The sequence below is a fragment of the Narcine bancroftii genome, chromosome 11 (assembly GCF_036971445.1).
Source record: "Narcine bancroftii isolate sNarBan1 chromosome 11, sNarBan1.hap1, whole genome shotgun sequence".
In the NCBI taxonomy this organism is placed as follows: domain Eukaryota; kingdom Metazoa; phylum Chordata; class Chondrichthyes; order Torpediniformes; family Narcinidae; genus Narcine; species Narcine bancroftii.
This window is the reverse complement of record NC_091479.1, coordinates 39,824,928-39,969,106: the sequence shown is the minus strand read 5'-3', so window position 1 is coordinate 39,969,106 and position 144,179 is coordinate 39,824,928. Positions and strand designations below refer to the sequence as shown.

General features: G+C 42.7%; 2 long non-coding RNA genes across 3 annotated transcripts in view; one reads left to right on the top strand and one right to left on the bottom strand.

The window, feature by feature from the left end:
• The first annotated feature begins 67,152 nt into the window (after positions 1–67,152).
• LOC138745734 (uncharacterized) lies at positions 67,153–117,700 on the top strand. 2 transcript variants are annotated; one of them, XR_011346458.1, is made up of 5 exons: positions 67,153–67,501; positions 94,955–95,095; positions 103,221–103,285; positions 103,832–104,345; positions 116,091–117,700. It is a non-coding gene; the product is annotated as an uncharacterized lncRNA (long non-coding RNA). The 2 variants fall into 2 exon arrangements; XR_011346459.1 differs by lacking the exons at positions 67,153–67,501; positions 94,955–95,095 and adding an exon at positions 98,420–98,905.
• Positions 117,701–136,857: 19,157 nt separating this feature from the next.
• Positions 136,858–144,179, bottom strand: part of LOC138745282 (uncharacterized) — a 17,218-nt gene continuing 9,896 nt past the window's right edge. The window contains exon 4 of the long non-coding RNA XR_011346134.1: positions 136,858–137,336. This is a non-coding gene — a long non-coding RNA (uncharacterized lncRNA). The remainder of the gene's footprint in view (positions 137,337–144,179) is intronic.

Below are 144,179 nucleotides of genomic sequence, written 5' to 3'. Positions count from 1 at the left end.
AAAATGTTTGTCTTAAATAGACACTATGAAGGAGAGGGGGAAGGGTGGATCCCTTATTATATCTGCTGTGCAAATACCGCGAGGTGCATTGTTGCACCACGTAACAGCAAATGTAACACCTCATCATCAGATGTTGAAGAATACTGGGGATTATTAATGATCTAAAATGCCCAAACTGGAGAAATAAATCGAGATGAATGCCTCGTATTCCCAAATCGGAATGCACTTTGGAAGGCATCATTGGGTTTTAGTGACTTGCTTGTGAACTGGAATTTCTCTCACATGGGTTCTTGCTACTGAGACCATTCTCTTGCCTTCATTTCAATAAAGTGGCGACTTTCCCTTCCTGGCTCCCATGCAAGCTCGCTGTGGCTTCTTTTGTACTGACTGTTATTACGTTGTTACAAAGTACTGTCCATCCATCTTTCTCAAAATCTGGACTAATCCGTACCAATTCACAAAATATTGATGCTCTCCATTTATTGACTTTCTTGATTTGAGTTTCTTCCTGTCCAACATGGTTCGACAGTGGATGGCACAATCGCAACTCTGTTGCGCTGCCAGTGATAGGGATGGGGTTCAAATCCTGCTCTCTCTGTGAGGAGTTTCTATGTTCTCCCTGTGTGTGCGTAGGTTTTTCCCGGGGTGGGGGAGGGGGCTCCAGATTTTTCCCACTGTTCAAAAAGTATGGGGGGTGTTGAAGGTGAATTGGGAGGCACAGGTTTGTGGGCCTAAAGGGTCTGTTACTGTGCTGTAACTAATCTTAAAGTATCGCATTGACTCTGATATGTCACTAATGTAAATCTTGGTAGTAATGGTGTGTATGATTCAGCTTTGTCTTGATCTCTGCGGCTATTGGTCTCGTCTCTCATGTGGAACCCTATAACTTGGGTCTTTTGGAATTACCTCGTTGTGAGGAGTATATCTGAATGAATAGCTTCACTAATTACTCACCATGTTCATGTTTAAAGTCCATCTATCCTTGTCTGCCTAGTCTGCACTGGAAAATTGCAAATGTTACTCCACTCTTTAAGAAGGAAGAGAGGCAAAAAGAGAGGTAAATTTTAGACTACATCTTCACATAAAAAAAATAATTATCACGTAAATTATGTTAACTTTTCCAAACATATACAAGCTTTCTTTATGCCAACGATTCGTATTTAAATCCACATTATTTTTCCACGTTATAACAATACATTCCCCAACCAATGCTAATGCGAACCGAATAAACACAATTTGAGATTTATCCATTCTTAAACCCATTGTTAAAGTTGTAATATACCCCATTTAAAAAAAGCAGTGGATCTACCATTAAAGTGGTCTCTTATAAATCCACCTTAAACTCTTCAATTTTCATCCAAAAAGAATTACTTTATCACACAACCAGACAGAATTGAAAAAAAAAAGTACCAATTTGAGTCCCACAATTGAAACATAAATCTGAATGACTAAATCCATATCTTTTTAACTTTTTTGGTGTTTAATTCAACTGATGTAGAAAATTTTAGTTCACCAAATTTAGTCACACTATCTTCACACAGAGTAGTCCATCCTTCTTGGGATAATTCTAAGGATAAATCTTTCTCCCATTTAAACTTTGATTTATCTCAATCCAGTTTGGCCATTTTCTCTTGCAACAAAGAATACATTTCTGAAATAAATCAATTTCTGCCCCATTTACAATTAAATTTTTAAATTTAGTTAACTTAGGCATGTTCGATTCCTGCCCAAAATTCTTCACTACTGGAGCATGTACTTGAAAATATGCAAGCAAAGAATTTAACAGTACCTCAATTTTTTCCTGGAGCCTAACATAAGAAAACAATATCCCATCTTCAAAACAATCTGCTAACACTTGAATACCTTTCATCTGGCAAATCTTTAAATATTGAGATTACTCATCCAAAAGGAGATGTATTTATCCTGATATGATGGAATTTGTAATAGAACCTTATCTCCAGTTCCTATTGACAGATTTCTTTTATACCAAGTATCAAATAAATGTCATAATACTGGCACATTATAATAATGCAAAAGACGAGGAGTCCATCTAAATATACATTGATGTATAATAGAATGTGAAATCTGTGATAATAACATTTTAGCCCAGTGTGGAGGTTGATTAACATTGAACATCCTATTAATAAATTTTAACTGATAATTAACTATTAATTTAATGAATAATTCTGAAAATGAGGCCATTGTAGTCCCTAATGCATATTGCCATGTCAATGTTTGCAACAATACTCTAACCAATGAACCTTTCTATAAAAATATTCTGATTGCTGCATAACTCTTTAAAAAATATGTTTGGACACGAACATGGAATTGATTGAAAAAGATATTGAATTCAAGGAAAAATATTCATTTTTAATACAATTCACATGTGCCATTCATGTCAAAGGAAGATCTTTCCATTTAATTAAATCAGCTTTAATTTTATCAATAGAGAAACATAGTTCAACTTTCACAAATGTTGATAATCCACATCAACCATTACCTCTAAATATTTAATTTTCTTAGTCCATCTAAGCTGTGTAATCTGTTTACAAGCAGGATAATCTTCCTCTGTAATTGGTAATATGTTCCTCTTATCCCAATTTACCTTATAACCAGACATTTCTCCATATTGTACCAAACAGTTTTGCAGATGTCATAACGATTACTGAGGATTTGTTAAATATATTGGTACAAAGGAACCTTATTTTATCATTTTGTCTTATAGCTTGGGCTAGCGGTTCTATCACCAATGGTGACAAAGAACAACCTTGCCGAGTGGAGTGTGTGAAATTAAACATATCTGAAATTTGTCCATTCGTCACCATCCTTGCCAAAGGATTTTTATACAAGGCTTTAACTCAACTAGGTAAAAAAGGTCCAAACTCAAATCTTCAAGTACTTTAAATAAAAAGTACCTTTCAACTCGATCAAAGGCTTTTTCTGCATCTAATGCCACTATCATTGATTGATTCAAACAATGTCTTGACACATTAATCAACGTCAACAGTCTAACAATATTTTCAGAAGAAAATCTATTCTTAATGAAACCTGCTTGATCAACATGTATTAAACGTGGTAAATACTTCACAAGTCTATTAGCTACTATCTTATAATCTACATTTAATAAAGATATTGGTCGATATGAGGCAACTTTCAATGGGGCTCTTTCTTTTTTGCAATCACTAAGTCTAGGTCCAGAAAAGAATTCTGGAAATGCTTTTGCTCTTCTGTAGCTTGTTTAAGAACATCCATCAAAACAGGAGACAAGACTTCATAAAATTCTTTATAAAACCCTCCTGTAAACCCATCTTCTCCAGGTGATATTCAATATTGCTTCTTCAATTTCTAAATCACTGAAAGGAACTTCCAAATCTGTCCTATCTTTATCGTCCAAAACCGATAACTCCAAACTACCTAAAAAAGACTCAACACGTTCCTCATCCTGACTTACTTCAAAAGAATATAAATTCTGGTAAAATGAGTGAAATTCATCATTAATTTCCTGAAGTTTAAAAGTGATTCCTGTATTATTTGATTATCAGACCTCTTAAATAAGCTTTTAAAACATCCCACAAAACAAATTTACTTTGTACTGAACATGTATTAATTGGCAAATAAGACTGAATATGGTCTTTGATATCACTTAGAAACTTCGGTTGCTTCAATAACATCCCATTAAACCTTCACCAATAAGGGGTGTCTACATTATGCAAACCAGAACATGTGCAGGTGCACAATCCTTTATCCAGAACCCTTGGGGGGGGGGGGGGTTACTGTGTTCTGAATTTCAGATTTTTCTGGATTTCAGAAACCCAGATTTAAGCCCACCCGAATCATGCTGCTGTATCCACCCCCACTCCCTTCCAGTCACGCTGCGATTTTCCCCCCACCCCTCTCCCGCCTACCTCGCGCTGCCATCTCTCTCCCCACTTGCTGGTGTTTGGAACTCTCTGGATTTTAGATGTCCGGATAAAGGATTGTGTACTTCTACTTAACAATGAGGAATGATCAGACAAAATCCTACTCTTTTACTCTGCATGTATAAATCTACCCTGTAATTGTGCTGACATTAAGCAAAAGCCAATTCCCAAAAAAGAATCATGTCTGGGTGAATAAAGAGAAAAGTTTTTCTGTCAGATTTAATTTCCTCCATATTTCTACCAAATTCAAATCTTTCATTGAGCCTAACATCAATGTTACCATTTTGGTTCTTTGTACAGTTTTTGGAAATTTACAATTAAAATCCCCACCAACAAAAATATTTTCATTAGCTTGACCCAGATTCAAAAAAGTTTCAGAAATAGCGTCTTCATCATTTTCATTGTGTGGATAAACATTTATCAAAGTCCATGCTTCAGCAAAAATTTTACAATTCACCAACAGCTCTCTACCCAATGTGGCAGAGAATGATTCCAACTGAAACGGTATCTTCTTATGAACCAAAGTATCAACACCTCTAGCTTTCGAATTAAATGAAGATGCAAAAACATGTCCTACCCAATCTCTCATCAATTTCATATGTTCTTTCTCAGACAAATGAGTTTCTTGCAAAAAGGCAACATCAACCTTCATTTTCTTTATATATGCCAATATTCCCTTCCTTTTCATCGGATTATTAAGTCCTTTAACATTGAAGGTCATAAAATTTAAATGAGCCATAACTTAATTTCCTCTTGAGATTGGCACTTCACAGAGCAATTACATATTTTAAAAAACCTAATCCCCCCCCCCCTTTCAAACAATAAGAAACCCCTGTAAAAAATGTAAAAACCTACAAGAACCAGACCCCCCTCTGTGGACCAGGTGTAGTTCATACCACAAGTGGTAGATGACTTTAGAAGTACCAGAGTCAATCACCACCCCCCAACCGAACATTAAAACCCATCAGTCATCCCAGTGATAACACCCACATTGAGCTTGAGCTTCATCTTCAACATCACTCACCAATTCTGATTCCAATTCTTTTCCCTATTCCCTTCCCAATTTTAACCTCGGGCATTTTCCCCATCAATTCCTTCAAATCTAGGAAGGAATTTGCAAAAGTAAATGTACCATAAGGACTCTCAAAACATTGAGACTGATCTCGCCCATAAATTACCTGAAATATCATCGGATACCTAAAAGTAAACTTATACCCTTTCTTTCACAGCACTGCTTTGACCAGATTAAACTCTTTCCATCACTTAATAATCTCCTGACTTAAATCAGCATAAAATAAAACCCTATTGCCTTGATACATCGTCGGGCTTCGATCAAGGCGAGCTTTCTGAACTGCAAGCCGCAATATAATTTCTCTATCCTGATATCACAAACATCTTAAAAGAACCGCTCTTGACATTTGACCCAGAAAAGGTTTTCTCCTTCACGCCCTATGAGCCCTATCTAAAAAGACTCGACTCCCAACATCTCTGGAATCCATTTCCAAAAATAATTTTACAGGATCTGAACCATCAATATCTTCCGGCAGACCAACTATCTTAATATTATTATGACAACTTTGATTTTCCAATGAATCAATGTTTTTTAACAAATCTCCTGGACATCCCAGCCTGTAAACAAATCCTCAATATGATCCATTCCCTCCGCATAATGGTCCACACGGTCCTTACAGAAAATAAAAACGTCTTCTATCTTCTTAAGTTGACCTTGTCCAGTGTCCACTGCTGTTAAACTATAATTAATATCAACTTGAATAAATGTAATTTCTTCACACATACCAGCCAATATTTCCTTCATACCAGCAAATTGATCATTTAAAGTTTCAAAATTTTAGGTAATAGAAGACATCATCTTTTCATTTGGTTGGATCAGTCTGTAGACATGAACTTGACTTCCATCCCTGTTGCAGGGGCCTTGAAGACTGGGGAAGGTGTCTGTGGTTAAACAACAGCTTTCATTGGAGAAGGAGATGTTCTTAAAGCCTAAGGCCTTCCTTCAGTGAGTCCAACTGCAGCAAGTAGTCATTCTTCCTCTTCTTCTTCTCGAATTTCTGAGTTGTCCTCCTTCACCTCAAACCTGGCAGCCCTACTGCGGAACTGATCCAGAATTTCCTGCATGTGATAACATCCATCCATGCTGAGAAGCTCAGTAGCACGTAGGGGAGCATCTTCAGATGGGGCGCTGCATATTGTCAGTCGCCTTCCTGCTAACTCGCGCTCGCATTCGGGCACCCACCCCCTGCTCTCCTTAGTCAATCCCGGCTCGGGTCGGATTCCATGCTCGCGCTCCTCCTGGCCCGCCGCCAGGCCAAAGATCTTGGCGACATCTTGCATCTCTGGATGCGCAGAGGATGCGGACATTTCTTCCAGCTTCTCTTGAGTTCCACGTTGAGGATTCGGATCTATCTCTAACTGCTCCTGAGGTTCCTTCTGGAAGGTCAGCCTTGCTTCTTCTGCACTTTTCACAGGTTGAAAACCTAGGTTTTTTCTAAGTTGCTGGTAATGAAATGGTATTGTATGAACTGACCAGTACTGGCATGGGCTGGCCCACCCTCCTGATGACATCCTCTCCGAGACTCCTCCCTGGACTCCTCCCCTGTGACCCAGGCCATAAAGGTGAAGCCACCCCTTCCATCCCTTCACTTCCCTAGCTTGGACCCGGACCTGCAGTCTTGTGTGTAATAAAGCTTATCATTCCCCTTGGTCTTCGTCTCTGTGATTATTGGGGCAACTGGTCATGCCCAACACTGCTTTTTTCCTTTCTTCATTTCCAGAATCCTACAGTAGTAAATTACTATTCAAAACATTGATAAAGTCAAAAAAATTCACTACAGTTCGAGTATTGAATAGTTCAGTCAGGGAGAGGTGTCTTCTCACGTCATTTTCCGATGCCATCTTTCCATGACAATCCCCCCTCCCCTCAGCTGACTCCTTGAACACCATCCAATCCACGGACTCTCGGCAGCCCTGCAGCTGTCTTCCCTCCTGTGACCACCTTCTGGTTGTCCTGATCTAGGAAGTGTTGTGAGCAATTTTAGGCCCCATTTCTAAGAGAGGATGTGATGGCCAAGAGGTTGTTTGCAAGAATGACCCTGGGGATGAGAGGAATAATATTTGCGGAGCATTTGATGGTTCTGGGCCTGTACTTGCCCAAGTTTAGAGAGATGAGGCTGGACCTCATTGAAATCCGATGAATAGTGAAAGGGCTGGAGAGAGAGAGGATTTTGCCAGTAGTGGGAAAGTTTAGGATCAGTGGGCACAACCTCAGAATAAAAGGATGCCTGCTTAAAACGGAGATGGAGAAACCTTTTCATCCAGAGCAGTGATTTTCAAACTCCTCCTCCATACCCCCACCCCCACCCCCCCGGATCATATTGCACTTAATCCCTGTGCCAGAAGTGCTCTGTTAGTAAGGGATTACTTAAGGTGGAATCTGATTGGAAAGAAAAAGTTTAAAAACCACTGTTTTAATTGTACCTCATTGACTTGTTCTGTGCGTGGCTTCATAACTCCAGAGGAAATGGGCCAATGACAATTTTCCTCAAGCAAAATATTTCCTTCACAATTGTGTCCACTGCAGTCTTTCTCACCCTATTTTCCCATTCATATGCCACTTTAAGCAATCTCTTACTCATTTATCGACACTCCAAGGAATAAAGTCCCAACCTGTTCAACCTTTCCCTGTAACTCAATTCCTGAAGATCTGGCAGCTTCCTAGTAAATCTTCTCTGCACTCTTTCAATCTTACTAATACCCTTCCTGTAGCTAGGCGACCAGAACTGCACACAATACTCCAAATGTGGTCTGACCAACATCTTATCCAACCTCACCATAACTTCCCAACTCCTATTTTCAATATGTTAATTAATAAAGGCCAAGATGACAAAAGCTGTCTTTAGAACCCTGTCGTCCTGTGACACCACTTTCATGGAATTATGGAACTGTGTTTTATTTCTTGCTGCCGATTTGTATAACTTGGCTGTTCAATTTCATAATGTTGGCTTCTGGACTATTTTATTGAGCCCCTTGATCTAGAGAGTTCTGGCAGATCAAAGCAATTTTGTTTTCTTTTGTCAGGTCAAATTTTGTCACATTGATCCAAAAACAAGTATTGTCACCATTCCTTCATTTCAGATTCTCTGCAGCTGTCGTATTGTACCTCACAGTGACGACATCGTGTTTGTCTTGTTTATCCTTTACCCCTCCATCCAGACAGAGGTGCTGATCAATGAGTCGATTCCACTCATCCAGCACCACTGCCATTTATGCTGCTCGGGCTTTTCATCTCACATATTCAATTTGTTATTTCTCCTTTTCTTTTTCTCAGCAAAGAGAATCAGGTTTATTTGATCATCTTTCTGAATCCCAGTGAAAGGTTATCGACCTGAAGGTTTCAACTCCAAATATTTTTCCAGTAGATGACCCACTGAGTATGTCCAGCATTGAGTTTTTATTTTACTGCTTTGGTGTATTACTGAGTGCTTTGAATGGGAGAAGAAATATGGGTTGGGTGAAGTAAAGATATCTAAAATATGGAGTGGATTTAGAAAAATAAATGTAAAAGTGGAGGGTTCGTGGAAATAGTTAATTAATCTTTTCGAATTTTGGTGTCTCCTGCCGGAAAGCGTGGGATACTCATGGGGCTTAATTAAAACCTGCCGGCAGCAAACTCTTAATGATGTCCCATCTTGTCCTGTGGAGCCCAGCACATATAACCATATGACCGTTTACAGCACGGAAACAGGTCATATTGGCCCTTCGAGTCTGTGCCAGTTCACATGAACAACTCTACTAGTTTTCCCCTCCAATACTCTGGCCATATCCCTCCAACCCTCTCATATCCATGTACACATCCAACCTTCTCATAAATGACAGAAAGGACCCTGCCGCAATTATCTCTTCTGGAAGATCATTCCATTCTGCCACCACTCTCTGAGTGAAGAAGCATCCTCTCACATTCCTCCTAACGTTTTGCACCCTTACCTTGAACTCATGCCCTCTTGTTCCAACCTCCCCTGCCCTCAGCGGAAAGTGTCTACTTACGTCTAGTCTATCTATTCCTTTCATAATTTTGAATACCTGTATCATAACCCCCTTCATCCGTCTACGTTTGAATGAATAAAGTCGCTGTCTCCTTAATCTTTCTCTGTACTCGAGATGTTGTAAGCCACGTAACATTTTTGTAAATCTTTTCTGCACCCTCTCCACCTTATTTATTTCCTTCCTATATTTGGAGACCAGAACTGAAAACAATTCTCCAAACCTGGCCTCACCAATGCCTTAAACAGTTGCAGCATCACTTTCCAGCTATACTCTAGTCTATGATATGATTTCTGAAGGCCAGCAGACCATATCTCAGGATAAGACCCACTGACTTAACGTCCCTCATATGCAAGATTTTGCCTCCCATCTGCGCACTTCTGTACTTTCTCCAAGGTTGATCTTGTCATGTGATACCATCAGATCCCATCCATAAGGAAGACATTCCTAAAACGGTGATTATTACCCCTTCTGGGCTTTTTGAATGTCTTAGGATGCCACTTGAGTTGAAGAATGGTGTTCAAATCTGCCAGCGTGTTACAGGCACTTTGGGCAGAGATTTAGAGTTCCCTTAGATCTACTTGGATAACATCTGGTAAAAACAATGACATCACGAATATGCTGTCCAGACCGACTATATATCATATTCAGGGTGACATTGATATTCCTGAATTAGCCAGTGTCCAGGCATACAGTACGGCCATTACTAACCTGGACATACAGCAGGGGGCAGCACAACTGGATGGCCAACCTTACTTTGTGACATGTCTTTGGGCTACATTAGACCAATGTTTCCTGCATCTTGGAGGAAACACCTTATTGACCAGATACACAGCTTATCTCATCCATCCATCAGAATATCTGTCAAGCTCATGTCAAATAAATATGTTTAGCATGGACTGAGAAAAGGTGTCGTGCAATGGGTTTGCACATGAACCTCCTGCCAGACTGCAAAAATTCATTGCCACAATAAGGCACCTCTTCAACATTTCCCAACGGTATGCAGACAGTTGGAACACGTGCATGTAGACCTGCTTGGACCATTGCCAGAATCTCAAAACATGAGATACATTCTAACAGTTGTAGAACATTTCACGCACTGGCCAGGGGCCGTCCCGTTGCTATCCAGTGACACTGAGACAAGGGCCAGAGCATTCATCGTTAACTGGATGGCTAGATTTGGTTTTCCCACATTAATTCCGTCCACGGAAAACAATTCACCCACGTTCCCACCGGCAACTGAAGTCCACTTTTAAGGCCCGACTCACTTGTCCCAATTAGGTTGATGAGTTGCCATGCATTATTCTGGGAGTGCGCACAGTTTCAAAGTAAGATATGTCTGCATTATCCGCAGAGATGGTTTATGGTACGGTCCTTACAGTTTCATGAGACATTCATTTCACAACCAACTCTGATCTGAACATCCTTCCACAGCTTCGACATGGTATCGCGATCAGCAAAGCTTTTCCTACCCATTGGCTTGGATCCCCTTAACAGAATGTGCCCCACCACTCCTGGATGCTGATTTTATATTTGTGCGCAGACAGGACCCAGGAGTGCTGTTACAACGACCGTATGAGCGCGTTTTCCGCGTGGTGAAGAAGGATGGGGTTGAGTATACTTTGGACATTGGGCGACATTCGCAGCTGTTTAGTTGGGACAGACACAAGCCTGCCCATGTGGATCCCGCTTCACCCATTCAGTGCCCCCAGCCCAGACGATGAAGGTGTCCACCTAAGGTGCATGCAGCTGGTGTTTTACTTTCTGGCGATGGTTCTGGGGGTTGTAGCAGCTGTGCAGCGGGCCGAATGGGCAAGGTTCTTTGGTGTGTGGATGAAATCATAAGGCAGACAGCTGGGAACTCATCCATTTAAATGACCGCATGCACATGGTGCTGCGTGCCGAGGAACGGCACGTTGATCTGTGAATTCTCCTGCCGGAAGGTGCAGGACACTCACAGGGCTTCATTTAAACCTGTGGTCCCGTGGATCTGCAGCAAACTCATAAATGATGTCCCACCTTTACCCATGGAGCACGGGACATGCTGTAAATAGAACCAGTCTGTAAAGACTGAATAAAGCAGTCTTGTGTTCACTACCCTGGTATGTGTGTGTGTGTGTGTGTGTGTGTGTGTGTGTGTGTGTGTGTGTGTGTGTGTGTGTGTGTGTGTGTGTGTGTGTGTGTGTGTGTGTGTGTTGCTTTAGTAGCTCTATCGAAGTAGCCGCTACATATATAAATATTTGGGAGGATGATCGCACTTACAGGATACTTTTCATCCATCTCACAGCCTTTCGGAAGAAGCTATTCCCCAGCCTGTAAGTCCTGATTTTGATGATAGACATGGTTAAAGATGTTGTTCACTCAATCAAAATGGTCTTTGCACTATTCCTTGAGCCCGATTTGAACAACACTCCCAGTAAATGTCATCTACAGAAAAAGGGAGACCCCAGTGATCCTCACTACTTTGCATCATTCCTGTCTGATGCTTTACAGCTACTAGACCATCCAATGATACAGTGAGACAGTAGACTCAACTGCGCTCCTGTAAAATCTCAGGATGAAAGCCGTTGGCCTTTACCTCCTCAACCTCCTTGGGAAGTTTAGGCCCTTCCTGACCAATAAGGAGGTGTGATTGTTTTGTGTATTAATACCTGTGCTGTATGGATGGGAATTTTATGTGGTTGTATTGTCTATTCTTGCTCTTTAACAATCTTTAGTGGACAGAAGTAGTCATTGTACTTTAGGATGTACAATCATGTACAGATTGTCCTTAAATAGCCATTTGGCCCAGATGTCTATTCAGTCCAAGAATACTTTCGATCACAGGCAGATTTTGAACAATAACACCATTCATTCTTTTTTTTTAATTTTTTTTATTTTTCACACTATAAACCATATTGATCAAGATATATACATTTTCCTTTTCAAATATATACAGTGTTGTTTTCTCCCCCCCTTCCCTCCTCCCCTCCCTCCCTCCCTCCCTCACCTCCCCTCCCACTTATTTAAAGTTCAGAATCTAAGATACATTAAACCATTAAACAATGTTGTCACTCAATAAAAATAAACAAGAAATTCCACTAAGTCAGTTCTTTTCATTATCTTCTCCTTCTGTCATTTTAGGTGGTAGATGTCCACGGTAGGTTTTCTCTATTATGTTTCATGTATGGCTCCCATATTTGTTCAAATATTGTAATGTTATTTCTTAAATTGTATGTTATTTTTTTCTAATGGAATACATTTATTCATTTCTATATACCATTGTTGTATTCTCAAATTATCTTCTAATTTCCAGGTTGACATAATACATTTTTTTGCTATAGCTAGGGCTATCATAATAAATCTTTTTTGTGCTCCATCCAAATCAAGTCCAAATTCTTTGTTTTTTATATTACTTCGGAGGAACATCTCTGGATTTTTTGGTATATTGCTTTTTGTGATTTTATTTAGTATCTGGTTTAGATCTTTCCAACATTTTTTCACTTTCTCACATGTCCAGATTGCATGAATTGTTGTTCCCATTTCCTTTTTACAGCAAAAACATCTGTCGGATACTGTTGGGTCCCATTTATTTAACTTTTGAGGTGTAATGTATAACCTGTGTATCCAGTTATATTGTATCATACGTAACCTCGTATTTATTGTATTTCTCATAGTTCCAGAGCATAACTTCTCCCATGTTTCCTTCTTTATCTTTATGTTTAAATCTTGTTCCCATTTTTGTTTAGTTTTACCATTTGTTTCCTCATTCTCCTTTTCTTGTAGTTTAATATACATGTTTGTTATAAATTTTTTGATTATCATTGTATCTGTAATCACATATTCAAAATTACTTCCCTCTGGTAACCTCAGACTGCTTCCCAATTTGTCCTTCAAGTAGGATTTCAGTTGGTAGTATGCCAACACTGTATCTTGAGTTATATTATATTTATCCTTAATTTGTTCAAAGGATAGTAATTTATTTCCTGAAAAACAATTTTCTATTCTTTTGATCCCTTTTTTCTCCCATTCTTTAAAGGAAAGGTTATCTATTGTAAAAGGGATTAACTGATTTTGCATCAGTATTAGTTTTGATAATTGGTAATTTGTTTTATTCCTTTCTACATGAATCTTCTTCCAAATATTGAGCAGATGATGTAATACTGGAGAACTACTACGTTGTACCAATTTTTCATCCCATTTATATATGTTCAGGTATCTTCTCCCCTATTTTATCTAGTTCTAATCTAGTCCAATCTGGCTTTTCCCTTGTTTTATAAAAATCTGATAGGTATCTTAATTGTGCAGCTCTATAATAATTTTTAAAATTTGGTAGTTGTAAGCATCCTTGTTTATACCATTCTGTTAATTTATCTAGTGCTATCCTCAGTTTCCCCCCTTTCCATAAAAATTTCCTTATTATTTTCTTTAAATCCTTGAAAAATTTCTCTGTTAATCGTATTTGTAATGTCTGAAATAAATATTGTATCCTTGTAAAAATGTTCATTTTAATACAATTTATCCTTCCTATCAGTGTTAGTGGTAAATCTTTCCAATGCTCTAAGTCGTCTTGTAATTTTTTCATTAGTGGATAATAATTGAGTTTGTATAGATGGCTGAGGTGTTTATTTATTTGTATACCTAGGTATCGTATTGCTTGTGTTTGCCATCTGAATGGTGATTCTTTCTTAAATTTTGAGAAATCCGCATTATTCATTGGCATTGTTTCACTTTTATTTGCGTTAATCTTGTACCCCGACACTTCTCCATATTCCTTCAATTTCTTATGTAATTCTTTTATTGATATTTCTGGTTCTACTAAGTATATTATAACGTCATATGCAAATAGACTGATTTTATATTCCTTGTCTTTTATTTTTATCCCTTTTATTTTATTTTCTGTTCTTATCAGTTCTGCCAGTGTTTCTATGGCTAATGCGATCAATAAAGGAGATAGTGGGCATCCCTGCCTTGTTGATCTGCTTAAGTTAAATTGTTTTGATATATATCCATTTACTGTCACTTTCGCCAATGGCGCCTTATATAATGCTTTAATCCAATTAATATATTTCTCTGGTAAGCTGAATTTTTGTAGTACTTTGAATAAATAATTCCATTCTACTCTGTCAAAGGCCTTCTCTGTGACTAAAGCAACCGCTACTGTTGGAGTTTTATTTCCTTCTACTGCATGAATTAAGTTAATAAATTTACAGATATTGTCTGTTGTTTGTCTTTTTTTAATAAATCCAGTTTGGTCTAGATTTACTATTTTTGGTACATAGTTGGCTAATCTGTTTGCTAATATTTTAGCTATTATCTTGTAATCTGTGTTAAGTAAAGATATTGGTCTATATTACGCTGGTATAAGTGGATCTTTCCCTGTCTTTGGTATTACTGTAATTATTGCTGTTTTACATCACTCTGGTAAGCTTTGTGTTTTATCAATCTGGTTGATTACTTCCAGAAGGGGAGGAATTAATAAATCTTTAAATGTTTGATAGAATTCTATTGGGAAGCCATCCTCGCCTGGTGTTTTATTGTTCGGTAGTTTTTTTTTATTATCTCCTATATTTCTTCTATTTCAAATGGTTTTGTTAATTTAATTTGTTCCCCTATTTGTAATTTCGGTAGTTCAATTTTAGTTAAAAATTCATCTATTTTATCTTCTTTCCCTTCGTTTTCAGTTTGATTTGTTATTCGTAGAATTCTCTAAAATTTTCATTAATCTCCGTTGGATTATATGTGATTTGCTTCTCTTTTTTCCTTAATGCCAATACCATTCTCTTAGTTTGTTCTGTCTTAAGCTGCCACGCTAGAATTTTGTGTGTTTTTCTCCTAGTTCATAATATTTCTATTTTGTCTTCATTATGTTCTTTTCCACCTTATATGTTTGTAGTGTTTCATATTTTATTTTTTTATCTGCCAATTCTCTTCTTTTAGTTGTGTCATCCTTCATTGCTAATTCTTTTTCTATATTTGCCATTTCCCTTTCCAACTATTCTGTTTCCTTGTTGTAGTCCTTCTTCATCTTGGTTACATAACTTATTATTTGCCCTCTGATGAACGCTTTCATTGCGTCCCATAGTATAAACTTATCTTTCACTGATTCCGTATTTATTTCAAAGTACATTTTAATTTGTCATTCAATGAATTCTCTAAAATCCTGCCTTTTAAGTAGCATGGAGTTTAATCTCCATCTATACATTCTTGGAGGGAGGTCCTCTAACTCTATTGTCAATATCAGGGGTGAGTGGTCCGATAATATTCTCACTTTATATTCTGTTTTCCTAACTCTCTCTTGCATGTGAGCTGATAACAGGAATAGGTCTATTCTTGAGTATGTTTTATGTCTGCCCGAATAATATGAATATTCCTTTTCCTATGGGTGTTGTTTCCTCCATATATCCAAAAGTTGTATTTCTTCCATCGATTTAATTATAAATTTGGTTACTTTGTTATTTCTGTTAATTTTTTTCCCAGTTTTGTCCATATTTGAATCCAAATTAAAGTTGAAATCCCCTCCTATTAATATGTTCCCTTGCGAGTCTGCTATCTTCAAAAAGATATCTTACATAAATTTTTGATCTTCTTCATTAGGTGAATATACATTGAGTAAATTCCAAAACTCCGAATATATCCGACATTTTATCATTACATATCTCCCTGCTGGATCTATTATTTCCTCTTCTATTTTGATTGGTACATTTTTACTGATTAATATAGCTACTCCTCTAGCTTTTGAGTTATATGATGCTGCTGTTACATGTCCTACCCAATCTCTCTTTAATTTCTTGTGTTCCACTTCGGTTAAGTGTGTCTCTTGTATGAATGCTATATCAATTTTTTCTTTTTTCAATAAATTTAACAGTTTCTTCCTTTTGATTTGGTTATGTATTCCATTAATATTTAAAGTATATAATTCAACATAGCCATCTTATATTTTGTTTATTTTTCCTTTCCGTTTCCTCATCATCACCTTTCCTTCTTATCCATTTCTGTTGTCTTTTTTAAACACATTATAAGACAACATTTCTAAAACATAAAAATTTCCATTACTCTCCTATCTAAAATTCCTTTAACCCACTATCCCCTCCCCTTCCTGAGTTGCCCTTTGTCCCTTGTCGGGCAACCACATCTCCCCTCTCCATTTGGATTTGCGAAATCACTCGCAAACATCAACTGATTTCGCAATAACCGTAATTCCTCCCCACCCAGCCCCCCCAGAAAAGATTTTAATCTTCATATATAACAAAGGTCACTCTATTAATTCCCTCCTTACTTCCTCTCTTCCCTTATTAATTCTTATCTATATTCTATATATTTTCTTTTAAATATACATACACACATGTACACACATATATACATACACACAAACATATTTATATATATATATATATATATATATATAAATACATATATATCCGCAGAGCCCACCTCACTGACAAAAGACAAAGGAAGAAAAACCCAACACCCAACCCCAACCCCAACCAACCAACCCATTTTCCACTCCAACCGGTGCAACCGTGTCTGCCTGTCCCGCATCAGAATTGTCAGCCACAAATGAGCCTGCAGCTGATGTAGAAATTTACCCCCTCCATAAATCTTCGTCCATGAAGCCAAGCCAAAGAAAGAATATATATATATATATATATATTTATACCCATATACACACATACATATAGTTTGTGGTCATTTTTTCTCTCGTTACATGTCTTCATCTGTATGTTTTGTCGTTGTTCTGCAAATTTTTGTGCTTCCTCCGGATCCAAGAATAGTCTGTTTTGCTGCCCTGGAATAACTATTTTAAGTACCACTGGGTACTTTAGCATAAATTTATATCCTTTTTTCCATAGGATCGCTTTTGCTGTATTAAACTCCTTCCTCTTCTTCAGGAGTTCAAAACTTATATCTGGATAGAAAAAAAAATTGACCTTTGTATTCCAGTGGCTTTTTGTCTTCTCTTATTTTCTTCATTGCTTTCTCCAATATATTTTCTCTTGTTGTATATCTTAGGAATTTTACTAAAATGGATCTTGGTTTTTGTTGTGGTTGTGGTTTAGGGGCTAATGTTCTATGTGCCCTTTCTATTTCCATTTCTTCCTGTAATTCTGGTCTTCCTAGGACCCTGGGGATCCAATCTTTTATAAATTCTCTCATATTCTTGCCTTCTTAATCTTCCTTAAGGCCCACTATCTTTATATTATTTCTTCTATTATAATTTTCCATTATATCTATCTTCTGAGCTAACAGCTCTTGTGTCTCTTTAACTTTTATATTAGTATCTTCTAATTTCTTTTTTAAGTCATCTACTTCCATTTCTATGGCTGTTTCTCGTTCTTCTACTTTGTCCACTCTTTTTCCGATATCTGACATGACCATCTCTAATCTATTCATTTTTTCTTCCGCACTTTTTATTCTTTATATTTCACTAAATTCTTGTGATTGCCATTCTTTTACTGATTCCATATATTCTATAAAAATATATCTATGTACTTGCCCTTCCCTTCTTCTTCCATTTCTCTGTGTTCTTCCTCTTCTTCGTCTTCTGGGTTGGTCATCTGTTGTTTCTTTGATTTCCTTCTTCTCTCTTTCTTGTTCTCGTTGTTTTCTATGTTCTCCTCTTGCTGCTGTGTTGTGGCTGTCAATTTCAGCTGTGGAGATCGACTCCTCAGCTGGTCCCCTCTCCCATCAGTGTTTTTTATGTCTTGCGAGGAGTCGCGCATGCGCGGTTGTGCACTTTTGCTTGGCTCTGTGAGCCATTTTTGTAGTCCCGAGCTCGGGACTTCGACTGACCTGAGGGAGTGGGCTTCTCTCTCCACAGCGGGCCTCCTCGGACAGGTAAGGCCTTCACCTTCTTCTTCCGATGTCTTTCTTCTTCTCTTCTTCCTGTTGCTTTCGACTTTTCTTTCTTCGCTGCCATTTTCTTCCCACCTTTACTTTCACTTTATTTTAATTTTCGTGTTTGTGCCTTTGTGTTTTCTCTGTTTTTTTTTAAACTTTTCTGGAGAGGGCTGGAGTTCCCTGACGGGCCATTGCACCATCACGTGACTCCTCAACACCATTCATTCTTAAACAAACATCGTTTTTAATTTTCTTTAAACATAAAAAAAACAGGATCAAACTTTAACTTATCACTATTTACCTAACAGCCTTCCATTTCCCCGTTCTAATTCTAAGTGCAGGTGTATTTAATGTGCATAAAGTTCTTTGACACTCCTGCAAGTTCACCGGTATCTCTCAATTCTTATACTGTGCACAGAATTCAACATTTATGAATTTTGACCAAGTTCTGGTGCTTAAAAGTAAGTGTTTACCCTCCAGGAAGGCTCTTGTTGGTTTCAGAGAGGGATTTCTTGCTCATTGGACACACATAAACTGATTCCCTCTGATCAGCAACTTTGGTGTCTTGCCAAAGAAATTTGACCCATCAGGGTTTTCCAAATGATAACCTCTTCTGCAGGTCACCATTGAGTTCCTTTTGTTTCCCTTATTTCAGGTGAAACACCATTTCTCACCAGCTATTTCCTCTTGTATGGACAACAATGTTTTTCAACAGGCTGAACTGAGAACTCACAATCCGTCTTCAAAATGGGGTTTCAACAAGATGCCAGCTTGCCATCTCTCTCGCTCTCTTTTAGAAAAAAAGTCTATTTGGTGTCTCCTCTCTGGTTGCAAAAGCACATGACCTTCTGAGAACAGGAAACTTCTGAGTCCAATCACATGTCGCTTTAAAAACAATATTCCATTTTGCACCTGCTTTTGAAATTATTTAGCAAAACAGTCTCCTTGTTTTGTCTTTGCAAAGGCTCTCGGCGCCTGAATGACTCACTCTCAACAAAGCTCCTGCATTTTAAGTAAGAGCTGTTTTGCAAAGTGTTTGTATTTGTTTGTAAACTACACGACTCCTACAATCTATCCTTCAAAAACATATCTAAATACAATATAAAATATAGATAATCTGTCACAGGACAGATGCAGCAGAGGAGTTGTGATAAAATCAATGGTGTCCTTGCAAAAAATGTGGGAAGAGGTATAATCCAGGTAGCTCTGGTGAGTGGAGTTTATAATAGTTTGAAACTTGAACCTCTCTATTTCAGGAGACAATTTACTTTCATGTAATTAAAAAATGTCGAATCACACAAAATTGCTTTTTTCCTGCTGTAAGACAGACAGATTCACCATTGACAGAAATTGCCTGAAATGCCTCTTGTGGTCAGAGAAGGAAGCAAAAGAGAGTCACTCTCCCCCCCACCCCCCACCATCCCAAATCCTGGGCCAAGTCACTGAGGGTCTGTGGATTCTCTTTCAATGCTCACAGACCAATCCAAGCCATTGGTAATGCGAGCTTCAGTTTTAAATCCCTGACATGATTAGGAACCCTTCAGCACCCACTCATATCCCAGGTCTGACACCTGACACCCTTTTAGCCAGTTTTGAACCAGTCTCTAGGAATCCATGGCCTGCTGTGAGTTCCTTGACTGCTTTATCCAGAAGCCCACAGCCTGCGTAGGTTCCTCTCCTCAAGTCACCAACAGCCTGTCACCTGTGTGTGTCCTTCAGCTGCAGAATCCCTCACTGGTCTGCTTCCATTGTCACTGACCTGTGGACTGAATCCTCTGCTTCTAAGATGTTGATGGGGTTTGATCTTCCTGTTTCCTGGTGCCCTGCACTAGTCCTCCGCTTCCCAAGAGTTCGCGGTGGCGAGGAAATTTAACACATCTAAATTTTAATTTTACAACTTAGAGGAGAATCTCGCATATCTGGAGGGATGGAAATGGCATTATTACAAATTGAAGCCTAATATTTGAATATTCAGGTGCCAAATTTGCAAAAGCATAGAGTATATATTTCTCAAGCTATATGTAATTCTTTCCAAAAGAATACAACTTTGAATGTTTCCATGTCATCATGGCATCCCTAAAAATATATCTGATTTCCAAGTAAGTGCAATACATTTCCTCATCACCGCTAATGCTAATTTAACAAAGTTCAATTGATATATTAATAGTTTTAATTTGGGCCTTATTCCTTCAATATTTCCTAATAAAAATAAAGTTGGATTTTGCGGAAAAACAACTCCTGTAACTTGTTCCAAAAAATTTCTATATCTCCCCAATAAGATCTTGCATGAGGACAAAGATATGTTGAATGCAAGAAAGTTGCTACATCTTCACCACACCTAAAACATTGATCTGATAATTCTGATTTATTCTATTCAATTTCTCAGGTATAATAAGTAACTATGTAACCATATAACCACTTACAGCACAGAACAGGCCAGTTTGGCCCTATTAGTCCATGCCGCAACAAATCCCCACCCTCCTAGTCCCACTGACCAGCACCCGGTCCATACCCCTCCAGTCCTCTCCTCTCCATGTAACTATCCAGTCTTTCCTTAAATGTAACCAATGGCCCCGCCTCGATCACGTCTGCCGGAAACTCATTTCACATCCCTTCCACCCTTTGCATAAAATAAATTTCCCCTCATGTTCCCCTTATAATTTCCCCCCCTTCAATCTTAAACCATGCCCTCTAGTTTGAATCTCCCCCACTCTTAATTGAAAAAGCCTATCCACTTTTACTCTGTCTGTCCCTTTTAAAATCTTAAACACCTCTATCAAGTCCCCCCTCAATCTTCTACGCTCCAGAGAAAAAAGCCCCAGTCTGCACAACCATTTCCTGTAACTCAAACCTCGAAATCCTGTCAACATTCTCATGAACCTTCTCTGCACTCTCTCTATTTTGTTTATATCTTTCCTATAATTTGGTGACCAAAACTGTACACAGAACTCCAAATTTGGCCTCACCAATGCCTTGTACAATTTCATCATAACCTTCCTACTCTTGAATTCAATACTCTGACTTATGAAGGCCAACATTCCAAATGCCTTCTTGACCACACCATCTACCTGAGTATCAGCCTTGAGGGTACTATTTACCACAACTCCTAAATCCCTTTGTTGCTCTGCACATCTCAATAGTCTACCATTTAATGCATATGACCTATTTAGATTTGCCTTTCCAAAATGTAACACCACACACTTATCTGTATTAAATTCCATCAGCCATTTCTCAGCCCACACCTCCAGCCTTCCTAAATCACCTTTTAATCTATGGTAATCTTCCTCACTGTCCACAACACCACCAATCTTTGAATCATCCGCAAACTTACTTATCCAATTCTCCACCCCTACTTCCAGATCGTTAATATATATAACAAACAATAGTGGACCCAGGACTGATCCCTGAGGAATTCCACTAGTCACCGGCCTCCAATTGGACAAACAATTTTCTACCACTGCTCTCTGACACCTCCCATCCAACCATTGCTGAATCCATTTCACTACCTCCTTATTTATACCTAATGTGGGTATTTTTTCCTAACCTCCTGTGGGGAACTTTGTCAAAAGCTTTACTAAAGTCTAAATAGACAACATCCACAGCTTTCCCTTCATCAACCTTTTTTGTAACCCCCTCGAAAAATTCAATAAGGTTTGTCAAGCATTATCTACCCCTGACAAAACCATGCTGATTACTCCCTATCAATCCCTGTACCTCCAAATATTTGTAAATACCATCTCTCAGAACACTTTCCGTCAACTTGCCCACCACAGACGTCAGACTCACAGGCCTATAATTCCCAGGTTTACATTTGGACCCTTTCTTAAACAGCCGAACCACATGCGCAATCCTCCAATCCTTTGGCACTACCCCTGTGACCAATGACATCCTAAATATCTCTGGTAATGGCCCCACTATCTGTACACAAGCCTCCCTGAGTGTCCTTGGGAATATTTTGTCCGGTCCCGGAGATTTATCCACCTTTATCTGTTTCAACACAGCCATCACTACCTCTTCGGTTATCCTTATATGCTTCATGACTGTAGAAGAAACACTAGTTGTGAATTCCTTCCTCACTGCTGCAGTGTGGATCTCTGGTCAATAGTTCCAGACTGCTGAGTTGAAGTGAATTCATACAACTCCCCTGGATCACGTGATATCTATTGCCAAATCAGCTTCCTGTCGTGCTTTTCATATCCAACTGCCTGAGTCACCTGATTCCAGGTGTAGCTTTCAGATAAAATCCTTGCTGACATGACTGATGTAAAAAGAATTATACTGAACTAATTTATATCATACATTATTATAATATTCAGATCCATTTCCCACATTTGTCTAGACTTATGAACTCCTCATTTAAAAGTTCCTACTTGTAATAAAGAATACATTATCGAAGTAAACATTTTAACAATAACTCTTTATAAGGAATTTCTATTTCAGTACAACATAGTTGGTCCTAACTTTCCTTCAAATATGTCCTTAGTTGGAAATAGCAAAAAAAAATTGCGATGAGTTATACGATATTTATTTCTCAGTTGCTCAAATGACATTAATTGACCCCTTTCATAACAATTTTCAACATTTATAATCCCCTTACGAAACCAGCTATTCAGAAATCGATGATCCTTCGAAAAAGAGACGAGGATTTGTATATCCACTTAACCAATTTCATCATTTATTTGATTCCAAATATTAATCAAATGTTTCAACAATGGTTTATCTTTATCACCAACCATTAATTTTGATTCCCACTTGGATATAAATTCTTCTGCTTTTCCTCTCTCCTATTTTATTTGATTCAATTTTAACCCATGGAAATTTTTTCCCTTTCAAAAAAAGAAGCAAGAAATCTCATTTGAGCTGCTCGATACTAATTTTCAAAATGAGGAAGCTGGAGTCCTGTCAATGTAGAATTTGCATTGAGAGAAACGCATCTGTCTTTAGCTATCTTATTGAATTGGCTAAAATGGCATAACATGAGAGCAAACGTCCCGGAGGAGTGTGGGTTACTTGTAACATGCGATTCAATCAGAAATGGGTTCACATGACATAAACTCATGACGCAGACTGTTTTCTAAGAATGGAATACAAGAGGAAGGTTGTCTAGGTCTCCAGCAGGATATAGATCACAAGATATAGGAGTAGAGGTACGCCTTTTGAGTCTATTCCATTATTCTTCCACTCAGCCCCACTGCCCAGCTCTCTCCCCATTACCCTTGATTCCTTGACTAATCAAATACCTGTCAATCTCTGCCTTAAATAAACCCAATGATGTCACAATATCTACCTCAGTCTACCATACATGACCGTTAAACTTTCTCCCCACTGCGAACCTAGTGTCACAGTATCTGACAGAATTTATCGGACATTACTATTCAACATTTTCACTGCTTTGAACCCAGTGTCACAGTATCTGTCTCAGTCTACCGTACATCATCGTTAAACCCTCTACAACTCTGAACCTAGTGTCTCTGTATCTGCCTCAGTCTACAGTACATCACCATTAAACCTTATCCCCACTGTGCACCTGGTGTCACATTATCTCCCTCAACATACCGTACATCACCGTTAAATCTGATCCCCCTGTGAATCTGGTGTCTATATACTAGTTCATAGTATATCACTGTTAAACATTCTCACAAATGTGAATCCTACTATAAAATAATACTCCCCTTCTAAGTGTCACAGTATTCTAATCCCCACCTATTTTAAAAACTCAAAAAAAGAGAGAAAAATCAATCCCAAAACAAACTAATCAAAAGTAGTAGCCCCCTAAAAATCTGGGTGTGGTAAAGTCCACAGTGGCAAGTGACTAAAGGACTCAGTGTAACCCACCCCCAGTCAGACTTTCACAAAGTACTGAAACAAAAACATTCAACCCAGTGATTCCAGTCCCAATGATTGTTCCGGATCTTCAATATCGAGACGACTTTGCGTCAATTCAACTTTTTTCCCATTCTTTCCATATTTTCCAATCTTCCCATTTCCATTCCCATTGACCTTTCCCTTCGGTGACAATGGTGACGATCGCCCATTTCCTCATACATCTGGCAATGAATTAGCAAATATTAATACATCATGGTCATTCTCAAAAAACTGAGATTGAAAATTCCCATAAAAATCTTTCAATACTGCCGAATAACGAAAAGCAAATTTATATCCCTTTCGCCACAATACTTCTTAGGCTGAATTAAATTCTCGGTCTCTTCTGATAATTTCTTGACTCAGATCTGCATTTAAAAAAACCCTATTATTTTGAACCATCAGTGGAGCCTGATTTTGCCGTGTTTTCTGCACCGCCAATCGGAGGATCATCTCTCTGTCTTGATATTTAAAACAGCGAATCTAAACTGCTTGTGGTAATTGGCCTGGAAACGGTTTCTTCCTTAACGCTCTGTTCGCTCGATCTAATTCCAGTCCATCTGGAATGAATTACCTGCCCTACACTTCTGGGATCCATTTCTTCAAAATCTTCACCGGATCCGAACCTTGCATATCTTCCGGAAGACCTACTATCTTAACATTATTTCTATGACTTTGGTTTTCTAATGAGTCAAACTTCTTCAATAATTCCTTCTTCTGAATCCCCCAATCTACAAAAGGATCTTCCACTATTTCCATTTTTTCTCTATTACGCTCCACTTGACTCTTGCATTCAAGAAAGCCTCCTCAAGCTTTTAAAAATGATTTTGCACAGTATCCACTGATCGTGTCCATCTCGTAACATCGCTCTTAACTACATTAATATCTTGCTTCATAAAAGTTATTTCTTCACACACAGTGTTCATTTGAGTTTTCATTTCCAAAAATCCTTGAGTCATCTGATGAGTCATCTGCATTGATATATTTGCCATATCTTCCATAAGCTGAGCAATCCCTTCCAGAATTGGAAACACAGAATCCAGACCAGGATCCATCACCTCCCTTTGAGACCGACCGTCTTTTGCCTCAGTCCCCAGTTCTTCAAACTCAAATGAAGTTGAGCTCTCTTCTTCCTCCAAAGCAGTAGGTCCTCTTCCAGTGCGGCTGCGGGTCTGGACACCCGACAACAGCATGCCTACCTTGTCAGCTGGCCACCGCTCGGGGTTCCCCATAGCCCACACCTTCTCCAAAGGTTCGTGGACCCTCGATGCATGGCGCATGCCTGGTAGGGCCACCCACCGTGCAGGTGCGTCTTCCGACGCTACACTGTACACCCCTGGACCACCAGGCAATGCTGCAGGCATGCAGGCCTGTCCTCACTCAGCTGGCCCGCCCTCGCGCCCGAGTTAACGAGCACATGAGTTGAAACCGACTGAACTCATCGCTGAGCCTGCACCATCTTGCGATTGCACAAGATGGCTGCACTGTAATACTAAGCCGGGCAGGAGTCTTCTGAGGCTAGGGGACTCCAGTCAACTACTCCGTTGCTTCAACTTGAACTAGGCCTCGATTCTTCAATACTTTTGTAAGGTTATTTCTTCTGTAACTGAGTTTTCACTTTTTTTCACATTTGCAGCTATTTCGTTCCTCCACTATTCCAAAGTCTATAAACAGTATTTTAATCACTTTTACAACTTTTAAAATTAAGCATTTAATAGTCTAACTGGGGAAGGTTGGAACCACACGTCTACCCTCTGCGCCATCTTGTCACAGTATCTGACACAGTTTATAGTAAATCACTGTTAAACCTTCACATTCCTCTGAATCCCGTCTCTTAGTTTCTGCCTCAGTCTACCTTTAATCAACATTAAATATTCTCCCCCTGTTAACTTGGTGTTAAAGTATCAGCCTAAGTTTACCACACATCACCATTAAACCTTCTCCCAAGTGTGAGACCATTTTTACTGTATCTGCCATAGTTTATCGTAAATCTCTATTATACCTTCTCACTACTGTGAACTTGGTGTTACAGAGTCTGCCAAAGTCTACCGTACATCATCAGTAAACCTTCTCCCCAATGTGAGCCTGGTGTTATTGTATCTGCCACAATTTATTGTTCATCACCGTTAAACATTCTCCCCCATGTGAACCTGGTGTCACTGTGTTCGCCAAAGGTTATCGTACAGCTCTGTTAAACATTTTCCCCACTATGAACCCGGTGTCACAGTAACTGCCTCAGTTTCCCATACATCACCAATAAATCTTTTTTTTTCCTTCTCTGAGCCCAGTATCAACATATCTACATAGTCTCCTGTACATCACCATTAACCTCCTCCCCATTGTGAACCAAATTTCACAGTATCTGCCACAGTTTATTGTACATCATTTTAAAACCTTCTCACTACTGTAAACCAGGAGTCATATAATCTGCCTTATTCTACCGCACATCTCTGTTAACCCTTCTCAATACTGTGAACACGGTGTGACAGTTTCTGCCAAAGTCGACTGTACATCACCGTTAAACATTGTCCCCACGTTGACCCATTTTTCACTGTTTTTCCCACCATTTATCATACATCACAGTTCAACCTTCTCCACACTGTAAACTGGGAGTCACAGTATATTCCACAGTTTATTGTACATCACTGATATACCTTCTCCTCATTGTGAATGCAGTGTCACTGTATCTGCGTCAGTCTTCCGTACATCACCATAAACTTCACCCCAGTGTGAACTTGGTGTCACTTTATCTGCCAGTTAATATTACATCACCATAAAACCTTGGTCCAACTGTGCACCTGGTATCACGGTATCTACCACAGTTTATCAATGCATTACTGTTAAACCTTCTCACTACTATGAACTTGATGTCACAGTATCTGCCAAACTCTACCGTATATCACTGTTAAATAATCTCCCCATTGTGAACCTCATGTCACAGTATCTGACACAGTTTATTGTACATTTCTGTTAAACCTGCCGGATAAGCTCCAGATAGCGAAAGAGGAGTTCTCGCATCTGCAGGAACTGGGGCCTCGGCGCTCCACCTGGTCCAGAGCCTCCGGTGGCTTGCGCCCCTGCAGAGATTAGTGATGGCTTAATGACACGACAGTACCTGACCGTTACCCCATCCCTCTCATTCAGGATTTTACGGCCAATCTGCATGGCGCGAGGTTATTCTCCAAGGTCGATCTTGTGCGCGTGTATCATCAAATCCCATTGTAGCCTGAGGACATCCACAAAACGGCTATCATCACCCCCTTCGGCTTGTTCGAATTTCTATGCATGCCTTTCGAGCTCAAAAACATCACCCAGACCTTCCAGCACCTCATGAATATGGTGCGCAGGGATTTCAATTTCGTGTTCATTTATCTGGATGACATTCTTGTCGCCAGCAGAGACTGGGCACAAATCAAGTCTCACCTGCAAACCCTCTTCTCCCAACTGGCTGAATTTGTCCAAACAATCAACCTGGCCAAATGCCAGTTCCGGAAAGAGTCCATGCAGTTTCTGGCCCACATCATCATGGCCGAAGGAGCTACACCAGCTGCTATGAAGGTCACTGCAATCAGAGATTTTCCATGCCCGGACAACCTCAAGGGGCTACAAGAGTTTTCAGGTATGGTCAGCTTCTATAACTGATTCATTCCAGGAGCTGCACACATCATGCAGCCACTCTTCGCGAAGGACAAGATACTCGCCTGGACTCCAGAGGCCAACAGGGCATTCAAAGCCATGAAAGTTGCCTTCATGAAGGCTACCCTGCTCCTCTACCCACGCACTGACCTTCCAATGGTGCTCTCCATCGATGCCTCTGCCACTGCCATTGGTACTGTCTTGGAGCAGCAGGTTAATGGACAGTGGAAACCACTGGAATTCTTTAGCCAACTTCTTCATCTCCTCGACTGCAAGTATAGTGCTTTCAACCGTGAGTTGCTGGGCATGTACCTTTCTGTGCCTCATTTCCCCTCCCAGAAAGCCTTTCACCATTTATACCGACCACAAACCCCTCACTCAGGCTCTCGCTATTGCTAGAGATCCCTGGTCGGCCCACTTACACCGTCACCTGTCCTTTGTATCGGAGTTCACCACCCACATTCAACACAAGGCAGGGAAAGACAATATTGTCACTGAAGCGCTCTCCCAACCGGCCATTTGCTCGCTGATACCCAGACTAGACTACAACCAGCTTGTCCCGGATCAGAAGTCTGACGAGGAGATGCAGGCCTTCAGGACTACCATCATGGGCCTGCGATTCCAGATCCTCCCGAATCCTCTCAGTGATGAGCACCCTGCGACCAGTGGTTCCCCAGCAGTGGTGCAGGCAAGTCTTCACCATATCCACGACCTTTTCCATCCTTCCATCAGGTCCAAGGTTCATATGGTGGCAGAACACTTCGTCTGGCATGGGCTTCGAAAGTAGATTGTGGACTGGGCCAGAACCTGCACCCATTGCCAGCTTTCCAAGGCACACAGCCACACCAGAATGCCCGTGCACGATTTTGAACACATCCGAGACGTTTCAGCCACATACATGTGGACATTGCCATTCCCTTAACCATTTCCCGAAGTAACTGTTACCCTTTCACAGTGGTAGACTGCACCACTAGTTGGCCTGAGGTGATCCCGATGCCAGATGCCTCCACGGACTCCTGCTCCCAAGCACTTTTGACCGGTTGGGTTACCTGGTTCGGCATCCCGGCCCACCTCACCAGTGAATGTGGCACGCAGTTCACCTCTGCACTCTGGGCACAGCTCACCAACAGACTGGGAATTGAGCTGCATCACACAACGGCCTATCACCCACTTGCCAATGGACTGGTCGAACGATTGCATCGCCACCTTAAGTCGGCACTTATGGCCTGCCTCACCGGCCCCAACTCGGTGGATGACTGGCTTGGGTACTCCTGGGAATCCGCTCGACACCCAAAGAAGACCTGCAGTTGTCATCTGCTGATCTGGTCTACGGTAAACCACTAGCCCTGCCTGGTGAGTTTTTTCAATGAACCTCACAACCTGCAACAGTCACCACACAGTTTACTTCTCCGCCTATGGGCCCAGTTGGACTCCTTCATACCCCCACCACTGCCCAGACATAACACACAGGCCTCTTACATCCCCAGTGACTCCTTCAAAGACCATATGAAGGGCCGTACAGAGTCATCCAGCATTCGGGATCCACCTTCACACCAGACATCAGTGATAAGAGGGAACTGTTTACTGTGGACAGATTAAAGACAGCACACCTCGACCCCAACGAGCCAGTGGTCGCGGCTCAACCCAAGAAGCGAGGCCTCCCGGCAAAAAAGGCCATTGGCGCTGGTTCTGGGGGGGATGTGTGGCAGCAAGCCTTGAGGCAGACGATCCAGCCCCTCATGTTACGCACGTAGCGGGGCAGCCAGCCAAAATGGCACTGTCGGGGTTTCTCCCCGACCTCGGCACCAGACTCAGAAGCCCGCAACCTGTGGCCCACGTGACCCCCCCAGCGACGTCAGGGCCCCTGGTGTGCTTCTCAGCCAGGTCCGGGCTGGGAGCATAAGACCAGCCAGGCAGACCTGAATAAAGGTGTTTTTGCTCACTAAACTCAACCCGTCTGGTTGTGAGGTCATTCAGTAACAGAGTAGCCGCCGCTACAGTCGTATCTTAGTTTCTTTTCCTTTCTTTTCTTTTTTATATGTTATCAACATATATTTGTAAACACTGGAACATTGTGATTTGATATTAATTGTTATAATATTTGATTTAAAGGAGGCTGGTCCAAAAAGGCATAAAAAAGATTTTAATATGGGGACAGGAATAAAAGAAAAACAGAGCGTACTGGTGTGAGGGAGGGAAGGGTAATATTGTTGTGGGGTAGGTTCAGATGGGTCAGCTGAAGGGACTCAACTGATCCATCCATGATTTGTCCAGGATCTTGGTGCCATGTAGTGTGAACCAGGGTGTTGCCTGATGGGGACACGGTGCTCTGAGCTCTGCAGAGATAGATCGTGGTTTTCTCCAAAACACACTTCCTCAGGTAAAGCAGAGGAAGTGGAAAGGCCCTAGTATGTAGGGGTAGGGAGGGGGGTGATGGGGGAAGAGTTGGGACCCTCCAAAATCATTATGATCAGGTCTCGGAGACAGCATCTCTATCACTCGTATTTCTCTTCCCAGGAGAAGGAGCGATCTCAGAGACAAGACATGAGTCCAGAAGAACCTCGCATCCCAGCTGAACAGAGGACGGACAACATCATGATGGCCTGAATCTCACCCCTTCTTCTCCCTCTGGCCCTGCCAACCCCATTCCCTGCATCTTCCATGTCCCTTCACCCACGCCCCCTTTCTCCCCTACCCCTTATCCATCCCAAACCCCTCCTGCTTATCTTCCCCTTCCCTCACACCTATGCCCTAACCCCAGCCCTCCTCCCTTCACCTCCCCTTCCCCTCCCCCTTTCCCCTTCCTACCCTAACCTAGGGGAAGGAGTGGTAGGGGAAGAGGGTAGGAGAAAGGGGGTAATGGAAGGGGGTAAGGGTAGGAGTAAGGGGTAGGCTTGGAGGTGTGGGTATGGGATAGGGGTAAGGGGTATGGTTTGGGGAAAGAGATAGGTGTAGGGGTTAGGGGTAGGGTTTAGGCTTGGGTTGCGTGAGAGTAAGGGTTAGGGCCGGGATTGAGTTAACATCATGGTTAGGGTTAGGAGACATGGGCTGGGATTAGGATTAGGGTTTGTTAGGGGTTAGAGATAGGAGTAGAGGAATGGGAAGGGGGAGGGGAACCGGGAGGCGAGCGGGGGAAGGAAATGGGGAGGATAATGGGCAGGGGAATGGGGAGGGGAATGTAATGGAAGATTAAAACCGTGTTTTTTTTTACTTTTGCAACCTTTGCTTCTGTAAGGCTGAGAACCTGCTTGTGTTTTAGAATCAGCAGACTTAAGCTAAAATCCACCGAGGGGCCAGAGATGCAGTTATCTGACAAAAGGACATCTGTGTACCAAGAACATTTAATCTTCCTGCTTGTTTTGGTCACAGACTGTCAGAGGCCTAAACTTGATGCAAAATAACCATTGTATTCAAAGTGATAAGCTGAAAATTATGTTATTTATTAGAAGCCTAACATGCTAGCTTGCTTGCTTATCTTTCTTACTGCGCTGGGAATAGATGCTTGGGTAAGCAGTTTTCGCGTAATATAAGCCATGGTCCCGCTGCTGAAGTTTGAGACTCTCCGAGAGGTGGCAACATCTTTCAGCAAGAAGAACTTCTAGAGTCCAGCTAACGTCCTGGTCGTGGGAGGTGCAGAAGCTGCAACCAGCGCACCGACAACCTATTACAAGTGTGCAGTCATTGCCTTGCTTCGGCAGTTGGGACCAGTCCAGGCGTTGATAAGTATAATTGGGAAGGGCTTGCATAATTTAGTTTGAAATCAGCTTTTGAATTTGTATTAAACATTTGTTTAAACTGAACTGCTCTCGGTGTGGATGTCTATTTTCTTATGGTAGCTCGAACACTGTGACCAATCTAAAACGAACAAAGTGAGAGGTACAAGTTTAACCAGGACAGGGAACGGGGTGGAGGAAAGGGGAGGTGAATGGAGGAAGGTATCTCTACCCCCTCCCTTCCCCACCCCTTCCCCTACATTATCCCTGCTTCTCCTCTCCTCCTTCTAGCAGAAGTGGGGCCTCATTCCGGCCAGAACCTCCCTGTAGTTTCAGAGCCTCGGTTTCAGGAAGTGCCTTCGATGCTCACTGCTGGACAAACATCTTGTCTCTTGATACATTCTGTACCGTTATTATTAAATTTAAAAATGGTTGGGTTTTTTTAAGCTTGAACTCAAGAGGCTGGTCCAGATAGACAACACAGAAACAGGACCTTCGGCCCCTCTCTCTTGCTGGCTGAGCTGTTGTAATCAGTCCATATTCCTCTCCCCCTTTTCATTCTTTGCTCCCAGACAGCTCATGTTGCCTTGTCAATCTCAAGGCCTGTGGGAAGAAGCTGCCTGGCTGTCCTGCTTTTATTCCTCCATTCCTCCTTCCTGATGGTAGGGGGACAAAGAGGCTCTGTGCTGGATACCTATTTACAAATGCCATCCCTGCAAACAATCAGGGGTCCCTTACCTTGAGGTTCCACCAATGTTGCCTCTCCCTCAGCACTCTCTCGTCAGAACACTACTGCACCCTCCTTCCCCTCCTCTCCCAGGTCTCAGTAACCCGCTGACAATTCCAGTCAGCTGCCATGTCTATACCCTGCCCCACCTAAATCGATAGATCGACCAGCGCCTTCCCCCCTCAAGAGTTCGAGGAATCCACTCTCTCGCAATGTCTTGCTAATGAATGTCCGGCATTCTCCTTTCCCCCTTGGTTTCCTCCTGTTATCAGGCACCTGGATGGACCCGACCCTGTTGAAACTACCCGTGTTCTCACTGATCTCTCTGCACCTCTGCTCTCCATCCAAGGGTCTTGGTTGTCTTGTGGGGCTGGTGGAGAACAAAGCACCAACTCAAGGAGATGGGGATCAGTACAGAGACCCCCAGCTCCAGGAGACAGGGAGAACCACAGAGATGCCCAATTCTGTCAATCAGATCATCAGTTGCAAGGTGCAAGGAACTCTCGGTCCTGCTGCACGTGGGGCAGGTGTGGCCCGTCCCCACACCTCCACCCTGGCAATTCCCAAAACAGATTACCTATTCATGTGGGGGTTCAAAATGGATAGAGTCTGGAGAAGGACCGTGTATGTTCAATCAATGGGGACAAGGGTGTAACCAGCATGGCCATCATTGTGTGTGGCTGTCCATGGAACCAAAGTGCAAGGGCACCAAATGCCGCTATGTGCTGAGGTTCTACCTGGCTCAGATGTTGCGAAAGAGTGGTCTGGCCCTGGTGCTGCTCAATGACCCAGTCAACAGGACTTTTCCCCTTCACCTTCCTGGGAACGGTTTCATAGACAAACACTTTTGACCACAAGTCTGTCAGGCAGTGGTCAGCAGAGCATTGCTGACACAGAGACTCCAGGACTTGATGGGATACTGCGGGGTGGTCCACGGAGCAGAGCATCCAGAGACAGACATCCAGAACTGTGGAAGACCAGAAACTCAGTGAAAGATGCCCTTCAGTTTGCCTGAAACCCAGATGGGAGTAGCAAACACTAGAAGACATCTGTCTAAAGCAAAGAGAGGAAGATTTAGGGGAGATATCAGGGGTATTTTCTTTTACCCAAAGTTGTGGGTGCCAGGAATGCCTTGCCAGGAGTGAAGGCCAAGACATTAGGGGCATTTAAGGGGCTCTTAGTCACATTGAGGGGCTAAGACCAAGGAATATATTCTCCAAGGGCAGAGGGTGGCAGTAACCACAAGATATCAAGATGGTGGCAATGAAGCTAAACAGAGACCACCTAAGGCGACTGTGCACCCGGCTGCAGGAATTTGGACTTACTATAAACCTTACTTAGTGCCAGTTCAGGCTGGAAACGTTTGACTTCCTGGGGCATCAAATCAACAGGCACGGAACTAAGCCCCTGCTTGAAAAGGTAGAGGCTGTTCAGTGCTTACCCAAACACACCATAAATTCACCAGTACAATTAATTTTTATAACCAATTTATACCAGTAGTGGCCCACATCATGCGGAGAAAGGTAAAGACATTACCTGGGACAATGAGGATTTGGAGGTGTTCCAGAGGGCCAAGGACGCACTGGCCAACACCATCCTTCTGGTACACGCCAGGCCAGAGGCACCCAGTACAGATGCTTCCAGTACAGCAGTAGGGGGCACACTGAAGCAATTCATTGAAGGGCAATGGCAGCCCCTGGCCTTCTTGAGCAGACACCTCTGGCCACCCGAACTCAACTACAGCATCTTTGGCTGAGAGCAATCGGTGTTGTATCTGGCAGACTGAGGCAGGTAATCTGACCACAGCTTCACTGTGGGGAGAATGTTTCACGGAGATGTACGAAAAACTGTCACAAACATTGTGACACTGGGTTAACGGCAGGGAGAAGGTTTAACACTAATGTACGATAAACTGTGTAAGATATTGTGAAACCAGGTTCACAGTCGGGAGAAGGTTTAATGATAATGAGATAGATACTGAGACAATGGGTTCACAGCAGTGAAAAGGTTTAACTGTGATGTACGATAAACTATGGCAGAAGCAGTGACAAATGGTTCACATTGGGGAGAACGTTTAACTTAATGTACGGTAGACATGGCAGATATTGTGACAAGTTCACAGTAGTGAGAAGGTTTAACGGAGATGTACGGTGGACTGTGATGGATACTGTGAAACCGGGTGCACATTAGTGAGACGGTTTAATAGTGAGGTTCAATGAACTGTGGCAGGTAGTGTGACACCGGGTTCACAGTGTGGAGGAGGTGTAAAGGTGACACGTGATACATTGGTGCAGATACAGAGACACAGATTTAACAGTGGGGAGAAATTTTAATGGTGATTTTCGGGAGACTGAGGCAGATACTATTTCAACGGGTTCACAGTGGGGAGAAGGTTTAACGCTGATGTATGGTTGACTGAGATAGATACTGTGAAACTGGGTAAACAGTGGGGAGAGGATTTATTGGTGATATATGGTAAACTGAGGTAGATATTGTGACACCGGGTTCACAGTCGGAAGAAGGTTTATCAGTGATGTAAGATAAACTGGGGCAGATACTGTGACACCAGGTTCACAGTGGGAAAGAGGTTTAACGGTGATACACAATTCAATGTTGCAGATACAGTGATACCGGTTTCACAGTAGGTAGAAGGTTTAACATTAATGTACGGTAGAATTAGGTAGATTCTGTGACAGTGGGTTCACATTAGGGAGAAGGTTTAACAGTGATGTATGATATAATGTGGCGAATACTGTGACAATGGATTCACAGTTGAGAGATAGATCAACGGTGATGTACGATAGACTGAGACAGATAATTTGACACCAGGTTCACAGTGGGAAGGAGGGTAAACAGTGATACACGATTCATTGTTGCAGATACAGTGATACCCTGTTTCACAGTTGTGAGAATGTTTAGTACTCATGTCCAATAAACTGTGTCAGATACTATGACACAGTGTTCACAGTGGGGAGAAGGTTTAACTGTGATGTACAATAAACGCTGGCATAAACTTTTGACAAATGGTTCACATTGGGGATAAGGTTTAACGGTGATGTACGGTAAATTGAGATAGATACTGTGTCACCAGGTGCACAGTGGGGATAATTTTTAAAAGTGATGTATGGTAGACTGAGGCAGATACTATGATACAGTGTTCACAATGGAGAGAAGGTTTAACTGTAATGTATGATAAATGCTTGCAGAAACTTTAATAAATGGTTTACATTGGGGATAAAGTTTAACGGTGATGTACAGTAGACTGAGGCAAATACTGTGACACTGTGTTCACAGTGGGAAGAAGATTTAACGATGATATACGGTGAATTGAGGTAGATACCATGGCTCTAGGTACACAGCGTGGAGAAGGTTTAATGGTGATGTACGATAAACTGTGGTAGGTACAGTAAAATCAGCCTCACGGTGGGGAAAAGGTTTACTGGTGATGTACGAGAAACTGAGGCAGATGCTATGACACTGACGGGATTTACGGTGGGGAGAACGTTTAACAGTTCTGTATGATAAACTGTGGCAGAGAAAGTGACACTGTTTTCACTGTTGGGAGAATGTTTAATGGTGACGTATGATAGACGTACGCAGATACTCTGACACCAGCTTCACAGTGGGGAGAATGTTTATCGGTTATGTACGGTGGACTGAGATAGATACTGAGACAATGGGTTCACGGGAGTGAAAATGTTTAACATTAATGTACGATAAATTGTGTCAGATACTGTGACACTAGATTCACAGTGGGTAGAAGTTTTAACGGTGATAAACAGTAGACTTAGGTAGGTACTGTAACACCAGGTTCACAGCGGGAAGAAGGTTTAACCTAATGCACAATTAACTGTGTCAGATACTGTGACACCAGTTTCACATTGGGGAGAATGTTTAACAGTAATGTACGATAAACTGTGTCAGATACTGTGACACTAGGTTCAGAGTAGGGAGAATGTTTAACATGATGTACAATAAACTGTGTCAGATACTGTGACACCAGGTTCACATTGGGGAGAATGTTTAACAGTAATGTACGATAAACTGTGTCAGATACTGTGACACCAGGTTCACAGTGGGGAGAATGTTTAACATGATGTACAATAAACTGTTTCAGATACTATGACACCAGGTTCACATTGGGGAGAATGTTTAACAGTAATGTACGATAAACTGTGTCAGATACTGTGACACCAGGTTCACAGTAGGGAGAATGTTTAACATGATGTACAATAAACTGTGTCAGATACTGTGACACCAGGTTCACAGTGGGGTGAAGGTTTAACAGTAATGTACGATAAACTGTGTCAGACACTGTGACACCAGGTTCACAGTGGGGAGAATGTTTAACAGTAATGTACGATAAACTGTGTAAGATACTGTGACACCAGGTTCACAGTGGGGAGAATGTTTAACAGTAATGTACGATAAACTGTGTCAGATACTGTGACACCAGGTTCACAGAGGGGAGAATGTTTAACAGTAATGTACGATAAACTGTGTAAGATACTGTGACACGAGGTTCACAGTCGGGAGAATGTTTAACATGATGTACAATAAACTGTAGCAGATACTGTGACGCCAGGTTCACATTGGGGAGAATGTTCAACAGTAATGTTCGATAAACTGTGTCAGATGGAGGAGTCACGTGATGGAGTAGTGGCCAGTCGGGGAACTCCAGCCCTCTCCGGAAAAGTTTAAAAAAAACACAGAAAACACAAAGGCACAAACACAAAAATTAAAATAAAGTGAAAGTAAAGGTGGGAAGAAAATGGCAGCGAAGAAAGAAAAATCGAAAGCAAAGGGAAGAGAAGAAGAAAAGACATCAGAAGAAGAAGGTGAAGGCCTTACCTGTCCAAGGAAGCCCGCTGTGGAGAGAGAAGCCCGCTCCCTCAGGTCAGTCAAAGTCCCGAGCTCGGGACTATAAAAATGGCTCGTAGAGCCAAGCAAAAGTGCACAACCGTGCTGGCGCGACTCCTCGCACATGCGCGATGCGCAAGACAAAAAAAAACACTGACGGGAGGGGGAACCAGCTCAGGAGTCGATCTCCACAGCTGAGAATGACAGCCACAGCACAACATCAAGAAGACAACATAGAAAACAACGAGAACAAGAAAGAAGAGAGTAAAAATAAATCGAAGAAACAACAGATGACCAACCCAGAGGAAGAAGAAGAAGGAGAACACAGAGAAATGGAAGAAGAAGGGAATGGCAAGACAATGGATATATTTTTTTAAAGAATGTATGGAATCAGTAAACGAATGGCAATTACAAGAATTTAATGAAATAAAAAGAAGAATTAAAAGTACAGAAGAAAAAATGAATAGATTAGAGACGGTCATGTCAGATATAGGAAAAAGATACAAATTCATCAAACTGTGGGGTCAGAGTTTGCCTCCCACCTGTCTTGAAAGGTCCTGTTTTCTGTCTTTCGTTTGGCCATTTTTCGTAAGGGGTTTCTAACACGTGAGTTTGGCGACAGGTCGCAGATCCTAATGAAAGTAAAGAGAGGAGGTGGGGACGATTAGCGGGCTGACGGGTCAGCGCCAATGCATTTGCAAAGCATTCTGGGATTTGTAGTATTAGCTGTGCATGCGCTATACTGGCACGGCGGCCAGCGGGCCAGCTCTAATACATATTTGATATGATCTTGCGAGCCAAATATAATTATATCAATGGCCAAATTTGGCCCGCGGGCCTGAGTTTGACATGTGTGATCTAAGGCGTCTGTGCACTCGACTGCAGCAATTTGGACACTATAAACCTTACTTAGTGCCAGTTCAGGTTGGAAACGTTCGACTTCCTGGGGTATCAAATCAACAGGCACGGAACTAAACCCCTGCTTGAAAAGGTAGAGGCTGTTCAGTGCTTCCCCAAACCCCCCATAATGAAGGGGCTGCAGGAATTCACCGGTACAATTAGTTTTTATAACCAATCCATACTGGTAGTGGCCCACATCATGCGGAGAAAGGTAAAGACATTACCTGGGACAATAAGGATTTGGAGGTGTTCCAGAGGGCCAAGGACACACTGGCCAACACAATCCGTCTGGTACACGCCAGGCCAGACGCACTGGAGCAATTCATTGAAGGGGAATGGCAGCCCCTGGCCTTCTTGAGCAGTAACCTCTGGCCACCCAAACTCAACTACAGCACCTTTGGCTGAGAGCAATTGGTGCTGTACCTGGCAGACTGAGGCAGGTAACCTGACCCCAGCTTCACAGTGGGGAGAATGTTTCACGGAGATGTACGATAAATTTTCACAAACACTGTGACATTGGGAGAAGTGTTAGCAGTGAGAAGGTTTAAAAGTAATATACGATAAACTGTGTCAGATAATGTGACACCAGGTTCACAGTGAGGAGAAAGTTTAATGGTCATGTACAGTGGACTGAGGCAGATAGTGTGACACTGTGTTCACAGTGGGGAGGAGGTTTAAAGGTGATGTATGGTAAATTGAGGAAGATACCATAACACCAAGTGTACAGTTGGGATAAGGTTTAACAGTGTTGTACGGAAGACGGAGTCAGATACTGTGACACTAGGTTCACAGGGGGAGAAGCTTTAATGATCATGTACGGTCGACTGAGACAGACACTGTTACACTGGGGGCACAGAGTGAGAAAATCTAACAGTAATGTATGATAAACTGTGTCAGATACTCTGATACCAGGTTAACACTGAGGATAAGGTTTAACAGTGATATACAGTTGATTGAGGCAGATGGTGTGACCCCAGGTTGACAGTGGGGATAATTTTAATGGTGATGTGCAGTGGACTTTGGCAGATACTGTGAGACTGAGTTAACAGGAGTGAGAAGGTTGAACAGATATTTAAGATAAGCTGTGGCAGATATTGTGACACCAGGTTCACTGTAGGAAGAAGGTTTAACGGTGATGTAGGATAAACTATGGCACAAACAGTGCCAAATGGTTCACACTGGGGAGAATATTTAATGTGATGTACGGAAGACTTTGGCAGATATTGTGACACCGAGTTCACAGTAGTGAGAAGGTTTAACGGTGATGTAAGGTAGACTGAGGCAGATACTGTAACACTGGATTCAAAGCAGTGAGAAGGTTTAACGGTAATGTATGATAAACTCAATCAGATACTGTGACACCAGGTTCATAGGGGGAGAAGCTTTAATGATCATGTATGGTTGACTGAGACAGACACTGTTACACTGGGTGCACAGCAGTGAGAAAATCTAACAGTAATGTACGATAAACTGTGTCAGATATTTTGATACCAGGTTAACAGTGAGGATAAGGTTTACCAATGATGTACAGTATATTGAGGCAGATACTGTGATCCCAGGTTCACAGTGGGGAGAATATTTAAGGGTGCTGTACGGTAGACTTTGGCAGAAACTGTGAGACCGAGTTCACAGGAGTGAGAAGGTTGAACAGAGATTTACGATAAGCTCTGGCATATACTGTGACACTATGTTCACGTTGGAAGAAGATTTAATGGTGATGTAAAAAAAAAACTGTGGCAGATAAAGTGACACAAGTTTCACAGTTGGGAAAGGTTTAATGGTGATGTACGAAAGACAGAGGAAGATACTGTGACCCAGGTTCATAGTGGGGAGAAGGTAATATAGTGATGTATGGTAGACTGAGACAGATACTGTGACACCAGGTTTACAGTGGGGATAATGTTTAACAGTAATGTACGATAAATTGTGTCATGTACATTGACACCAGGTTCACATTGGGGAGAATGTTTATGGTAAGTTTGGTAGAAATTGGAAGATACTGTGACACCGAGCTCAGAGTATTAAGAAGGTATAACAGTGATGTACAATAAACTGTGGCAGAGACTAGAAGACCAGGTTCACAGTGAATAGAAGGTTTAACTCAGATGTGTGGTGGATTGAGACAGATACTGTGGCACTGGGTTCACAGTCGGGAGAAGGATTAACAGTGATGTACAATAAACTGTGGCAGATACTGTGACAACAGGTTCACAGTGCGGAGAACGTTTAATGGTGATGTACGGTAGACTGGGACAGAAACTGTGACACTGGGTTCAGAGCAGTGAGAAGGTTAAACAGTGATGGGCATAAAACTTTAGCATACACTGTGACACCAGGATCACAGTGGGGACTAAGTTTAAAAGTGATATATGGAAGACTGAGGCAGATACAGTTACATTGGGTTCACAGTGGGGAGAGGGTTTAATAGTGACGTCCAAAAAACTCTGGCATATACTGTGACATCAGTTTCACAGTGCGGAGAAGGTTTAATGGTGATACATGGGAGACTGAGACTTATACTGAAACACTGGGTTCACAATGGGGAGAAGGTTTAAAAGTGATGTATGTTAAACTGGGGCAGATACAGCGACATCGGGTTCACAGTAGGGAGAAGGTTTGCATTAATGTACGGTAGACTTAGGCAGATCCTGTGACAGTGGGTTCACATTAGGGAGAAGGATTAACGGTGATTTTCGGTAGATTGATACTGATACTATGACACAGGGTTCACAGTAGTGAGAAGGTTTAACAGTGATGTTCGGTAAATGTTGGCAGAAACCATGAAAATGAGTTCACAGAAGTGAGAAGGTTTAATAGTGATGTACGATAAACTGTGGCAGATACTGTGACACCAGATTCACAGTTGGGAGAAGGTTTAATGGTGATGTACGGCAGACCGAGCAAGATACAGTTACACCGGGATCTCAGTGGGGAGGTTTATCAGTGATGTATGATAAACTTTGGCAGAACCTCTGAAAACAGGTTTCCAGTGGAGATAAGATTTAACAGTGATTTAACTGTGGCAGATACTGAGACACCAGGTTCAAAGAGGTGAGAATGTTTAACTGTGTTGGGTGGTTGACAGAGACAGGTACTCAGACCCCAGGTGTACAGTAGTGAGAAGGTTTAACGGTGATGTACAGAAGACTGAGGCAGATACTGTTACACCGGGTTCACAGTGGGGAGAAGGTTTAACGGTGATATACATAAGAAAGAGGAAGATACAGTGAGACCGGGTTCACAGCAGTATTAAAAAGGTTTAACAGTGATGTACAATAAACTACAGCAGATGCTGTGGCATCAGGTCAACAGTGGGGAAAAGGTTTAACGGGGATGTATGGTATAATGTGGCAAATACTGTGACATTGGATTCACAGTTGAGAGATAGATTAACGGTAATGTAGAGTAGACTGAGGCAGATACTGTGACTCCGGGTTAACAGTGGGGAGAAATTTTAATGGTGATTTTCGGGAGACTGAAACAGATTTGTGAAACTGGACACACAGTGGTGAGAAGGTTTAACAGTGATGTACAGTAGAATGAGGCAGATACTGTGAAACTGAGTAAAGAATGGGGAGAGGATTTAGCGGTGATATACAGTAGACTGAGGTAGATATTGTGACACCGTGTTTGGGAGAAGGTTTATCAGTGATGTAAGATAAGATAAGATGTAAGAGGCAGATACTGTGACAACAGGTTCACAGTCTGGAGAAGGTTTAATGGTGATGTACAACGAACTCTGGCACAAACTGCCACACAGGTTCACAGTGGGGAGAAAGTTTATCGCTGATGTCCGGTGAACTTAGAGAGAAACTGTGACACTGGTTCAGAGCAATGAAAAGGTTTAACAGTGATGTACGATAAACAGTGGCAGAAACTCTGACAACAGGTTTCCAGTGGAGATAAGGTTTAAGAGTGATGTAAGATAAACTGTGGCAGATACTGAGACACCAGGTTCACAGAAGTGAGAATGTTTAACGGTGATGTACGGCAGACTGAGGAAGATACTGTTACACTGGGTTCACAGTGGGGAGAAGGTTTAAAAGTGATGTATGATTGACTGAGGTAGATACTGTGACACCAGGTTTATAGAGTGGAGAAGGTTTAATAGTTGTGTAAGGAAAACTGCAGCAGATACAGTGACACCGGGTTCATTGAGGGTAGAATTTTATTTTTGATGTGACGGTAGACCAGAGTGGGGAGAAGGTTTAACAGTGATGGACTGTGTCAGATACTGTTACACCAGGTTCACAGTGGGGAGAAGGTTTAACAGTGATGAACTGTGTCAGATACTGTGACACCAGGTTCACAGTGGGGAGAAGGTTTAACAGTGATGAACTGTGTCAGATACTGTGACACCAAGTTCACCGTGAGGAGAAGCTTTAACAGTGATGAACTGTGTCAGATACTGTTACACCAGGCTCACAGTGGGGAGAAGGTTTAACAGTGATGAACTGTGTCAGATACTGTGACACCAGGTTCACAGAGGGGAGAAGGTTTAACAGTGATGAACTGTGTCAGATACTGTTACACCAGGTTCACAGTGGGGAGAAGGTTTAACAGTGATGAACTGTGTCAGATACTGTGACACCAGGTTCACAGTGGGGAGAAGGTTTAACAGTGATGAACAGTGTCAGATACTGTGACACCAGGTTCACAGTGAGGAGAAGCTTTAACAGTGATGAACTGTGTCAGATACTGTGACACCAGGTTCACAGTGGGGAGAAGGTTTAACAGTGATGAACTGTGTCAGATACTGTGACACCAGGTTCACAGTGGGGAGAAGGTTTAACAGTGATGAACTGTGTCAGATACTGTTACACCAGGTTCACAGTGGGGAGAAGGTTTAACAGTGATGAACTGTGTCAGATACTGTGACACCAGGTTCACAGTGGGGAGAAGGTTTAACAGTGATGAACAGTGTCAGATACTGTGACACCAGGTTCACAGTGAGGAGAAGCTTTAACAGTGATGAACTGTGTCAGATACTGTGACACCAGGTTCACAGTGAGGAGAAGGTTTAACAGTGATGAACAGTGTCAGATACTGTGACACCAGGTTCACAGTGGGGAGAAGGTTTAACAGTGATGAACAGTGTCAGATACTGTGACACCAGGTTCACAGTGAGGAGAAGCTTTAACAGTGATGAACTGTGTCAGATACTGTGACACCAGGTTCACAGTGGGGAGAAGGTTTAACAGTGATGAACTGTGTCAGATACTGTGACACCAGGTTCACAGTGAGGAGAAGCTTTAACAGTGATGAACTGTGTCAGATACTGTGACACCAGGTTCACAGTGGGGAGAAGGTTTAACGGTGATGAACTGTGTCAGTTACTGTGACACCAAGTTCACAGTGGGGAGAAGGTTTAACAGTGATGAACTGTGTCAGATACTGTGACACCAGGTTCACAGTGGGGAGAAGGTTTAACAGTGATGAACTGTGTCAGATACTGTGACACCAGGTTCACAGTGAGGAGAAGGTTTAACGGTGATGAACAGTGTCAGATACTGTGACACCAGGTTCACAGTGGGGAGAAGGTTTAACGGTGATGAACAGTGTCAGATACTGTGACACCAGGTTCACAGTGGGGAGAAGGTTTAACAGTGATGAACTGTGTCAGATACTGTGACACCAAGTTCACAGTGGGGAGAAGGTTTAACGGTGATGAACAGTGTCAGATACTGTGACACCAGGTTCACAGAGGGGAGAAGGTTTAACAGTGATGAACTGTGTCAGATACTGTGTCACCAGGTTCACAGAGGGGAGAAGGTTTAACAGTGATGAACTGTGTCAGATACTGTGTCACCAGGTTCACAGAGGGGAGAAGGTTTAACGGTGATGAACAGTGTCAGATACTGTGTCACCAGGTTCACAGAGGGGAGAAGGTTTAACAGTGATGAACTGTGTCAGATACTGTTACACCAGGTTCACAGTGGGGAGAAGGTTTAACGGTGATGAACTGTGTCAGATACTGTGACACCAGGCTCACAGTAGGGAGAAGGTTTAACAGTGATGAACAGTGTCAGATACTGTGACACCAGGTTCACAGAGGGGAGAAGGTTTAACAGTGATGAACTGTGTCAGATACTGTGTCACCAGGTTCACAGTGGGGAGAAGGTTTAACAGTGATGAACTGTGTCAGATACTGTGACACCAGGCTCACAGTAGGGAGAAGGTTTAACAGTGATGAACAGTGTCAGATACTGTGACACCAGGTTCACAGAGGGGAGAAGGTTTAACAGTGATGAACTGTGTCAGATACTGTGACACCAGGTTCACAGTGGGGAGAAGGTTTAACAGTGATGAACTGTGTCAGATACTGTGACACCAGGTTCACAGTGGGGAGAAGGTTTAACAGTGATGAACTGTGTCAGATACTGTGACACCAAGTTCACAGTGGGGAGAAGGTTTAACGGTGATGAACTGTGTCAGATACTGTGACACCAGGTTCACAGTAGGGAGAAGGTTTAACAGTGATGAACAGTGTCAGATACTGTGACACCAGGTTCACAGTAGGGAGAAGGTTTAACGGTGATGAACTGTGTCAGATACTGTGACACCAGGTTCACAGTAGGGAGAAGGTTTAACAGTGATGAACAGTGTCAGATACTGTGACACCAAGTTCACAGTGGGGAGAAGGTTTAACAGTGATGAACTGTGTCAGATACTGTGACACCAAGTTCACAGTGGGGAGAAGGTTTAACAGTGATGAACTGTGTCAGATACTGTGACACCAGGTTCACAGAGGGGAGAAGGTTTAACAGTGATGAACTGTGTCAGATACTGTGACACCAGGTTCACAGTGGGGAGAAGGTTTAACAGTGATGAACTGTGTCAGATACTGTGACACCAGGTTCACAGTGAGGAGAAGGTTTAACAGTGATGAACTGTGTCAGATACTGTGACACCAGGTTCACAGTGGGGAGAAGGTTTAACAGTGATGAACTGTGTCAGATACTGTGACACCAGGTTCACAGAGGGGAGAAGGTTTAACAGTGATGAACTGTGTCAGATACTGTGACACCAGGTTCACAGTGGGGAGAAGGTTTAACAGTGATGAACTGTGTCAGATACTGTGTCACCAGGTTCACAGTGGGGAGAAGGTTTAACAGTGATGAACTGTGTCAGATACTGTGACACCAAGTTCACAGTGAGGAGAAGGTTTAACGGTGATGTACAGTTGACTGAGGCAGATAGTGTCACATATGGTAAACTGTGGGGAGAATGTTTAACAGTAATGTACGTTAGATTTTGTCAGATACTGTGACACCGAGTTCGCATTAGAGAGAAGGTTTAACAGTGATTTACAATAAGCTGTGATAGATACTGTGACACCATGTTCACCACGGTAGGAAGAAGGTTTAACGATGATGTGAAATGAACCGTGGTAGATAAAGTGACACCAGGTTGACAGGGGGAGAAGGTTTAACAATGATGTATGGGAAACTGAGACAGATATTAAGATTATGCCTTCACAACAGTGAGAAGTTTGAACAGTAATGTACGATAAACTATGATAGATACTGTGACACCAAGTTCACATTGGGGAGAATGTTACACAGTGATGTACGGTAGATTGAGGCAGATACTGTGACTCCGGGTTTACAATGGGAAGAATTTTTAAAAATGATGCCCATTACACTATTGCAGATACATTGACAGTGGGTTCACAGTAGGGAGGAGATTTAAGGGTGATGTATGGGAGACTGAGGTAGATACAGTGACACAAGGTTTACAGTGGGGAGAATGTTTAGCAGTGATGGACAGTAGACTGAGGCATATAGTATTACACCAGGTTCACAGGGGGGAGAAAGTTTAACGTTGATGGACTATAGACTGAATCAGAAACTATGAGACAGGATTCACATTCGTGAGAAGGTTTAACAGTGATGTTCAATTAACTGTATCAGATACTTTGACATCAGGTTCATATTGGGGAGAAAGTTTAACGGTGTTGTACGGTAGAGGGAGGCAGATACTGTGACACCAGGCTCATTGTATTGTTCATTTACCTTAATTACAACATCTAATTTATATGCTCCATTTTTTTGTGGCACCTTCCAAACATTCCATAAACTTCAATTCTAATCAGATTTTGTTCATTTAAATAGGTCACCACTAAAAGCCTAAATCGTTTGGTCTCTTAAGTACACAGCACAAAATTAAATTCTTTACCTGGATTTGGTTCAACGGCACTTCAGTCTGCTTCATTATTTTTTCAGACCCTCGTTTTGAGCTTTCTGCTTTGCCCAGCCGATTCGCCAAATGAGCATCCAACTCTGTCTTCTCAGCTTGACCCAACGTCTCCTCTGTAAACTTAAGGAAACCAAGAAGATCAAAGTTAAAATTTTCACATTGGCATTTTCAAAAACAAAAATGACGCTGTGACTTGCAGTTTCACATCATCATCCCACTTGCTAAACTTGCAAGCAACTGCACCGCATCCTACAGCTGGAAAATTGCAAGCGAACTGCTTGGTTAAAGCAAAAATTCCACCCAGTCACCCCATTAAAGTTAACAACAGCTAGCAACCTGAAAGTTAAATACCGAGATCTGTATCAGGAAGATTAACGGGCATTTAAAAAAATAATAATTTCCACTATTGAAAGAAAACTCCTCAGGGAACACCAGGCTCTTGTTGAATAATTCCTGTTGTATTCCTCAAAATGGTTTGAATCTTGATTTCAAGCAGAGTCATTTGGTGAGATTGTTGGTCCAGAACAAACCCTGCCCACACACTCCCCTAAATACCTGCAAAGTCCTGGTCCAGCTCTGCTCCACGCTAAAGCTATCAGAGCTTTTCTGAAGAGATAACGGACTTCAGATGCTGGTACGTTGAGTCAAAAACACCCTAATACTTCCTTGAACAACACACGTCTCTCTGAAAACCAACAAGAACCTTCCTGAACAGTAATTATTTACCTTTTGAGCACCAAACCTGGTTTCTGTGCACAGTAGAAGAATGGCGTGCAACCAGTGAACTTGGAGGAATGAGAAGTGAGATTGAACAATGAACCAAAGAACTTTTCTGAACTCACACACACATTACACACACGTGCACTTAGAATTAGAAGGGGGAGGGTGTAAGTTAGGTAAAGTAAGTTAGTAAAATAGTGATAAGTTAAAGTGTAATTCCATTTTCATGTTTAAAGATAATTAAAATCAGCTTTTGTTTAAGTCCCCATTTGTCTTGGGGAATATCTACTGCTGCTGGGTTTTGGGATCCTCTGGTCTCGTAACACAGCATCAAGCTTCAGAACAACCCGAATTCTTTAGGTCTTTAGGTTATGATAATAGTCCATTAATGGGTCCTGGCATCTTTTGAAAATTATTAATTGACTGTTCATTAATTTTTTGTAAATATCAACAAGACATAATATCATTTCACTGTTGTGTTTGTGTCGTTGGAGAATTGCCTTTCCATTCAATCAGATTTAGAGTTTTGGGTGCCGTATTCGAGAAAAGATGTGCTGGTGTTGGAGAAGGTCAGCGATAATTTACTGGAATGATATCAGGAATGAAAGGGTTAGTGTATGAGGAACAATTGTCGACTCTTCGACTGTACTAGTTGGAGTACAGAAGGATAAGGGGGACCTCAGAGGCATTTCAAATGCTGGAAGGCCTGGACAGAATACATATGGCAATGATGTTTCCCATGGTAGGGAATTCTAGGACAGGAGAGCATAATTTCAGGATAAAAGGGTTTCAATTTAAAACAAATGTGAAAAAATTGATTTTGTCAGTGGATTGTGAATCTGTGGAATTGAGGTCATTGGGTGTATTTAAGGCAGATTTTGACAGGTATTTGATACGTCAAGGAATCAAGGGTAATGGGGAGAAAGCTGGGGAGTAGGGATGAGTGGAAGAATGGTGGAGCAGACTCGACGGGTCTACTTCTGCTCCTATATCTTGTGATCTCTATCCTGTGGAAGACCTAGACAACCCTCCTCTTGTATTCCATTCTCAGAAAGCAGTCTGCATCATGAGTTTATGTCACGTGAACCCATTTCCGATTGAATCCCATGTTACAAATAATCCAATGGAAATTCTGCATTGAGAGGACTGCAGCTTCCTCATTTTAAAAATTGTTATGGAGCAGCTCAAATGAGATTTCTTGCTTCTTTTTTGAAAGGGTTAAAATAGAATCAAACAAAATAGGAGAGAGAAAAGCAGAAGAATTTATATACAAGTGGAAAACGAAATTAATGGTTGGTGATAAAGATGCACCATTGTTGAAACATTTGATTATCATATGGAATAAAATAAATGATGAGATTGGTGTAAGTGGATGTACATCACCCAGAATGGCTTTGATTCAAAATCCTCGTCTCTTTTTCAAAGGATCATCAATTTCTGGATAGCGGGTTTCGTAAGGGGATTATAAATGTTGAAGATTGTTATAAAAGGGGTCAATTAATGTCATTTGAGCAACTGAGAAATAAATATCGTATAACTCATCGCAATCTTTTTTGCTATTTCCAACTAAGAGCATATTTGAAGGATAAATTAGGACCAACCATGTTTGTACTGAAATAGAAATTCCTTATCAAGAGGAATTGTTAAAAAGTTTACTTCGATTATGTCCTCTTGATTACAAGTAGGAACTTTAAATGAGGAGTTCATAAGTCTAGACAAACGTGGGAAATGGATCTGAATATTGTAATTGATTGTCAAATATGGGGAGATCCATATAAGGATCTCAATGAAAGATATAAATTAGTTCAGTATAATTGTTTTTACATCAGTCATGTAGCAGATGTCAGCAAGGATTTTTTCTGAAAGCTGTACCTGGAGTCAGGTGACTCAGGCTGTTGGATTTGCAAAGCTCCTCAAGAAGCTGATTTCCAATAGAGATCACTTGATCCAGGGGAGTTGTATTAATTCACTTCAACTCAGCAGTCTGGAACTATTGACCAGAGATCCACTCTGCAGCAGTGAGGAAGGAATTCACAACTAGTTTTTCTTCTACAGTTAGAATAGAATAAAATCAGAATTATCAGATCAATCTTTTAGGTGTGGTGAAGATGTCGCAACTTTCTTGTATTCAACTTATCTTTGTCCTAATGCCAGATCTTTTTTGGGAGAATTACAAAATTTTTGGAACAAGTTACAAGAGATTTTTTTCCACAAAATCCAACCTTATTTGTATTAGGAAATACTGAAGGAACAAGCCCCAAATTAAAACTACTAATGTATAAATTGAAATTTGTCAAATTGTGTTAGCGGTGATGAGGAAATGTTTTGCACTTTCTTGGAAATCAGATGTTAACTTTTTAGGGATGCCAATATGACATGGAAATATTCAAAGTTGTATTCCTTTGGGAAAAAAAATACATATAGCTTGAGAAATATATACTCTATGCTTTTGCAAATTTGGCACCTGACTATTCAGATATTAGGCTTCAATTTGTAATAATGCCCATTCCATTCCTCTAGACATGTGAGATTCTCCTCTCAGTTGAATTTTTTTTATTTAGATTTGTTAGATTTCCTCGACACCGCGAACTCTGTGGAAGTGGAGGACTAGTGCAGGGCACCAGAAAACAGAAAGACCACACCCCACCAACATCTCAGAAGCAGAGAATTCAATCCATAGGTCAGTGACCAAGGAAGCAGACCAGTGAGGGGTTCTGCAGGTGAAAGACCCACATAGGTGGCAGGCTGTTGGTGACTTGAAGAGAGTAACCCACACAGGCTGTGGGCTTCTGGACAAAGCAGTCAAGGAACTCACACCAGCCCATGGATTGCTAGAGACTGGTTCAAAACTGGCTAAAAGGGTGTTAGGTATCAGATCTGGGATATGAGTGGGTGCTAAATGGTTCCTCATCATGTCATAGGTTCAAACCTGGACCTCGCATTGCCAATGACATGGATTGGTCTGTGAGCATTGAAAGAAAATCCACAGACACTCAGTGACTTGGCTCAGGGTTCGGGGTGGCGTGGGTGGGGGAGCACTCAGACTTTCTCTGTCTGCCAGAGGCATTTCAGGCAATTTCTGCCAATGGCGAATCTATCTGTCTTACAGCAGGAAAAAATCAATTTTGTGTGATAGGACACTTTTTAATTAAATAACAGTAAATTGTCTCCTGGAATAGAGAGATAGGTTCAAGTTTCAAATTATTACAAACTCCACTCACCAGAGCCAAGTGGATTATACCTCTTCCCACTTTTTTCTTTTGCAAGGACACCATTGATTTGATCACAACTCCTCTGCTGCATCTGTCCTGTGACAGATTATATATTTTACATTGTATATAGATAGGTTTTTGAAAGAGATGGATTATAGGAGTTGTGTAGGTTACAAACAAACATAAACACGTCACAAAACAGCTTTTATTTAAAATGCAGGAGCTTTGTTGAGAGTGAGTCATGCAGGCGCCAAGAGCCTTTGCAAAGACAAAACAAGGAGACTGTTTTGCTAAATAATTTCAAAGGCAGGTGTAAATGGATTATTGTTTTTAAAGCAAGAGATGATTGGATTCAAAAGTTTGGGTCCAGTGCAGTCATCTGGTTTGTACCTGTTTGCTGTTCGAAGAAGGTCATGTGGTTTTGCAAGCAGAGAGATCAAATAGGCTTTTTCTAAAAGAGAGAGAGAGAGAGAGAGATAGAGAGAGAGAGAGCGAGAGAGAGAAATGGCAAGCTGGCATCTTGTTGAAACCCCATTTTGAAGATTGGTTGTGAGTTCTCAGTTCAGCCTGTTGAAAAACTTTGTTGTCCATACAAGAGGAAATGGCTGGCTAGAAATGGTATTTCACCTGAAATAAAGGAAACAAAAGGAACTCAATGGTGACCTGCAGAAGAGGTTATCATTTGGAAAACCCTGATGGGTCAAATTTCTTTGGCAAGACCACAAAGTGGCTGATCAGAGGGAATCAGTTTTTGTGTGTCCAATGAGCAAGAAATCCCTCTCTGAAACCAACAAGCGCCTTCCTGGAGGGTAAACATTTACTTTTAAGTACCAGAGCTTGGTGAAAATTCATAAATGTTGAATTCTGTGCACAGTATAAGAATTGATAGACACCGGTGAACTTGGAGTTGTTATTTATTGTGGTTTTTATTTCAAAATAGGTTGGCAGGAGCAAACTGACCTCAGCACTTGTGTCTACAAGAAACTTGTGCCTTCAAGAAACTTGTGCTTACCAGCATCATCTTGTAGATACAATAGGCCCATACTTGTCCCAGCTGCCGAGGCCATTAATGGTAGCCGGCTTTTTTGTTTCCTGCCTTTTTGCTGTAATAGGTAAATGGTGGGCCACATTTATGGGCATTTTTAACCCAACGGCCATGGTAAAAACACCATGCTCACCGCCTGTCAGTGAGAGTACAGGATCTTTATGTTCCAGATCGGACGAAAGGCAAGACTAAAAGTTCAAGGGAGCCGTGGTTTTCTAGAAAAATTAGGAACGATTCAGGATAAAAGGGAGGCCCATGCTAAATATAAGAAACAAAAGATTGATGAGATATATGATCCTTACTTAGATTGCAGAAAGAACCTCAAGAGGGAAATTAGAAAGGCAAAAAGAGGTATGTGGTGTCCATAGCAAATAAGGTGAAAGTGAATCCTTGGGGTTTTTACATATATGTGAACAGTAAAAGGAGGGTTAAAGATAGGGTAGGTTCACTGGAAAATGGGAACGGTGGACAATGTGTATGTGAGGAGCTGCATGAGATGGGGGAGATATTGAACAATTTTTTGCTCTTCTGTATTCACAAGGGAAAGGGACACTGGACTATGTGAGATAAATGAGGTGAATAGCTTAGTTATGGAAATAATAGGGACTAGTAAAGAGAGGGTTTTGGAGCTTCCAGGGTCAATAGCGGAGGATAAGTCTCCTGGTCCTGATTGGATTTTTCCCAGGACGTTAAGGGAGGTCAGGGAGCAAATAGCGGGGTCTCAGACAGTAATTTTTCAAAGATCACTGGAGGAGGGTGTGGTGTCGCAGGATTGAAGGGTTGCAAAAGTAGTTCCGCTGTTTAAAAAAGCACAAGGGGCAGGCCAAGTAATTATTGGCCAGTAAGTTTGACTTTGGTGGTGGCGAAAGATATGGAGGGTATTCTTAGAGATAGTATGTACAAATATCTGGATAGACAGGGATTGATCAGTGGCACTCAGCATGGGTTTGTGAAGGGAAAATCATTTTAACGAATCTTGTTGAATTTTTTTGAAGAGGTGACAAGAAAAGTGGATGAAGGTAGGGCAGTTGACGAGATCCATTTGAATTTTAGTAAGGCTTTTGATAAGGTTCCGCATGTAATGTTAGTTAGCAAGGTTCAGTCACTAGGGATTAATAGATAGTGAGATGGGTTCAGAGGTGGCTGGGACATAGACAGCAGAGAGTCATGGTGGACAACTGTCTGTCAGCATGGAAGCCTGTGACGAGCGGTGTGTCTCAGGGATCGGTGCTGGGTCCCCTGTTGTTTATTATTTATATTCATGATTTGGATGAGGGTTGGTTAACTGGGTAAACAAATATTCAGACGATATGAAAATAGGAGGACTGGTGGATAGTGAGGAAGGTTTTCTTGGATTACAGGATTTGGTTTGTTTGTAAAAGTGGACTGAAAGATGGCAGATGGAATTTAATGTAGACAAGTGTGAGGTGCTGCATTCCGGAAAAAATAATATAAATAGAACCTATGCAGTTAAGGGGAGGGGGTCGAGGAATGAAGAGGAACAGAGGGATCTTGGAGTTATGGTACAGAGTTCACTGAAGGTGGATTCCCAGGTAGTCAGGGTTGTTAAGAAGGCATATGGCATGCTGGCCTTCATAAATCATAGCATAGACTAGCGTTTAAGGCATTGGTGAGGCCAGGTTTGGAGAATTGTGTTCAGCTCTGGTTTCCAAATTATAGGAATGATATAGATAAGGTGGAGAGGGTGCAGAGAAGCTTTACAAAAATGTTGCCTGACTTACAACATCTAGAGTACAAAGAAAGATTAAGGAGACTGCGACTTTATTCATTGGAACGTCGATGGTTGAAGGGAGTTATGATCGAAGTATTTAAAATTATAAAGGGAATAGATAGACTCGACATGAGTAGACTCTTTCCCCTGAGGGTGGTGGGGGGGGTGGGGTTTGAACAAGAGGGCATGAGTTAAGGGTAAGGGGGCAAAACTTTAGGAGAAATGTTATAAGATGCTTATGTGGTGGTGGCAGAATGGAATGATCTTCCAGAAGAGATAGTTGCGGCAGGGTCCTTTCTGTCATTGAAGAGATTGTTGGATGTGTACATGGATATGAGGGGGTTGGAGGATATGGGCAGAGTGTGGGAAGGGGCTGGGGAATGGTTAGGGAGTGGAGTGGTTCATGTGAAATGGCATGCACTCGAAAGGCTGATATGGCTTGTTTCCGTGCTGTAAATTGTCATATGGTTATATGTGCAGGGCTCCACGAGACAAGGTGGGACATAATGAAGTGTTTGCTGCCGGCAGGCTTAAACTAAGTCCCGTGAGTATCCCACACTTTCTAGCAGGAGTCTCCACAGATCAACGTGCCATTCCTTGGCCCGCTGCACCGTGCACAGTCCATTAAATGGGTGAGAACACAGCTGTCTGTCTTATGTTTTCGTGCACCCACTGAACAACTCTTATTCTGCCTTGTCTCACTGACGAGCATCCAGTCCAGAGACCTCCATTCCCCTCGTATCCCTGAACTTTTCAATGCTAACATTGAGCTCATATTTCCTCATGCAGCTGGCAGCTTGTTCCACTCTCCCACCACCTTGTGTGGAGAACTTCCCCCTCATGTTTCCACTAAACTTTTCCCCTTTCATCCTTAGCCCATGTATTAAGGACTTGTCCAAGTGGCAGAGTCTCAGGAAAACAACCTCTATCCTCCCCCTTACCACCCAGGCCAGGCCTTCTTCACCCTGCTATCACCAGGGAAACAGGTCCAGGAGCCTGAAGACGAACACCCAATGGTACAAACACAGCTTCTCCCCCTCTGCCATCAGATTTCTGAATGGACAAGGAACCACAGTCACTCTCTCACTTACTCTTCATTTTGCACAAATAGATTTCTTTTTTAAAAATGTAATTTAGAGCAATATTTGCACCTGTATTTTTGCCACAAAATGACAAATATTGTGACATGTTCATCACAATAAATTTTTAATTCTGAACACTGCCCGTACATCAGAAAACAATCATAGCTCAAAAAACAATTTCAAAAGATGAATTAACTATTTCCATGCACCCTTCCCTTTTATGTCTATTTTTCTAAATCCACTCCATAATCAAGACATCTCCACTTAACCCAACCCACATTTCTTCTACTATTTAAAGCACTCAGTAATACACCAAGGCAGTAAAATAAAAATTCAATGCTGGAAATACTCGGCAAGCCATCTACTGGAAAAATAATCGGCTTTAAAACCTTCAGGTTGTTAACCTTTCACTGGGATTCAAGAAGATGATCAGACAAACCTGATTCTCTTTTTGAGAAAAAGAAGAGGAGAGATAACAAACTGAATAAGTGGGATGAAAAGCCCAAGCAGCAGAAATGGCAGTGGTGCTGGATGAGTGAAATCGACTCGTTGATCAACACATCTGTCTGGATGGAGGGGTAAAGGATAAACAAGACAAACATGATGCCATCACTGTGAGGTACAATACGACAGCTGCAGAGAATCTGAAATGAAGGAATGGTGAAAATACTTGTTTTTGGATCAATGTGACAAAATTTGACCTGACAAAAGAAAACAAAATTCCTTTGCTCTGCCAGAACTCTCCAGATCAAGGGACACAATAAAATAATCCAAAAGCCAACGATATGAAATTGAACAGCAAGTTATAGAAATTGGTAGCAAGAGATAAAACACAGTTACATAATTCCATGAAAGTGGTGTCACAGGAAGACAGGGTTCTAAAGACAGCTTTTGTCATCTTAGCCTTCATTAATTAAAATGTTAAAAATAGGAGTTGGGAAGTTATGGTGAGGTTGTATAAGATGTTGGTGAGGCCAAATTTGGAGTATTGTGTGCAGTTCTGGTCACCTAGCTACAGGAAGGGTATTAGTAAGATTGATAGAGTGCAGAGAAGATTTACTTGGACGCTGCCAGGTCTTCCTGAGTTAAGCTCCAGGGAAAGGTTGAACAGGATTGGACTTTATTCCTTGGAGTCTCGAAAAATGAGTAAGAGATTGCTTAAAGTGGCATATGAATGGGAAAATAGGGTGAGAAAGACTGCCGAAGACCCAATTGTGAAGGAAATATTTGCTTGAGATAAATTGTCATTGGCCCATTTCCTCTGGAGTTATGAAACCACGCACAGAACAAGTAAATGTCATACGATTAAAACAGTGGTTTTCAAAATTTTTTCCCCAATCACATAGCTCATTAAGTAATTCCTTACTAACAGAGCACTTCTGGCAAAGGGATTAAGTGGAATATGATACAGGGGGTGGGGGTGTGGAGGAGGAGTTTGAAAATCACTGCTCTAGATGAAAAGATTTCTCCATCTCCGTTTTAAGCAGACATCCTTTTATTCTGAGGTTGTGCCCACTGATCCTAAACTCTCGCAGGACTGGCAAAATCCTCTCTCTCCATCTCTTTCACTATTCATCAGATTTCAATGAGGTCCTGCCTCATCCCAATAAACTCGGGCGAGTCCAGGCCCAGAACCATCAAATGCTCCTCAAACATTGTTCCTCTCATCCCCAGGATCATTCTTGTAAACCACCTCTGGGCCATCACATCCTCTCTTAGAAATGGGGCCTAAAATTGCTCACAACCCTTACGAGATCAGGACAACCAGAAGATGGTCACGGGAGGGAAGACAGCTGCAGGTCTGCCTAGAGTCCATGGATTGGATGGTGTTCAAGGAGTCAGCTGAGGGGGGGGGGGAGGGTGGTGTGGCAAGATGGCGTAGGAAAAAGAAGTTCGAAGACACCTCTCGCTGACTGAACTGTTCAATACTCAAACTGTAATGTCTTGTTTTTCTTTATCAATGTTTTGAACAATAATTTTCTACTGTAGAATTCTGGAAATGAAGAAAGGAAAAAAAACAGTGTTGGGCATGATCAGTTGCCCCAATTATCACAGAGACAAAGGCTGAGGGGAACGATAGGCTTTATTACACACAAGACTGCAGTCCCGGGTCCAAGTGAGGGAAGTGAAGGCCTGGATCACAGGGGAGGAGTCCAGGGAGGAGTCCAGGAGAGGATGTCATCAGGAGGCGGGGGGGGGGGGGGGGGGTGCCAGCCCGTGCCTGTACTGGTCAGTACATACAATACCATTTCATTACAAGCAACTTCGGAAAAACCTAGGTTGTCAACCTGTGAAAAGTGCAGAAGAAGCAAGGACGACCTTCCAGAAGGAACCTCAGGACAAGTTAGACATGGATCTGAATCCTCAACGTGCAAGTCGGGAGCAGCTGGAAGAAATGTCTGCAACCTCTGCACATCTGGAGATGAAAGATGGTGCCAAGATCTTTGGCCGGGCCAGGAGGAGCACAAGTAAGGAATTCGACACGAGCCGGGCTTGACTAAGGAGAGTGGGGGGGGGGGTGAATGCCCGAATGCGAGCTCTAGATACCGGGAAGGGGACTGCCTGTATGCAGCGGAGCATCTGGAGATGTTCTCACTTTCAGGAGATTCTGGATCCGATCTACAGTCCGGCTGCCAGGTATGATGTGGAAGAGAAGAGATGCAGGAGGACAACTCAGAGGTTCAAGAAGAAGAAGAGCAAGAATTACTACTTGCTGCAGTTGGACTCAATGAAGGGAGGCCTAAGGCTTGAAGAACATCTCCTTCTCCAATGAAAGCTGTTGTTTCACCAGATACCTTCCCCAGACTTCAAGGCCCCTCTACAGAACTGATCCATCAAAATGAAAATATGATGTCTTCTGTGAACTAAGGTTTTGAAACTTTAAATGATCAATTTGCTGGTATGAAGGAAATAAATGGCTGGTATGTGTGAAGAAATTACATCTATTGAAGTTGATGTTAATAAGAGTTTAACAGCAGTGGACACTGGACAAGATCAATTTAAGAGGATAGAAGAAGTTTTTATTGACTGTAAGGACCGTGTGGACCATTATGCAGAGAGAATGGATCATATTGAGGATTTATTTACAGGCTGGGATGTCCAGAAGAGAGATTTGTTACAAAACATTGATTCGTTGGAAAATCAAAGTTGTCGTAATAATATTAAGATAGTTGGTCTGCTGGAAGATATTGAAGATTCAGATCCTGTAAAATTATTTTTGGAAATGGATTCCAGAGATGTTGGGAGTTGAGTTTTTTTAGATCGGGCTCAGAGGGCGTTAAGGAGAAAATCTTTTCCGGGTCAAATGCCAAGAGCGGTTCTTTTAAGATGTTTGCGATATCAGAATAGAGAAATGATTTTGCGGCTTGCGGTTCAGAAAGCTCGCCTTGATCAAAGCCCTATGATGGTTCAAGGCAATATGGTTTTATTTTATGCTGATTTAAGTCAGGAGATTATTAAGTGATGGAAAGAGATTAATCTGGCCAAAGCAGTTCTGTGGATGAAAGGGTATAAGTTTACTTTACTTTATGGGCCAGATCAGTCTCAATGTTTTGAGAGTCCTTATGGTGCATTAACGTTTGTGAATTCCTTCCCAGATTTGAAGGAATCAATGGGGAAAATGTCCGAGGATAAGATTGGGATGGGTATGGGGAAAAGAAGTTGGAATCAGAATTGGTGAGTGATGTTGAAGATGAAGCTCAAGCTCAATGTGGGTGTTATCACTGGGATGACTGATGGGTTTTAATGTTCAGTTGGGGGGTGGTGGTTGACTCGACTACTTCTAAAGTCATCTGCCACTTGTGGTATTAGCTGCACCTGGTCCACAGAGGGGGATCCGACTCTTATACTCGTAGGTTTTTTTTACAGGATTTTCTTCTTTGAAAAGAGGGGTTTGGGTTTTTTTATAGATATATAATTGTAATTGCTGTGTTAAGTGTCAATCTCAGGAGGAAATTAAGTTTTGGCTCATTTCAATTTTGTGATCTTTAATGTTAAAGGACAATAATCCGATTGAAAGAAAGTGAATATTGGCATATATAAAGAAAATGAAGGTTGATCTTGCTTTTTTGCAAGGAACTCATTTGTCTGAGAAAGAACATATGAAATTGAAAAGAGATTGGGTCGGACATGTTTTTCATCTCCATTTAATTCGAAAGCTCGAGGTGTTGCTACTTTGGTTCATAAGAAGGTACCGTTTCAGATGGAATCATTCTCTGCCACATCATTTTCTCGAAGACAATCAAGATAACTGACCTGTTCATGGAGCACTGTGTCTGGACTCAGATTCACAAACTCACCTGGCAAGGTCAGCATACAGCCATTGACTAGCTCTACCACTAAACATCCATGATCTGCCCTAACAGCAGTAGGCATGCAAAGGAGAACCATGGGCAAATGTTTGCTCCATGTAGATGCATCGCCACCTGTTTTCGATTGTCAATGGAAACGCTCAAAGAAGCTGTTGGCCTGAAATGCTTAGCCATAATTCAGGTCATGCCCAGAGGATCAGTGAGAGCTCGGACCAATGCTGACTCGAACTGAGACCCTTGATCAGTTGTAATAGTGCCCAGAACACCAAAAGATGGAATCCAATGATCCACAAAAGCCCAAGCAATTGTCTCTGCAGAGATGCCGCTGATAGGAATTTCATCCTGCCACCTGGTCGTCCAGTCCTCACATGTGAGCAGATAAGTACATTGCTGAGATGGCGGAAGTGGACCTTCCAAGCCACAAGGTGCACGTGCTGGAAATGGGAATCCAAAACAAAATCCCCCAGCTTGAATTTCATGTGCCTGGAGACTTAGGGCATTGAACCAGCAAGCGATTCCTTGCCCATAATCCAACATTCTGTTCAACATGAAACCAGATAAAAATCTTCCTTAACCAGTTTGATTGATGCTCTTCTACCAGGAAGAGATAGATTGTGAAGAGAAAATCTCCTGCCTCATAGCCACCACACAAACGGCAGAGTCCTTCCTGTTGGGGGAAAAAAAAAATCACAAACCAACTTTTCACCTGATTCATCCAGGGGCACATCTTGAAGATGGAGACCAGAGTTGATCTGGTTTCACCTGATGAAATCAGCATCAGTGTGCCGTGCATGAGCCATGGCACTGAAATCGATGGCAATTGTTGGATGTAATGTTGCGCCTGGATAGGGCACCAGCCACAGCATTCGCTTTTGCTCAGATATGCTGTGTGTCCGATGAAAATTGTAGGATGAACTCCAAGTGCCAAATCTCTCTGCGCAAATAGAGATGTGTGCTTCTACTTTCAGTATGCAGAAGAGGCTGGTGGTCTGTACAAATTGTGTAAGAATGACCTTCCAATAAAAAGCTGAAATATTGAATTGGAAATTTAGATTCATGAGCGAATTACAAATAAATTTATTTCAAAATTGTATCTACTATTTCAAGAGGAATCTCCAAACCCAGACTTGAATAAATCAAAAGAAAGATGGGAATTGCATTTGGGAACTGAAATTGACCCTTTTTGCTTGTCTGACATTTGTTGAGACAGTAATTAATGATTTTAATAGATTAGTTAATTACAAATTTATTCATCAATTATATTTAATGCTATATCAATTAATTTATTGCAATTTTTTCAAATTTATGTCTTAGATGTGGCACAGAAATTGGTACGTTTATACATTCTCTCTGGTCATGTCTCAAGGTGACATCATTTTGGAAAGATGTGGGCAAGTTTTTGGAACAAATTATAATAATGTTTACCATCAACACCTGAGCATTTACTTTTGGGAAATGTATATGATTTGGAAGCCTAATTCAATTTCTCAAAGAACAATTAATTATTTTTATAAGTTGCATTGACAGTGGCCAGGAGATGTATAGCAATTCCATGGAAATCTGAATCCCATCTTAAAATTGATTGTGGGGAAATGCAAAATTGTATTCCCTTAGCAAAGGTGACGTATAATATTAACTGGGTATGATACATTATTCAAAATATGGAAACCATATTTAGATATGGGTTTGGATATCTAATGTATTTACTTCTCCACCCCACCACCACTTTTCATTAATCTTAATGGTTGAACCTTATCATGTTGGTTTAATTCTAATATTTTTTTAATGGCCTGCCTTTCCTTTTGGGAGGAAATAGTTATCACAGGAGCTTTGAACCTAGATCTGTTTTTTTTTTCATTATACTTCTCTTCTCACTTTTATGGACAGTACAACCATTTATTTGTTATTCTATTTTGATCAATGTATCATTTGGATACGATTCTGGTATTATATTGTACTGTATACAAAACTATAAATTAAAAAAAAAACTGAAATGTTTCACTGCGAGATAGATAGCTCAGAGTTCTTGCCCAAATGTACTATACTTTGCCTGAGCCGGTGACCGCTTGGCTGAAAAAAAACACCGGAGGTTCCAATTGCCCACAGACTCGTTGTTCGAACACTGCTCCCACAGCACTGACAGATGCATCTGTGGTAAGAGAGCAAGATCTTGGGCATTTGATGTACAACCTTAGTAACATTTGTCAGAACAGTGTTCACATCATGGAAAGCATAAACAGGATGGTCTCCCAAAGATAATGTCTTTTTGAAGCAGAGATCAGATCCTTTGAGTCGTACAGCAAGAGGTGTAGTGGCATTCACCAGGAAACAGCAATAAAAATCCCTCATATCTCAAAACCATCACAACTGGCCAAACGTAACAGAGGGAGGAAATTCTCAAATTTCACGCACTTTCAATTCATCAGGCAAAATACCATGTGGCATAACTCTAGCTCCCAAAAATACAAGATCAGAAACACCAGAAACACTTTCCTGGGATTGATCACGGGACCACATTCCTCAAGCGTTAGAAACAATGAGATAGGGTGGCTCTTGTGCTCCGCTTCATCCACACTTACAACCAGATCTCCTCAATCAACACAAGCACCAAACAAACCCATGGACAGTGAGTTCGTGGTCCATGAACCACTGGAATTTCTGAGCTGCATTCCATAGACCGAATGGTTTTCTCAGAAACACAAACATGCCGAACGGGAGCATCACTGCTGTCTTTGTGACATCCAAAGACTCAAATGGAATATAATAGTAAGCACGTTCTAGATCTATTTTGGCAAATGCAGATTTGCCATGGAGGTTTGCTGAGAAGTCTTGTCAATTTGGAATATTGTATCAGTCAGGCATGGTGGAATTGTTCAGGGGACGATCATCTCTGCAAGGCTGCCAATCTCTAGTTTGTTCAGAACCACATACAATCGTGAAGCCCAGCAGCTGTCAGATCTGTGGGCTAGGCACAATTCTTGCCATTCCAATTTTGAGATTTTAAGATAATCCGGGGTATTACAAGCCTGCGTCTCATAGACCCTGCCTTTATATGGTGGCTTATTGCATGTCTGCACACCATTATGATGGGGACACGAGGCGAGGAAAAGACTTGAGGAAGGCTTGGAAAGGGCAGGAACCAGGTTAAAGGCTTGTCAGGCAGCAGATGGCATTGGAAGGACAATAAATGTAGCTCACTTGCATTCAAGAGCTGCAGTCCACACAACGGCATTTTGACAAATACATCACTGAAAAATGTGACAAGAAATTCTCTCCCAAAGTGGAACTGGCCACATTTACAACTGAAAACCCACCCAAAACGATGTGAAGCTGAAATGAAATGCAAGTGACCTCTGGGCATATTTGAATAAGAGAATCATTTGTAGCTGAATGAACACATGACATATTAGCAAATCTATGTTCCTCAGGAGTTGGAGGGACAGGCACCGCTCCAAAGTGACAGATAGTTTTGGAGTTTTACATAGAGATGCCAAACTAATAACCTATTCTAACAACTGCCTAGAATTGTTCCATTTTTCTCAGTTGCCTTCGATAATCTCTCCCAAATGAGGACAAAGGAACATCGAATCTGCTCCGTAAACTGAAACAAAACTATTTCTTGATTTAATACTCAGTGATCTGGCTTCCACTACTGTATGTGACCGCGGTTCCACAGATCCACGACCCTCTGGCGAAACAAGTTCTTCCTAATCTCTGTTTTATAGGATAACCTCTAATTTTCTTGTCCTCGATTCACCCACCAAGGGAACCATCTTACCCGCATCCACCCTATCTAAACCTTTCAATACACAAAATCCCTCCATGAGATTTCTTCTTTAATTTCCTGTACTTCAATGAATACAACCCAAAAGCTGTCAAACACTCCTTGTACGTTATCCTTTGCATTTTGGGAATCATCCTAGTCATTCTCCTCTGCACCCTCTCCAACAACATCACATCCTTTCTCACATAGGGGGCCCAAAACTGCACACAGTACTTGAAATGAGGTCTCACCAGTGCCCCATAGAGCCTCATCAACACCTCTTTACTCTTGTACACCATTCCTCTTGAAATGAATGCCAACATAGCATTCGCTTTCTTCATGAACAATTTCACCTGGTTATTAACTTTTAGGCTTCCTTGCACAAGGACACCCAGGTCCCTTTGCACATCCAAGGTCTGAATTTTCATCCCATCCAAATAGTATGCTTCCTGTTTATTTCCACTGCCAAAATGTACAACAGTAAATTTCTTGGTGTTAAATCTCATCTGCCATCATTTTGCCCAGTTTCCTAATCTGTTTATATCCTTCTGCAACTTTACGGTTTCTCCACTTCCTACTCTGTCCCCTATCTTGGTGACCTCCGCAAATTTGGCCACAAAACCATTTAAATCACAATCCAAATCATTAATTTATTTTTCCTTCGAATATATCTATCCTGCATTCCTTTTATTACTGCCACATGCCATTCCAGAATCGATCATTACTGAACCTGAACATGTTTATTGCGATGAACATCTTCTAATAAATGTTCTGCGTTTAATTTTTTTAAATCTTGTTGTGGTTCCTCTTCATCCCCTCTTTGGAAGCTGAATTCACAAAATTTTCCAAATATTTTTTCAGCAATAATTCTGTGGTACAGAGGATTACTCATCTTTCCTAGAGGTTAAAAGTTGCATTTTGATTTTCTTCTCTCAACTGAACATTGTACAAGGTGAAGGCTGATTAAAATGGATTCAGTAATGATGGCCTTCAAACTTTGCATTATTGCTGTGGCTACACAGCTTGAATGATAAACTGCTGTTTCTACAGGGAATTAACTCATGGAAATGTTCTAAATATATTCATTGGAGATAGACCTCTGTGAAAAGTTTACTGCCCATTGGCAACAATCCTTGAAAAGAGATGAATCATCACCCAACAGAGCAGCCCAGGAATAGGCCATTTGGTGAACAATGTCTGTGGTGACCATGATGCTCATTGAAATTAATCCCATCTGTCAGCACATGGTCCATACACATCACCCATTCCCTTTTGTTCATGTGCCCAACCACATGCCTCTTAAATCGTGGTGATTTCACCACTATCCTGGCCATGTGGGCCAGACCCCCACCGCATTGTGCAAAACCCTGCCTCACTTGTCTCCTTTTCCCCTCTCATGTTCAATATAGGGATCGTAGTATTTTTACATCTCCCACGGGGGCCGGGAAAGAAGAAATCTGTCTTCTCCAGGACTACAATTGGATAAATTTCAACCAGGTCATCTCTCACCCTCCAATGCTCCAAAGAAAAGTATCCAAATTTGTCCAACTTCTCCTCAGACCCAATGCTCTATCCCAAGCAAACCCCAGATGAATTCCTTTTGTCATGCAGCAACTAGAATAGCAGAAAATACTCAAAATGTGGCCTAATCACATTTAATACTTAATGCCCTGCTCAATGAAGAATACTTTCTTTAACACCCTACACTTGTGTTGCCACTTTCAAGGAGCTCACGCTTGTACCCCAAGATCCCTCTATGCAACAGTATGACAAGTCCTCTCAAAGAGCAAGACACTTGTCCAGATTAAACTCCATCTGCCATTTCTCTGCCCACATTTAAAAGTTATCGGTTTGGAAGGGAGAATACGAGGGGAACTCGGTGAATCAGCAGGAGAGAGAGTGAAACCTGTGGAGGGGGGAGGTGGTGGACAGGTTACATGATTTTGGAAAATTCCATATGCATACTATCGAGTCACAAATGCAATAAGAGATGGTTCCTCTGGATTTGATCTCACCCTGACAATGGAGGAGGCAGAAGACAAAGGTCAGTGTGGGAATGGAATGGAACTTAAAACAGCTTGTGACCATGAGCCAAGATGGCCATTGTGATCAAATTGGAGGTGCTCAGCCAATCTGTCATTTACTCTGCATTGGGTTTCCTGCCACAGAGAGAACAGACATGGTTGGAGGAGGTGATTGTGAAACTTTACCCTGCATGAGAATCCCTCGATGGTGGTAAATGATGTAGATTGCAGGAGAAAATGACCGAGGAGGGGGAGGAATTAGGAGTCTGTAATTAGTTGAAAGATCCTACTGCAAGATTCATCAACAACGAGGAGGAAAGCAGCTTCAGTCTATTCTCCCTCTCAGAAAGATTTAGTTAATAAACAAAACAATCTTTCAGCACAGCCAGGGGCAAAAGGGCTCTTAATTTATTCTTACAATCAACAGACTTTGAAATTACCCACCGTAAATGCCTCAAAATTCAATTCACTTCTGGTGGAAGTATAAGAGCCAGTGGCTTGCTTAATCAGATTAGCCTTATTCTGAGTTTCCATTTTGACTTTCACACCATCAAATGCAAGCCCCAGTTTTGTTCCCCAACTATTTTCTATCCTTACCCTCTTTGCAATCTCATCTTCCTGAAATTGGAACAAACAACAGCCAATTTTGCCATGTATAAATCAAAATAATTTACCCACAGTTTCACATCACTGTAGCCACTGAGGGATAACTTGTGCCCATCAGGAAACTGCACCACCCACTACAGGGTGCTATTTACCTTGGTGTTAATGACTCTTTTCCAGTGTTACTTTCAGACATAATGACATATTCAACATGCACAATATTTATTTTCTTACTGACCAGAACTATAAAGCATTGTGTGAAAAGGTAAAAAACTCAAGTCAACCAGGAGATACAAATTTCTGACTGCAATGTTGCTGCCCAAATTTGCTACATTATTGAAGTCTCACAGAGCTTACAACAGATATTCAAATCAAGCAATAACAGAAATAACAGATATTACGGCACGGTACAAGCCCTTTGACCCACGATGTTTTGTTGATCTTGATATTTCTAACAAAAAAAAAAACCCTGTAGCAGCTATTGCGGTAGATGCTACTAAATAAAGGAAAACACATACAAAGGTAGTCAACTCAAGACTGGTTTATTGCAGACATACAGACCTTTTATTCCCTGCCTCTCAATGAGAACATTAGTGAACACCTGGTCCAGAGGACCAGCAGGTTAAAGCTACCAGCCATTTGTGCCCCGTGCCTTTAGGGAGGGGCTTCATCTGATCCACTCACTGTACTTTGGTGCCCAGCACTGTTAGCCTGCGACGTGTCAGGTAAGTCTGTGAACTGACGGTGGCATTGCGTCCGCTACAACCCTGTTTTTCTTTCACCCATGTAAACCTGTCTTAGAGTCTCTTAAATGCACCTTACGTGATATTTTAATGGATAAATATATTTGGAGAATTTGGTAATATTTGGGATTTTGGTAAGATTTAGAGTAGGTTACATACATACACACACATATATTATAAAACATTTTATTTGAAAGACTGAAGAAATATTGAAGATCTCTGGAGAAAGTTATTCACATTCACAAGTTGGTGTTAGTCGAACTGATGTCATAAAATGAATGACCATTGTTTGGAAATGGAGCCAGGATGGCTACAAGTACTTTTCTGCAGGGTGCTTAGAGGAAAGTCACACGTGGGTTTTGTTTATCTAACAACAGCTTGAGCAGAAGAAGGAACTCCTGTTGTTTGGAATAAGAGGAATGGAACTATGTAATAGCTTGCAAAAAGAAGTTACCATCTGGAAAATCCTGATGGGGCAAGTTTCCTCAGCCAGACATTGAGGTGACTAATGAAGGTACCTCAGTTGTGGAAATCCTGGAACAACAAATCTCTAAAAACCCTACAAGAACCTTCCTGAGCAGGAAACATTTACCTTTCGAGCACCAAAACCTGGTGAAATTTAGAAACGTTTAATTCTGTGCACAGCAGAAGAATTGCTTGCATCCAGATAACTTGGAAGAAGGAGAAGTGAGATTGAACAATATCTGCTTAGATAATGACATTGGGAATGTTCAAAGTAGGAAATGGGTTCTACCAGCAGGAGTTTCTATTTGATAACAAATATTGATAGGTGGCTGGCAACATACGTTTCTTAAAAATTAATACTCTACCCTCTCCCTCCCTAAACCACATTCAGCCCCATGACATCTTTCCACATTGCATTACTGGGACCATCAAGGACCTGACCCATTTCCCATCTCTCCTTGCAATGCCAATATGGCAGCTGCCATTAAGAACTGACAAATCATATGCAAGATGAACATCATCATGACATCCTGCTTAAAAAGAAGGGTCAACAAACCTTCCTAATTTTGTCACTACATTTTTATTTCGATTCCCATGGGGCATGAGCAAAAAATGTCCCATCCATTGGCTCACCAAATTATGAGTAAAATCATGATCCCTGTTCAAGAAAACCCATAACCTTCAATGGTACACAGATAATCTAGGAAGAATTCTGTAATAAAGTTGAATGAAACATTGAAAGAATTTCCCGCTTATAAACACTGAGATTGTAGCATGCCAAGTGACCAGGTGAGCAATAAGAGGCCAAATCACTGCCACACTCGGATAGTCCAAGATGGCACGGACTCCCCTTCACTGACGAGAAGGAGCCCACTCCTAGCACCATGTATGGGCTGAGGAGCCCTCCACTTCCACGTAGAGGCAGACAGCTGGTGAGTGACGCCATGACACAATGACGTAAATCGGGAAGTCAGGGAGTACGTCACCAGAAGTGGGTGGGCCAGCGAGCACATGTGGGGAATTTAAAACAGTAAAGCCAGTCTTTGGTTTACTCTCACCTTGGGTGGATGTCTCTTTATTTGGTAGCGCTGCCACAGCAGATGCTACAAGGCGATAACTTCTTACTTGCTGCAACCAAACAGGTCTGCATGATACACCAACCTAAATAGAAAACATGTCCAGAAATCCCAGAGATCATAAATTCAAAAGGATTGGTGAAATCTTTACCCTGTATTTTTAACACCAAAGTCCCTATATTTTTAAGCCATTCGGACAGGTAACTGAGAAACATTACATTTTAAACACATGGTACGTCAGGATCAGTAGGATTGGAGCATTATTGTTCAAGAGACACAACTTTTAAAATAATAACATCTAACTTTATGAAGAATGTGATGCTACAACAGGAACAACGGATGGAATCAAACATGTGATATAGAGAATTTAGGTTAAAAAGACTTAAGTTAAAATGTGATGATTAATCAGAAACAGGGAAGCCAGAATGGACAGAGAGTTTACTAGCAGTCAAGGACAGAAGGAGCTGCTGAATATGTTTTTTTAAACCTATCTTTTCATGGTCATAGTGAGAGACATGCAGGAGACAAAGGATTGATAAGAAGTGTGAGAAACAGAATTCAGTGAATGTAGAGTTCACAGCGTACGTAACGAACGTGATAATTAATAATGCAGTTATACTTAGAATGTTTTTGTAATACTAACCAATTAAAACAGTATTAATAAGAAGGGGAAGGGCAAATAATAAAGGTATAAAAATCAATGCACTGTATGTATCGGGGCTTAACTGGTGAGAAACCAGTTGAGTCCAACTCTGCAGACTTGTAAATAAAGCTTGTCGTGTCATCAGTTTTAAAGAGACTCATGTGTGAGAAGTTTTATTTCTGACAAATGGGGGCTCGTCCGGGATCCACACTCCGGCCGTGAGGGGAGGCGAGAAGAGGGACATCGGAGGCGGTGCACCCCGCTGAGTTCAGCGGCTCCTAGTCCCTTGCTCGTCGCTTCGGGCGGCTTGAGCGAGTGGTATCCGGACAGGGTGACACGACAAGACGGAGAGGAGAAGGGTGACGGTTCAATCCCCGGGAAGACACCGGTAAGTGACGACTTACGATTGTGGTGTGGGGATTGGGTAACAGGTGTAACGGGATACACCTGTTTGGATAAAAACCTAACGGAATAGATTAAGTATAGATCTTTTGTCGTTGTGTGAGAACCCTGTCGCGGGACTCTAGGATAGACCCCAGGGAAACCTCGGCGGTAACCGAAGGAGGGACAGCACCTCCGACGAAGTGCCGAGAAGAGAGGGGTCAACCCCAGGAAAACCTCAGCGGTAACCGAAGGAGGGACAGCACCTCCGACGAGGCGTCTGAGAGGAAGGGAGTAGGGTCCAGAGTGAGAGGGTCCTCAGCAACGATAAACAGATCTAGGTGGGAAAATGGGAGGATCAAAATCTAAGGGCTCGTCTGAAAATTCAGGACAATTCCTGGGAGTACCCCTTGACAGCCCTTTGGGGAGAATGTTTGAAAATTGGGATAGTAATAGATATCGGGACAAAAACAAGAAAAAGATGGTCCAATATTGTCTCCTTTGGTCAAAACAACCTATTAAAGGTTCCTCGGTCTGGTGGCCGAAATTTGGATCTGATGAGGATTGGGTTAGACAAGCATTAAACATATATGTAAATTCGAGACCAAAGGTGAATCAAGAAGAGTCAGCATATGCATTTTGTTGGGTTCCCTGGCCAGGATCCTTAACAGAATGTTTTAAATTGAGAGTGGCAGGAGAAAAGAAATGGGAACCTCTGGACAACCTTCCCCCTCCTTATATTCCCCCGGTGCCTACTGCGCCCGAGGAAAGCTTATTACCGGAGGGGAAAGGTGATGAATCTGATTGCCCCGAAGGGGGCCGGGATAAAAAGGATGAATTAAGGGAGTCGGACCCTAAACTTCCACCGGTAAACCGACCCTGGACAAGATCCCAGACTGGTCCAGGACCATCAAAGTTTTCAATAAACCTAAATCCCCTGAGAGAAGTTCCTATGGGAGGACCGGGAGGGGGAACGGGATATGTGAATGTTCCCCTAACTAGTACAGAGGTGCGGGGATTTAAGAAAGAAATGAAAAAGTTATTGGAAGATCCTATAGGACTGGCTGAACAGCTTGACCAATTCTTGGGACCAAACACATATACGTGGGAAGAGATGCAGGCAATAATGGGAACATTATTTTCACCCCAGGAGAGGCAGATGATTCGACGGGCTGCCCTCCTCATGTGGGAATATGAACAACCTGGGGACCCTAGACCCCATGAACAAAAATATCCCTTAAATGAACCCAGGTGGGACAAACGAACACCCGAGGGATTGGCAAGTATGAGACAATATAGAGAGTGGACAATTAAAGGGATACGGGAGGCTGTGCCAAAGGGTCACAATTTTACCAAGGCATTTGGGAACCACCAGGGGAAAGACGAGTCCCCTACTGATTTTTTGGAGAGGGTGAGAAAGAATGTCCAACAGTATGCTGGTGTGGACCCTAGTACACCAATGGGTGAACAGCTTATTCGAATTGAATTTGTTTCCAAATCATGGCAAGACATTAGAAAGAAACTAGAAAAGGAGGAGGACTGGAGTGAAAAACCCCTAAGTGAACTGTTAAAAAAGGCACAAAAAGTATATGTGCAGAGAGAAGAAGAAGATCAAAAGAAGGCGACAAAGGTTATGGTACAGACTATCCGACAGATGAATGCTGAATCCAGAGGGGAAAGAAAACAAAACCTTCCTCTAAACAATCCAAAATATCCAAGAGAGGGAAGACCCCGGAGGTTCGTTAAGTGCTATTACTGCAATGAGGAAGGACACTTTAAGAGGGAATGCCCCCGATACAAGAGGGAATTGCGTGCCCTCGAACTTATGGAAGAAGATTAGGAGTGTCAGGGGTTCCAAATGTTAGGGACCAAATATAAGAGGGAACCCCTGGTAAAACTAAAAATTGGTCCCAAGGGAGAAGAGGTGGTGTTTATGGTGGACACAGGAGCGGAACGAAGTAGTGTAATAACTGTGCCAATCGGAACTGAGCCTATAAAAAGTAATTTGACAATTTCTGGGATAGAAGGAGCTCCCAGAATGGTATCAATAATTCCCCAAGTAACAGTGAAACTGGAAGAAAGAGAAGGGGTACAAGACCTCTTGTTATTACCTTCGGCTGGATTTAACCTCCGAGGAAGGGACTTACAGGCTCTCCTAGGTTTGGGTGCTCTCCCTGTGGACGGAGAAGTGCGAGTCCACCTCTGCGCTTTAAAGGAAGAGGATGAACGGCAGATTGACGAGAGAGTCTGGTATAAGGAGGGAAATCGAGGAGGTCTGGACATCCCACCTTTACATGTCACATTAATACCAGGTCATCAGCCGGTAATTGAGACTTTAATACGAGACGGACTATTAGAAGAATGCATGTCACCTTGTAACACCCCTATACTCCCAGTAAAAAAGTCAGATGGATCCTATCGCCTAGTTCAGGATCTAAGAAGTTTGAATGCTATTGTTCAGACCCGCCACCCAGTGGTGCCTAATCCCTATACTATTATGAGTGCGCAAACCCAACTCCAAGTCGCAAATCCACCGCGCATGCGCCAACCAGACTTCCAAACTTCTTCTTGCCCCTCCCCCGCCACTTTCCCGCTGCCAGTTACCCCACGGCCTCTGGCCTCGCCCAGTCGGCGCCATCAGGCCTCGGCTCCACTCAAACACCCCGCCGGTACCGGCCGCTCCCGGGTGGGTCCCGGCGGGCTGCGGGTCGCCCGTTTTCCCTGGACCGCGCGGCTGAGGAAGGTCCCGGCGCCTCCGCCAACTTCCTCCCATTCGCGCCCGCGGCGACGCGACGGACCCCGAACAGATGACGTCGCCGCCAACGTCCCGCCTCCTCACAGCAAGAGCCAATCAGCCCGCGAACCCACCCATCAATCCAACCCGACCCCAGCGTCTCATCCAATAGCGGCCTCACCGAATCAATCCTTGACTCGCGCAACTACTTGTCCTGGTGAATGTCTATTGCTGCTGGGTTTTGGGGTCCTTTGGGCTCATAACACCATAGTCTGGTGACGTACATGGACCTCCTTCCCACTCCATCCATTTTGGACCCCCACATGAAGAGGGAAACTGCTCTGGTAACTGCCAGGGCAGAGGTGTGTGAGATGGGCCTGGTGGGAGATGGGGGTTTGGAGATGGGCCTGGTGGGTGACAGGGGACAGTATTGGGGATGAACCCAGAGGATGGAGACCACCCCCGGAGCTCCGGTTCACCAATGGGTCACTCACCTTGGCCCACGGTCGTGCGTTGATCTGCGGGAATGTGAATTAGATGCAGTTGAGGTTCATCTCCCGGGTCTGCTCCCTGGTTGAGGTCCCCAACACCTGTTGGGACAGAAACCACTTTCACCACTGGCTCGGGGTGGAGCAACAGGAGGGTGACAAGGGGAGGGGATGCAATGTATGCGTACCAGGTCAGGGACATGGGACGAGCCCAAGAACTAGAGTGGTGGTGAAGGCTGAAATTTTAGGGGCATTTAAAAGGCTCACCAAGTGTCACAATTTCCCAATAACCGATCGGCTGCTTAGACTTTAAGAAATGTCTTCAATGAAAATGAAATATCCTTGGAATTCTCTACCCTATTGAATGTGACTGTGCACCTAGCTGGAGGTATTTGGACATACTATATAAACCTTGCTAAGTACCAGGGCAGGTTGGAAACGTTCGACTTCCTTGGGGGTCAAATCAACAGGCACGGAACTAAACCCTGCTTGAAAAGGTAGAGGTTGTTCAGTGCTTCCCCAAACCCCACATAATGAAGGGGCTGCAAGAATTCACTGGTACCATTAATTTTTATCACCGATTCATACCGGTAGTGGCCCACATCATGCGGAGAAAGGTAAAAACATTACCTGGGACAATGATGATTTGGAGTCGTTCCAGAAGGCCAAGGATGCACTGGCCAACACAACCCTTGTGGTACACGCCAGGCCAGAGACACCCACCACTCTCACAGTAGATGCTTCCAGCACAGCAGTAGGGGGTGCACTGGAGCAATTCATCGAAGGGGAATGGCAGCCTCTGTCCTTCTTTAGCAGACACCTCTGGCCACCTGAACTCAAATACAGTGTCTTTGACTGAGAACAATTGGTGCTGTACCTGGCAGTCAGGCACTTAAAGTATTTTTGGAAGGTAGACAATTCAGTGTCTTCATGGACTAGAAGCCATTAACTTTTGCCTTCCATAAAGTGTTGGACCTGTGGTCGGCCAAGCAGCAGCGACTCCTCTCATATGAGTCTGAGTTCACTACAGACATTCAACACATCGTGGGTGATGCACTGCCCCACCCCCGCAATCAAGTCTGACCAGGCCCTGTCCCTGTGAATAGACTATTTAGCCCTCGGTAGGGGACAGCAGGATGACCCTGATATTCTTGCAAGCAAGACAGCAGTGTCCAGGCTCAGGCTGGAGGATGTTAACATCGACCCTGGTAAGTAGACGCTCCTCTGCGGCATTCCAATGGCAAATCCCACCTCATCGTGCCGACAGCATGGAGATGGCAGTTTTATGATGAGGTGCACAACCTGACGCACCCGGCCATCAGTACTGTCAAAATGGTGGTCAATAGGTTTGTCTTGCTGAGCCTTCAGAAACAGGTTGTCAGTGGGCCAAGGCCTGTACACTCTGCCAGATGACCAAAATGCAGACATACGTGAAGGCACCACCCCAGACATTCGAGCCAGCATCACATAGGTTCAGCCACATCTACAATGACATTGTGGGGTCACTTCCGGCCTCCCGCGGGATGAGTTACCTTCTCACCATGATTGACTGCTCCATGAGGTTCCCCGAGGCGGTCCAGCTGGCTGACACAACCACTTGTGTCCTCCATTAAATTGGAAGCGGTAATAAATATGAACGAAAGTTTGATAATAAATAGTCTCCCTTGCAGTTGGGGTACAATGTATTTCTTAAGATCAGAGGAATCCTGGAGCCAAGACAAAGTGATCCTGTGTTTCCCAAGGATTTGATTGAGTTGTTGGGGTAGTTGAAAGTGAAAGGTCCAAAAGGTCTCCTGCTCCTTCCACTGCCTTTGTGTTCTGTCTTGCGATGCTGATTGGGTTCACCTGTGTGTTCGCTCAATCGCTCGCTGATTGGTTGCTTCAGTTGCGCGAGCCAATGGGTTGATTCGGTGAGGCTGCTATTTGATTGGACGCTGAAGTCGGGTTGGATTGATGGGCAGAATCGCAGGCTGATTGGCTTGTGCTGTGGGGAGGCGGGACGTTTGCGGCGGCATCGTCTGCTCAGGGTCCGTCGTGTCCCCGCTGGCCCAACGGGAAGAAGTTGGCGGCGGCGCCGGGATCCACAGCCGCGTGGTCCAGGGAAAACGGGTGACCAGCAGCCCGCTGGGCCATACCCGGGAGCGGCCGGTACCGGCGGGGTGTTTGGGTGAAACCGAGGCGTCGGTGCGAGGCCTGATGGTGTCGATAGGGCGAGGCTGGAGGCTGCGGTGTTACTTGCAGCGGGAGGGGGCGCGGAACGTGATTGGCAAGTCTAGTTGGCGCATGCTTGATGAGTTTGCACATATCTTGCAGATACGCATGTGCCGATTGAGGGCCACGAAGTGAACTGTTTGCGCAAGCGCCAACTGACGTCTGGCGCATGCGTACAGAAATTAAGATGGCTGCCCCAGCCAATGGACCCTGAGTCACAAAGTCAATCCGTACATTTTGGGTCTTTTGTGCCCTGTGTCTCTGTTCTCGTTTGTCAAATCATTTGATTTTAAAAATAGGCTCTAAGACTTCAGGGGTCCTCACACGCGGTCAAAACCCCGACTTGCGACCATCGTGGGCACCCTCCCAGGACGCGACCATTGTGGTACTACGGTCGCAGGTCGGTGAGGACCTGTCGGGGTCATTGGGTCGCCTTGGAAGAGATGGAAAACCAATTCGTTTTTCTTTGCTTCCCAATGCTCATAGAATGTGTCTGATTCCATCCGTTGTTCCCGTTGTAGCATCACATTCTTCATCAAGTTAGATGTTATTTTTTAAAGTTGTGTCACTTGAACAATAATGCTCCAATCCTTCTGATCTTGACGTACCAAGTGTCTAAAATGTAATTTTTCTCAGTTACTTGTCCAAATTCCTTGAAAAATATAGGGACTTTGGTGTTATTTTGGCCACATTTCGAGTGTTTTCTGCAATTCTAGTTGCTGCATGACAAAAGGAGTTTATCAGGGGGTTGCTTGGGATAGAGCATTGGGTCTGAGGAGAGGATAGTTTGGATAGTTTTCTCTGGAGCATTGGAAGCTGAGTGATGACCTGGTTGAAATTTATCCAATTATTGTAGTCCTGGAGAAGGTAGATTTCTTCTTCCCCCTCCCCTGTGGGAGATGTAAAAATACTACGATGCCTATATTGAACATGAGAGGGGAAAAGGAGAGAAGTGAGGCAGGTTTTTGCACAGTGCGGTGGGAGTCTGGTCCACGCTGCCAGGATAGTGGTGAAATCACCACGATTTAAGAGGGTTTTGGTTGGGCACATGAACAAGAGGGAATGGGTGATGTGTATGGACCATGTGCTGACAGATGGGATTAATTTAAATGAGCATCATGGTCACCACAGACATTGTTCACCAAATGTCCTATTCCTGGGCTGCTCTGTTGGGTGATGATTCATCTCTTTTCAAGGATTGTTGTCGATGGGCAGTAAATATTTCACAGAGGTCTATCTCCAATGAACATTTCCATGAGTTAATTCCCTGTAGAAACAGCAGTTTATCATTCAAGCTGTGTAGCCACAGCAATAATGCAAAGTTGAAGGCCATCATTACTGAATCCATTTTAATCGGCCTTCACCTTGTACAATGTTCAGTTGAGACAACAAAATCAAAATGCAACTTTTAACCTCTAGGAAAGATGAGTAATCCTCTGTACCACAGAATTATTGCTGAAAAAATATTTGGAAAATTTTGTGAATTCAGCTTCCAAAAAGGTGATGAAAAGGAACCACAACATGATTTTAAAAAATTAAACCCAGAACATTTATTCGAAGATGTTAATGACCAGGTGAAATTAGTAATGAAGAAAGCGAATGCTATGTTGGCATTCATTTCAAGAGAAATATGTACAAGAGTAAAGAGGTGTTAATGAGGCTCTATGGGGCACAGGTGAGACCTCATTTTGAGTCTTGGTGCAGTTTTGGGCCCCCTATCTGAGAAAGGATGTGATGTTGTTGGGGAGGGTGCAGAGGAGAATGACGAGAATGATTCCCAGAATGCAAAATATAATGTATGAGGAGTGTTTGACAGCTCTTGGGTTATATTCATTGGGATATCGGAAATTAAAGAAGAAATCTCATGGAGACATTTTTTATTTTGAAAGGTTTAGATAGGGTGGATGCGGGTAAGATGTTTCCCTTGGTGGGTGAATCGATGACAAGAAAATTAGAGGTTATCCATCCAAAACAGAGATTGGGAAGAACTTCTTTTGCCAGAGGGTCATGGAGCTGTGGAACTTAATGCCTCATACAGTAGTGGAAGCCAGATCACTGGGAGTATTCAAACAAGAAATAGACAAGTATCTCGTTAGTGAGGGCATGAAGGGATATGGGGAAAAGTGTGGAAATTGGAAGGAGTGTAGAGTAGCTCAGTGTGTATTTATGGAGCAGGCTCAATGGGCCTGGTGGCATGGTTCTCCTCCTTTGTTTTGGGATCTTGTTCTCATTTGAGAGAGATTATCGAAGGCAACTGAGAAAAATGGAAACATTGGAGGAAATTGTTGGAGTAGGTTATTTGTTTGCCATCTCTATGTAAAAGTTCAAAATTTTCTGTCAGTTTCGATCGGTGCCGGTCCCTCCAATCCTTGAGGAACATAGTCTTTCTAATATGTCATGTGTTCTTTCAGCTACAAATTATTCTCTTATTCAAACATGGCCAGAGGTTACTCATGCTTCATTTTAGTCTTGCCATCTTTTTGGGTAGTTTTTCAGTTGTAAATGTGGCAAATTCCATTTTGGGAGTGAATTTCTTGTCACATTTTTCCGTGATGTATTTGAAAAAACGTTGTGTGGACTGCAGCTCTTGAATGCAAGTGAGCTGCATTTGTTGTCCTTCCAATGCCACCTGCTGCCTGACAAACCTTCAACCTGATTCCTGCCCTTTCCAAGCCTTACTCGTGTTTTCCTTGCCTCATGACCCCATCGTAACGGTGTACAGACATGCAATAAGCCACCATATAAAGGCAGGGTCTGAGACGCAGGCTTGTAATACCCCCAGATTATCTTAAAATCGCAAGATTGGATTGGCAAGAGTTGGGCGTATTCCACAGATCTGACAGCTGCTGGGCTTCACGGTTGCATATGGTTCTGAATAAAACTAGGGATTGGCGGCCTTGCAGAGATGATCGTCCCCTGAACAATTCCACCAAGCCTGACTGATAAAATATTCCAAATTTACAAGACTTCTCAGCAAACCTCCACAGCAAATATGCATTTGCCAAAATAGATCTAGTACCTACTTACTATTAGATTCAATTTGAGTCTCCGGATGTCACGAAGACAGCAGTGATGCTCCCGTTCGGCATTCAGTCTATGAAATGCAGCTCAGACATTTCAGTGGTTCATGGACCACTAATTCACTGGCCTTGGGTTTTTTTGGTGCTTGTGTTGATCGATCAGATTCTGGTTGTAAGTGTGGATGAAGAGGAGCACAAGAGCCACCTTATCTCATTGTTTCCAAGACCTGAGGAATGTGGCATCGTGATCAATCCCAGGAAAGTGTTTCTGGTGCTTCTGATCTTGTATTTTTGGGACCTAGAGTTATGCAACATGGTATTTTGCCTGATGAATGGGAAATGCGTGAATTTTGAGAATTTCCTCCCCCCTTTAAGGTTGGCCAGTTGTGATGGTTTTTAAGTTGGAGGAATTTTTATTGCTGTTCCCTGGTGAATGCCACAACATCTCTATTACCTCTTGCTGAATGACTCAAAGGATCTGATGCCTGTTTCAAAAAGACCTTAACTTTGGGAGATGATGCTGTGTTATCTTTCCATGATGTGAACACTGTTCTTACAAAGGCCACTAAGCTTGTACACCAAATGCCCAAGGCCTTGCTCTCTTACCACAGATGCATCTGTCAGTGCTGTGGGACCAGTGTTCGAACAACGAGTCTGTGGGCAATTGGAAACTTTGACATTTTTTTTCCAGCCAAGTGGTCACCAGCTCAGGAAAATATAGTACATTTCGGCAAGAACTCTTAGCTATCTATCTCGCAGTGAAATATTTCAGTTTTTAAAAAAAATATATGTATAGTTTTCTATACAGTTCAATATAATTATAGAATCGTATCCAAATGAAACTTACAATTATGAAAATAGAATAAAAAAAATAAATGGTTGAACTGTATAGAAAAGTGAGAAGAGAAAAAAGTATAAAAGATAAAAAATACAGATCTAGGTGCAAAGCTACTGTGATAACTATTCCCTCCCAAAAGGAAAGGCAGGATATTAATAAAATAGTAGAATGAAACCAACATGATAAGTTTCAACCATTAAGATTAAAGAAAAGTGGTGGTGGGGTGGAGAAGTGAATACATTAGATATCCAAACCCATATCTAAATATGGTTTCCAAACTTTGAAGTATGTATCATACCCAGTTCGAATATTATAAGTCACCTTTGCTAAGGGACTACAATTTTGCATTTCCCCACAATCAATTTTAAGATTGGATTCAGATTTCCATGGAATTGTTATACATATCCTGGTAACTGCCAAAGTGACATAAAAATAATTAATTGTTCTTTGAGAAATTGAATTAGGCTTCCAAATCATATACATTTCCCAAAAGTAAAAGCTCAGGTGTTAATGGTAAACATTATGATAATTTGTTCCAAAAACCTGCCCACATTTTTCCAAAATGATGTCACCTTGAGATATCTCCAGATACAATGTATAAATGTACCAGTTTATGTGCCACATCTAAAATATGAATTTGAAAAATTAGGAATAAATTAATTGTTGTAGCTTTAAATATAATTGATGAATAAAGTTATAATTAACTAATCTATCAAAAACAATAATTATTGTCCCAACAAACGTCAGACCAGCAAAAAGGGTCAATTTCAGTTCCCAAATCCAATTCCCATCCTTCTTTTGATTTATTCAAGTTTGGATTTGGAGATTCCTCTTGATATAGTAGATACAATTTTGAAATAAATTTCTTTGTAATTCTCTCATGAATCCCATTTTCCAATTCGATATTTCAGTTTTTTTATTGGAAGGTCATTCTTTGACCATTTGTACAGACCACCAGCCTCTTCTGCATACTGCAAGTAGAAGCACACATCTCTATTTGCCCAGAGAGATTCGGCACTTGGACTTCATCCTACAATTTTCATCGGACACACAGCACATCTGAGGAAAAGTGAATGCTGTGGCTGGTGCCCTATTCAGGCTCGACATTACATAAAACTACTGCCATCAATTTCAGTGCCATGGCTCATGCACGGCACACTGATGCCGATTTCATCCGGTGAAACCAGATCAACTCTGGTCTCCATTTTCAAGATGTGATGCTGGATTAATCAGGTGAAAAGTTGGTTTGTGATTTTTTTTCCCCCAACAGAAAGGACGAGGCTGTTTGTGTGGGTGGCTATGAGGCAGGAGATTTTCTCTTCACAATCTATCTCTTCCTGGTAGAAGAGCATCAATCAAACTGGTTAAGGAACATCTTACCTGGCTTCGTGTTAAACAGAATGTTGGATTATGGGCAAGGACTTGCTTGCTAAGTCAACGCCCTAAAGTCTCCAGGCACATGAAATTCAAGCTGGGGGATTTTGTTGTTTTGGATTCCCATTTCCAGCACATGCACCTTGTGGCTTGGAAGGTCCACTTCCGCCATCTCGGCAATGTACTTCTCTGCTCACGGGTGAGGACAGGACTACCAGGTGGAAGGACGAAATTCCTATCATCGGCATCTCTGCAGAGACAATTGCTTGGGCTTTTGTGGATCATTGGATTCCATCTTTTGGTGTTCTGGGCACAATTACAACAGATCGAGGGTCTCAGTTCGAGTCAGCATTGGTCTGAGCTCTCACTGATCCTCTGGTCACTACCTGAATTACGGCTAAGCATTTCAGGCCAACAGCTTCTTTGAGCATTTTCATTGACGATCGAAAGCACCATTGACAGCAGGTGGCAAATCATCTACATGAAGCGAACGTTTGCCCATGGTTCTCCTTTGCGTGACTACAGCTCTGAGGGCAGATCATAGATGTTTAGTGGTAGAGCTAGTCTATGACTGTATGCTGACCTTGCCAGGTGAGTTTGTGAATCTGAGTCCAAACACAGTGCTCCATGAACAGGTCAGTTTTCTTGATTTTCTTTGAGAAAATGAGATAACTCTGATGTTCTCCTATGTGGCAGCATCTTCTGCAGTGGATGTGCCAAATGATTGTCAACACTGTACTCGTGTGTTTCTTTGACATGATGTTGTTCGTAAACCACTTTAGCTCATTTACGATGGTTCTTTCCAGGTCTTATGACACCATTCATAGTGTTTTGTTATTGACAGGAATGGAAAAGGTAACACTGTTTCCATCAACAGGTTGAAGCCAGTGTATTTCGAATGTCCACATTCTGCATCAGGGCCAGAGCAAAAGGACCAGTCGTACCCCTGCATCGCCTGTCTTCCAGTATCATACGAGATCAGGTGAACTGTCAACCCTCCAGACCATTACACTGGGGACAGTTCCATTCAGTCGCCTCCTTGCATGGCTCGGAGGCTGGAGGTGGGTGGGGGAAGGGTGATGCATCTGCCTGCTTTGGGAACGGTGCAATTTGCCGCTGATGATGTATTTGAAGCATCGCGCTGGAGGAATAGCCCATGTGTCCGAGTGTGTTAAACATCAGTGTATGGGTGATGGATCTCCGATGCAGGAGGAGTAGAGAGAGAGGGTCAGGATTACAATGTAGCAATGAGCCAATGAGAAGGTCAAAGGGGTTTGGCTGGGTGGTCTTTCGGGAGTTGAAGAATGCAATGTTGTGTCTGAGGAGGATAAAGAAGGTCGACTCCATTGTCTTCTGGAAGAAACGAGTGAGGGTATTCTTTAATTGTTTGTAAACGATGGTATATCAGTGCCATTACAAATCTAACTCTTCCCTACCTCACACTCATTACCCTCTTTTATTTTTCCATCCATGTATCTTAGAGTGTTTTGAATGTCCTTATTGTACCAGCCCCCACCTCCACCCCAGCAATGCATCCCAGACCCTCACTGCTCTGTAATTTTTTTAAACCTTGTTTAGACGATCAAATCAAAAGATGAATGAAGTTCTACTGCTTCATCTCGTGATCTCATCATCATTTCTTTGCAGATTATGTTTGTCTTAAATAGACACTATGAAGGAGAGGGGGAAGGGTGGATCCCTTATTATATCTGCTGTGCAAATACTGCGAGCTGCATTGTTACACCTCATAGCAACACATGTAACACCTCATCATCAGATTTTTAAGAATACCGGGGAATATTAATGATCTAAAATGCCCAAACTGGGGAAATAAGTCAAGATAAATGCCTCGTATTCCCAAATCGGAATGCACTTTGGAAGGCATCATTGGGTTTTTGTGACTTGCTCATGAACCAGAACTTCTCTTACATGGGTTCTTGCTCCTAAGACCATTCTCTTGCTTCCATTTCAATGAAGTGGCTACTTTCCCTTCCTGGCTCCCATGTAAGCTCGCTCTGGCTTCTTTTGTACTGACTGTCATTATGTTGTTGCAAAGTATTGTCCATCCATCTTTTCTCAAAATCTGAACTAATCCGTACCAATTCACGAAATATTGATGCTCTCCATTTATTGACTTTCTTGATTTGAGTTTCTTCCTGTCCAACATGGTTCGACAGTGGATGGCACAATCGCAACTCTGTTGCGCTGCCAGTGATAGGGATGGGGTTCAAATCCTGCTCTCTCTATGAGGAGTTTCTATGTTCTCCCTGTGTGTGCTTAGGTTTTCCCCAGGGTGGGGGAGGGGCCTCCAAATTTTTCCCACTGTTCAAAAAGTATGGGGGTGTTGAAGGTCAACTGGGAAGCACAGGCTTGTGGGCCTAAAGGGTCTGTTACTGTGTTGTATCTAATCTTAAAGTATTGCATTGACTCTGATATGTCACCAATGTAAATCTTGGTAGTAATGGTGTTCATGATTCTGCTTTGTCTTGATCTCTGCGGCTATTGGCCTCGTCTCTCATGTGAAACCCTATAACTTGGATGATTTTGAATTACCTAGTTGTAAGCAGTATATTTGAATGAATAGCTTTGCTAATTCCTCACCATGTTCATGTTTAAAGTCTATCTATCCTTGTCTGCCCAGGCTGGACTGGAAAATTGTAAATGTTACTCCACTCTTTAAGAAAGAAGAGGCAAAAGACTGTAAATTTTAGACCACATCTTCACATAAAAAAAATAATTATCACGTAAATTATGTTATCTCTTCCAAACAAATACAAGTTTTCATTTTGCCAACGATTCATATTTAAATCCACATCATTTTTCCACGAAATAACAATACATTCCCCAACCAATGCTAATGCGAACCGAATAAACTCAATTTGAGATTTATCCATTCTTAAACCCATTGTTAAAGTTGTAATATACCCCATTTAAAAAAAAAGCAGTGGATCTAACATTAAAGTAGTCTCTAATAAATCCGCCTTAAACTCTTTAATTTTTATCCAAAAAGACTTATTTATCACACAACCAGACAGAATTGGAAAAAAAAAAGTACCAATTTGAGTCCCATAATTAAAACATAAATCTGAATGACTAAATCCATATCTTTTTAACTTTTCTGGTGTTTAATTCAACTGATGTTGAAAATTGTAGTTCACCAAATTTAGTCACACTCTCTTCACACATAGTAGTCCATCCTTCTTGGGATAATTCTAAGGATAAATCTTTCTCCCATTTAAGCTTTGATTTATCTCAATCTAGATTACCCATTTTCTCTTGCAAAAAAGAATACATTTCTGAAATAAATCAATTTCTGCCTCATTTACAATTAAATTTTAAATTTAGTTAACTTAGACATGTTCGATTCCCGCCCAAAACTCTTCACTACTGGAGCATGTACTTGAAAATATGCAAGTAAAGAATTTAACGGTACCTCAATATTTTCCTGAAGCCTAACATAAGAAAAAATATCCCATCTTCAAAACAATCTGCTAACACTTGAACACCTATCATCTGGCAAATCTTTAAATACTGAGATTACCCATCGAGAAGGATATGTATTTATCCTGATGTAATGGAATTTGTAATGAAACCTTATCTCCAGTTGCTATTGACAGATTTCTTTTATACCAAGTATCACATAAATGTCATCATACTGCCACATTATAATAATGCAAAAGACGAGGAGTCCATCTAAATATACATTGATGTATAATAGAATGAGAAATCTGTGCTAATAACACTTTAACCCAGTGTGGAGGTTGATTAACATCGAACATCCTATTAATAAATTTTAACTGATAATAAACTAATAATTTAATGAATAATTCTGAAAATGAGGCCATTGTCATCCCTAATGCATATTGCCATGTTAAATTTTGCAACAATACTCTAGCCAATGAACCTTTCTATAAAAATATTCTGATTGCTACATAACTCTTTAAAAAATATGTTTGGACACAAATATGGAATTGATTGAAAAAGATATTGAATTCAAGGAAAAATATTCATTTTTAATACAATTCACATGTGCCATTCATGTCAAAGGAAAATCTTTCCATTTAATTAAATCAGCTTGAATTTTATCAATAGAGAAACATAGTTAAATTTACACATAATCCACATCAACCATTACCTTTAAATATTTAATTTTCTTAGTCCATCTAAGCTGTGTAATCTGTTTACAAGCAGGATAATCTTCCTGTGTAATTGGTAATATGTTCCTCTTATCCCGATTAACCTTATAACCAGACATTTTTCCATATTGAACCAAACAGGTTTGTCGATGTCATAATGATTACTGAGGATTTGTTAAATATATTAGTACGTCATCTGCAAACAAATTAATCTTACGTTCCTCTTCATTTATTTTAATCCCACTAATTTTATCATTTTGTCTTATAGCTTGGGCTAGCGGTTCTATCACCAATGGTGACAAAGGACAACCTTGCCTTGTGGAGTGTGTTAAATTAAACGTATCTGAAATTTGTCCATTTGTCACCATACTCACCAAAGGCCTTTTATACAAGGCTTTAAAACAACCAGGTAAAAAAGTTCCAAACTTAAATCTTTCAAGTATTTTAAATAAAAAGTACCTTTCAACTCGATCAAAGGCTCGATTAAACGTGTTAAATACTTCGCAAGTCTATTGGCCAATACCTTAGTTACTAACTTATAAACTACATTTAATAAAGATATTGGTCGATATGAGGCAACTTTCAATGGGGCTCTTTCTTTTTTGCAATAACTAAGTCAAGGTCTACAAAAGGATTCTGGAAATGCTTTTGCTCTTCTGTAGCTTATTTAAGAACATCCACCAAAACAGGAGACAAGACTTCATAAAATTCTTTATAAAACCCTCCTGTAAACCCATCTTCTCCAGGTGATATTCAATATCGCTTCTTCAATTTCTAAATCACTGAAAGGAACTTCCAATTCTGTCCTATCTTTATCGTCCAAAACTGATACGTTCAAACTACCTAAAAAAGACTCAACACGTTCCTCATCCTGACTTACTTCAAAAGGATATAAATTCTGGTAAAATGAGTGAAACTCATCATTCATTTCCTGAGGTTTAAAAGTAACTCCTGATTTAGTTCTTATCACATTTATTGTCCTTGATGCCTGTTCAGTCTTTAATTGCCGAGCGAAAACCTTATGTTCTCTTTCTCCTAACTCATAATAACGCTATTTGGATCATTGTATTAATTTTTCATATTTATATGTTTGCATTATATTATAACAGTTTCAACTGAATCAAAAAAGTCTTTTTATCCACAGTCGAATTTCGTTGGAATTCCTTCTCTCAAATTGTTATTTCCTTCTCCAAATTTTGCCTCTCTGCCAAATGCTGTGTCTTAATTCTTGCAGTATAATTGATTATCAGACCTCTTAAATAACCTTTTAAAACATCCCACAAAACAAATTTACTTTGTACTGAATCTGTATTAATTTGCAAATAAGACTGAATGTGGTCTTTGATATAACTTAGAAATTTTGGTTGCTTCAATAACATCCCATTAAACATTCACCGATAAGGGGTGTGTACATTATGCAAACCAGAACATGTGCAGGTGCACAATCCTTTATCCAGAACCCTTAGGGGGGGGGGGGGTCACTGTGTTCTGAATTTCAGATTTTTCTAGATTTCAGAAACCCAGATTTAAGCCCACCCAAATTATGTTGCTGTATCCACCCCCAATCACTTCCAGTCATGCTGCCATTTTCCCCCCACCCCTCTCCCTCCTGCCTCGCACTGCCGTCTCTCTCCCTACTTGCTGGTGTTTGGAACTTTCCGGATTTTAGATGTCCAGATAAAGGATTGTGTACTTCTACTTAACAATGAGGAATGATCAGACAAAATCCTACTCTTATTCTCTGCATGTATAAATCTACCCTGTAATTGTACTAACATTAAGCAAAAGTCAGTTCTCAAAAAAGGATAATGTCTGGGTGAATAAAGAGAAAAGTTATTCTGTCAGATTTAATTTCCTCCATATTTCTACCAAATTCAAATCTTTCATTGAGTCTAACATCCATTTAGCTATTTTGGTTCTTTGTACAGTTTTGGAAATTTATCCAACACACAATTAAAATCCCCACCAACCAAAATATTTTCATTAGCTTGACCCAGATTCCAAAAAGTTTCAGAAATAGCGTCTTCATCATTTTCATTGGGTGGATAAACATTCATCAAAGTCCATGCTTCAGCAACAAATTTACATTTCACCAACAGCTCTCGACCCAATGTGGCAGAGAATGATTCCAACTGTAACGGTATCTTCTTATGAACCAAAGTAGCAACTCACCTCGAGCTTTCGAATTAAATGGAGATGCAAAATCATGTCCGACCCAATCTCTCATCAATTTCATATGTTCTTTCTCAGACAAATGAGTTTCTTCCAAAAAAGCAACATCAACCTTCATTTTCTTTATATATGCCAATATTACCTTCCTTTTCATCAGATTATTAAGTCATTTAACATTAAAGGTCACATAATTTAAATGAGCCATAACTTAATTTCCTCCTGAGATTGACACTTCACACAGCAATTACAATTAGATATAAATTTTTTAAAAACCCAAACCCCCCTTTCAAACAATAAGAAACCCCTGTAAAAAATGTAAAAATCTACAAGTACAAGAGTCGGACCAGCTGCAGTTAATACCACAAGTGGCAGACGACTTTAGAAGTAGTAGAGTCAACCACCACCCCCCAACCGACCATTAAAACCCATCAGTCATCCCAGTGATAACACCCACATTGAGCTTGAGCTTCATCTTCAACATCATTCACCGATTCCCATTCCCTTCCCAATCTTATCCTCGGGCATTTTCCCCATCAATTCCTTCAAATCTGGGAAGGAATTTGCAAAAGATAATGCACCATAAGGACTCTCAAAACATTGAGACTGATCTCGCCCATAAATCACCTTAAATATAATCGGATACCAAAAAGTAAACTTATACCCTTTCTTCCACAGCACTGCTTTGACCAGATTAAACTCTTTCCATCACTTAATAATCTCCTGACTTAAATCAGCTTAAAATAAAACCCTATTGCCTTGATACATCGTAGGGCTTTGATCAAGGCGACTTTCTGATCCGCAAGCCACAATATAATTTCTCTATCCTGATATCACAAACATCTTAAAAGAACCGCTCTTGACATTTGACCCAGAAAAGGTTTTCTCCTTCACGCCCTATGAGCCCGATCTCAAAAGACTCGACTCCCAACATCTCTGGAATCCATTTCCAAAAATAATTTTACAGGATCTGAACCTTCAATATCTTCCGGCAGACCTCGCACTCCTCCTGACCCGCCGCCAGGCCAAACAACTTGAGGACATCTTGCGTCACTGGATGCGCAGAGGATGTGGATGTTTCTTCCAGCTTCTCCCGAGTTCCACATTGAGGATTCGGATCTATCTCTAACTGCTCCCGAGGTTCCTTCTGGAAGGTCGGCCTTGCTTCTTCTGCACTTTTTACAGGTTGAAAACCTAGGTTTTTTCTAAGTTGCTGGTAATGAAATGGTATTGTATGTACTTATCAGTACAGGCATGGGATGGCCCACCCTCCTGATGTCATCCTCTCCTCGACTCCTCCCTAAACTCCTCCACTGTGACCCGGCCATAAAGGTCGAGCCACCTCTTCCATCCCTTCACTTCCCTCACTTGGACCCGGGCCTGCAGTCTTGTGATTAATAAAGCCTATCGTTCCCCTCATTCTTTGTCTCTGTGATTATTGGGGCAACTGGCAGTGCCCAACACTGCTTTTTTCCTTTCTTCATTTCCAGAATCCTACTGTAGTAAATTACTGTTCAAAACATTGATAAAAATCAAAAAAGTCACTACAGTTCGAGTATTGAACAGTTTAGTCAGGGAGAGGTGTCTTCTCACGTCATTTTCCGATGCCATTCTTCCACGACAATCCCCCCTCCCCTCAGCTGACTCCTTGAACACCATCAAATCCGTGGACTCTAGGCAGCCCTGCAGCAGTCTTCCCTCCCGTGACCACCTTCTTGTTGTCCTGATCTAATAAGTGTTGTGAGCAATTTTAGGACCCATTTCTAAGAGAGGATGTGATGGCCCAGAGGTGATTAACAAAAATGATCCTGGGGATGAGAGGAATAATGTTGGAGGAGCATTTGATGGTTCTGGGTCTGGACTCGCCTGAGTTTAGAAGGATGAGGCAGGACCTTATTGAAATCTGATGAATAGTGAAAGGGCTGGATAGAGAGGATTTTGCCAGTCGTGGGACAGTTTAGGACCAGTGGGCAAAGGATGTCTGCTTAAAACGGAGATGGAGAAACATTTTCATCAAGAAACTCCTCCTTCACACCCTCCCCCACCCCCCGGATCATATTCCACTTAATCCCTGTGCCAGAAGTGCTCTTTTAGTAAGGGATTACTTAATGTGGTATGTGATTGGAAAGAAAAAGTTTGAAAACCAATGTTTTAATTTTCTATTTACGTCATTGACTTGTTCTGTGCGTGGTTTCATAACTCCAGAGGAAATGGGCCACTGACAGTTTTTCTAAAGCAAAATATTTCCTTCACAATTGGGTCCACTGCAGTCTTTCTCAGCCTTTTTTCCCATTCATGTGCCACTTGAAGAAATCTCTTACTCATTTTTCGACACTCCAAGGAATAAAGTCCCAACCTGTTCAACCTTTCCCTGTAGATCAACTCCTGAAGATCTGGCAGCGTCTTAGTAAATCTTCTCTGCACTCTTTCAATCTTACTAATAACCCTTCCTGTAGCTAGGTGACCAGAACTGCACACAATACTCCAAATGTGGCCTCACCAACATCTTATCCAACCTCACCATAACTTCCCAACTCTTATTTTCAATATGTTAATTAATGAAGGCCAAGATGACAAAAGCTGTCTTTAGAACCCTGTCGTCCTGTGAAACCACTTTCATGGAATTATGTAACTATGTTTTATCTCTTGTTGCAGATTTGTATAACTTCTCTGTTCAATTTCATAATGTTGACTTCTGGACTATTTTATTGTGCCCCTTGATCTAGAAAGTTCTGGCAGAGCAAAACAATTTTGTTTTCTTTTCTCAGGTCAAATTTTGTCACATTGATCCAAAAACAAGTATTTTTACCATTCCTTCATTTCAGATTCTCTGCAGCTGTCGTATTGAACCTCACAGTGATGGCATTGTGTTTGTCTTGTTTATCCTTTCCCCCTCCATGCAGACAGATGTGTTGATCAAAGAGTGGACTCCACTCATCCAGCACCACTGCCATTTCTGCTGCTCGGGCTTTTCATCCCACGTATTCAATTTGTTATTTCCCCTCTTCTTTTTCTCAGCAAAGAGAATCAGGTTTATTTGATCATCTTTCTGAATCCCAGTGAAAGATTATCGACCTGAAGGTTTTAACTCCGATTATTTTTTCCAGTAGATGATCTGCTGAGTATTCTCAGCATCGAGTTTTTATTTTACTGCCTTGGTGTATTACTGAGTGCTTTTAGAAAAATAGACGTAAAAGGGGAGGGCTCATGGAAATAGTTAATTCATCTTTTCGATTTTTGGAGTCTCCTGCCGGAAAGCGCGGGATACTCACGGGGCTTCATTCAAACCCGCTGGCAGCAAACTCTTAATGATGTCCCACCTTGTCCCGTGGAGCCCAGCACATATAACCATATGACAGTTTACAGCATGGAAACAGGCCATATCGGCCCTTTGAGTCTGTGCCAGTTCACATGAACAACTCCACTAGTTTTCCCCTCCAATACTCTGGCCATATCCCTCCAACCCCCTCATATCCATGTACACATCCAACCTTCTCTTAAATGACAGAAAGGACCCTGCCGCAATTATCTCTTCTGGAAGATCATTCCATTCTTCCACCATTCTCTGAGTGAAGAAGAATCCTCTCACATTCCTCCTAAAATTTGCCCCTTACCTTGAACTCATGCCCTCTTGTTCCAACCTCTCCTGCCCTCAGGGGAAAGAGTCTACTCACGTGCAGTCTATCTATTCCTTTCATAATTTTGAATACCTCTATCATAACCCCCTTCATCCGTCTACGTTCCAATGAATAAAGTCGCTGTCTCCTTAATCTTTCTCTATACTCGAGATGTTGTAAGCCACATAACATTTTTGTAAATCTTTTCTGCACTCTCTCCACCTTATCTATTTCATTCCTATATATGGAGACCGGAACGGAAAACAATTCTCCAAACCTGGCCTCACCAATGCCTTAAACAGTTGCAGCATCACTTTCCAGCTATACTCTAGTCTATGCTATGATTTATGAAGGCCAGCAGACCATATCTCAGGATAAGACCCACTGTCTTAACATCCCCTCATATGGAAGATTTTGCCTCCCATCTGCACACTTCTGTGCTTTCTCCACGGTTGATCTTATCATGAGATACCATCAGATCCCATCCATAAGGAAGACATTCCTAAAATGGTGATTATTACCCCTTCTGGGCTTTTTGAATGTCTTAGGATGCCTCTTGAGTTGCAGAATGCTGTTCAAACCTGCCAGCTGGTTATAGACACTTTGGGCAGAGATTTAGAGTTCCCTTAGATCTACTTGGATAACATCTGGTAAAAACAATCTCGTCATGAATATTCTGTCCAGACCGACTGTATATCATACTCAGTGTGACATTGATATTCCTGAATTAGCCAGTGTCCAGGCAATGGACCCCGATGTTCAGGCATACAGTATGGCCATTACTAACCTGGACATACCGCAGGGGGCAGCACAACTGGGTGACCAACCTTACTTTGTGACATGTTTTTGGGCTACATTAGACCAATGTTTCCTGCATCTTGGAGGAAACACCTTATTGACCAGATACACAGCTTATCTCATCTGTCCATCAGAACATCTGTCATGCTCATGTCAAATAAATATGTATAGCATGGACTGAGAAAAGGCGTCATGCAATGGGTTTGGATGACTATCTCCTGCCTGACTGCCAAAATTCAGTGCCACACTAAGGCACCTCTTCAACATTTACTGACAGTATGCAGGCAGTTGGAACATGTGCATGTGGACCTGCTGGGACCATTGCCAGAATCTCAAAACATGAGATACATTCTAACAGTTGTAGAACATTTCACGCGAGGCCAGAGGTCATCCCGTTGCCATCCAGTGACACTGAGACAAGGGCCAGAGCATTCATCGTCAACTGGATGGCCAGATTTGGTTTTCCCACATTAATTCAGTCACGTTCCAACCGGCAACTGAAGTCTACTTTTAAGGCCCGACTCACTTGTCCCAATTAGGTTGATGAGTTGCCATGCACTCTTTTGGGAGTGTGCACAGCTTCAAAGCAAGATATATCTGCATTGTCCGCAGAGATGGTTTATGGTCTGGTCTTTAAAATTTCATGGGACATTCATTTTACCACCAACTCTGATCTGAACATCCTTCAGCAGTTTCGACATGGTATCGTGATCAGCAAAGCTTTCCTACCCATTGGCTTGGATCCCCTTAACAGAACGTGCCCCACCACTCCTGGACGCTGATTTTGTTTTGTGCGCAGACAGGACCCAGGAGTGCTGTTACAATGACCGTATGAGGGCTTTTTCTGCGTGGTGAAGAAGGATGGGTTTGAGTATACTTTGGACATTGTGGGATATTCACAGCTGTTTAGTTTGGACAGACACAACGCTGCCCATGTGGATCCCGCTTCACCCATTCAATGCCCCCAGCCCAGACAATGAGGGTGTCCACCTAAGGTGCATGCAGCTGCTGTTTTACTTTCTGGCGACGGTTCTGGGGGAGGTGTAGCAGCTGTGTAGCGGGCCGAGAGGGCAAGGTTCTTTGGCAGGCACATGAAATCATAAGGCAGACAGCTGGGAACTCATCCATTTATTTGACCGCATGCACGTGGTGCTGCGTGCCGAGGAACGGCACGTTGATCTGTGATTTCCCCTGCCGGAAGGTACGGGACACTCACAGGGCTTAATTTAAACCTGTGGTCCTGTGGATCTGCAGCAAACTCATAAATGATGTCGCACCTTGACCCATGGAGCCCGGGACACGCTGTAAATAGAAGAAGCCTGTAAAGAATGAATAAAGCAGTCTTGTGTTGACTACCCTGGTATGTGTGTGTTGCTTTAGTAGCTCTATTGAAGTAGCCGCTACATATATAAATATTTGGAGGATTATTGCACTTAGAGGATACTTTTCATCCATCTCACAGCCTGTGGGAAGAAGCTATTCCCCAGCCTGTAAGTCCAGATTTTGATGATGGACGTGGTGAAAGATGCTGTTCACTAGATCAAAATGGTCTTTGCACTATTCCTTGAGCCTAATTTGAACAACACTCCTAGTGAATGTCATCTACAGAAAAAGGGAGGCCCCAGTGATCCTCACTACTCTGCATCATTGCTGTCTGATGCTTTACAGCAACTAGATCATCCAATGGTGCAGCCAGACAGGAGACTCAACAGCGCTCCTGTAAAATCTCAGGATGAGAGCCATTGGCCTTGACCTCCTCAGCCACCTTGGGAAGTGTAGGCACTTCCTGACCGATAAGGAGGTGTGATTGTTTTGTGCTGTATGGATGGGAATTTTACGTGATTGTATTGTCTATTCTTGCTCTTTAACAATCTTTAGTGGATAGAAGTAGTCATTGTACTTTAGGATGTACAATCATGTACAGATTGTCCTTAAATAGCCATTTGGCCCAGATGTCTATTCAGTCCAAGAATACTTTCGATCTCAGGAAGATTTTGAACAATAACACCATTCATTCTTAAACAAACATTGTTTTTAATTTTCTTTAAACAAAAAAAAACAGGATCAAACTTTAACTTATCACTATTAACAGCCTTCCATTACCGCCTTCTAATTTTAAGTGCAGGTGTATTTAATGTGTATAAAGTTCTTTGACACAACTCCAAGTTCACCAGTGTCTATCAGTTCTTATACTGTGCATAGAATTCAACATTTATGAATTTTCACCAAGCTCTGGTGCTTAAAAGTAAATGTTTACCCTCCAGGAAGGTTCTTGTTGGTTTCAGAGAGGGATTTCATGCACATTGGACACACATAAACTGATTCCCTCTGATCAGCCACTTTGGTGTCTTGCCAAAGAAACTTGACCAATCAGGATATTCCAGATGATAACCTCTTCTGCAAGTCACCATTGATCACCTTTTGTTTCCCTTATTTCAGGTAAAACATAATTTCTAGCCCGCCATTTCCTCTTGTATGGACAACAAAGTTTTTCAACAGGCTGAACTAAGAACTCACAACCTGTCTTCAAAACAAGATGCCATCTTGCCATCTCTCTCTCTCTCTCTCATTTTTTTTTAGAAAAAGCCTATTTGGTCTCTCCTCTCTGCTTGCAAAACCTTAGAACAGCAAACTGGTACCAGCCAGATGACTGCACTGGACCCATACTTCTGAGTCCATTCATCTGTTGCTTTAAAAACAATAATCCATTTACACCTGCTTTTGAAATTCTTTAGCAAAACAGTCTCCTTGTTTTGTCTTTGCAAAGGCTGTCGGTGCCTGAATGACTCACTCTCAGCAAAGCTCTTGCATTTTAAATAAGAGCTGTTTTGTGAAGTGTATGTGTTTGTTTGTGACCTTAACGACTCCTACAATCCATCTCTTTCAAAAACATCTCTCTATAAAATGTAAAATATATAATCTGTCACAGGACAGATGCAGCAGAGGAGTTGTGATAAAATCAATGGTGTCCTTGCAAAAAAAAGTGGGAAGAGGTATAATCTGGTGAGTGGAGTTTGTAATAGATTGAAACTTGAACCTCTCTCTATTTCAGGAGACAATTTACTGTCATGTAATTAAAAAGTGTAATAAAAGTGAAAATTGCTTTTTTCCTGCTATAAGGCAGACAGACGCACCCTCTAGCAGAAATTGCCTGAAATGCCTCTTGCAGTCAGAGAAAGACTGAGTGCTTTCCACCACCTCCCCCCAACCACCCAAAACCCTGGGCGAAGTCACTGAGTGTGTGTGAATTCTCTTTGAATGCTCACAGACCATCCAAGTCATTGGCAATGTGAGCTCCACTTTTGAACCTCTGACATAATTAGGAACCATTTAGCACTCGCTCGTATCCCAGGTCTGATATCTGACACCCTTTTAGCCAGTTTAGACCCAGTCTCTAACATTTCACAGCCTGGTGTGAGTTCCTTGACTGCTATGTCCAGAAGCCCGCAGCCTGCGTGGGTTCCTCTCCTCAAGTCACCAACAACCTGCCACCTATGTGGGTCTTTCAGTTGCAGAACCCCTCACTGGTCTGCTTCCTTGGTCACTGACCTGTGGATTGAATCCTCTGCTTCTGAGATGTTGGTGGGGTGTGGTCTTTCTGTTTTTTGGTGCCCTGCACTAGTTGTCCGCTTCCCCAGAGTTCACGGTGGCAAGGAAATCTAAAAAATCTAAATAAAAAAAATTAACTAAGAGGAGAATCTCACATGTCTAGAGGGATGGAAAGGGCATTATTACAAATTGAAGCCTGATATTTGAATATTCATGTGCCAAATTTGCAAAAGCATGGAGTATATATTTCTCAAGCTATTTGTAATTTTTTCGAAAGGAATACAACCTTGAATATTTGCATGTCATCTTGGCATCCCTAAAAATATATGTATATCTGATTTCCAAGTAAGTGCAATACATGTCCTCATCACCGCTAACATTAATTTAACAAATTTCAATTGATATTTTAATAGATTTAATTTGGGCCTTGTTCATTCAATGTTTCCTAATAAAAATAAGGTCAGATTCTGTGGAAAAACATCTCCTATAAGTTGTTCCATTAATATTGTAATTCTCCCCCAAAAACATCTTGCATTAGGACAAAGATAAGTTGAATGCAAGAAAGTTGCGACATCTTCATCACACGTAAAACATTGATCTGATAATTCTGATTTTATTCTATTCAATTTCACTGCTGAAAGAAATAACTGTAGAAGAAAAACTAGTTGTGAATTCCTTCCTCACTGCTGCAGTGTGGAACTCTGCTCAATAGTTCCAGATTGCTGATTTGAAGTGAATTAATACAACTCCCCTGGATCACGTGATCTCTATTGCCAAATCAGCTTCCTGAGGAGCTTTTCAAATCCAACAGCCTGAGTCACCTGACTCCAGGTGCAGCATTCAAATAAAATCCTTGCTGACATCTACTACATGACTGATGTAAAAACAATTATACTGAACTAATTTATATCTTGCATTGAGATCCTTATATAGATATGCCCATATTTGCCAATCAATTACAATATTCAGATCCATTTCCCACCTTTGTCTCAACTTATGAACTCCTCATTTAAAGGTTCCTACTTGTAATAAAGAGGACATTATCAAATATTTTTTTTAACAATTCCTATTATAAGGAATTTCTATTTCAGTACAACATGGTTGGTCCTAACTTATCCTTCAAATATGCTCTAAGTTGGAAATAGCAAAAAAAGATTGCTATGAGTTATATAATATTTATTTCTCAGTTGGTCAAATGACATTAATTGACCACTTTCATCACAATCTTCAACATTTATTATCCCCTTACGAAACCCGCTGTCCAGAAATTGATGATCCTTTGAAAAAGATACGAGGATTTTGAATCCAAGCCATTCTAGGTGATGTACATCCACTTACACCAATTACATCATTTATTTTATTCCATATATTAATCAAATGTTTCAACAATTGTGTATCTTTATCACCAACCATTAATTTTGATTCCCAGTTGTACATAAATTCTTCTGCTTTTCCCTTTCCTATTTTATTTGATTCTATTTTAACCCTTTCAAAAAAAGAAGCAAGAAATCTCATTTGAGCTGCTCCATAACAATTTTTAAAATGAGGAAGCTGCAGTCCTCTCAATGCAGAATTTGCAATGGGTTATTTGTAACATGGGATTCAATCTGAAATGGGTTCATGTGACATAAAACCACGATGCAGAATGTTTTCTAAGAATGGAATACAAGAGGAGGATTTGTCTAGTTCTTCAGCAGGATATAGATCACAAGATATAGGAGCAGAAGTAGGCCCGTCAAGTCTGTTCCACCATTCACCCACTCAGCCCCACTGCCCAGCTCTCTCCCCATTACCCTTAATTCCTTGATGTATCAAATACCTGTTAATCTCTGCCTTAAATACAGCCAATGACCTCACGTGGGTTTCATGACCCACTGACAAAATCAATTTTTCCACATTTGTTTTAAATTGACACCCTTTTATCCTGAAATTATGCTCTCCTGTCCTAGAATCCCCTACCATGGGAAACATCTTTGCCATATGTACTCTGTCCAGGCCTTCTAGCATTTGAAATGCCTCTGAGGACCCCCATATCCTTCTGTACTCCAACTAGTACAGTCGAAGAGTCGACAATTGTTCCTCATACACTAACCCTTTCATTCCTGATATCATTCCAGTAAATCATCTCTGACCTTCTCCAACAACAGCACATCTTTTCTCAAATATGGCACCCAAAACTCTAATTCTGATTGAATGGAAATGCAATTCTCAAACGACACAAACACAATGGTTACTTGATATTATGTCTTGTTGATATTTACCACTCGGGAAGGTTCTTGTTGGTTTTCAGATAGAGGTGTGTTGTTCAGGGAATCATTAATGTTTTTGTGACTCAACGTCCAAGCATCTGAAGTCCGTTATCTCTTCCGAAAAGGGGTGTGTACATTATGCAAACCAGATGCGATTCAGTTGCTTGCAAGTTTAGCAAGTGGGATTTTGATGTGAAATTGCAACTCACAGCGTCATTTTTGTGTTTGAAAATGCCAATGTGAAAATTTTAACTTCAGCCTTCTTGGTTTGCTTAAGTTTACAGAGGAGACGTTGCGTCAAGCTGAGAAGACAGAGTTGGATGCCCATTTGGCAAATCGGCTGGGCAAAGCAGAAAGCACAAAACGAGGGGCTGAAAAAATAATGAAGCAGACTGAAATGCCGTTGAACCAAACCCAGGTAAAGAATTTAATTTTGTGCAGCGTACTTAAGAGACCAAACAATTTGGGATTTTAGTGGTGACCTATTTAAATGAACAAAATCTGATTAGAATAGAAGTTTATGGAATGTTTGGAAGTTGCCACAAAAAAATGGAGCATATAAATTAGATAAATGAACAATACAATGAGCCTGGTGTCACAGTATCTGCCTCCCTCTACCGTACATCACTGTTGAACCTTCTCCCCAATATGAACCTGATGTCACAGTATAGGTCAGAGTTTATTGTACATCACTGTTAAACCTTCTGACTACAGTGAATCCAGCGTCAGTATATCTGTCCCAGTCTACTGTACATCACCATTAAACATTCTCCGCACTGTGAACTTGTTGTCACAGAATCTGCCACAGTTTATCATACATCTCATTAAACATTCTCCCCACTGTGAACCTGGTGTCATAGTACCTGACACAGTGTATTGTACATTACTGTTAAACCTTCTCACTGCTGTGAAGCCAATGTCACAGTAATGATCTCAGTCATCCATACATCAGCATTAAACCTCTCTCCACTGTGAATCTGGTGTCACTTTGCCTGCCACCCCAATATGAACCTGATGTCAAAGTATCTGACACTGTTAATCGTACATCAATGTTAAACTTTCTCCCCTCTGTGACCCTGGTGTAATAGAATCTGCCTCAGTGTACAGTCCATAACCATTAAACCTTCTCCCCACTGTGAACCTGGTGTCACGGTGTATATCCCAATTTACAGTATATCACCGTTAAACCTTCTCCCCCCCCCTGTGAACCTGGTGTAATAGAATCTGCCTTAGTCTACCGTCCATCACCGTTAAACCTTCTCCCCACTGTGAACCTGGTGTCACGGTATATATCTCAATTTACAGTATATCACCATTAAACCTTCTCCCCAAAGTGAACCTGGTGTCACAGTATCTGCCTCAGTCTACCGTACATCACCGTTAAACCTTCTCACTACTGTGAACTTGGTGTCACGGGATTGATCTCAGTCTATCGTACATCACTGATAAACCTCTTCCCCACTGTTCACCCGGTGTCACGATATCCATCTCAATTTACCGTACATCACTGTTAAACATTCTCCCCAATGTGAACATGATGTCACAGTATCTGACACAGTTTAAAGTAAATCACTGTTAAACCTTCTTACTACTGTGGAATCCATCTCACATTTTCTGCCTCAGTCTACCGTTCATAAACATTAAACCTTTTCCTCCTGTGAACCTGGTGTTAAAGTATCTGCCTCAGTTTAACGCACATCACCATTAAGCCTTCTTACTGCCCTGAACTCAGCGTCACAGTATATGCCAACATCTACTGTACTTTACCGTTAAAACATCTCCCCACTCTGAACCTGGTGTCGCAGTATCTCACACAGTTAATTGTACATGACTGTTAAACTGTGTTAATGTTGTGAACCCATTGTCTCAGTATCTCTTATCAGTCTACCATACATCATCGTTAAACCTTTACACATCTGTGAATGGGTGTCACTGTATCTGATACAGTTTATCGGACATTACTTTTCAACTTCCTCACTTCTGTGAACCCAGTGTCACAATAACTGTCTCAGTCTACCCTACCTCATTGTTGAACCTTCTCCAACTGTGAACCTGGTGGCACAGTTCTGCCTCAGTCTCCCGTATATCACCATTAAACCTCCTCCCCACTGTGAACCTGGTGTCACTGTATCTGCCTCAGTCTACCATACATCACCATTAAACATTATCCCCATTGTGCACCTGGTATCACTTTATCTACCTCAACATACCGCACATCACCATTAAACGTTATTCTCATGTGAATCTGGTGTCACAGTATCTGCCTCAGTCTACAGTACATCACCGTTAAACCTGATCCCCACTTTACTCCTGGTGTCAAATTATCTACCTCAACATACCATACATCACTGTTAAACCTTCTCGCTCTGTGAACCTAGTGTCACAGTATCTGACACAGTTCATATTATATCACTCTAAAACCTTCTCACAAATGTGAATCCTACTATAAAATAATACTCCCCTTCTAAGTCTCACTGTATTCGAATCTCACCTATTTTAAAAATTCCAAAAAAAAGAGAAACATCAATCCCAAAACAAGATACTCAAAAGTAGTAGCCCCCTAAAAATCTGGGTGTGGTAAAGTCCACAAGTAGCAGGTGACTAAAGGACTCAGTGTCACCCACCCCCAGTCAGACTTTCACAATGTCCTGAAACAAAAACATTCAACCCAGTGATTCCAGTCCCAATGATTGTTCCGGATCGTCAATATCGAGAAGACTTTGCATCCATTCAACTTTTTTCCCATTCTTTCCATATTTTCCAATCTTCCCATTTCCATTCCCATTGACCCTTCCCTTTGGTGACAATGGTGACGATCACCCATTTCCTCGTACATCTGGCAATGAATTAGCAAATATTAAAGCATCATGGTCATTCTCAAAAAACTGAGATTGAAAATTCCCATAAAAATCTTTCAATACTGCCGCATAACGAAAAGCAAATTTATATCCCTTTCGCCACAATACTTCTTAGGCTGAATTAAATTCTCGGTCTCTTCTGATAATTTCTTGACTCAGATCTGCATTAAAAAACCCCTATTATTTTGAACCATCAGTGGAGTCTGATTTTGCCATGTTTTCTGCACCACCAATCGGAGTATCACCTCTCTGTCTTGTTATTTAAAACAGCGAATCAAAACTGCTCATGGTAATTGGCCTGGAAACGGTTTATTCCTTAACGCTCTGTTCACTCGATCTAATTCCAGTCCATCTGGAACGAATTACCTGCCCTTCACTTCTGGGATCCATTTCTTCAAAACCTTCACCGGATCCGAACCTTCCATATCTTCCGGAAGACCTACTATCTTAACATTATTTCTACGACATTGGTTTTCTAATGAGTCAAACTTCTTCAATAATTCCTTCTTCTGAATCCCCCAATCTACAAAAGGATCTTCCACTATTTCCATTTTTTCTCTATTACGCTCCACTTGACTCTTGCATTCAAGAAAGCCTCCTCAATCTTTTTAAAATGATCTTGCACAGTATCCACTGATCGTGTCCATCTCGTAACATCACTCTTAACTACATTAATATCTTGCTTCATAAAAGTTATTTCTTCACACACAGTGTTCATTTTAGTTTTCATTTCGAAAATCCTTGAGTCATCTGATGAGTCATCTGCATTGACATATTTGCCATATCTTCCATGAGTTGAGCAATCCCTTCCAGAATTGGAAACACAGAATCCAGTCCAGGATCCATCACCTGCCTTTGAGGCTGACCTTCTTTTGCCGCAGTCCCCAGTTCTTCAAATTCTAATGAAGTTGAGCTCTCTTCTTGTTCCAAAGCAGTAGGTCCTCTTCCAGTGCGGCTGCAGGTCTGGACACTCAACAACAGCATGCCTATCTCAACAGTGAGCGACCTCGTCAGTTCACCGTCGCTCAGGCTCCCCCACAGCCCACACCTTCTCCAAAGGTTTGTATACCCTTGACGCACTGCACATGCCCGGTAGGGCCACCGACTGCGCAGGTGCGTCATCTGATGCTACACTGTACCTCTCCTGACCACCAGGCAATGCTGCAGGCTCACGTGCCTGTCCTCGTTCAGCTGGCTCGCCCTCACGCCTGTGTTCACGAGTGCACGAGTCGAAACCGCTGAATTCATCGCTAAGCTAGCGCCGACGAAATACTTAGCTGGGCAGGAATCCTCTGAGGCTTGGAGACTCCAGTCGACAACTCTGTTACTTCAACTTGAACTTGGCCTCAGTTCTTCAACACTTTTGTAAGGTAATTTCTTCTGTAACTGAGTTTTCGATTTTTTCACATTTGCAGCCATTTCGATCCTCCACTATTCCAAAGTCTATAAACAGTATTTTTAATCACTTTTACAACTTTTAAAATCGAGCATTTAATAGTCTAACTGCGAAAGGGTGGAACCACACGTCTACCCTCTGCACCATCTTGTCACAGTATCTGACATAGTTTATGACACTTTTAAACCTTCACATTACTGTGAATGCTGTCTCTCAGTTTCTGTCTCAGTCTACCGTTAATCAACGTTAAACCTTCTCACCCTGTTAACTTGGTGTTAAAGTATCAGCCTAAGTTTACCACACATCACCATTAAACCTTCTCCCCATTGTGAAACCGGTTTTACTGTATCTGCCACAGTTTATCGTACATTACTATTATACCTTCTCACTACTGTGAACTCGGTGTTACAGAGCCTGCCAGTCTACCGTACATCACCAGTAAACCTTCTCGTCAATGTGAGCCTGGTGTTACTGTATCTGCCACAGTTTAGTGTACATCATCATTAAAAATTCTCCCCAATATGAAGCTGGTGTCCCTTTATTCGCCAAAGGTTATCGTACAGCTCTGTCAAACATTTTCCCCACTATGAACCCAGTGTCACAGTAACTGCCTCAGTTTCCCATACATCACCAATAAAGCTTTTTTTTCCTATTCTGAGCCCAGTATCAACGTAGCTACATAGTCTCCTGTACATCACCATTAACCTCCTCCCCACTGTGAACCAAGTATCAGTATCTGCCAGTTTATTGTACATCATTTTTAAACCTTCTCACCACTGTAAACCTGGAGTCACAGAATCTGCCTTATTCTACCATACATATCTGTTAAACCTTCTCAGTACTGTGAACACAGTGTCACAGTATCTGCCAAAGTCGTCGACTGTACATCACCGTTAAACATTCTCCCCAAGTTGACCCATTCATCACTGTTTTTTCCACCATTTATCGTACATCACAGTTCAACCTCCCCACTGTAAACTTGGAGTCACAGTATATTCCACAGTTTATTGCACATCACTGATATTCTTTCTCCTCGTTGTGAATGCGGTGTCACCATATCTGCATCAGTCTTCCGTACATCACCATAAACTTTGCACCAATGTGAACCTGGTGTCACTTTATTTGCCACAGTTAATATTACATTACCGTAAAAACTTCTTCCAACTGTGAACCTGGTATCACAGTATCTACCACAGCTTATCATGCATTACTGTTAAACCTTCTCACTACTGAAAACTTGGTGTCAAAGTATCTGCCAAAGTCTACTGTATCTCACCGTTAAATATTCTCCCAACTGTGAACCTGGTGTCACAGTGTCTGATACAGTTTATCGTACATTACTGTTAAACCCACCAGATAAGCTCCAGATAGCGAAAGAGAAGTTCTCGCATCTGCAGGAACTGGGGATCATTCGTCCATCCGACAGTCCTTGGGACCTGCCGCTCCACCTGGTCCCAAAAGCCTCCGATGGCTGGCGCCCCTGCGGAGATTATCGACGGTTTAATGACATGACAGTACCTGACCGTTACCCCATCCCTCACATTCAGGACTTTATGGCCAATCTGCATGGTGTGAGAGTATTCTCCAAGGTCGATCTGGTGTGCGTGTACCATCAAATCCCATTGCACCCAGATGACATCCCCAAAACATCCATCATCTCCCCTTTCGGCATGTTCGAATTTTTATGCATGCCTTTCAGGCTCAAGAACACCGCCCAGACATAATGCACCTCATTGTTACGGTGCGCAGGGATTTGAATTTCGTGTTCATTTATCTGGATGACATTCTTGTCGCCAGCAGAGACTGGACACAACACAAGTCTCACCTGCACACCCTCTTCTCCCGACTGGCCGAATTCAACCTAATGATCAGCCCGGCCAAATACCAGTTTTGTGCAGAAGAAAATTTGGATGGGATGAAACTAATCCAGAATCCATTGCACAAGATTGGAAAAATTAGATTGAGCGTCTTCAAATACTTGGAAGTTTTGACGTCAACAGACTTTGGAGTGGCCACATTTGCTCAGTTACACCATTTTTCTGATGTAAGTGAAGGTGGTTTTGATCCTGTCAGTTACTGAGTCCTGTGAAATAACCCAAGTGCGAGTAGATGGTGGATTTGTAATGGGAAAAGCCAGAGTGGCTCCATTAAAGTCAGTCATCAGACCTTGAATGGAATTGACTGCTGCTATTATGGCGAGCAAAATGGACGCTATGTTAAGAAGAGAATTACAGATGGAGATAGCAGATCCTGTGTTTTGGACTGATAGAATATCAGTGCTTAAATATATTAATAATGAAATCATGAGGTTTCATCTCTTTGTGACTAACAGAGAGAATGAAAACCTGGACAACAACAAATGGCAGATTTACCACAGGACAGAGTTTCACCTGATGAATTCCCATTTACATCCGTGGAAGTTGATTATTTTGGTCCTTTGCAAGTAAAGTGAGGACGAAGTGTTGAAAAACGATATGGAGTTATTTTCACTTGTTTAACTATGAGAGCAATTCATATTGAAGTAGCGTCATTGCTTGACAGAGACTCTTTTATTAATGTTCTTTAGCGTTTTATTCCTAGACATGGTCAAGTAAAAGAATTATGTTCTGATAATGGATCTAACTTTAAAGGAGCTGAACGAGAATTATGAAAAGTTATTCAAAATTGGAATCAACATCAAATTCATGATACATTACTTCAGAAAGAAATTAATTGGATATTTAATCCACCCATAGTTATGGGTGTGGTACGGGTAAGGGTTAGTTGGTTGTGGAGAACGTTTACAAAGGTCTGTACTGGGCAGTACTGGGCAGCAATGCTTAATGTTGTAATGGATGCGGAAGCTCTGGGAAGGGGTAAGGGAGGGGCTGGCCAGGAAGTCTGCAGATGCTGGGTCCGAGGGCAATGCACAAACATGCTGAGGAAACTAATGGATAGTTTTGTGAGGAGCAGGTCCTGCATCACCAGTCAAATTGAGTATTTCGAGGAGGTGTCAAAGGAAATAGATGAAGGTAAAGGTGTGTATGCGCTGCACGTGGATTTTAGTAAGGTGCTTGACAAGGTCCTCACAGTGGCCTCATTCAGAATGTCTGGAGGCATGGGATCCATGGAGCCTTGGCTGTGTGGATTCAGAATTGGCTTGTCTGCAGAAAACAGATGGTAGTAGCAGATGGAACAATGACTAGTGGCGCTCAAAAGGGATCTGCTCTGGGACCCCTGCTCTTTGTGATTTTTATGAATGATGATGGGAGTGGAAGGGTGGGTACGTCAGGGGATGACACAGAGGTAGAGATGTTGTAGACAGTGTAGAAGGTTGTCATAGGTCATCCAGTTTGCAGAGAAGTGACAGATGGAGTTCAATCCTGTAAATCAGATGTACTTAAACAAGCAACTGGTACAGGTTTATTTCCAGAGTCAGTTTCAAGGGCACGAATAACAGTTATTCCAAAGAAGATTGGAGACCCATTAAAAGTAGCTTCATATAGACCAATTTCTTTATTGAATGCGAATTACAAGAACGTGAGGGCAGAGCACTTGGTTAATGGCAGGATTATAAACAGTGTGCTGGACAGAGAAATATTTAGATCCTGCTACATAAATCGCTCAATGTTGCTGTGAAAATTGAGAGGGAGTTTAAGATGGTGTATTGTGTGCTGGCTTTCAGGAGTCAGGGGATAAGTTCAAGAACTGAGAGGTAATGTTGCAGATGTATAAAATTCGAGTCAGACCACTCTTGGCATATTGTGTGCATTCCTGGGGCGAGAATACCAGAAGTCGTCTAAATAAGGTGAGAGGAGGGAACTTTAGGAAAGATGTGAGGGGTACATTTTATTCACACAGAAAGTAGTGGGTGCCTGGAATGCATTGCCAGGGGTAGTAGCGGAGGCTGGTCCATAAAAGGCATGAAAATTATTTTAATATGGGGACAGGAATAAAAGAAAAACAGAAGGTACTGGTGTGAGGGAGGGAAGGGTAATATCGTTGTGGGGTAGGTTCAGATGGGTCAGCTGAAGGGATTCGACCAATCCATCCATGATTTGTCCAGCATCTTGCTGCCATGTCGTGGTGAACCAGGGTGTTGCCTGATGGAGACACGGTGCTCTGAGCTCTGCAGAGATAGATCGTGCTTTTCTCCAAAACACATTTCCTCAGGTAAAGCAGAGGAAGGGGAAAGGCCCTAGTGTGCAGGGGTAGGGAGGGGGATGAAGGGGGAAGAGTTGGGACCCTCCAAAGTCATCGTGATCAGGCATCGCAGACAGCATCTCTATCACCCATATTTCTCTTCCCAGGAGAAGGAGCGATCTCAGAGACAAGACACGAGTCCAGAAGAACATTGCAACCCAGCTGATCAGAGGTCGGACAACATCATGATGTCCTGAATCCCTCCCCTTCTTCTCCCTCTGGCCCTGCCAACCCCATTCCCTGCATCTCCCATGTCCCGTCACCCACTCCCCCCCCCTTCTCCTCTACCCCTCCTCGATCCCATCCCCCTCCTGCTCACCTTGCCCTTCCCTCACACCTATGCCCTAACCCCAGCTCTCCTCCCTTCACCTCCCCTTCCCCCTCCCCCTTTCCCCTTCCAACCTTAACCTAGGGGAAGGAGGGGTCGGGGAAGGGGGTAGGAGAAAGGGGGTAATGGAAGCGGGTAAGGGTAGGAGTAAGGGGTAGGGTTGTGGGTGTGTAGGATTAGGGTGGGGTTAGGGGACAGCATAGGGGAAGAGATAGAGTTAGGGGACATGGAGAATAGGGGGTATCAGTAGTGTTAAGGTTAGGGTTTGTTAGGGGTTAGAGTTAGGAGTAGGGGAATGGGAAGGGGGAGGGGAGCTGGGAGGCGAGCGGGGGAAGGAAAGGGGGAGGGGAATGTAATGGAAGATTTAAACCGTGTTTTATACTCTTGCAGACTTTGCTTCTGCAAGGCTGAGAACCTGCTTGTTTTTTACAATCAGCAGACATAAGCTAAATTCCACCAAGGGGCCAGAGATGCAGTTATCTGACAAGAGGACATCTGTGTACCAAGAACATTTAATGTTTCTACTTGTTTTGGTCACAGACTGTCAGAGGCCTAGCCTTGATGCAAAATAACATTGTATTCAAAGTGATAAGCTGAGAATTATATTATTCAATCGAAGCCTAATATGCTAGCTTGCTCGCTTATCTTTCTTACTGTGCTGGGAATTGGTGCTTGGGTAAGCAGTTTTTGGGTAATATAAGCCATGGTCCCGCTGCTGAAGTTTGAGACTCTCTGAGAGGTGGCAACATCTGTCAGCAAGAAGAAGAATTTCTGGAGTCCAGCTAACATCCTGGTCGAGGGAGGTGGAGAAGCTGCTACCGGCGCCCGACAACCTACTACAAGTGTGCAGTCGTTGCCTCACTTCGGCAGTTGGGACCAGTCCAGGCGTTGATAAGTATAATTGGTAAGGGCTTGCATATTGTAGTTTGAAATCAGCTTTTGAATTTGTAATAAACCTTTGTATAAACTGAACTGCTCTCAGTGCGGGTGTCTATTTTCTTTCGGTAGCTTAAACACTGTGACCAATCTCAAACGAACAAAGTGAGAAGTACAAGTTTATGCAGGACAGGGAACGGGGTGGAGGAAAGGGGAGGTGAACGGAGGAAGCCATCCCTACCCCCTCCCCTCTCCACCCCTTCCCCCACATTATCCCTGCTTATTTTCTCCTCCTTCTAGCAGAAGTCGGGCCTCAGTCCGGCCAGAACCTCCCATGGTTTCAGATCCTCCATTTCAGGAAGTGCCTTAGACGCTCGCTGCATGACAGACATCTTGTCTCTTCATTCATTCTGTACCGTTATTATTAAATTTAAAAATGGTTGGGTTTTTTAAAGCTAGAATCCAAAAGGCTGGTCCAGATAGACAACACAGAATCAGGCCCTTTGGCCCCTCTCTTCTGCTGGCTGAGTTGTAATCAGTCCATATTCCTCTCCCCGTTTTCATTCTTTGCTCCCATCCAGTTCAGGTTGCCTTGTCAATCTCATGACCTGTGGGAAGAAGCTGCCTGGCTGTCCTGCTTTTATACCATATCTCCTTCGTGATGGCAGGGGGACAGAGATGCTCTGTGCTGGATATCTATGAGTCTATTTACAAATCCCATCCCTGCAAACAATCAGGGGTCGCTTGCCTTGAGGTTCCACCCATGTTACCTCTCCCTCAGCACTCTCTCATCAGAACACTACTGCACCCTCCTTCCCCTCCTCTACCAAGTCTCAGTATCCTGCTGACAATTCCAGTCAGCTGCCATATCAAGACTCTGGCCCACCTAAACCAATGGATCGATCAGCGCCTTCTCCCCTCAAGTGTTCGAGGAATCCACTCTCTCGCAATGTCTTGCTAATGAATGACCTGCATCCTCCTTCCCACTTGGTTCCTCCTGTTATCAGGCACCTGGATAGACCCCACCCTGTTGAAACTACCTGTGTTCTCACTGATCTCTCTGCGCCTCTACCCTCCATCCAAGGGTCTTGGTTGTCTTGTAGGGATGGTGGAGAACAAAGCACCAACTCAAGGAGATGGGGAGTAGTACAGAGACCCCCAGCTCTAGGAGACAGGGAGAAGCACAAAGATGCCCAACTCTTTCAATCGGATAAAACCTGATCATCAGTTGCAAGGTGAAAGGAACTCTCAGTACTGCTGCACGTGGGGCAGGTTTGGCCCATCCCCACACCTCCACCCTGGCAATTCCCAAAACAGTTTTCCTATTCTTGTGGGGGTCCATGTACGTGGTCAATCAATGGGGACAAGGGTGTAACCAGCATGGCCATCATTGTGTGTGGCTGTGCATGGAACCAAAGTGCAAGGGCACCAAATGGCGCTCTGTGCTGAGGTTCTACCTGGCTCAGGTGTTGCGAAAGATTGGTCTGGCCCTGGTGCCGCACAATGTCCCAGTCAGCAGGGCTTTGCCCTATCACCTTCCAGGGAATGGTTTCATAAACAAACACATTTGACCACAAAGCCATCAGCCAGTGGTCAGCAGAGAATTGCTGACACAGAGACTCTAGGCTTGATGGGATACTGTGGGGTGGTCCACTGAGCAGAGCATCCAGAGACATCCAGGAGGTGTTCCAGAGGGCCAAGGACTCACTGGCCAACACCACCCTTCAGATACACGCGAGGCCAGAGACACCCACCACTCTCACAGTAGATGCTTCCAGCACAGCAGTAGGGGGCGCACTGGAGCAATTCATTGAAGGGCAATGGCAGCCCCTGGCCTTCTTGAGCAGACACCTCTGGCCACCCGAACTCAACTACAGCACCTTTGGCTGAGAGCAATCGGTGCTGTATCTGGCAGACTGAGGCAGGTAATCTGACCTCAGCTTCACAGTGGGGAGAATGTTTCACGGAGATGTACGAAAAACTGTCACAAACATTGTGACACTGGGTTAACAGCAGTGAGAAGGTTTAACACTAATGTACGATAAACTGTATAAGATAATGTGACACCAGGTTCACAGTCGGGAGACGATTTAATGATAATGAGATAGATACTGTGACAATGGGTTCACAGCAGTGAAAAGGTTTAACTGTGATGTACGATAAACTATGGCAGAAGCAGTGACAAATGCTTCACATTGGGGAGAACTTTTAACTTAATGTATGCTAGATATGGCAGATATTGTGACAATGAGTTCACAGTAGTGAGAAGGATTAACGGAGATGTACGGTGGACTGTGCTGGATACTGTGAAACCGGGTACACATTAGTGAGACAGTTTAATAGTGAGGTTCAATGAACTGTGGCAGGTACTGCGACACCGGGTTCACAGTGTGGAGGAGGTGTAAAGGTGACACGTGATAGATATATTGTTGCAGATACAGAGACACAGATTTAACAGTGGGGAGAAATTTTAATGGTGATTTTTGGGAGACTGAAGCAGATACTATTTCACCGGGTTCACTGTGGGGAGAAGGTTTAACGCTGATGTATGGCTGACCGAGATAGATACTGTGAAACTGGGTAAACAGTGGGGAGAGGATTTAGCGGTGATATATGATAGACTGAGGTAGATATTGTGACACCGGGTTCACAGTTGGGAGAAGGTTTATCAGTGATATAAGATAAACTGGGGCAGATACTGTGACACCAGGTTCACAGTGGGAAGGGGGTTTAATGGTGATATACGATTCAATTTTGCAGATACAGTGATACCGGTTTCACAGTAGGTTGAAAATTTATCATTAATGTACAGTAGACTTAGGCAGATTCTGTGACAGTGGGTTCACATTAGGGAGAAGGTTTAACGGTGATTTTCGGTAGATTGAGACTGATACTATGACACAGGGTTCACAGTAGTGAGAAGGTTTAACAGTGATGTCCGGTAAATGTTGGCAGATACCATGAAAATGAGTTCACCGAAGTGAGAAGGTTTAATATTGATGTACGATTAACTCTGGCTGATACTGTGACACCAGGTTATCAGTTGGGAGAAGGTTTAATGGTGATGTACAGCAGACTGAGGCAGACACAGTTACTCTGGGTTCTCAGTGGGGAGAAGGTTTATCAGTGATGTATGTTAAACTGTGGCAGAAAATCTGACAACAGGTTTCCAGTGGAGATAAGGTTTATCAGTGATGTATGATAAACTGTGGCAGAAAATCTGACAACAGGTTTCCAGTGGGGATAAGGTTTTACGGTGATATAAGATAAACTGTGGCAAATACTGAGACACAAAGTTAACGGAGGTGAGAATGTTTAACAGCGCTGTACGGCAGACTGAGGAAGATACTGTTACACCGAGTTCACAGTCGGGAGAAAGTTTAACGGTGATATACGGAGGAATGAGGAAGATACTGTGTGACCGGGTTCACAGCAGTAGTTAGAAGGTTTAACAGTGATGTACAATAAACTACAGCAGATGGTGTGGCATCAGGTCAACAGTGGGGAAAAGGTTTCATGGTGATGTATGTTATAATGTGGAAAATACTGTGACAATGGATTCAGAGTTGAGAGATAGATCAACGGTGATGTATGGTAGACTGAGACAGATAATTTGACAACAGGTTCACAGTGGGAAGGAGGTTAAACAGTGATACACGATTCAATGTTGCAGATACAGTGATACCTGTTTCACAGTAGTGAGAATGTTTAATACTGATATCCAATAAACTGTGTCAGATACTGTGACATCAGTTTCACAGTAGGGAGAAGGTTTAATGTTGTTGTCCAGTGGCTGAGACAGATACTAAAATGCATGTCCTTCAATGCAAAAAGCAGAGTGACGAGGTAGATGAGCTTAGAGCCTGGATTGGCACTTGGAATTATGATGTGGGGGCAATTAGTGAGACCTGGTTACGGGAGGGACAGGACTGGCAACTCAATATTCCAGAATACAAATGTTTTAGATGTGATAGAATAGGGGGTATAAAAGGGGGAGGAGTTGCTCTACTTGTGAAGGAGGACATTACTGCCGTGAGGTGGCAGGATGGTTTGGAGGGATCGTCCAGTGAGGCAGTTTGGGTGGAATTGAGGGGTGGAGGAGGCATGAGGGCATGAATAGGAGTGTATTATAGACCACCAAATGGGTCAAGAAAGTTGGAGGAACAAATTTGTAAGGAGATAGCATATATGTGTAATAAACATCAGGTAGTGATCATGGGAGATTTTAACTTCCCTCACATTGATTGGGATACCCATACAGTAAGAGGGCTGGAAGGGCTATAGTTTGTCAAATGTGTACAAGATAGTTTTCTTAATCAATACGTAGAGGAACCAATTCAGGACGGTGTAATACTGGATCTCCTGTTAGGGAACGAGATAGGTCAGGTGTCTGAGGTTAATGTTAGAGAACAAATTGAGTCTAGTGATCACAACTCTATTAATTTTAGGGTAGTTTTAGGGAAGAGGAAGGAGGGGCCTAAAGTTGAGGTTCTGGATTGGAGAAAAGCAAATTTCAAAGGAATAAGAATGGATTTGGGGAGTATTGAGTGGGACATGATTTTTTCAGGAAAGGAAATAAATGAAAAATGGAGAATATTCAAAGAAGAAATGTAGAGAGTACAGAGTAGATGTGTCTCAGTGAGGATGAAAGGAAAGGCTGGAAGTCAGACGGAGCCTTGGTTTTCGAGGAATATTAGAAATTTGGTTAGGAGAAAGAGGGAGGTGTACAAGAGGTATAAACAGCAGGGTGATGAGAAATTGAAAGAGGACTTCAAGGAGTGTAGAAAAAAATCTTCAGAAAGAAATTAGAAAGGCCAAAAAGAGGCATGAAGAGGCTTTGGCAGGCAGAGTAAAAATAAATCCAAAGGGTTTCTATAGGTACATTAAAAGTAAAAGATTAGTGAGGGATAGAATTGGACCCCTTGTAGATAGAATTGGACCCCTTGTTAGAAGTCAGAGGAGATGGGGGAAATTTTAAATGATTTATTTTCCTCGGTATTCACTCGGGAAAAAAATATTGTACCAGTTGAAGTAAAGAAAAATAGTGGAGAGGTCATGAATCATATAAGGATAACCGAGGAGGTAGTGATGGCAGTGTTAAAAAAGATAAAGGTGGAAAAATCTCTGGGTCTGGACAAAGTATTCCCAAGGACACTCAGGGAGGCTAGTGTACAGATAGTGGGGCCATTAACAGAGATATTTAGGATGTCACTGGTCATGGTGGTAATGCCAGAGGATTGGAGGGTGGCTCATGTTTTTCCGCTGTTTAAGAAAGAGTCCAAATGTTAGCCTGGAAATTATAGACCTGTGAGTCTGACGTCTGTGGTGGGTAAGTTAATGGTAAGTGTTCTGAGGGATGGCATTTACAAATATTTGGAAGAACAGGGATTGATCGGTAGTAGTCAGCATGGTTTTGTCAGGGGTAGATCATGCTTAACAAACATTATAGAGTTTTTCTTGGGGGTTACAAAAAAGATTGATGAATCGAAGACTGTGGATGTTGTCTATTTAGTCTTTAGTCAAGCTTTTGACAAAGTTCGCCATAGGAGGTTAGGCAAAAAGGTAGAGGCATTAGATATAAATAAGGAGGTAGTGAAATGGATTCAGCAATGGTTGGATGGGAGGTATCAGAGAGTAGTGGTAGAAAATTGTTTGTCAAATTGGAGGCCAGTGACTAGTGGAGTTCCTCAGGGATGAGTCCTGGGTCCACTATTGTTTGTTATATATATTAACGATCTGGAAGAAGGGGTAGTGATGTGGATAAGTAAGTTTGCAGATGATACAAAGATTGGTGGTATTATGGACAGTGAAGAAGATTACCATAGCTTAAAAAGAGATATAGGAAAGCTAGAGGAGTGGGCTGAGAAATGGCTGATGGAATTTAATACGGATAAGTGTGAAGTGTTGCATTTTGGAAAGGCAAATCTAATTAGGTCATTTACATTGAATGGTAGACAATTGAGGAGAGCAGAGCAACAAAGGGATTTAGGAGTTATGGTAAATAGTACCCTCAAAGTTGATACTCGGGTAGATAGAGTGGTGAAGAAGGCATTTGGAATGTTGGCCTTCATAAATCGGAGTATTGAATTCAAGAGTTGGGATGTTATGATGAAATTGTACAAGGCATCGGTGAGGCCAAATTTGGAGTACTTTGTGCAGTTTTGGTCACCGAATTATAGGAAAGATATAAACAAAATAGAGAGAGTGCAGAGAAGGTTCACGAGAATGTTGACAGGATTTCAGGGTTTGAGTTACAGAGAAAAGTTGAGCAGCCTGGGGATTTTTTCTCTGGAGCGTAGAAAATAAAGGGGGGATTTGATGGAGGTGTTCAAGATGTTAAAAGGGACAGACAGAGTAAACGTTGATAGGCTTTTTCAATTAAGAGTGGGGGATATTCAAAGCAGAGGCCATGGTTTGAGTTGAAGGGGGAAAATTATAAAGGGAACATGAGGGGGAATTTCTTGACGCAAAGGGTGTTTGGGATGTGGAATAAGCTTCAAACAGAGGTGATTGAAGCAGGGACGTTATTTACATTAAATATAAGACTGGATAATTACATGGAAGGGAGAGGATTGGAGGGGTATGGACCAGGTGCTGGTCAGTGGAACTTGGAGGGTGGGAATTTGTTCAGGCATGAACCAGTGGGGCCACACTGGCCTGTTCTGTGCTGTATATGGTTATATAGCAATGAGAGGTTTAACAGTGTTGTATGATAAAATGTGTCAGATAATGTTTCACTAGGTTCAGAGTGGGGGGAAGCTTTAATGGTGATGTATAGTGCATGGAGACAGATAATATGACACCTGGTTCAAAGTGGGGAGGTTTACCAGTGATGTATAATAAACTCTGGCATATACTGTTATACCCAATTCACAGAGGGGATGGGAGACTGAGAGGGATACTGTGAAACCGGGTTCACATTAGTGAGAAGGTTTAACAGTCAGGTTCAGTTAACTGTGGCAGGTAGTGTGACACCAGGTTCACAGTGCGGAAGAGGTTTAAAGGTGACACGCTATACAATGTTGCAGATACAGAGACACAGAGTTAACAGTGGGGAGAAATTTTAATGTTTATTTTCAAAAGACTGAGGCAGATATTATTTCACTGGGTTCACAGTGGGGAGAAGGTCTATGGGCTATATAACTTATATTGAGGTGGATACTGTCACATCAGGTTCACAGTGGGGAGAAGGTTTAACGGTGATGTACGGTAAATTGAGATAGATACTGTGACACCAGGTGCACAGTGGGGAATAAGGTTTAACAGTGATGTACGGTAGCCTGAGACAGATACTGTGACACTGTATTCACAGTGGGGAGAAGATTTAATGATGATATACAGTGAATTGAGGTAAATACCATGACTCTAGGTGCACAGTGCGGAGAAGGTTTAATGGTGATCTACGATAAACTGTGGTAGGTACAGTAAAACCGGCCTCACAGTGGGGAAAAGATTTCCTGGTGATTCACGAGAAACTGAGATGCTGGGACATGGACAGGGTTGACGGTGGGGAGAATGTTTAACAGTTCTGTTTGATAAACTGTGACAGAGAAAGTGACACTGTTTTCACTGCTGGGAGAATGTTTAACGGTGATGTACGATAGATGTACGCAGATACTCTGACACCAGCTTCACAGGGGGGAGAATGTTTATCGGTGATGTACGGTGAACTGAGATAGATACTGAGATAATGGGTTCACGGGAGTGAAAATGTTTAACATTAATGTACGATAAACTGTGTCAGATACTGTGACACCAGGTTCGCAGTGGGGAGAATGTTTAACAAGATGTACAATAAACTGTGGCAGATACTGTGACACTAGATTCACAGTGGGTAGGTTTTAACGGTGATGAACAGTAGACTTAGGTAGGTATTGTAACACCAGGTTCACAGGGGGGAGAAGGTTTAACATTGATGTACATTTGAATGAGGCAGAATCTGTGAGACAGGATTCACAGTCATGAGAAAGTTTAACAGTGATGTTCTATAAACTGTGTCAGATACTGTGACAACATGTTCACAGTGCGAAGAACGTTTAATGGTGATGTACAGTAGACTGGGACAGAAACTGTGACACCGGGCTCAGAGTAGGAAGAATGCTGAAGGTGATGTACAGTTAACTTTGACAGATACTGCTGACACCGGATTCACTGTAGTGAGAATGTTTAACAGTGATGTACAATAAATTCTGACCTATACTGTGACATCAGGTTCATATTGGGGAGAAGGTTTAATGGCGATGTATGGTAGAGGGAGGCAGATACTGTGACACCAGGCTCATTGTATTGTTCATTTACCTTAATTACAACATCTAATTTATATGCTCCATTTTTTTGTGGTAACTTCCAAACATTCCATAAACTTCAATTCTAATCAGATTTTGTTAATTTAAATAGGTCACCACTAAAAGCCTAAATCGTTTGGTCTCTTAAGTACACAGCACAAAATTAAATTCTTTACCTGGGTTTGGTTCAACGGCACTTCAGTCTGCTTCATTATTTTTTCAGTCCCTTGTTTTGTACTTTCTGCTTTGCCCAGTCGATTCGCCTAATGGGCATCCAACTCTATCTTCTCAGCTTGACCCAACGTCTCCTCTGTAAACTTAAGCAAACCAAGGAGACCAAAGTTAAAATTTTCACATTTGCATTTTCAAAAACAAAAATCACGCTGTGACTTGCAGTGTCACATCATAATCCCACTTGCTAAACTTGCAAGCAACTGCACCGCATCCTACAGCTGGAAAATTGCAAGAGAACTGCTTGGTTAAAGCAAAGATTCCACCCAGACACCCCATTAAAGGCCTCCAAGTTAACAACAGATAGCAACCTGAAAGTTAAATACAAAGACCTGTATCAGGAAGATTAACGGGCTTTTTAAAAAAATTATTTCCACGATTGAAAGAAAACTCCTCAGGGAACACCAGGCTCTTGTTGAACAACTCCTCAAAATGGATTGAATCTTGATTTCAAGAGGTGTCATTTGGTGAGATTTTTTGTCCAGAACAAAGCCTGCCCACACATTCCCTTAAATACCTGCGCAATGCTGGCTCAACTCTGCTCCATGCTAAAGCTATCTGAACTTTTCTGAAGAGATAACGGACTTCAGATGCTGGTATGTTGAGTAAAAAACACCCTAATACTTCACTGAACAACACAGCTCTCTCTGAAAATCAACAAGAACATTTCTGAACAGTAATTATTTACCTTTCAAGCACCAAACCTGGTGAACTTTATATATGTTAAATTCTGTGCACAGTATAAGAATGGCCTGCAACCAGTGAACTTGGAGGAATGAGAAGTGAGATTAGACTGTGAACCAAAGAACTTTTCTGAACTTACACACAGGTGCACTTAGAATTAGAAGGGGGGTAAGTTAGGTAAAGTAAGTAAGTTAAAGTGTAATTCCATTTTCATGTTAAAAGATAATTAAAATCAACTTTTGTTTAAATAACCATTTGTCTTGGTGAATATCTATTGCTGTGGGTTTTGGGATCTTCTGCTCTCATAACACAGCAGAACAACCCGAATTCTTTCGCTTATGATAATGGTCCATAAATGAGCCCCGGCATCTTTTGAAATTTTTATTTGACTCTTTAATAATTTTTTGTAATTTTCAACAAGACATAATATCATTTAACTGTTGTGTTTGTGTTATTAGAGAATTCCCTTTCCATTCAAACTGAATTAGAGTTTTGGGTGCCGTATTTGAGAAAAGATGTGCTGGTGTTGGAGAAGGCCAGAGATGATTTACTGGAATGATATCAGGAATGAAAGGGTTAGTGTATGAGGAACAATTGTCGACTCTTCGACTGTACTAGTTGGAGTACAGAAGGATAAGGGGGACCTCAGAGCCATTTCAAATGCTGGAAGGCCTGTTCAGAGTCCATTTGGCAAAGATGTTTCCCATGGTGGAGGATGCTTGGACAAGAGAGCATAATTCAGGATAAAAGGGTGTCAATTTAAAACTGATGTGGTAGAATTGATTTTGTCAGTGGGTCATGAATCTGTGGAAATGAGGTAATTGGGTGTATTTAAGACAGAGATTGACAAGTATTTGATTCATCAAAGAATCAAGGGTTAAGGGGAGAAAGTTGGGCCGTGGGCCGACTTCTGCTCCTATATCTTGTAATCTATATCCTGCTGGAGACCTAGTCAACCTTCCTCTTGTATTCCATTCTTAGAAAACAGTCTGCATCATGAGTTTATGTCATGTGAACACATTTCCGAATGAATCCCACGTTATAAGTGACCCACACTCCTCCGGGACATTTGCTCTCATGTTCTGCCATTTTAGCCAATTCAATGAGGTAGATAAAGACAGCTGCGTTTCTCTCAATGCAAATTCTACATTGACACGACTACAGCTTCCTCATTTTAAAAATTAGTGTGCAGCTGCTCAAATGAAATTTCTTGCTTCTTTGTTTGAAAGGGAATAATTGCCATGGGTTAAAATTATATCAAATAAAATAAAAGAGAGGAAAAGCAGAAGAATTTATATCTAGGTGGGAATCGAAATTAATGGTTGGTGATAAAGATACACCATTGTTGAAACATTTGATTAATATATGGAATAAAATAAATGATGAAATTGGTTTAAGTGGATGTACATCACCCAGAATGGCTTTGATTCAAAATCTTCGCCTCTTTTTCAAAGGATCATCAATTTCTGGATAGCTGGTTTCGTAAGGGGATTATAAATGTTGAAGATTGTTATGAAAGGGGTCAATTAATGTTATTTGAGCAACTGAGAAATAAATATCATATAACTCAAAGCAATTTTTTTTGCTATTTCCACCCAAGAGCATATTTGAAGGATAAGTTAGGACCAACCATGTTGTACTGAAATAGAAATTCCTTATAAAGAGGAATTGTTAAAAAATTTACTTCGATGTGTTCATAAGTCCAGACAAAGGTGGGAAATGGATCTGAATATTGTAATTGATTGGCAGATATGGGTAAATCCATATAAGGATCTCAATGTAAGATATAAATTAGTTTAGTATAATTGTTTTTACAACAGTCATGTAGCAAATGTCAGCAAGGAATTTATCTGAAAGCTGCACCTAGAGTCAAGTAACTCGCACTTGGATTTGAAAAGCTCTACAGGAAGCTGATTTGGAAACAGAGATCATGTGATCCAGGGGAGTTGTATTAATTCACTTCAACTCAGCAGTCTGGAACTAGTGTCCAGCGTTCCACACTGCAGCAGTGAGGACGGAATTCACAACTAGTTTTTCTTCTACAGTTACTTCTTACACCAGAGAAAATGAATAGACTAAAATCAGAATTATCAGATCAATGTTTGAGGTGTGGTGAAGATGTCGCAACTTTCTTGCATTCAACTTAGCTTTGTCCTAATGCAAGATCTTTTTGTTGAAAATTACAAATTTTGTGGAACAAGTTACAGGCGTTGTTTTTCCGCAAAATTCAACGTTATTTTTATTAGGAAATATTGAAGGAATAAGGCCCAAATTAAAACTATTAATATATCAATTGAAATTTGTTAAATTAGCATTTGCGGTGATGAGGAAATGTATTGCACTTACTTGGAAATCAGATATATTTTTAGAGATGCCAAGATGACATGCAAACATTCAAAATTGTATTCCTTTAGTAAAAATTACATTTAGGTTGAGAAATATATACTCGATGCTTTTGCAAATTTAGCACCTGAATATTCAAATATTAAGCTTCAATTTGTAATAATGCCCTTTCCATCCCTCTAGATATGTAAGAATCTCCTCTAAGTGGTAAAATTTTTATTTTTATTTAGATGTGTTAGATTTCCTCGCCACCGTGAACTCTGGGGAAGTGGAGGACTAACACAGGGCACCTGAAAACAGGAAGACCACACCCCATCAACATCTGAGAAGCAGAGGATTCATTCCACGAGTCAGTGACCATGGAAGCAGACCAGTGAGGGGTTTTGCAGCTGAAGGACCCACATAGGTGGCAGGCTGTTGGTGACTTGAGGAGAGGAACCCATGCAGGCTATGGGCTTCCGGACAAAGTAGTCAAGGAACTCACACTAGGCTATGGATTGCTAGAGACTGGTTCAAAACTGGCTAAAAGTGTATCAGGTATCAGACTTGGGATACGAGTGGGTGCGAAATGGTTCCTAATCGTGTCAGAGATTCAAAAGTGGAGCTCACATTGCAAATGACTTGGATTGGTCTGTGAGCATTGAAAGAGAATCCACAGACCCTCAGTGACTTGGCCCAGGGTTTGGGATGGTTGGGTGGGGGGGGGGGGGAGCATGACTCTCTTTTGCTTCTTTCTCAGACTGCAAGAGTCATTTCAGCAATTTCTGCCAATGGCAAATCTGTCTATCTGACAGCAGGAAAAAAGCAATTTTATGTGATATGACACTTTAATTACATGACAGTAAATTGTCTCCTGAATGAGAGAGAGAGTTTCACGTTTCAACTATTACAAACTCCACTCACCAGAACTCACTGTATACCTCTTCCCACTTTTAGTTTGCAAGGACACCATTGGTTTTATCACAACTCCTCCAATGATTATACATTTTACATTGTATATAAATATGTTTTTGAAAGAGATGGATTGTAGGAGTCGTGTAGGTCACAAACAAACACAAACACTTCACAAAACAGCTCTTATTTAAATTGCAAAGGCTTTGCTGAGAGTGAGTCATGCAGGCACCGAGAACATTTGCAAAGACAAAACAAGGAGACAGTTTTGCTAAAGAATTTCAAAAGCATGTTCCAGTTTGCTGTTCTAAGAAGTTCATGTGGTTTTGCAAGCAGAGAGATGACACCAAATAGACTTTTTCTAAGAGAGAGAGAGAGAGAGAGAGAGAGAGAGAGCGAGAGAGTGAGATGGCAAGCTGGCATCTTGTTGAAACCCATTTTGAACACGGGTTGTGAGTTCTCAGTTCAGCCTGTTGAAAAACTTTGTCATCCATACAAGAGGAAATAGCTGGCTTGAGTGTTTCACCTGAAATAAGGGAAACAAAAGGAACTCTATGGTGACCTGCAGAAGAGGTTATCATTTGGAAAACCATGATGGGTTTCATTGGCAAGACCCCAAAGTGGCTGATCAGAGGGAATCAGTCTTTGTGTGTCCAATGACCAAGTAAGTCCTCTCTGAAACCAACAAGAGCCTTCCTGGAGGGTAAACATTTACTTTTAAGCACCAGAGCTTGGTGAAAATTCATAAAAGTTGAATTCTGTGCACAGTTTAAGAATTGATAGACACCGGTGAACTTGGAGTTGTGTCAAAGAACTTTATACATATTAAAAACACCAGCGCTTAGAATTAGAAGGGGTTAATATAAGGCTATTAAGTTAATAGTTTTAAATTAAAGTTTGATCCTGTTTTTTTGTTTAAAGAAAATTAAAAATGATGTTTGTTTAAGTATCCATTTGTCTTGGTGATTTTCTATTGCTGCCAGCTTTTGGGGTCCTCTGGGCCTGTAAAAATCCCAAGTTTAGGTCCTCATACCAGGATACCCAAAATGTCTTATTTCTTCAATAATTGCCGAATCCCCCATACTATCATTGAAAAAGCCTGCACCCATATCTCCAATTCGCTTTCTGCCCTTACCCCACCTCCTCTCCAGCAGGACAATGACAGAATCCCTCAGGTTTCTCACTTACCACCATCAGCTGCCACATTGGACATGTTATCCTCGGACACTTCGAACTTCAGCACCATCCTATAACCTGCTACATCTAACCTGCTTCACTCATATCCTCTTTTAACAGGGTTATGTCTTTCTGTGACTCCCTCGACGGCACTACCCTCTCCTCCCACCACCACCTGATGCACTCTCCATTGGAACTGCAGAAATTGCCAAACATGCCCTACATCTCCTCTCACCTCCATCCAAGGCCACAATCAGACCTTCGAGGTGAGGCAGTGTTTCACATGCATCCCATCCAACCTAATCTACTATATTTGGTAGATTCAGTTGACCTCGATATCAGCAAGAACAATACAGACTGGGTGGCCATTTTGCTAAACACCTGTGCTCTGTGGTTCGAAACTTGAGCTTCCTGTGGCCTAGCATATCAATTCTCGAACCCTTCCAGCAACATGTCTGTTGGCCCCATCCTTCGCCAGGGTGAAGGCACACAAACTTATAGAAAACACATTATATTCCTCCTGGGCAGCCTTAAACTCTATAGCATGAACACGAATGTTTCTAATTTTAAGCAGCCACTCACCTCTGTCTGATTTCACTGTTTCCATCTCTTGATCTACTTCCCATTTGAATATATTTACTCCTTTAAGGTAGAAGAGTTGACAGTGGTGTTTTCCCCATATAGTTTACCTTTGAACAACTGGGAAAATTAAGTGGCAGTTGTTGCAGAATGAATGGTGTTATTGTTAAAAATCTGCCTGTGATCGAAAGTATTCTTGGACTGAATAGACATCTGGGCCAAATGGCTATTTTACGACAATCTGTACATGATTGTACATCCTAAAGTACAAAGACTACTTCTATCCACTAAAGATTGTTAAAGAGCAAGAATAGACAATACAATCACGTAAAATTCCCATCCATACAGCACACGTATTAATACACAAAACAATCACACCTCCTTATTGGTCAGAAGTACCTACACTTCCCAAGGAGGTTGAGGAGGTTAAGGCCAACGGCTCTCATCTTGAGATTTTACAGGAGTGCAGTTGAGTCTCCTGTCTGGCTGCACCATTGGATGGTCTAGTTGCTGTAAAGCATCAGACAGGAATTTTGCAAAGAGTTGTGAGGATCACTTGGGTCCCTTTCTTCTTCAGATGGCATTTACTGGGAGTGTTGTTCAAATAGGGCTCAAGGAATTATAAAATGACCATTTCAATCCAGTGAACAGCATCTTTAACCATGTCCATCATCAAAATCAGGACTGACAGGCTAGGGAATAGCTTCTTCCCACAGGCTGTGAGATGGATGAAAAGAATCCTAGAAGTGCGATAATCACCCAAAATATTTATATATGTAGCAGCTACTTTGATAGAGCTACTAAAGCAACACACATACACACACCAGGTTAGTCAACACAAGACTGCTTTATTCAGACTTTACAGGCTTTGTTTTATTTACAGCATGTCCCGGGCTCCATGGGACAAGCTGGGACATCATTATGAGTTTGCTGCCAATCCACGGGACCACAGGTTTAAATTAAGCCCTGTGAACGTTCCGCGCCTTCCGGCAGGAGAATTTACACAGAACGTGCCATTCATCAGCACGCAGCACCATGCACGGGCGGTAAATTAAATGGATGAGTTTCCAGCTGTCTGTCTCATGATTTTTCACGCCCGCCAAAGAACTTTGCCTGCCCGGCCACTCGACATTTGCTACACCCCCACCCCAGAACAGTCACCAGAAACAGCTGTGAATGTCCCCCAATGTCCAATGTATACACAACCTCATCCTTCTTCAACACGCGGAAAAGGCCCTCATACGTTCATTGTAATGGCGCTCTTGGGATCTGTCTGCACACAAAAACAAAATCAGCGTCCAGGAGTGGTGGGGGCACATTCTGTTTAGGGGATCTATGCCAGTGGAGAGGAAAAGGTTTGCTGATCACGACACCATGTCGAAGCTGATGAAGAACATTCAGATCAGAGTTTGCTGTGAAATGAATGTCCCATGAAAATGTAAGGAGCATACCATATACCATCTCTGCGGACAATGCAGACATATCTTCCTTTGGAGCCATGTGCACACCCAATGGAATCCATGGCAATTTGTTGACCTAATTCGGACCGGTGAGTCAGGCCTTAAGTTTGACTTCAGTTGCCGGTAGAAATGTTCTATAAGGCCATTGGACTGTGGGTGAATTGTGCTCCATGGTCTGAAGTAATGTGGGTCAGAAAACCAAATCTAGCCATCCAATTGATAATGAATGCTCTGGCAGTTGTCTCAATGTCACTGGATGGCAACGGGACGGCCTCTGGTCAGTGCGTGAAATGTTCTACAACTGTTCAAATATATCTCATGTTTTGAGATACTGGCAATGGTCTGAGCCGGTCCACACGAATGTGTTCCAACTGCCTGCATACCGCCGGGAAAGGTTGAAGAGGTGTCTTAGTGTGCCACTGAATTTTGGCTGTCTGGCAGGAGGTACATGTGCAGACCCATGGCGCGACACATTTTTTCAGACCATGACCTACATATTTATTTGACATAAGCTTGACAGATGTTCTGATTGATGGATGAGACAAGCTGTGTATCTGGTCAATAAGGTGTTGCCTCCAAGATGGTGGAATCACTGGTCGAGTGTAGCCCAAAGACATGTCACAAAGTAAGGTTGGCCCCCCAGTTGTGCTGCCCCATGCTGTATGTCCAGGTCAGTAATGGCCGTACTATATGCCTGAACATCGGGGTCCATTGCCTGGACACTGGCTAATTCAGGAATATCAATGTCACCCTGAATATGATATACAGTCAGTCTGGACAGAATATTCGTGATGCCATTGTTTTTACCAGAAATATAGCGCACGTCTGTGGTAAATTCTGAAATGTATGAGAATGGCCCTGCTGTCTTGCTGACCATGGATCTGTTATTTTGCTGAAGGTAAAAACGAGTGGCTGGTGGTCTGTGAACACAGTGAAATGCCGACCCTCCAAAACAAATCGGAGTGCCGTGTGGCTCGACATAATGCACGATATTTCATCTCTGATGGCCATAGATGTTTGCTAAAGAATGCGAGGGGTTGGCAATGGCCATATTGACGTACTGCTCTAGAAACACACCCATGGCCATACTCGAGGCATCAGGACTAAATGTCAAGGATGTGTTGGGGTTAGGATAGGGGAGCATTTCTGCGTTGACTAAAGCGTCTTTGGCATCACAAACCTAACCTCTGCTCCCTTTGCTTTGTGGTGAGGATTGGAAACCGTGGTCAAAGAATGTCAGCAGCTGCTGGAATGAACCGGTGATAGAAGTTTTTCCTGCTCAAGAATTTCTGCAGGCCCTGAACCATGATAGGTGTTGGAAAAGCACGGACTGCCTCTACCTTGCTGGCTAAGGGAAAGACACCATGACCCATGATCTTGTGTCCCAGGAATCGATGGTGGACTTGCTAAATTGACATCTGCTAGGGTTAATGGGAAGACCAAATTCCATCAGCCATTGGAACAGGCAGCTCTTGCAGTGCGAGATATCCTGTTCAGTTTGACTGGCTATGAGGATGTCATCCAAGTGTATGGAAGCGATTCTGCCCAATGCCTCTATAAGATGCTGGAAAGTTTGAACGTCGTTCTTCAATCCAAATGGTATCCTTAAAAAATTCAAAAAGCCTTAAAGGAATAATAATGTCTTCCTTATACACCGGGATCTGATGGTATCCCTTGACAAGGTCAACTTTGGAGAAAACTTGGAAAATGTGCAGATGGGCAGCGAAACCTTGCATATGAGGGAAAGGGTATCTGTCAGGTGTAGTTAATGAGCCGACGGTAATCACCGCAGGGTCTACATCCACCTGTTATTTTGGGTACCACGTGTCACCGTGATGCCCAAGGACTGTTGGAGCACTGAATGATGCCTTATTTCTCCCTTGCAATAAACTCTGCCCTTGCCTGCCGCAGTTAATCAGTTGGAAGATGACGAGAACTGGCGTAAATCAGCGGGTCTGAAGTGTCTATGTAATGGGACACACCCTGGGCTGTTTTGGAGGTATTGAAATTAGGAGATAATAGCAGGAAATTCATTGAGCAGGACAGCATAGACATCTTTGTGCAGGATATGGACCCCGAGATGGGAAACTCCCCCTTTGCTGCAGACCAGTGGGTATGTTTTCAAAGTGGTGGCATGAACCCATTTCCTCCGCTTCACGTCTACTGGCAAGTCATGCGACCTTCAAAAATCTGCACACAAAATGACCTGTGCAATGGAAGACAATATGCAATTCCAAAGGAATGTCGCACCTCCTTTCCCAATTGCGACCTGTCCTATGCCAAAGCAAGGAATTGTAGTTCCATTTGCTGCTTGAAGAGCTCGGTGTGGTTATTTAAGTGTTTTTTTCAAAATAGGTTGGCAGGATATTTGTACTTACCAGCGTCGTCTTGAAGATACAATAGGCCAGTCGGTACTTGTGCCAGCTGCCGAGGCCCCAACTGACAGCCGTTTTTTTAATTTCCTGCCTTTTTTCTCTAATAGATAAATGGTGGGACACATTTATGGGCTTTTTTCCCCATTGGTGATGGTAAAAACACCATTCTCACCGCCTGTCAGTGCATTCATCCTTCTTTAACTGAACTGCAAATAGAAGAGGCTTGTAGGAAACAGGAGATGGATCTACTGATCAAAGAGGCTGTTTGTGAGCAGACACTTGCGTTGGAGTTTGATCGAGCCTGTCAGCCTCCCACGCTACATCATGGGGATGGCAGAAATCCATGTTAACGATTGGTATTGCGACACGACCTGGGAGTTTGGACAGGAATAGAGTCTCAAAAAGTAAACAATGAGAATGGCCATCTGCTAATACGAGCATCTCATTCATTAGATCAGATGGATCCCTGTCACTCAGGCCCTCCATATTTAAAAGCTCATGTCTAGTCAATTCCAGGAGAAATAGGCAGAACCTGGTTTAACTGCAGCCGTGGTGGCAGCAGCTGCAGTCGTGTCCATGATCACTGGAGATTCAAGCTTCGGCTGAATCTTGCATTCGGGGCTCACCATTTCTGGCGGCAACTCCAGTACACCTACTAAAGTCATATACATACCCATGTTAGTCAACACAAGATGGGTTTATTCAAACTTTACAGACTTCTTTTATATACCGCATTACTTGTCAGGGAAGATATTACAGCGGTGCTCAGGCAAGAGACGGGAGGTCTCATCGAGGGAGGCAGTGTGGGTAAAACTAAAAAATAAGAAGGGTGAGGTTACTATTATAGGGGTACATTATAGTCTGGCAAATGGGAAGGGAGAACTAGAAGAGCAAATGTGCAAGGAATTAGCTGACATCTGCAGTAGGAATAGGGTGGTGTTGGTTGGGGATTTCAATTTTCCTAACATCGATTGGGAAACACAGTCAGTGAGAGGGCAGGATGGCTTAGAGTTTATACAATGTGTTCAGGACTGCTTTTTGCAGCAGTATGTGGAGATGCCCACTACAGAGGGGGGGCAATGTTCGATCTGTGGTTGGGGAATGAAATGGGATGGTTAACTGGGTAAGCAAATATGCAGATGATATGAAAATAGGGGGAGTGGTGGATGTTGAGGAAGGTTTTCTTAGATTACAGGATTTGGTTTGTTTGGAAAAGTGGACTGAAAGATGGCAGAAGGAATTTAATGTTGACAAGTGTGAGGTGCTGCATTCCAGAAAAAAATAACCAAAATAAGACATATGCAGTTAAGGGAAGGGCATCGAGGAATGCAGAGGAAGAGAGGGATCTTGGAGTTACGGTACAGAGTTCCTTGAAGGAGGATTGCCACATAGACAGGGTGGTTATGGCAAACTGGCCTTCATATATCATAGCATAAAGTACAGCTGGAAAATGATGCTGCGATTGTTGAAGGTATTGGTGAGGCCAGGTTTGGAGTATTGTGTTCAGTTCTGGTCTCATTTGTCAAAGGAAGGATAGAGATAGGTGGAGAGAATGCACAGAAGATTTACAAAAATGTTTCTTGGCTTACAACATCTAGAATCCAGAGAAAGATAAAGGAGACTGGAGGGCTCATCGAGGAAGGCAGTGTGGGTAAAATGAAAAAATAAGAAGGATGAGGGTACTATTATTGGGGTATATTATAGGCTGCCAAATGAGACATGGTGAGACATTATTAAGAGTTTGCTATCGATCCATGGAACCAGCAGGTTTAAATTAAGCCCTGTGAATGTCCTGCACCTACCCGCAGAAGACACCACTAATCAACGTGCCGTTCCTCGGCATGCAGCACCGTCCACGTGTGGTCCATTAAATGGGTGAGTGCCCAGTGGTCTGTTTTATGGTATTGCGCGACATCGGAGAACCGCGTCACCGACGGTTCACAACGTGGGCTGTGTGCCCGCTTGGCCCTCTACATATATTTATTTCGATTATTCATTTGGTCATTACGTGCTGCATATTGTGTGCTTTTGTGCAGGAACCATGGTAGTTTTGTCGGGTTGTAGATGTACGACCCAGTGCATCACTCCATGGATTCACAGAACATTACAGCACCGATACAGGTCCTTCAGCTTTTCTAGTCTGTGCCAAACTCTTATTCTGCCTTGTCCCACTGACCAGCATCCAGTCCATCACCCTCCATCTCCCTCGTATCCCTGAACTTGTCCAAACTCTTCATTGCTAACACTGAGCTCACATTAACTCAAGCAGCTGGCAGCTTGTTCCACTTTCCCACCACCTTGTGTGGAGAAGCTCCCCCTCATGTTTCCACTAAACTTTTCCCCTTTCATCCTTCGCGCATGTATTAAGCATTTCTCCAAGAGGCAGACTCTCAAGAAAACAACCTCTATCCTCAAGGATCCTCACCACCCAGACCAGGCCTTCTTCACACTGTGATCACCAGGGAAACAGGTCCAGGAGCATGAAGACAAACACCCAATGGTACAAACACAGCTTCTCCCCCTCTGCCATCAGATTTTTGAATGGACAAGGAACCACAGTCACTCCCTCACTTACTCTTCATTTTGGACAAATGGATTTCTTTTTTTAAAATGTAATTTAGTACAATATTTGCACCTGTATTGTTGCCACAAAGCGACAAATTTTCTGACATGTTCATCACAATAAATTTTTAATTCTGAACACTGCGCATACATCAAAAAAAAATCATAGCTAAACCTTCAGGTCGATAACCTTTCACTGGGATTCAGAAAGATGATCAAACAAACATGATTCGCTTTGCTGAGAAAAAGAAGAGGGGAAATAACAAACTGAATATGTGGGATGAAAAGCCCAAGCAGCAGAATTGGCTGCTGGATGAGTGAAGTCGACTCGTTGATCAACACATCTGTCTGGATGGAGGGGTAAAGGATAAACAAGACGAACATGATGTCGTCACTGTGAGGTACAATACGACAGCTGCAGAGAATCTGAAATGAAGGAATGGTGAAAATACTTGTTTTTGGATCAATGTGACAAAATTTGATCTGACAAAAGAAAACAAAATTGTTTTGCCCTGCCAGAACTGTCTAGATCAGGGGGCACAATAAAATAGTCCAGAAGCCAACATTATGAAATTGAACAGAGAAGTTGTACAACTCGGCAGCAAGAGATAAAACACAGTTACATAATTCCATGAAAGTGGTGTCACAGGAAGACAGGGTTCAAAAGACAGCTTTTGTCATCTTGGCCTTCATTAATTAACATATTTTAATTAGGAGTTGGGAAGTTATGGTGAGGTTGGATAAGATGTTGGTGAGGCCACATTTGGAGTATTGTGTGCAGTTCTGGTCAACTCGCTATAGGAAGGGTATTAGTAAGATTGAAAGAGTGCAGAGAACATTTACAAAGACGCTGCCAGGTCTTCAGGAGTTGAGCTACGAGAAAGGTTGAACAGGTTGGGACTTTATTCCTTGGAGTGTCGAAAAATGAGTAAGAGATTGCTTAAAGTGGAATATGAATGGGAAAAAAGGCTGAGAAAGACTGCAGTGGACCCAATTGTGAAGGAGAAAATTTCCTTGAGAAAAGTTGTCATTGGCCTATTTTCTCTGGAGTTATGAAACATGCACAGAACAAATCAATGAGGTACGATTAAAACAGTGGTTTTCAAACTTTTCAAACTTTCTTTCCACTCACCTCCCACTTTAAGTAATCCCTTACTAACAGAGCATAAGGATTAAGTAGAATATGATCCTGGGGGTGGGGGTGGGGTGGTGGAGGAGTTTGAAAATCACTGCTCTAGATGAAAAGGTTTCTCCATCTCTGTTTTAAGCAGACATCCTTTTATTCTGAGGTTGTTCCCACTGATCCTAAACTCTTGCACAACTGGCAAAATACTCTCTATCCAGCCCTTTCACTATTCAGCAGATTTCAATGAGGTCCTGCCTCATTCTTCTAAACTCGGGCGAGTACAGGCCCAGAACCATCAAATGCTCCTCAAACATTATTCCTCTCATCCCCAGGATCATTCTTGTAAACCACCTCTGGGCCATCACATCCTCTCTTAGAAATGGGGCCTACAATTGCTCACAACACTTACGAGATCAGGACAACCAGAAGGTGGTCACGGGAGGGGAAGCCAGCTGCAGGACTGCCTAGAGTCCCTGGATTGGATCGTGTTCAAGAACTCAGCTGAGGAACTGAATCACTGTACCAGGACCATAGCGAACTTTATCAAAACAGCTGTGGACGAGGGTGTCCCCACCAAATTGTTCAGGGAGTTTTCTCAACCAGAAATCCTGGAATGACAATATCCAGAAATTGCTGAGAGCCAAATCACAGTTTGGAGATACAGATACACAAGGAGCCAATACAAACCATGGAAAGCCATCTTGCAGGTGGTGGAGATTCAGCACAAGAATGGAAACAACAAAGGATACCCATCAGCTGTGACAGGGGCCTAAATGACATAAAGTGCTGCAAAAACAAATCTGGTGCAGTGGGAGGCGGCAAAGCCTCACTCCACATGAACTCAATGCCTTCTACACCTGATATAACCACTAGTACAGGGAAGAACCATCGCAAATCCCCCCTCCCCCACTACATCTCTTGATGATCCGCTGCTATCAGTAACCAAAGATGACAATATGGGCTGCCCTCAGGATAATGAATCAAAGGAAAGGATCAAGCCTGGATGGAGAACCCAGCAGAGGATTGATAACCTGTGTTGACCAACTGGCCATGGATATCTTCAACATCTCACTCCGACAGGGAGTGGCACCCACCTGTTTCAAATAGGCATCAAATATATCAGTTCCAAAGAGTGGGGTAACCTGCCTAAATGATGATTAATGAGTGACACTCACATCCAGTGATGAGGTGGATTGAGGGGATGGTGTTGAAGTACATCAACTCCTGTCCAAGGGGCGACATGGATCGATTCCAATTTACCAGACCTATGGCAGATGTCATCTTCACTGGCTCTGCCAAAACCCTGAAACACCCAGAAGACAAAGGTGCATCCATCAGAATGCTCTTTATTGACTAGAGTCTGGCATTCCATACCATTCTCCCATCAAAGTTGATGAGCAAACTCCAAAGTCCTGGGACTCCATAACATACTGTGCAATTGGATCCAGAATTTCTTCATCTCCAGGCCCCAATTAGTGTGGATTGGCAAGAACAACTCTTCCAAAATCTCCATTAGCTCCCAAACACCAGAGGGTTGCATATTTCACCCCTGCTCGACTCGCTTTACATCTACAGCTGCATAGTTTGGTATGACGACACCATCTACAAATTCACTGACGATAGCACAGTCATGAGCTGCATGAGGAATGGCAACGAGTCAGCATTCAGGAGGGAGATTGAAAGCAGGGTTCAATCGCGGACCAACAACAACCTCGCACTCAATGCCACCAAAACCAAGGAGCTGATTGTCGACTGTAGGAAGAAAAAAAGATGGGCATTGCCTTAATTGGAATGGTTTTGGTTTTTATACACACACACACACACACACACACACACACACACACACACATATTTGTGCAGAGTGGAGTTAGAGTGAAGTAAAAAGTGTTGTTATTAATCTTTACCAATGAAAATTATTGTTTGAAGATGCCATTGTCCTGTGAATTATCAGGGACCATTTTATGCGAATATTAATCTTTAAAGTTACAATAGTTGATATATATTATCAAGTTATTTTGTGGGTTGGATTCAGGGTCACACACACAATCCTTTGAGATGCCAGAAGGCAAGCCATGTACGGAGATGAAATGTCTGCTCATTCTGCATCTGAAACCGAAAGAGGAAAACCTTCATGATGGTCCTTGAGATACTGGAGTGTTTGCTTTATTAAAAACGGAAGAATTTGTGTTGTCAGGAAAGACTGCTGATCAAATCGAGAGACCATCTGTTGATTATCTGTGTTCTTAAAATTGAAACTAAGTCAATAGAGTGCTGAGAGATGGCAGCTGTTCGAATAAGCGAGTTCTTGATTCAAGGCTAGAGTCCATTGGCTCATGATTCATACTTTTGAAGAGGCTGAATGGACTTCAAAGGCAGAAATGACGGCACGTGTCATGGGATGAGCCATTCTGGAGAAACATTACAAATGAGAGGCAGAAGTTGTTGTCCATGCTGTGGGGAAGAGAGGATTGAAGATACAGTCGTCAGAGAAGGTACAGTTACATCGTCTTCTCCTTTCACCAGGAGTAACAAGTGGATTTTGAAGGAGGAAGACCATTTCTAACCGTCTCTTTGAGATCAAGAGAGCAGCCTCGTTGAGACCGTGGAAATGGCCACTTTTGATGAATAAAGCCAAAGTCATCTTGCATTTGCAACATAACCATTTTTAAATGCAGACTTAGTTCAGCCCTTGACTGAGTTGATGAAATCTTGGTCGAAGAAAATAGCCACTCCACTGTCTCTTTGAAAAGTCAACAGATTCATCATGTGGAACAGATTCTGAAACCTCCCTGCAAGAGAGGAAAATAAACTCTCGCAGGGTAAGTTTCAGAGCAATGTTTTTTCATCCAAGGAATTCAGACGAGTTTGAAAGAGGACCGATGACGAGGTTTTGAAATCCTTCAGTTGCTTTTGCCACAATTTAAAGAAATCGACATGGTGTGAAACGACTCAAATCCAGATACAACCCTTCACAAATTGAGCTCTTACAGCTCCATTGTGTTCAACCAGCGAAAGATGAGGGGGTAAAGCCACAGGGTTAGAGAGAGTCATCAGGTCAAACAGACATAGAGCAAAGAGAAAGAGACATCAAACATGTTGTGGGTTTGTCCCTTCATCAAGGAAAGATAAGGAAGAGAAGGTCAGAAATGGGACCATTAAATTGTGGGGGTGGAGGGCAGGAGAAAGCCAACACACACAGAGAGGGGACTTGGGTACCTGGGGAAAACAAGCGGTTCCCTTCTCCCCCTGCCCTTCTCCCCCTGCCCTCCTCCCCCTGCCCTTCTCCCCCCTGCCCTTCTCCCCCCTGCCCCTCTGCCCCCTTCCCTCCCCTCCCCTCCTTGCCCAGCCTCCCCCTCACCCTCCAACTCCCCCTTCACCCTCCCCCTTACCCCTGCCTGGCCCCGCCCCCTCCCCTCCTTGACCTGCCCCGCCCCCTCCGGGCTCCCGCCCCTCCCATCCCCCTCCCTCTCCCTCATCCCCCTCCCCTCCCCGCCCCCTGCACCGACACCTCGGCTCCACCCAAACACCCCGCCGGTACCGGCCACTCCAGGGTGGGGCCCGGCGGGCTGCGGGTCGCCCGCTTTCCCTTGACCGCGCAGCTGAGGAAGGTCCCGGCGCTGCCGCCAACTTCTTCCCTTTAGGCCCGCAGCGATGGACCCTGAGCAGACGACGCCGCCGCCAATGTCCCGCCTCCTCACAGCAAGAGCCAATCAGCCCGCGAACCCGCCCATCAATCCAACCCGACTTCAGCGTCCAATCCAATAGCGACCTCACCGAATCAACCCATTGGCTCGCGCAACTGAAGCAACCAATCAGCGAGCTAGACAGAAAACAACGGCAGTGGAAGGAGCAGGAGACCTATCGGCCCTTCCACTTACAACTACCCCAACAACTCAATCAAATCCTTGAGAAAAACAGGATCACTTTGTTTTGGCTCCAGGATTCCTCTGATCTCAAGAAATACATTGTACCCCAACTGCAAGGGAGACTATTTATTAACAAACTTTCCTTTATATTTATTACCGCTTCCAATTTAATGGAGTACACAAGTGGTTGTGTCAGCCAGCTGGACCGCCTCGGGGAACCTCATGGAGCAGGCAATCATGGTGAGAAGGTAACTCGTCCCGCGGGAGGCCGGTAGTGACCCCACAATCTCATTGTAGATGTGGCTGAACCTATGTGGTGCTGGCTCGAATGTCTGGCATGGTGCCTTCACGTATGTCTGCATTTTGGTCATCTGGCAGAGTGTGCAGGCCTTGGCCCACTGACAACCTGTTTCTGGAGGCTCAGCAAGACCAACCTATTGACCACCATTTTGACAGTACTGATGGCCGGGTGCGTCAGGTTGTGCACTTCATCATAAAACTGCCATCTCCATGCTGTCGGCACGATGAGGTGGGATTTGCCATTGGAATGTCACAGAGGAGCGTCTACTTACCAGGGTCGATGTTAGCATCCTCCAGCCTGAGCCTGGACACTGCTGTCTTGCTTGCAAGAATCTCAGGGTCGTCCTGCTGTCCCCTGCCGAGGGCTAAGTAGTCTATTCACTGGGACAGGGCCTGGATAGACTTGATTGCGGGGATGGGGCAGTGCGTCACCCACGATGTTTTGAATGTCTGTAGTGAACTCAGACTCATATGAGAGGAGTCGCTGCTGCTTGGCCGACCACAGGTCCAACACTTTATGGAAGGCAAAAGTTAATGGCTTCTGGTCCATGAAGACACTGAATTGTCTACCTTCCAAAAATACCTTAAGTGCCTGACTGCCAGGTACAGCACCAATTGCTCTCAGTCAAAGACGCTGTATTTGAGTTCAGGTGGCCAGAGGTGTCTGCTAAAGAAGGACAGGGGCTGCCATTCCCCTTTGATGAATTGCTCCAGTGCACCCCCTACTGCTGTGCAGGAAGCATCTACTGTGAGAGTGGTGGGTGTCTCTGGCCTGGCGTGTACCAGAAGGGTTGTGTTGGCCAGTGCGTCCTTGGCCTTCTGGAACGCCTCCAAATCCTCATTGTCCCAGGTAATGTCTTTACCTTTCTCCGCATGATGTGGGCCACGCGGGGCGTGGCAAGATGGTGTAAGGATCAGACGTGTCTTCCAGTCCTCTCCTGTCTCTATCTTAATATTTTGTCTAGAAATGCCCGTTAAAATTCTTTAAAAGTTTAGATAACTTCAGTGCTGTTAATTTAACTTATGATGGTACAATTGGTGGAAAAGAGCAAAAAAAAACGACAACAGATTATCAAAAAACTACATTTTCCAAATGTTCAAGTTTTGGAGCCTAACTACAGGAAAGACATCGAGACTCAGCCTGAAATGGATCCCTGGAGAAAGGTACAGCTTTCGGATGTAGAGTTCAATATTACATCGGTAGAGCCCTCAAAAGAGGGCGCCAAACAGCCTTTAGAACAAAGAGTTACTCAGGTTCACACATGTGCAATAGCATCTGACGGCAATGTTATGAATGAACCACTTGTAGTAACATCAGTTGAAGTACCGGCTGGGGAAAGGCATTTGTCAACTGTAGCGGTGGCACTGCAAACTGCACCTTTTGAGATAAAAGAACCTATACAACTTGATGTACTGGGAGAAATTAATACATTATGGACTGGGGAAAACCCCGGCCAGCGTCCTCCAGTCATTGCTGGAGAGGCTGTGGCTGGGGTTTCCACACGCAGCTATACTACAAGGAAGGCAACCAGAATGAAGGAAGCAACAGAAGACCCTTTGGTTATGCCGAAGAAGCAGGAATCTGTTGGGCCAGAATCTCTTCCAATTGAAAAGATTCTTGTGAATCTTGAATCTAAATGATCTTATACAATGCAGGGATTATCCAAGATTATGACTGAACTTGGTACTATGTTTAATACTCAGTGGTGAAAATACATTCTCAACAGATGGCTGAGTTTGGAGCTTTTAAGCTTGAAGTGAGAGATAAATTTAATTCGTGTGAAGAAGATATAGACGAAATACGAGATCATGTTTCAGATGTGACCAAAATGGTCAAAGACTTACAAACTCAAAATAAAAATTTGGTGAAAAAGATTGATTATTTGGAAAACCAATCCAGACGGAACAATATAAAGATTATTAGTTTGCCGGAAGGAATGGAGGGACCAGACCCAAGAAAATTTTTTACTGAATGGATTCCGCAGGTGCTGGGTAAAGAACATTTCCCGGAAGGTATAATACTGGGACGTGCTCACAGAGCCTTGCGTAGAAGACCTATTTCAGGTCAAAGTCAAGACCTGTTTTGGTTCGTTGCTTGAATTATTACGACAGAGAAATAATTTTACGAGTGGCTATTAGAAATGCACAACAGAGAAAATCACCCTTGATGATTCAAAATAATCGAGTTTTCTTCTATGCGGATTTGAGTCAAGAAGTTATGTTCCAATGACGGGAATTCAATTCTGCTAAAGAGTTGTTGTGGAAGAAAGGTTATAAGGCAACCTTTAGATATCCAGCTGTTTTGAAGGTTTTTCAAGATGGTTGCCAACCAAAGTTCTTTGATTCTCCAAAGGAAGCTATAGCATTTGCTCAAGAGCTGCCAATTACTCGGTTTCAACAGAGACGTAGTCCGCCGCGATCTCTAAGGAGACAAGAGATGGAAGAAAAGAGCCGTGCTCCAAGAAGGAATGGTTGTAATGGTGACTCGGCAGTTGGAGCTGATTAAAAGAAGAGTTGTTCTTTTTTTTTAATGTTTTTTTTTTAAAAAAGGAATATTAAATAATGATGATGTTAGTTTAAGATGAAGTGAGAGTTGGGGGAGAGAACTGGATGGGCACTATTTCCTGAAAGTCATCTGCTACGTGTGAGTTATCTCACACCCATTTTTTTGGGAGTTACCGCATTGCGCGGTTTAGACGGGAGGGGGTATTTTTAACCTCCTACCTGTTTTTTTTTTCTTTTTTTTGTATTATTAGATTAAAGAGTTAAGGGTTTTCTTTTGAGTTTATAAAAAAAAGCATAAGAAAGTATTTGATTGTTTAAAAAACTAAATATTCATGTGGTTTTTTTTGTATAGTTTATTCAGTAGATAAGGAATATTTGAAATTTAAATGTGAATGGGATGGATAAGTTTTTTTTAATATTTTTACTTTAACTTTAAGGTGAAAGGAGTGGTAATTCTGGTGTATATTATTTTGCTATTTTAGTTATAGAACGAAGGGAATAATGGTGAAAGTTATAAATTGAATTGTACAATTCTTAATGAGGCTTGAATTTTGTTTGTGGCTTATGCTCTATTTGTTGAAGATATAGATTTTGTTGTAGATGTGTTTTTATTATTTGGATATCTGAATTTTAACGTAATGATTGGGGATATTTAAATGTGGTATTGGAGCTTTTATTGGGTAATTATTCAAGGTTAAAAGGGAAAAATGGTGGAAGAGTACCAAATTTGAATTGTACAATGTTTAATGAGGATGGAATTTTGTTTTAAGATGGCAGTTTATGTGACTAATATGATGATAGATGTGAAGTTAGTTGATATTTGGTGAAGGTTTATCTCTATAGAGAAAGTTTTATTTTTCATCTTTTTTTTTCTCATGCTACAATTTTTTTAAAGAATTGATTATTGTTTAAGAATTTTTGATAGACAATATTACTAATTTTACTAATTTTTTATATTACGTTTGAGTTAATAATATGTTTCATCTTAACTCCATTAAATATATGCATTTAAGTTTGATTTAAATATGTTTTTTAAGTCTGATATCTTAGTATTAATTACTTTTCTTTTTGTTAGTATTTTAATCGGTTATGTTTTTGTTTTTTTTTTGTAAGTGGGTTTTTTTCTCACATATATTATTAACTTTATTAATTCTTCACTCTTTATTTTGGGGGGAAGGGGGGGTTGGACTAATTTAAGTTGTGTTTTTAATGTGTAATAATTATTGGGGAGGGTATAGTTTATTTAGATCACTCATACTGTATTGTAATTTTATTATTTTGTTCTTAATTTTTAAAATGTAATTCTATATGTTATTCATGTTATAAAATCTTAAATAAAGTTTAAAAACAAAAAAATGATGTCAGCCACTACCGGTATGAATTGGTGATAAAAATTAATCGTACCAGTGAATTCTTGCAGTCCCTTCATTATGTGGGGTTTGAGGAAGCACTTAACAAACTCTACCTTTTCAAGCAGGGTTTAGTTCCGTGCCTGTTGATTTGACCCCCAAGGAAGTCGAACGTTTCCAACCTGAACTAGCACTTAGCAAGGTTTATATAGTAAGTCCAAATTCCCGCAGCCAGGCGCACAGTCACATTAGACGGTCTCTGTTTAGCTTCATTGCCACCACTTTGACATCTTGTGGTTACTGCCACTCTCTGCTGTTGGAGAATATCCTCCTTGGTCTCAGCCCCTCAATGTAACTAAGAACCCCTAAAATGCCCCTAATGTTTTGGCCTTCATCACTACTCCTGGCAAGGCATTCTTGACACCCACAACTCTGGGTAAAAGAAAATACCCCTGATATCTCCCCTAAATCTTCCTCCCTTTGCTTTAGACAGATGTCTTCTAGTGTTTGCTACTCCCATCTGGGTTTCAGGCAAACTGAAGGACATCTTTCACCGAGTTTCTGGTTTTCCAGCAGTTCTGGATGTCTGTCTCTGGATGCTCTGCTCCGTGGACCACCCCGCAGTATCCCATCAAGTCCTGGAGTCTCTGTGTCAGCAATGCTCTGCTGACCACTGCCTGACAGACTTGTGGTCAAAAGTGTTTGTCTATGAAACCGTTCCCAGGAAGGTAAAGGGGCAAAGTCCTGCTGACTGGAACATTGTGCAGCACCAGGGCCAGGCCAATCTTTTGCAACACCTGAGCCAGGTAGAACCTCAGCACATAGCAGCATTTGATGCCCTTGAACTTTGGTTGCAAGCACAGCCACACACAATTATGGCCATGCTGGTTACACCCTTGTCCCCATTGATTGACGATGTACACGATCCTTCTCCAGACTCTATCCATTTTGGACCCCCACATGAATAGGAAATTTGTTTTGGGAATTGACAGGGTGGTGGTGTGGGGATGGGCCAAACCTGGCCCACGTGCAGCAGGACCGAAAGTTCCTTGCACATTGCACCTGATAATCAGGTTTTACCCGAATGACAGAGATGGGTATCTGTGTGGTTCTCCCTGTCTCCTGGACCTGGGGGTCTTTGTACTGCTCCCCATCTCCTTAAGTTGGTGCTTTGTTCTCCACCACCCCCACAAGAAATCCAAGACCCCTGGATGGAGGGCAGAGGCGCAGAGAGATCAGTGAGAACACGGGTAGTTTCAACAGGGTGGGGTCCATCCAGGCGCCTGATTACAGGAGGAACCAAGTGGGAAGGAGGATGCAGGGCATTCGATAGCAGGACATTGCGAGAGAGTGGATTCCTCGAACTCTTGAGGGGAGAAGGAGCTGGTCGATCCATCGGTTTAGGTGGGGCAGGGTATAGACATGGCAGCTGACTGGATTTGTCAGCGGGTTACTGAGACCTGGGAAAGGAGGGGAAGGAGGATGCAGTAGTGTTCTGAGAGTGCTGAGGGAGAGGCAACATGGGTGCCACCTCAAGGCAACGGTCCCCTGATTGTTTGCAGGGATGGGCTCTGTAAATAGACTCATAGATATCCAGCACAGAGCATCTTTGTCGCCCTGCCATCAGGAAGGAGATATGGAGGAATAAAAGCAGAGCAGCCAGGGAGGGAAATAGCTTCTTCCCACAGGCCGTGCGATTGACAAGGCAACATGAGCTGGATGGGAGCTAAGAATGAAAAGGGTGAGAGGAATATGGACTGATTACAACAGCTCAGCTAGCAGGAGAGAGGGGCTGAAGGGCCTGTTTCTGTTTTGTCTATCTGGACCAGCCTTTTGAGTTCAAGCTTTAAAAAACCTAATCATTTTTAAATTTAATATCAACGGTACAGAATGAATCAAGAGACAAGATGTCTGTCCAGCAGCAAGCGTCGAAGGCACTTCCTGAAACGGAGGCTCTGAAACCACAGGGAGGTTCTGGATGGAAAGAGGCCCAGCTTCTTCTGGAAGGAGGAGAGGAGAGGCAGGGGAAATGTGGGGGAAGGGAAGGGGAGGGGAGGGGCGGGGCTAGGGATGCCGTCCACCATTCACCTCCCCTTTCCTCTACCCCGTTCCCCTCCCCTTTCCACTGCCCATTCCCCTCCCACATCCCCTCCCCCCTTCCCTTCCCCAGTTCCCGTCCCCCGCTCGCCTCCCCCATTCTCCTCCCCCTTCCCTTCCTCCTACTCCTAACCCTAACCCCTAACAAAATCCTAAACCTAACCTTAACACTACCGATACCCCCTACCACCACTCCACATCCCCTAACTCTACCCCCACCCCGTCCACTAACCCTAACTTTATCCCTACGCCTATGCCGCCCCCTAACCCCAACCCTAATGCTACCCACCATCCCCTCACCCCAAACCTCACTCCTCCTCTACCCCCTGCTCCTACTCCCTTCCCCTATACCTAACACAAGCCCACTTCCCTGAACTATAAACCTAACCATAAACCAAGATATAGCCCTACCCCATGTCTCCTAACACTAACCCTAACTCTACCCAACTTCCCCAACCCTAAAGTAAACCCTACCCCTATCCCTTACAACCTACCCCCTTCCCCTAACCATACCTCCTACCCCTTCCCCATACCCGCACCCCCTACAACTACCCCCTTCCCCTAACCCTACCTACTACCCCTTCCCCATACCCGCACCCCCTACCACTACCCCTACCCTATCCCTTACAACCTACCCACTTCCCCTAACCCTACCTCCTACCCCTTCCCCATCCCCGCACTCCCTACCACTACCCCCTACCCTACCCCTTACCACAACCCCTACCCTTACCCCCTTCCACTACCCCCTTTCTCCTACCCCCTTCCCCTCCCCCTCCTTCCCCTAGGTTAGGGGTAGGAAGGGGAAAGGGAAGGGGGAGGGGAAGGGGAGGAGGAGAAGGGGAGGGGAAGGGGGAGGGTTAGGGCAGGGGATGGGGGAGGGGAAGGGGAGGGGGAAAGGGGAAGGGAAGGGCGGAGGGGAAGGGGGAGGTGAAGAGTGGAGGGCTGGGGTTAGGGCATAGGTGTGAGGGCAGGGGAAGGGGAAGATGAGCGGGAGGGGGTTGGGATGGAGGAGGGGTAGAGGAGAAGAGGGGAAGTGGTTGAAGGGACATGGAAGAGGCAGGGAATGGGGTTGGCAGGGCCAGAGGGAGAAGGGGAGGGGTTCAGGCCATCATGATGTTGTCCGTCCTCTGTTCAGCTGGGATGCGAGGTTCTTCTGGACTCGTGTCTTGTCTCTAAGATCGCTCCTTCTCCTGGGAAGAGAAATACGAGTGATAGAGATACTATCTCTGAGGCCTGATCACAATGACCTTGGAGGGTCCCAACTCTTCCCCCATAATCCCCCCTACCCCTGAACACTGGAACCTTTCCCCTTCCTCTGCTTTACCTGAGAAAGTGTGTTTTGGCGAAAACCACGATCTCTCTCTTCAGAGCTCAGAGCAACATGTGTCCATCAGGCAACACCCTGGTTCTCCACGATATGGCAGCAAGTTGCTAGACAATCATGGATGGATCAGTCGAGACCGTTCAGCTGATCCAGCTGAACCTACCCCACAACAATGTTACCCTCCCCTCCCTCACACCAGTACCCTCCATTTTTCTTTAATTCCTGTCCATATTAAAATCCTTTTCATGCCTTTTTTGGACCAGCCTCCGCTAGTACCCCGACAATGCATTCCAGCCACCCACTACATTCTGTGTGAATAAAATGTACCCCTCACGTCTTGCATAAATTTCCCTCAGCTAACCTTATTTAGACGTCCTCTGGTATTCTCGACCCAGGAATGCACACAATATTCCATGTGTGGTCTGACGAGAATTTTATACATCTGCAACGATACCTCTCGGTTTTTGAACTCAATCCCCTGACTCCTGAAGGCCAGCACACAATACACAATCTTAAACTCCCTCTCAATTTGCACAGCAACCTTGAGTGATATATGGAGCAGGATCTAAATATTTCTCTGTCCTGCACACTGTTCATAATCCTGCCATTAACCAAGTGCTCTGCCCACACATTCTTGTAATCCGCATTCAATAAAGATATTGGTCTATATGAAGCTACTTTTAATGGGTCTCCAACCTTCTTTGGAATAACTGTTATTCGTGCCCTTGAAAATTACTCTGGAAATAAACCTGGACCAGTTGCTTATTTAAGTACATCTGTATTTACAGGATTGAACTCCATCTGTCACTTCTCTGCAAAATGGATGACCTATGACAACCTTCTACACTGTCTACAACATCTCTACCTCTGTGTCATCCCCTGACGTACCCACCCTTCCACTCCCATCATCATTCATAAAAATCACAAAGAGCAGGGGTCCCAGAGCAGATCCCTTTGGAGCGCCACTAGTCATTGTTCCATCTACTACTACCCTCTGTTTTCTGCAGACAAGCCAATTCTGAATCCACACAGCCAAGGCTCCATGGTTCCCATGCCTCCGGACATTCTGAATGAGGTCACCGTGGGGACCTTGTCAAGCACCTTACTAAAATCCTCGTGCAGCACAACAGACCTTGACCTTCATCTATTTCCTTTGACACCTCCTCGAAAAACTCAATTTGACTCGTGAAGCAGGACCTGCTCCTCACAAAACTATCCATGAGTTTGCCCACCATGTTTGGGCATTGCCCTTGGCCCCAGAATCTGCAGACTTCCTGGCCAGTTCCTCCCTTACCCCTTCCCAGAGCTTCCGCATCCATTAGAACATCAAGCATTGCTGCCCAGTACAGGCCCTTTGGCCCATAAAGGCTGTACTGACCTTTGTAAATGTTCTCCAAAACCTTTACCTGTACCACACCCATAGGAACATAGGAAGTGGGAACAGGAGTAGGACAAAAATGGCCTATCGAGCCTGCTCTGCCATTCAATATGATCAAGGCTGATCTAATTTATGACCTAACTCGACCTACCCTGCCTTCTCGCCATATCCCCAAATTCCTCTATCATGTAAAAATTCTGTTCCCTCACATCCACATGCTCGTCTTAGAGACTTTTATATGTACCTATTCTACCAACCGCTATCACTTTCACCGGTGACGCATTCAAAGCTCTCACAACTCTCTGCATAAAAAAAAGTCTCCCCTCACCTGAAGCGGATGCTCTCTGAGATTTGCACCTGACACTTTAGGAAAGGTTTCTGGCTGTTCATTCCATCTAAGCCCCCCACAATCTTATTTAGAAAAAGTTATTAAGCTGTGGAAGGGGCAAGTTGGGAGAGGGAGGAGGGGAGAGAGCTGGTGGGGGAGGGGTGAGAGCTGGTGGGGAGGGGACAAGGCCGTGTTGGGGAGAGGGATCAGGACCGCGTTGAGGTGGTGAACGGACAGACATGGGTGGATCTACCTGCCGAAATAAAGGAGCAATAAGAAGGCCATCTCGGGATCTACCAGCATCTTCTGGGGCTTGATGTCTCAATGGAAAACCCCCTGAGGATGGAAGTAGGCCATGCTCTGCTACAGCTGGTACATGACTCATGAAGCAGGACCTGCTCCTCACAAAACTGGTAACACAACGATATAACATGACCCCATATGCCCACATTTATGATGCACCAATGCTGCCAAGGCTCCAGGGTCTCTCTGCTTGGGGAAAAAAGTGGCAGAGCATATTTGAGCAGCTCAGTCCACAGTGGCATTGCGTCAGCTTCAGCGGTTTTCCTGGAGGTGTGTCCATCCACGTGGTGGACCCTGACTATTCTTTTGTTGTTCCACCTCTCAGAAGATCTGCCAGTGCTGTTGTCCTCAGAGCAGGCAGCCATGGATCTGCCTCCCTGTCTCCTGACGCCGACCCATCCACACTGACGTGCTGTTTGGCACAGCCCAGAAATCCAGTTGCACTGATCGGAAAAGAGGCTCCTGGGCCCGCCTGGTTGTCCCTTTTCGGATCAGTGCCACAGCTGCCAGCTTGGACAGTTGGCTCTCCCCTCCACCTCACCCTCTTGTGTCAGTACTTTATCTGTGGTGGGCTGGAGCGCTCCCACCTTACACCGCTGTTTTTCGCACCTCCACCAGCCAGAGCCGTCAGTAAACCAAGCTTTTTCCTGCTGTCCAGCATCGAGGGTGTTGAACGGTTTGCCCCAGGCCATGGTGCCAAGCTCTTCTCGGGGTCATTCAGGTGGGAGGCTGTCACTTTCGGGCAGGACATGATCTGTTCTTGCAAGTGGCTCAGCCCTTCGGACCTGGCCTCTGTGCGGTCTGCCATGTACCACTTCTTTGGTCCGCTGTGAGTGGCATCCGCAGATTTAACCCATCACATGTTGGGGAGGTGTGGCTGGAGTGCGACTGTCTCTGCTGCCATCTGGTTCTCTGTGGAGAGCAGGCGAGCATCTGACACTCAGATGGGGAGTCGCGGGAGGCAGCTTCCAGGAGGGAATTGAACCAGAAGCTGTGTGGGACTCGGTGGCCTTGCCTCTTTTGCTCAAGGCTCCACTAGGCAATTGTCTTCATGGCAGAGACAAGTCATTCGAAGGGTCTTCCAGTTTTGAGGGGTTGGGGGGTGCTTGTGGTCAGTGGCAGTGGTGTTCAACAGCGTGTTTTACCATTTAAGAAGCCATTTGTTGTTCAGGTCATCAATGAAGCGGAGAGTTTTTTTTTTCTGGGCAACATTGTACAGTAGATGGAGGGACAGGGTGAGATGGGGAATATGTTGGCACCAGTAACCCAAAACACACACAAAACTTTGTGCCTCAACTTGTTGGTGGGCACCGCAATGAGGATTTTGCTTTGAGCAACCATTGATATTTTTCTGCTGCCTGGATGCTCAGGAAAAAACTGTTGGACTAGGACCCTGGACCTTTTCCAGGTGGTGCCTCCCTGGTGCCAGTGTCTGGGGTGTTGCTGCTGGTGTCCAAGACATCCTAAAATGGGACAGAGGTTGTGGCACATGGAGATACCAATGACATAGGGAGGAAGAGGGAAGAGTTCCTGAAAAGTGGGTCCAGGGCATTTGGTGAGAGCTGAAAAGAAATAGCTTGAAGGGACTCATGTTGGGATGACTGTCTGGGCCATGCGACAGTGAGAGCAGGAACAGAATGAGGTGGAGGATGAAGGCGTGTCCTGAAGGTGCGGGTGAAGAGCTCCTTGAGGGCATCCTATTTGCCTTGCTCGGGAGGCTGATGTCAGATGTCGATGAGCCTTGCTGCCATGTCCTGATGAGCAAGAACATCATGGAGGAGTAATGGATGTCATCAGCGGTGATCTCTTGGAGGTGGAACTGGTCCTTGGCCTGTTTGAACCCCACGTGTGGCTGCGACATCCAGAACATTGACAGCTTCAACCAAACCATCTGAAGAGCCGCCTGGACCGTGATCTTCACGTCCAACTGAAGGGCTGGGTCCTGCTGAGGTCACCACTGTAGCAGACACTTCTGTTGAAGAGAGAAGTGGGAGGGGGTAGCATATTGTGGATGGGGGTGGGGGGTGGTTTCTTTATTCTTTCTTTTATAGATGCCACACATTAGATGAGCATTATTATTAATTGTGTGAATTTGTTGTGGTTTTAAGTTTATAAATATTTTTTTTAAATGATTGGCAGGACCACGAGTGGCAGATAGGATCATGGGGACTCTCTCCCCCCAACCCACCCACCCCAAATATCAATGGGATAAACCGGGTTAATTGTCAACGTCGTCGAGGATCCCTTCCACCTGCCCACAGCATTTGGCAGCTCTTCTCATCAGGAAAGAGGTCGAGGAATATCGGAGCCAGTAGCACCAGGCCCCGAAACAGATTCTTCCTGCGAGCAGTGAGAATGGAGAATGATGGATGACCGGCTCAGACAAAGACTCCAAGACTCTGCTATTGATTCAACAGAATTTATTTCTTTTTTGGGAGGGACTGCACGTGTATCATTTGTCTCTCTGTGCGTAGGTCCGGTTGTGTGTTTGCAGAGGTTTCCACCATGAACACAGTTTCCTCGGGTTCAATTTGAACGGGTACAGAGGAGCTTTCCTGGATTGGAGAATGTATCTCATGAAACAAAGTTGACTGAGTTCGGGCTTTTCTCTTTTTCACCCCAAAATTAACTTTATTCTAAAATTATTGACCAAGAGGACAACTGTTCCATGTCTTTTCTCATCCTCGTGTTGCATGCCTGTATTCCCTTCACTGCACATGTTCTCTGTTTAACATCATTCCACCCCTTTGACACCTTGTGGTTACTCCCTGCACTCTGTGGTTGAAGGGGTTCCCTTTAGTCTCCGCCCCTCAAGACCCGGAGGATTAGAGTCCTTCCCCACAGCGCCCTCGTGTTGGCTGCGCCAAGCCTCAGTGCATCTCTCAGCAACCTGGAATAGGCCGGTGGGCAGCGTTCCCTCACCCACATCTCCATGTGCTAAAAGACCAGCACGTTAACGTCGAACAGTTATGCCCTTCGGACCTCGATGTTGCGCTGACCTATCAATTCCAAGCAAAATAAAAACTAGACCCTTCCTCCTTTATAACCCTCCATTCTTGCAATGGAGGGGGTGCAGAGACAATTGACCAGGCTGATACCTGGAATGGCAGGAATGACTTATGAGGAAAGATTGCGCAAATTGGGATTATACTCCCTGGAGTTTAGAAGATTGAGAGGGGATCTCATAGAGACATATAAAATTCTGGCAGTACTGGACAGAATGGATGCAGATGGGATGTTTCCAAGGATGGGAAAATCCAGAACCCGGGGCCATGGTTTGAGGATAATAGGCAAACCATTTAGGATGGAGATGAGGAGGAATTTCTTTACCCAGAGAGTGGTGAATCTGTAGAATTCATTGCCACAGAGGGCAGTAGAGGCAGGTTCATTAAATATGTTTAAGAGGGAATTAGATATATTTCTTCAGTATAAGGGTATTAAAGGTTACGGAGAGAAGGTGGGGATGGGGTACTGAAATTTAAGATCAGCCATGATCTCGTTGAATGGCGGAGCAGGCTCGAAGGGTCGAATGACCTACTCCAGCTCCTATCTTCTATGTTTCCTTCATTCATGTGTCCAAGAAGCCCTTAAATGCCCTAATATTTCAGCCTTCATCACCACTCCTGGCAAGTCATTCCTGGCACCCACAACTCTGTGTAAAAACAAGTACCCCTGATATTGCCCCTAAACCTTCCTCCCTTTGCTTTGGGCTTCTAGTGTTTGCTTCTCTTATCTGGGTTTCAGGCAGACCAAAGGGCATCTTTCACTGAGATTCTGGTCTTCCAGCAGTTCTGCATGTCTGTCTCTGGATCCTCCGCTCAGGGGACCACCCCGCAGTATCTCATCAAGTCCTAGTCTCTGTGTCAGCAGGAATTCCTTGCTGATCACTGCCTGATGGCCCTGTGGTCAATAGTGTTTGTCTATGCAACCATTCCCATGAAGGTGATGGGGCAAAGTCCTGCTGACTAGGACATTGTGTGGCATCAGGGCCAGACCAATCTTTCACAACACCTGAGCCAGGTAGAACCTCAGCACATAGCAGCTTTTGGTGCCCTTGCACTTTGTTTCCAAGCACAGCCATACACAATAGCCATGCTGGTTAGGGTTATTCCCCCATTGATTGACGATGTACATGGTCCTCCAGACTCTATCCATTTTGGACCCCTACATGAATAGGAAATGTGTTTTGGGAATTGACAGGGTGGAGGTGTGGGGCTGGGCCACACCTGCCTCACGTGCAGCAGTACCAAGAGCTCCTTGCACCTGATGACCGAGTTCTACCAGTTTGACAGAGTTGGGCATCTCTGTGGTTCTCCCTGTCTCCTGGAACTGGGGGTCTCCTTACAGCTCCCCATCTCCTTGAGTTGGTACTTTGTTCTCCACCATCACCACAAGACAACCAAGACCCCTGGATGGAGGGCAGAGGCGCAGAGAGATCAGTGAGAATACGCGTAGTTTCAACAGGGTGGGGTCCATCCTGATGCCTGATAACAGGAGGAAACCAATGGGGAAGGAGGATGCAGGGCATTCGATAGCAGGTGGGGCAGGGTGTAGACATTGCAGCTGACTGGAATTGTCAGGGGGATATTGAGACCTGGGAGAGGAGGGGAAGGAGGGTGCAATTGTGTTCTGACGAGGGAGTGCTGAGGGAGAGGCAACATGGGTGGAACCTCAAGGCAAGGGACCCCTGAATTTTTTGC